The sequence below is a fragment of the Pimephales promelas genome, chromosome 16 (assembly GCF_988280905.1).
Source record: "Pimephales promelas chromosome 16, fPimPro1.hap1.1, whole genome shotgun sequence".
Lineage (NCBI taxonomy): Eukaryota > Metazoa > Chordata > Actinopteri > Cypriniformes > Leuciscidae > Pimephales > Pimephales promelas.
This window is the reverse complement of record NC_142784.1, coordinates 11,753,073-11,897,251: the sequence shown is the minus strand read 5'-3', so window position 1 is coordinate 11,897,251 and position 144,179 is coordinate 11,753,073. Positions and strand designations below refer to the sequence as shown.

Below are 144,179 nucleotides of genomic sequence, written 5' to 3'. Positions count from 1 at the left end.
TACAAAACAGTTCATTATTACCTTCATTTTAGGCTAATGAAGCATAATAGGCTACAACTAGACTCCCATAGTTTACAACATTAGTCAAGAGATTTGATTTCCTTGAGAAAATTTGCCATTTATTTGAACTGATATCCAAAATAATCAATATTGAATCGAATCGAAATTGAATCGAATTGCAAGCTTTCGAATTGTGAAATTTATATATATATATATTAGGGCTGTCAGTTAAACGTGTAATTAACGGCGTTAACGCAAACCCATTTTAACGCCATCAATTTTTTTCAATCGCTCAATTAACAGTATTTTTGGCCTAGCAAACTTTGTCGTTTTTTGAACATGCTTTTGCAACATGACGTGGCATTCATAGCGCTGCGCTCTAAAACCCATTCATTTCACTGGCCACACGAGGACACACACACACACACACACATATATATATTATATTATATTATATAAACTGGTGTTCCAGGTGGTTGCTACTGTAGGTGTTCAATAGTGTGTTGGGATAAAAATCAAGGTTGTGCTCCGGGTTGCTAAAGGGGTTTTAAAAGGGCATTGTGAAATGTTCTCTTCGGCATGTTTACAAGACACGAGTGCACAACAGAAGTACTAAAACTTGTTGCTACGGTGTTCTGGGTGATTGTTAGGGGGTTGCTGGGGTTTGATAGGATGTGTTGGGATATATAAAGTGTTATAATGCCATTGTTAGGGTGTTCTTGTTGGTTGTTGGAGTTGGGATATACAAAGCATTGCAATGCAGCTGCTAATGTGTGGTTGCTAGGGTGTTGCTAAGGTGGTCTGGTAGTTAGGGCCAAGATACAAATTTGAGTTCATGTCAGTATTTATGTCTGTAGCACAAACGAGTTACATGTTAAAGTTTCATGCTGATGGTTCACCATTTTGTTGTGCAATCATCCAAATAAAGCACAAATCTACAAAAGTGCCTTCGTGGTGCACAAAGTGCTTTTTCTTCACAATTAATTTAGCTGTGGTTTTAAACTGCAGTGTGTGTCTTTAACTCTCTGACATCCTGACTGGTTTAGTGGTTTGTGGACCAATGAACACAAAGAATTGTGGCCGAAGGACTAAATCAAAAATCAATATTCATCTTTTCTGCTGACGTGCAAGTTGAAACCCCATTTCTTTTCCCAGAAAACAAAGGCATATGGGGTTAGAATTGTTGCATTATTCCAAGTAAATAAATTGAGATTCACAAACAAATGTAAAAAGATTCACAAAAAAATATAAAACTCTTGTGAATCAGTTCCCTCACGCATTTGTGGATTTTGAAACCCTTCTAGCGTCGACGTCCAGACAAATCCACAAATAAGTGGACTCCACCCACCATTTCCTCAAGCTAATCAGATAACGGCCACATTGAGCTGACCAATCGTAGGACGTTCTCGCTACAGCCAATCACGTTAGGCTTTACAATCAGGGTGGTCTTGCCCTGAAATAACTTTGTTCATTCATGTGCATCCTCGGCTCAAATAGGAAGTGCAAGGCCCATAATATTGCTTCAGTAAAATGTTTCAAATTTGGATTTCGTTAGAGTTAGACCATTAGATTGTGTATCAAGCCAAAACACATTTTTATGAGCCTTTGAAAATACCAGAGAAACAGCGTGTACATCTGTTATGGGAAAAACGCGTTATGCAAGCGTCACATTATTCATGATAAAACAGAAAAGCATCAATGAGTTGCTGACTAATGAATAACTGGATTCAACCTTGTGATAAATACGCAAGTGTAATTTGGTGAAATTACCGTCCCAACAGCTTTTCCCACTTCTTCATACAAGTTTTAAATGCGCAGCAGATCTGTGGATCTAATGATCTATTGAGCATTAAATATGCATCATGCATTTAAAAGTGAAATGCCCAGCAGAAAAGGAATTTGCATTTATAAGAAATATTTCATGTTAATCAGACTTAATATGTTATTGTATCTAAAATAAATGGAAAGTAGTATTTTTCAGCATTGCATTATCCACTCAAAACCCCAGTACATGCATCTTCATGGATGGTAATTTGGGCTGGTATTTGGTATTCTACATAATATCTACTGTATGTCCTATAGCTAGCTATTTGTCACCAAGATTGTGCTTTAAAAGAAAAAAAAATATCCGTTTTGTCATTACTTACATCGTGTCTGTCTACTCCGTGCGAGCGAGGCTGTCTACGCTGGACAAAGCAAATGTGCAAAGGATGTGTGCTCCGTGTAGCCGCCTACTTCAGGAGAAGAACGGCCATCCGTTTACTATCAATGAATCATCGTGTCACGCTGCGCCACGTCCAGTGTATAGCCTACATTGTTTCATGAATTATGCATGTAATTATGCCAGAACTTGTAAATAAGACTATGATCACATCATATCTGCAGGTAAGAAAACAGACGTCATGGGCAAATTGCAAACATGTTAGTTTTACATTATTTGAAACTGCTACGAAAGCAGGGAAGATAAAGGGCCATTTGCTTTTAACGCGGTAAAAAAATAAATAAATAATAAACATAGGCTACGTTTCACATTTGTGTTTAATAATATTATGTTACTTATTATTATTATTTCATCTATGCTGAGTTGGCTATGAAAAAGGAACCGCATGAGATGAGTTAGATGGGATCAAAATTCAAAAGCTCCCCAATATCGGAAAATATTTGGAGTGGGTCAGACATGATTTTGACCACTTATTAAGTTTTGTTTTTTAGAAAGCTTGTAAATTTCATTTCATATAAATTGTATCTTCATTTTAATAAATGTTTCATCAACAAATTGACTGGATTAAAACATTAGAAGCAAATATCAGACAATATAATCAGGACACAGAGGCGCGCAGGTGAACCGGAGCGCGTCTCATATATCAAACACCGCGATGCTTGCCTCACACAGACCTGAGAACTAGGCTACAGAAAGCTTTAAATGTCTACTTTTAAACAAAACAATTAAAAACTAAAATAAATTGGCAACTCTCTGCGTATGTAGGCTAATTCGAAGTATGCGTTTCTCTATGCGCGTTCACTGCGAAGATGGCGAGTAAGCATCATCAACTTTATCTTTGCTGCTGACACTGACAGAAAACACTAGTTTATTAATAAACAATTCAAATGTCTCATGCATAATCATTACTTTTGCCGGTTCTTTGTGGCAAGATTTATGCATGTGAATAGGCAATTAAAAACGCTCATATGATTTCTCTCCCTTTTAATTAATTAAAAAAAATATATATATGATTACTGATTCAGACTGATCTCATGAAGTAGCGTGTGTATGACACGGCAATTCGTATTTCCATTTTTGGCGTGCTATCAAGACGTATAATCGCCTTTCAGCGTGTTTATGAACGCCGTTGACTTAACGTTATATAAATATATGACTTACCTCAACCCCGTCCCTAAACCTAACCGTCACTGGGGTTAATGGCATTTATGACTGTTCCCTTACCATCCTAGGTTAAAAAAAGATATGACTTACTTCAACCCCATCCCTAAACTTAACCGTCACTGGGGTTAATGGCATTTATGACTGGAGATTTGACTGCGTGTTCAGACACGCGGAATGACGCGGACGTTAATGGCGTAGACATATACACATACACGCGGACACACGCAGATAGCACAAAATGCGTGGAGATAACACGCCACCTGACTCGAAAGTGGCGTATATGTTTACGCAAAAGTCATGATGTCATGTTGACTGATTAGACAAATGGCTTAAATGATCTACTACTAGTCGCCTAGAAAACTAGGACTCATTTTGAGGAATGAATGAACATAAACAAACCTCTGTTCAGAGTGCCGCCGTGCTGGATTGCGTAGAACGCTCATCGAATTCGAGGATTTATCGCGTTTAGGCTAAAAACAGGGTTGGCGCTTATCGCGGTTTAGAAAGAAACTGCATCTTGCAGTACATTTTAAACAAGGAAACAGCGATTTGGCATGAAACGTTGATGGAGCAGTGAATGGGTTCTGTACACAGCAGAATGACACGAGTCGACAAACTCATTTTTTTTTTAAAAATGGCGTTTATCGCGTTTTGGAAAAGAGCTCTTCATATGACCTACCGCAACCCCGTCAGTAAACCTACCCGTCACTGGGTTTAATACCATTTATGAGTCTTCCCCTACCATCCTGGGAAAAAAAATATCGCTCCCCTAATGTAGATCTACATTTTGCTTCGTTTCGCTCAGAAATTTAACGGCGTGTACATACACGCGGAGTCACTCGGATTTTTAACGGCGTAGACATAGACGCATACACGCGGATACCTCAAAATGCGTATATATATATAACACGCCACTTGACTTGAAAGTGGCGTGTATGTTTACGCAAAAGTCATGAAGTCATGTTGACAATTGGCATACCTCAGTCCGAGGGGCGGGATAAATGGTTGTCTTTCAATATCCCTCTGCACGCAATAGGTTAGCGCTACAAGTTCCAACCAGAGCAACGAACGGCTGTGACTGAGTGAGTCCCATGCGTTTTCCCACCAGCGGAGCAAGTTGATATATTAAAATTTTTCCGTATCCGGTCATCAAAACTTCGAACATATCTTCCTTTTTTAAGAATGACTTACGTGACGTTCTCTTAACTCCAAGTCGTCCAGAGTCACGGCCAAAGGCGATTCGAAAGACCGCTGTTCGTCAGCAGCATCTTGTTTGTTTTCAAGTAGCAGGGAAATCACCGATGGAAAATCACGCCGCAGAACAGTCACAACTCTGCTGTCATTGTGTTAAGCCCGCTCACCAACTCTATACACAATGTGATTGGCCTGACCAGAGTTTGTTTTTTCTACTTCGATAGCCAACGGAGAGTTGCTAGACCACACTGGTTGCAAAATAATTTTTGCTGCCACTAGGGTGCGTCTAGATTTCTAGGCTAAACTTGTGTGTAATCCTGATGGAAATATAAAGAAGCCTTAAACAACTCTAACAACCTTTTTGGAAACAGAACAAAGCAGTGTTGTAGTCGAGACCACCTCACTCGAGTCCGATTCGACACCGAGACCAGAGAGAGTCGAGTCCGAGACCAGAGACGGTCGAGTCCAAGTCGAGACCGAGACCAGTGAGGGTTGATTACCTAATTTACTTTTATTTACTTAGAGTTTAAAAAATATGATCAGTTTAGGGTAAAAAGGCCACATAGTAGGTGGTGTTAAAAGTAATTTTATTTCAATTTGTCATGCGCAGTTGCGCACTAGAAAATCACCAATCACTGGGCGTGTCAATCAATTTAAAGAAATATTTTATTAACATACATTAATAATCATGAAAAATATTTTGAATTGAACTCGAGTGGACTCGGGAATAATTCCGAGTCCTAAAAAAAAAAAATGTTCGAGTACAAGTCAATTTCGAGTCCATGACAAGACCAAGACCATTAAAATATGGTCTCGAGACCGAGTCCAAGACGAGTCCTAGTCTCGAGTACTACAACTCTGGAACAAAGAGCTCAATTTGAATGAAGTTCCCACAGTTTACAGCTCCATTTCAAGCGTGCAAATATCTTCAAAATGAATCAGATTCAGTTCCCGCCCCGAGTGTAAAGCCTAACGTGATAGTTGTAGAGACAACGCGCTACGAGTGAACGGCTCAATGTACCCGTTGTCTGATTGGCTTGAGGAAACAGTGATTGAAGTCCACTTATTTGTGGATTTGTCTCAAGGGGGTAATCCACCAGCCAGAAACTGAAGTCTTACTGGGAGCCGGCATTGGCTAGAAAGCCTTCATCTGCTGTTAGCATTCCATTGACTCCCATTCATTTTGGCATCACTTTGACAGCGAATAACTTTACACCTGAGGTGTCCAAAGACTCCATTTGTCCATTGTTTATTTCTAAAAAAACATGACAATGTATAAAAGGCTCCTTGTATCTTATGTTATGGCCCTGTAGAAGCAGTTTTTGTAAAAATAGGCTAACGGTTGCATCATAACACGCATAACTCTCTGTAGATTGGAGGCAATCGGGGGGACGTGGAGGCATAAAGTCAAGGGAGAAGCCCATAGAGAGTCATAAAGTTGATCCAGCTGCTAGCTCATGGACAGCTAATACGATCTCCGTCTCTGCAAGATTCGGAAGGGAATAATTCAGATTCCACTTGGCACAGGTACTAGAAGACTTACAACTGTCAGACAGGTTGCTCACGTCACATCTACGTCATCAAGCTCAGTTTGAGTCTGCACAGTGCGCTTGGCAATCAATAAGTGAGTTGACTTCAAATTTGAGCTTCAAATTGACTTCACTTTTCTGAAATCTATGAGGTCGCTGTGTCCATTTCTTTTACCGTCTATGATTTGTCTGCACGTCGACGCTAGAAGTGTTCACACAGATGAAAGTCCACAGATGCCTGAGGGGATTCACAAATAAATGCCAGGAAGAGTTGTGTTTGGCATTAAACACATTTGTAATTTTTGTGAAACCCTTGAAACCCTTAATCTTAATCTATTTATTTGTGAATTTGATACTTTTTTGTGAATCTCTTAACATTTGTTTGCGAATCTTATTTATTTGGAATCTTGCAACAATTCTATCCCCATAAAGGCACAACAATTTATATTCACACACACATAGTTTTTAGTGGAATGTCTCCAAACGCTCTTCGCAGCATTTTATAAAAAGCACACACACGCACGAACACAGGCACACATCATACTCTCAGGCTGTACACATATGTTTAATTCATAAGACTCTAGTGTGAAGTGTCACACACCTGCTCTCTAAGCTACATCTTCTCTCTTTCTCTCTCACTCTCCTTCTCTCTGTTGCAGAAAGAAACCAGTAACACATAACACACGCTTGATTCTCTCTCTCCCTCACTCATGCATTCTGAACACAATCTCACAAACACGCATGAACGCTTCAGTTTCTCGTCTCTGTGTGCTACTGCCACCCTCAGGATAGAGGTTTTGACAGTTCGGTACATGATATGAGAGATAAACCAACACCAGCTCATGGACCCATGCTCAAAATTAATGAAAATAAATCTAAAAATGGACAAGTAAAAAATAATAATAATAATAGAGGAATGTGAATGAGTTCTGATGAAGCAAAATTTACTTTTTTTTACTTGTTTTAGAGTCAATCCAAGTTCATGTTATTAACTAAAACCATACAATTTCAGCACTTAAAATACATGTTAACTAAATAAAATATTTGCTTACTAAAAGTAAATGGAAAATGCAAAATGTATATCGGTACATGTAAAATGTAAAACTAAATACCAAAGCAACAATGATCTAGAGTAGTGGCCAAAAGTGATGTCTGGAGGTGATATTTGCTTTTAACGACCATACATATTTGGTTACACGATCAAAATATTAGGAAAATATTTTTTTTTTTTTTAATATGAGGGAAGAACAAAAGACTAAGCTTAGTTAAGGTATTTAAAAAAAGTAAAAACTACAACTGCTTGTTTCACCACCGTCGGCCAATAGTAAGTCTATATATGACGTATAACACACAAGCCCTGCACAGAGAAGGAAATAAATAGTTGTCGGGTTGTTTTGTGCACAAAAAGTATGCTCATCACATGAAAAACTTTAAGATTGAGCCACTGTAGTAATTTGGACTATTTTAACAATGTCTATATTTTCGGGCCGGCAAGTTTCAATCCCTTGGAAGCATATGGAGGAGTGATCCAGCTCTCAGATTTAATCAAAAATATCTTAATTTGTGTTCCGAAGAAGGGGGTTGGAACAACATGAGGGAGAGTAAATACTGACAGAATTTTCATTTTAGGGTGAACTAGCCCTTTAAGGTTTGTTCGACTTGAAGCGGCTAATAAATCAATCGGTGAATGACATCAAAGTACCGTGAGTGCGATTCAAAGGCATAGAGAGCTATATTTACAGTAATTCCAACATGGCATGAATGCAGCATATGCTTGTTAAAAGCAAGACGGTGCCGAAACCTGTGGAAGCAGAGCGAGGCGAGTGGCGTGAGTGCTAATGGGCGTCACCTATACGCCACACCAGTCCTCCTCCAAAGATTGGAAGAGTGACGGCAGTGAAGGATGAGAGAGGACCAGGCCTGCTTTGATGTTGTTATTTTGTTTTAGTTTATGCAGAAGTTGTCCGTGAGGGGCTGCTGCTTTTAAGTTCACTGTTTGCCAGTTCCTCCTTCCCAAAGCCTTTAATATGGTTACATTGGTGCGGAAACCCGGGAAGAAGGTGATGGGAACCGGCGAAGAGTAAACGTAAATCAACAACAAAACGAAAAGCAAAGCAGCAGCCCCTCAGGGAAAACTGCAACAAACTAAAACAAAACAACAACGTCCCAGGCCTGGTCCTCTCTCAGAGCCAATATATAATTTACAGCCTTTTTAATTTACTTAATATTTAATACGTTTTAAATTATAATCCTAACCTAATCCTATCCACAAGTTTCCGAGGGGCGCTCCTGTAAAAAATAAAGTGGGTGAAACTTCCTGTGACCCGGCGGAAGTAGCATTCCAATGGTATTTTGTGTGTTAGTTAGCGAAGAGGCTAGCTGTTTTTCTGAGAATTATTTTACTATTTAAAGACGCAAATCTTTATGAGAGATGTCGTTACGGAGCTCAGGGACAACATGTGCTGTTCGCGGTTGTACGTATAACCGGACTAAACTAATTCAGTGGCTTAAACGTGATTGTTTTGAACATAAGCTGAAAACGAAATCAGAGTGATTCTGCAGAGCCCGTCTCTGATCCTGCCAACGACTGTAGTTTCCATCACCTCCCAAAAGATGACGAATCTTCCTGTGTACATTTGTTTAAATTCTTAATATTCTATAAACTCTCTCAGCATGTGATTGGCTGTTCTCTACTGATGTTACAGCTAAACTCAGGATCAAAGCCTGTGTTGACAGAATACCAAATGTGCCAGTTAATGTATTCAAGCAGCACATTCATTTATAATTTTTAAATAAACTCCGACCAAAGCACAATGACTAAGTGTGTATTTTTTATTTTAATTGTTTGTCAGCTCGCACAACTGTCTGTCACCATGCCTTGATGAGTATTGATTATTAATAATGTTATTATAATACTCCCAATCAACTACTGCGGAGGGTAAAGGTACTGTTATTTCACCCTTTTTAATTTCGTTGAGGTCGTGTTCCCACATCGTTAGCTAGTTTGGATCGCTATAACTTGAATGACTGTCAACTGTTGAATGAACGAGTGTCAAGCATGTCAAATCGCGCTTTGTTTACTTCCAACCGGAAGTCGCGCCCACTTTTCACGCAAGGCCTCATGGGGCGTAGGAAACTTGTGGATTACATGGAGCCTTTTTTATTTATTAATTTGTGAAAAATAAAGCAAACCCTGTAACCAACAGGGCGCTAAGAAATATGGCAAATTTGTGTGCACTGGGAGTCATATTTCTTAAGGTAACACTCGTTTAACTTACAGCACACAGTGGAAATGACAAAAAATAAGCATTTTTCTCAGATTTTTGCTCAAAATGTTGCTTTTAATGAAACTTAGCCACATTCAAGTGTTGAAAAAAGGACCAAAAATGCTGCCGTTTCTTTAAAACACTCACACCACTGGCCTTGCTCCATTCCCTTGGCTCTGGGCCCCACCCTGCTTGTCACAATGCTTATATAATCTTTAACAAATACTATTTGGGTGAAGGTGTAAATTTTCCTAGGCTGGACATCACTTTTAGCCACAACTGTCAGTGCAGCAACCTGGGGTTACGTGACCAGAAATGTTTGTGTTACCAGTGAACTTTGTACAAAGTGGTTGAGTCAGAGGCATCTTAGAATCTCAGAGATGGGCCTCAGCGTGCAGGTGCGTGATAAGCCCCATCACGGAGCTCCGCGACAGGCCTCAGGGGGGGAGCTTCATGATGGGCCTGTCTCTGTAGGGCAGGCAGGTAATAATTCACAGAGTTTCAGGAAGACTGAGATAAATGACCGGACACTGAATGAGTCCCTCAACTCTGCCCCAGCTCTCACGCACACCACAAAAGACATGCATGGCCACAAACACACTCCATACATACAATGCACCCGTAATCTATCACGGTGCTCAGGGGGGTGACGGCCTTGAGCCAGAAAAAGAGGAAGCACATCAGGCAGAAAGAACACAGAGAGATAAATAAAAGACAGCATAGGTGAGTGACAGAATGAGAAACTCATCTTTATCTTCCAGCAGGGGCCACGGACCCGCAACCTTCGGAGCTCATTACCCCTCTGTCCAACAGCACTTCTACGAGTCTCTTTTAAAACTTCGTCAGAAGAGATCTGCTTTAACTACACTCGAATCCACTATAACAAATAGCTCATCCACCCGCCTGTCAGCGGAACCTATGATTTTTTTTTTCTGATTTAGATATCCTCATCTGGGGTGTGTTTCCCGAAAGCATCGTTAGCCAACTATGGTCGCAAGTTCCGTCGTTATCTGCATAGTTTAACGAGTCGGTGTTTCCCGAAACAGTCGTTCCAACGAAAAAAAAAAAAAAAATCGCAAAGTTTTGTGGTTTGAACGACAGCTCTCGACCTGTGGTTAGAGGCATCGATTCTATATTGCATGACATTTGGACGTAATAAAATCCTTATCTTGAGCAACATAAGCAAACTGACATTCAGTACAACCGGTGCCTTTTATTTAGAATACAGACAAATGGAGTTTACGTCTTTTAGTTTGTCAAAAGATTTGAAGCACCGTGTTTGAAGAGTGCGCATGTGCGAACGTGCTCTACTATGTAAGAACGAGCCAAATATTGAGTCTGGTAATAAAGCAGAACTACTGAGAACAATTAGAAATAGTCCTCAGATGACATGTCTGCAATTTATATAAAACAAATCTAGCGTTAATTGGATCTCAAACAGTTTCATTAAAAGTAGTTATTACTCCACCACGTGCGAAACCAATGATACTTTGCGACAGTGGGTTTCGGGAAACGTTCGTCACTACACTCTAAAAAATGCTGGGTTGTTTTAACCCAACTTTGGGTCAAATATGGACTAACCCAGCCGTTGGGTTAAATTTTTACATTACATTTTTAACCCAACATTTCGGGTTTGTCCATATTTGACCCAAAATTGGGTTAAAACAACCCAGCATTTTTTAGAGTGTAGCTAGTTGATTTTCCAACGATGCATCGCACTATGGTAGTGAAGCAGCAAACTACGTCGTTGTACGGGAAACGCACTCCAGATCGTCACAATACAGTTATTGTAATTTTGGGTTAAGAGTGATGATATGGTGATTTATTTAATAAAGGAGGCTGTTTTAAAGTCAAAGTTCTTTGGCAAAATTGCAATTCCAACATAGGCTTTACACCCTCCAAACTTCAATGGGAATGTGACTGTTTCCATCACTGAAACTTCATGAATGCATAAATGAAATCCGATCAGCAAAGGCTGGATATAGGCTTTGAGTTTGTCCTAAACAGCAGTTACATATCATATGATATACCCAGCACTTGATTGATCCTGGTTTACTACTTCCTGCTCTTAATTCTGCTTTTGAAATGTCTCTCCGATTGAAATTACTGCCTGATGAAATATTTCCATCATTAATGATTTCTCTCATCCACCCACCAGCAATTAATCACTTTGTTACTTTATTACTTGTGGCCCAACCGACCCGCACATTATCTGCAGTGTCCGTGGATATAACCACAATCCGCATCATAAAATCATGTGCAGCATAAACGTGTCCAACAGAACTGAAAAACACATCGGATGCATGTGATAAGACTAACAGTGATATATAAATTATGGATATACCATTTAAGAGAAAAAAATATATATAAACATTTATTTATCCATAAACTTTATATCATTATTAGTCATGTCATTATATATATATATATATATATATATATATATATATATATATATATATAATTTCTATATATATATATATATATATATATATATATTATATAATATGTACGACTATTTATATATATATATATAGATATATAAATATATAGAAATTATATATATATATATACTTTCTATATATATATATATATATATATATATATATATATATATATTTATTATATAATATGTACGACTATATATATATATATATATAAATAATAAAAAATACGCAACTACTTTTTGTATCCATAAATTATGTATTATTAAAGAAATCTGAAAATAAATGAATTAATAAAATAAACGAATTACCCCATTTCTGGCTTTCCATACCTTAAGTATTGCACTGAAAAACAGCAATTTGTAGGCAAATAAATAATTAAGAGCTGTGCATAACTAAAAACATTTATATTTATTTATTCAGATGACTTTTCCAGGCCTTTTAAATTTTTATTTTACTCTTGTTTCCATTTCTAATTTAAATAATTTCCTATAAAGTAGAAACCCTGCTATTTTCTTTCCTAATAAATGTCCATAATCTCATTGTACACAGCTCACCGGTTCATTTCATGGTAAAGAAAAAAAATATATTTTACATAAACTTTCATCAAAATGTAATGACTTTCTCTGCCTCTGAAATGACTTTTCTGCTGTGTGGGTAGAGACAATAATATAAACCAATAATATCTTGGCCAATAAACCAATCAAACCCCAATGGATAAAATCAAGTCCCACCGACAATTGCTTAACTCAGAAATGCATAATTCGGAAATGTAGTTTAGCAATGAATTGATGTGAACGTTGAACTCAAATTAAGAAACGCCACCAAAAATGGATTTACAAGGCATTCATGTTTCTTTCATGTTGGCATGTTGCAACTACACCTTTGAACAGAGAGTGGAAAATAGAGAGAGAGAGAGAGAGAGAGAGTAGCGAATGACTGAAAGGTCAGGACAAAAGAAAAAGAGTTATGGATGCAATAAAAGAAATCTTATAAGTGGAGAATGTGATATGTCCCAGGAGACTAGAGAGATGGATAGAACAAAAGACTGACAAATGAATAGTGAGCAGAGACACCGGGGAGGGAAGGAAGGAAGATTGAAGTTGGAGTATTTTCATACAATGATAGATAGATACTTGCTGGAATGGTAGATTGCAAGAAGGATAGATCGCTAGTAGGAATTAGCTAGAATAATAAAGAGCAAAAACAACAGGTGGTTAGAACAACTAGGAGAATGATGTTACTATTATCGACAGGTAAAATCATAGACCAATTGCTAATATGACAGCAATAGATAGAACAATGGATAGTTATCTAGAATGATAAACATAGCTGGAATGCAGACGACTAGAAAGAATGATAGAGGTGAAAATAGCTAGATAATAATATACACATAACATGAAATCGGCTTGCGTTTCACATGGACTCACTCCATTTTTCTCTGTTTCGAACACAAAACCACACCATCCCTTTTCCTCTCTCCAGTGAGCGAACACAATTCTTACAACATGCTCTCTTCCTCTTTCTTCACAGCAACGCTCTCTCACTTGTTTCTGAAAGACTGCCCGTGTTAACCAAATATTTATTTTCATATTTTAAGTCTCTGGGTGGTTCACGGTTCAGTGGCAGACTCAATTTTTCCAAAGATAAAAAACATATATCAAAGTAATCCAAAAACCTTCAGGTTTACAATGGTTCACAGGATCCATCCATCATTTTTGGGAGGGGTACAATCCTCCACTATCTCTCTCTCATCACCAATGAATACTAGAGGGAGTATTAGGTTGAAGGGAAGATAGGAATAGGGAGAAAAAAAATAAGGGAAGCAACAAAAAAAAAAAAACAACAACTAATGAATGGATGGGTGGAGCGAGTGCAAAAATAGGAGGGAAACAAAGTGGATGATGAAGATGGAGAAGCATAACACAAAATGAGTTTCCTACATAGGCAGATCAAACCCATATTCACCATCTTGGATGTGTTTGTTGCGACTGAGCTCAGCACAATGCATTCTGGGACTGCTTTCATTATGAAAGATGTGACTATAGCCATATTTTATGCTTAAAAAATTATGGAAAATGAAAAAATGTGCTCAATTGGGGTGGATCCTTTGTTTTAACCAATAAGACGGCATGCGCATAAACAACAACGGAAACACGTTTACTGAATAAGTCCCTTGATGCGCAACAAAAAAAAGTCATGTGACTTTGCCTCAAAAGTGGATGATCAGATAACTGGAGTAACCAATGGACCGATTTCATCGCCTGAGCCAAAGTCTGTCATCAGAATGATTTGGTTTAATTCCCTCCCAGAAGCTCCTAATCAGTCCCTCCAGAAAAACGCGATTATGCGATCGCTGAATTCAATGCAAAATCAGCCAAAGTCCGCATATTTATGCGGGGGCCGCATTTTTTCAAATACGCCGCACTTTCGCCGCATAAATTGTCGATTTACGTGCAAAATATGCGGGGTTTGCATAATTTCATAATCCTCGCATTTTCGTTGCAAAAAAAGTCACATGTATCTTAGCAGAAAGTTGAAAAATGTTGCGTTTGCTTCACACAAGAGCAGCCATTTCCCCCTGTTTCCATGGGAACGTTATAAAGTGACGCAATTATGCGACGCCAGACAGACTCACAGAGGCGATTGACATCTCACAAATCGAACTCGTATAACTGTCTGTCACACGTTCTACCGTCACATCGTTACTTAATAAACAACATAAGATAAAAGAAGTAGCATCAAACAGAAATTACCCGCACACATGGGGTGTTTGAGGCGCACATATAACACTGCAGAGAGTTCAACAGGGAGCGCGCAGCTCTTAAAGGGGCCACACCTTATTTACATTAGTTACAGTCTGAAATAAAACAAGATGAGTTCCCAGCACTTTCTATGATGTAGTATGCTTGCTTATCAAAGGAAGTAATAAGAAATGACTCTTACATTAGCCTATTGAGAACAGGATGTTGGGGGAATCACTTTTTTTCTCTTTTTCATCAAATTTTTGCAAGTTCCCTCAATTTTTGCAAATTCCTGCAATTTCATCGCATAAAATTGCATAAATATCCCGCATATTCCATCGCATTTTTAAAGAAAACGGGCCACGTAATCAATCAATTTTTGCCAGCAACAATCACAAAAAAAAACTCAGCGTTTTTCTGGAAGGACTGAATACTATTATGGTAAATGTTATATATAAATCACAAATTTTTTCACAAATTTTTGGAAATTACCACCACAAAATCAGTCATTTTGATCGCAAAAATCACACAAAAAAAATCGTGAAATCCTGGTGGGACTGCCTAATGCTGAATAACATGACAGTGTTTGTTGGGGTTTGTCTCTGCGCTCTGAGCATAGACTTCAGTGTTTAAAATAGCATGCGTATGCATTAGTTATATTCTCAATTTAATTTATAAAGCAATCCCTGCAAAGTTTAGAGACTAAGATTCGTGTGTATATGGGTGGGGGATGTGACATCACGAGTGTGTGTGTGTACACACTCACAGGTGAGGCAGACAAGCACCGCTCTGAGGCTGAGATCAGCCGCCCATCTCCAGCTCTTTCTGATCCGCTCACACACAGGCGGAACCAGAATCTCTGCCGGCACGAAAAACTGCACTGCAAAACTCACAAACACGCCGAGCGAGTATAAGACCTTCACCATCTGATTGGACCTGCAACACACACACACACACACATCAGAAATCACAGAATGTGCAATTACGGGTTGAGTAATGTCAGTGATGCAACGCACCATTTCAACATGACTTCAAAAGGAAACTCAACGCAGAAACTGAGACTTTGAAAAACCCTTAACCCACACCATCCTTTATTTAATCCAAAATATATTAAAGGTGCCCTAGAATGTAAAACTGAAATTATTTTGGCACAGTTAAATAACAAGAACACCATTGTTTTATCCTTAGAACTTAAATCTCGTTTTTGAAAAACACGGCGAATCTCCACATATTACCGACTGTGACGCAACAGTCGGGATCATTAATATGTACGACTCCAAACATTTGCATATGCCAGCCCATGTTCAATAACAGGTGAAACTGCTCGACTGAGGCATAGCAGTTCGGCTCAGTGTTCGGATGTACACATGAACACAAAAGCATTTTTTAGTTGCTTCATCCGAGCCTCTGAAGAAACAATGGGTTCATTTTATTTTCTGTGGAAATAACAAACATTTCACCGACGACTGTTTCCTCAACGTGGCCCAAGAGCTGGCCTCGGATCCAGCTACCAGTAACGCTACACTTTGTGATGTGTAATTGTTGTTCAAGTTCAGACAGGTAATCTTTCTCTCAAAATCGTTCAATACTGTTCATGCATCAGTACGTCAAGCCAGTGACTAAAATATCAACTTCACATTGTTTCTTTTAGTAGGACGAAATTGTGAATAAATTATATACATATTTATTTATTTGTGAATAAATTATATACATATAAACTCGTTGTGAATTCAGTGTGAATTCAATCAGTTGTGAATTCGTTACACGTGTCTGCATTGGTGAAAGCATTAGGCCCCGTCCACACGAAGACGCGTTTCGCTGTATACGTATAATTTTTTTATCGTATTAGCGTTTTGTCCACATGGATCCGACATTTTGGGAGAGTGAAACCGCTATTTTTTGAAACCGGGTCCCAAGGTGGATAAATCTGAAAACGACACCCTTGCGTTTTCGTGTAAACGGCCAATCCGTATATTTTGTGAAACGATGCTGTCGAACAACTGCCGAACTGCTTGTATAATAACATAATATAATGCGGCAGAACTTCTGAGCCTCTTGTATTCCTTTATTTATTATTTACGTGAATGTGTTTTTATTTTTTTAGGCCTATACTTTCTTTCATCTGCTGCTTGTCTGTTGTCTGATAAAGACATTTCGTATTTTATAGAGATGGGGATTTAAAGCAAAAATAACATTCGACGATCGATGGGAATATTTTGACTATTCCAAAAACGCACCCCTGTAATGTTCCACTCCGAAATTACATTTCTCTGTAGGTTAAGCGTAGCTACTTGTTATATCCATTAAAGAAATGTATTTAGTTTAATATTTATGTAAATATGTTATTTTTTATTGAATCTATGTCGATTATGAAAAGTGAACCGTGTGCATATGCGCAATAGGCTATATCGGGAGACCTAATTTTGACCACATTAGGTTGTGTTTTGTATAAAGCCCTTCTTTGAAGTGAATTTCGAGTTTTTATAAATTGGATCTTTATTTTAATAAATGTTTCATCAACCAGTTACCTGGATTTAATAAAAGAAGCAAACATAGGCTATAGCAGAATATAATCAGGACATGGACGCCCCGGCGCTATATAACTTGCATTGCTCGTGAACTGGAACTGGAATGAACCGAAACTCAGAAATATATGGATATCTTGAAATGTCTACGTTTAAACAACATCGACAAACAACAATTCAAAATGAACAGAAACAGATCCGTATGAAGTGCATTAGCCTACGTTACTCCATAGGCGCGTTCACAATACTTCGAAGTGGCGAGTCAGCATCATCAACTTCCTCTTTTCAGTCAAGAATGACACAGAAAACATTAGTTTATTAATAAACAATTAAAATGTCTATATTTGATGACAGTTTCGTTACTTTTGCCGGTTGTGACAAGCTTTCTGAGTCCACAAACTAATCGAATAGCGCGAGTCCCTATTTTGTACCAGGCAATTTATGGTTGTTCAATAAAGTTCTTGGTAAAAAAGAAAATAAGCAACTGAGCGTAATATTATTTCATAGCCTTTTATTTTAAGCACATTTTTAGTGGATATCTATGACAGAATTCCAGCGCCACATTCTGGTCTGGGATGTCTACTACATCATTTTCAGTCGGTTTCAGTGGTTTCGTGTGGACGCAGATATTTTTCGAGACGCCGCCTTGTTTACTGACTTTTTTTTAGAACGAGGAAAAAAAATATTGGATAGGGAAAGCTCTGGCTTCGTGTGGACGAGGCCTTAGAGAGAGCAGAAACTGCATTGCAATGATAAGACTGTCCTCCGCTTGCTCAATGCTCATCACAGCAATATTTTATGCGATGGGAATAGATCGAAATACTTCAAAAACATCTCACGATTCGGTAATCTCGATAGCTGTAATAGTAAAAACGTATAATAGCTGTAGTAAAATTATTCGAGAGTGTTTCACATGTAATACATAGCTATTTCATATGCAAGCATGTCAGCCAATCACAGCAGTGGGCGGTTACACTGAATCCCACAGCAGACACGCCCCTTCAAACAGAGTGTTCAAAGCAGAGGCTAAAATCAGGCTAGGAAAAATGCCTTTTATTTCTAAATAATGACTATTTTTGATCTAAAAAACATTAACATTATAAGGGCAACCCAGGAAACATTATAAAATAATAATAATAAAAAAAACATTCTAGGGCACCTTTAAAACAGTAATATTATTATAATTTAAAACATCTGAAAATATAGTCAAATGTCATGTATTCCTGTGATGAAAGCTTAATTTTCAGCTTCCAGTCTTCAGTGTCACATGATCCTTCAGAAATCATGCTGATATGCTGATCTGATGCTCAAGAAACATTTTATTTTTTTTATCATTGTTGAAAGCAGTTGCGCTGCTTCATATTCTTGTGGAAACTGATGCAATTTTTCCCATGATTTTTTGAACAATTGATTTTTGGATTTGATTTATTCATACTTCCATATAAAAGTCTATACTGATCAAATGAATGCATCTTTACAGTTTCAGAAGCATGTCAAACTGCTTTATGTGGCAGCAGCCGATTTGCTGAATCAGATATTGGCTGTGGTGACAGACTGTTCTCGGCTGATGGGATGCTAATGAGATCTAGAAATACGTTAACTGTTAATAAAAGTCTCGATGGAAGTTAGTTGGAAATGGCAGCCTGTAGTTAAAGCTAGATTTGAAAGCAGCTGGTTTTGATTTCTTGGGTAATTTGATCTTAAGTCGCTCCGAGCTGCGATCAATCACTCGAGACGATTCCGACAGTGAGCGCAGGGGAGAGCTGCAGAGGACGAGGAGTTTCATATTACTTTTCTGAATGTAACTGCGCTAACTACATTGATCTGACGGATGGGACGTTTTACACTTCGATTTTTCAGCATTTGCCACTTTTTTACTTATAGAGGTAGTTGAGAGAGGACGGAAAAGCATGAGAAGGGAGTCGAATGGGAACATGTCGCAGGCCGGACTTGAACCCGTTTTTCCCACATGAGCACTAACGCCATAGCATGTGTGTATATACAGTCAAGCCCGAAATTATTCATACCCCTGGCAAATTCTCACTTCAAGTTACTTATATTCAACCAGCAAGTTTTTTTTTCCTGATATGAAATGACACAGGCGTCTCCCAGCAGATAAGACGATGTACAAGAGGCGTAAAAAATATGCGAAAATTTTAAACGAAAGGTGGCATCTCCAAAATTATTCATACCCGTCTCAATAATCAAAAGAAAAGCATTTATTGGCTATTAAATGCTTGCTATAATTACTGACCAGCTTTTTGAATTTCTTTACTGGTATTTTTGCCCATTTATCTTTAACGATGAGCTCCAACTCTTTCAAGTTGGAGGGTCTCCTTGCCATCACCCGATATTTAGCTCCCTCCACAGGGATTTAAAGAGGTGATGAACTGAGAAATCAAATTTTCCTAAGAGGTCATCATATTATAAGAATATCCTGTAAGTTTCAGAACTGAAAACATCCTTGTTAGTCCAATAAAAGCTTTTATTGACACCAGCCTCAGCAAACGACTCGTTTTTCAAAGTGGGGAACTATGACAACACCACCCCCGCAGAAGAAGATCGACGCCTACTTCAACACGGCCGGTTTAGCCCCGCCCACCGATTCGCGCATTACACGCATAGCTAAATAACATAGATGCCTACCTCGTGATGACAAACCAAGTCGAGAGTGAAACTCATAATATGCAAAACTGTTATCCACTCTCAGCAGTGGGTGTTTACTTCCAAGTCTTCAGTGCGAGACGCCCATAAAAACAGAGCGTTTTTCAGCTGGGCTCAAAACTAGCGTAGAAAATAGCCTATTACTTATTCATTTTGATGTTTTTAAGGTAAAAACCAAGCGAACGTCATAAGTTGACCTCAGACAACAATATCAAAACTTTTAAAAAGCCAGTTTATGACTCCTTTAAGTCAGGACTCTGACTGGGCCACTGCAAAACGTTAAAGTCCCTGTAAAGGCAATAGGGCTGTCGCGGTTATGGAATTTCCCTTGCGGTAATGTTGAGTGGCTCAATAGCGCGATATGCGGTATTACCGCCATTTATTTATTTAATTTATATGTTTTTGTTGCTATATAAATAAAGTTTACGATGTGGACAAAAACGAGGCATTTTCAGTAACCAATGTAACCGAAACTAAACAGCCTCTACACAGTATGCGCATTGAAAGACTTTTACGCAGCGCGCATATTGTTATGACAACGAACTTTGAGCGAGTCATTGAACCGTTCATTCAACGAACACGTTTAAAAAAGCTGATTCATTGTGGCCATCCTATGGCCAGTGCGAACGCAAGCAGCAAAACCGAGTTTGGGGGAGAGTAGTTCTTAGAACTGTTTAGAAGTGGACAGTTCCTATAACTAAGTTCCTATAACTACTTGGTCGGAAAGCGGCTATTGATTCAATGCGTGACTCACTGATTTTATTTCGGCTTCCTTGTGTTGTGGGATACTGACCAGCGCTGCTTCTGACACGCATTTATGGGAAAATACCCGTGAAGAGAACGTTAAAATGATGATGCAACAAATATTTCGCTTCCCTTTGACACGACAAGCTTTTCACGACTTCAAAGACAGACGCAGGTAATTCTTGCACGCGCTCTGCCGATCTCTCCCATTCATTGTCTGTGTGAAGCCTGTGTAGGCTAACACATCACCATGATAAACAGTCTTGTTATCATTATGAACTCGTTTAACATTCAATACACATGCATTAAGTTCAAAACAAGAAGGGTATAGCCTTATTAAAAAAAAAAACGTGAATATCGCGGTTGCTGCAGTTACGTGCAATCCTCTGCGGTTGACTTGTCAGAAGCGCGGTACTACAATATTGCGGTTACCGCGACAGCCCTAAAAGGCAATTCTACAAAAAAGTTCTAAACACATTATAAATGTTACATATGTATTGCTAAAACATATTACAAAGTCTGTGAACTGTGAAGTACTGAAATGTGGAGTTTTTCACCATTGCAATTTTACGGATTAATTAGGCGGGGCTAAAACAGGGCTCCGTGACGCACTGGGACCCATGAGCTGCTGGACACGCCCCTATTTGATGACGCACAGAGTCTGATCTCCCACTCTCCACACACACACACTCCCCGAACACATTTGCATTCACCGCTCAATCGCGAGTGACTGTACAGTTTTCTAGCTAGCTATGCCTTCGACACGGACATGCATGGGCTACTACCTGGATGCGATCATGTACAAAACAGATCGGTATCTTCATTTAAATTCCCCTAAAAACGATCACATCAAGAAGAGGTTTTTAGTGAGCTTATACCTTGATGAAGAGGCTCTGTACCTCTGTAGTGATCGTTTTACACTGGACCGTTTTATAAACTTTCCTCAGAGACAACTTGGATTCACTGATAATTCACTGATAATCCGCTGTTACTGGTGAACGGGACCGAAACGACGATCTCCCGTCTCAGTGTTCATCCTTCCGTCTCCAAAAGATAATCAGCTAATATCACCGTCGACAGCTTTCCCGTGAGTGGGCGCGGTTTCAGCGCAGCCAGCGGACACGCCCCCAGCGTTTGAGAGCAGAGAATATGCTCATTTTTTCATGATTTTGATAGCTTATTTTATGTACTTCCCGACTTTTTTTATCATTCAAATTCGGCTGGGTGGCTAATAACACATTTTTCTGTGGTATGACAGACTCAGAACACATACTTAATTTTGACTTTACAGGGACTTTAATGTTTTTGTCTGCTAACCATTTCGTCACCACTTTTGGGTCATTGTCGTGCTGAAAGGTCCTCTGGTCCCCGAGACCAAGTTTCTCTGCCAACTGCCGGATGATGATGTTGTTGAGATTTTTTATGTATTGCTTCTTTTTCAAGGTGCCGTTTACTGTGATCAAGTTCCCGGGTCCACCGGCTGAAAAACAACCCCGAAATATTAGGTTCCCACCAACATGTTTGACAGTGGGGATTAGGGCTGGGTATTGACACAAATTTCACAATTCGATTCGATTTCGATTCAATATTGATTATTTTGGATATCATTTACAATAAATGGCAAATTTTCTCAAGGAAATCAAATCTCTTGACTAATGTTGTAAACTATGGGAGTCTAGTTGTAGCCTATTATGCTTCATTAGCCTAATATGAAGGTAATAATGAACTGTTTTGTAGCTATACAAACACTTTTAAAAATTACATTTTTTACATTTACACTTAAATTACACTTTTATTTATTTTTATAATAAGAAGATTATATGAAATATAAACATTTAAATGGTGGCTGTCATAAAAACTTGCCAGATTTATTCAAATATGCATTAAATATTGAAGAACATTAAGATTATAATGCATATGTAATATGGTGTATATATTTAGCTAAATGCTCCTCTCTGGAGTTATTTTTTCTATGAGAAAACTATGAGTTTATGTGGGTTTTCTGAGGTAATGACGATACATGACATTGATTAGAAGCTGTTTAACTGACGTCTTTTCACGGTTGAAACGCTGATTAAGCGAATTAATGTGACATGATACGGATTTCGATAAGTTGTCCTCTATCTTTTAACACACTTTCAGATGCTCATTCATGTTTATTTCGCGCTGTGACTGGTATTATTAAGCCGGAAGAGAGATCAGCGCTGCTGCTTCTCTTGAGCTGCGCCAGAGCGATCTCACGCCACAGCGCCAAAACGTAATTTATGATTTTGAATTTCTAAAGAAAATGGACGTAATTTGAAAATTGAGACTTTGTTTCATATCAATAGTAACAAAGGACAAAGATTATTGTGAGTTTTTGGATGCGCGCAGCCGCGAGACAATGTTTCCATTCATTCAAATGAAACAGGATGACTAATCGATTCTTGAGATTTAAGAATCGAAATCGGTTTGCAAAAATGAGAATCGATTAATATCGAGAAATCGATATTTATTAACTAGCCCTAGTGGGGATGGTGTTCTTAGGGTTGAAGGCTTCTCCTTTTTTACGCCAAATGAAGGCCTTGGTGGCGATCCTTGGATTGTTTAGCTCACTCACTATCCTCCTAGCCAGCACAGCTGTCACTTTTGGCTTCTGAACACGTCCTCTGAGATTTTTCACAGTGTGGAACGTCTTGAATTTTTTAATAATACTTTTCACTGTAGCCACTGGAACTTCAAATCATTTAGATATGGTCTTATAGCCCTTTCCTGACTTGTGAGCAGCCGCATGTCCTCCGTGAGCTCCTTTGTCTTAGCCATGTCTGTCCACAAACCAACAGCAGATAGCTTCTGTTTTTCATCTGTTGAGTTGATTAAACAGCTGTTCCCAATAAATCATGGTAATTAGGATGCTTTGAACAGCTTGGAATATTTGGAATGGTGTAGATCTTTGTATTTGCAAAGTGTATGAATCATTTTGGACACTTTTTTGTTCAAATGTAAATTAAAGACGAGTAGTATTTTTTCCACAACTCTTATACATCGTCTTTTTATCTTCTGGGAGTCGCCGGTGTCATTTCGAATCAAGGAAAAACTTGCTGATGGAATAAAAGTAACTAAGTCAGAATTTGCCAGGGGTATGAATAATTTCAGGCTTAACCGTATATGATTATATTTTAACTCACACCACCACTTCGATGACTTTTTAAGCAAGTATGAGCGCCTGTTACCAGGAATCATGCGGGAGGTTGAGTGTGATGCTTCCTTTGATGTCGTCTCTGAAGCAGAGGTAGCCCAGCGTCGCCAGGGTCACATAAAGCACGATGATGACGCCCATGCCAATGTTGAGGGCTTGAGGGAATCGTTTCGGTTCGCTCATTTGATTCTCCAACGGAAGAACCTACACAAACAAAAAAAACGGGACGCACAGAAGATTGGTAAATGGTGAAGCATTGTTCCAGACATCACATGCACACTCCAGAGACCATAACATGTAACATTTGTGCATTACCATTGCATTAACATGTGAAGACAGAAATGCATGAACTTCCTCTCCAGGCTCTAGATCCACTCTAAGAGTCACTTTGTGATCATTTAACCGCTTCATTTCAGAAACTATCATCATGACATAAACACACAGGAACTCAAAAGGTCTTCACGGCAACATGTCAAAATAAAAGTTCGGTTTAACTTGACAGAAATATATTACTGTTGTACAGTAGAATTTAGATATGTCCTAATGTAATAATACATTAACACTAATCCATATAAATTATGAATTTTTTTTAACAAAACTTAATTTAAGGAATAATCCATGTTTTCATTTTAACAGTCAAGCTCATTGTGCAGCACGTTATTTGACATTTGTTATTTTTTTTATGGCTTCATTTTATTACCAGCAAAAACACAGAATTAGTGTGAATTTTTTTTCATATATATATATATATATATATATATGAAGAGTTCAGATGCAAAAGCCTCTAAATGCCATTTGAAATTTTCTTCTTTAATGATGATTTTTAACAAACTTGTATATTTAAGTTCAGTAATTTCACTTAAATAACAATTAATAGGTAATTATCATTGCCATTTAAGTGAAATCACTGAACTTAAATATACAAGCTTAATAAAAATGATCATTCTAGAAAGAAAATTTCAAATGGCACTTAGAGGCTTTTGCATCTGTATTCTTCAAATATATCTATATCTATATATATCTATATATATATACATTAAATGTTCATAATACATGATTTCAATTAATTAGGCATGCTTTTTGATTGTTAAAACATTACATGTCCGCTCCGCAACACTAGCAGGTTCACCCTATAGTTTTTTGTATAGTTTTGAATTAATAGCTTTCCTAAGCATGACACACTAACATTACAGTACAGAATGACTCTTTCTTTATTATCCCGAACATTGTATAAGCATTCGTTTCACGTGTCACTGAACAGTAGAGAGACTCGCGGGAGCATGTAAACGTCACAACCTTTTGTTTTTGCCGGGAGTCCTTCACATAAAAATCAATCTACAGGCTTTCAAAGATGACCTAGGAAGTTTTTAAGTTACAAACTGTTCACAAGCTGGCAATAAAAAAAAGCGATTAAAACATGAATATTCTTACATATAGCCCCTTTAAATAGTTCAAATAGTTCTAAAGAATAAAATATTTCAAAAAACGGTTTTGTTTTATTAATACTGCACTGAAAATATGCAAGTCACTATGGATAAAAGCATCTGCCAAAATATATTTATGGAAATGTAACCTTTGCAGAGGAAATCCCATACTGCATTGCAACAAGCTCAGTGAAAAAAACAAACAAACAAACAGGAAATGACAGTGGACGAAGCAATATAATTGTCCATTATTATTATTCCTTAAAAAAAAAAAAAAAAAATAGTAGATGTATCTAAATCAAATAAAACCTGAATCATAAACTCACCACTCCAATTCCCTCGAAAGCAAATATGGCTGTTCCAAAGAAGAAGGGAAACTTCCGCCACGTGGAGGCATACGGCAGGCTTCTGGGATCGCTCACATCCTACAGACAGTGTTGCAGAGGATTAAAGACATGATATAGTTTCACATGACAATCATTTCAGGCTGTCTTTCTAGTATAGAGGCTTAAAGCTGCACACACACTTACAGGAACAATATATTTAAAGATCAAGTGTCAGGCTCAGACGTACCAGCCACCCACAGCTTTCACAATTCTGATGCGTAGAAAAAAGACACCAATCTGATTTGGTGGCTTCATGGAGCTTCATGGTGTTCCCAGGCTGCACAATGAGCATTTCTGACTACAAAAGGTGGATATATGAGACTGATACATGAAATAAAACTGATATGGCTTAATGCGATTTATTAAAATTAAATGACTTTGCTTGAACTGTGTTCATTTACACGTGATCTGGGCCTGTACTTATCAAGCCTCTCAGAATTATTCGCAAGAACACTGCTAAGAATTGAGTTGAGAGTTAAAAAAAATTAATTCTTGGCTCAAAGCTGCTCTTAAAAGTTAGTTATCAAGCATCTCAGTCGTAATTGAAGCGAAGTGCAGGGCTAAATCCTAAGTGTCAGTCTTAGAGATAATTCACGACACTTTGCTGTGCCGCAAACGGGATTTTGGATGATGACATCGGACCAATGGATGGACCAATCACTAAATAGACATTGAATGGTGAAATTCCTAAGAGGTGTTTACATTCAGCACACATTTGACATTAAATAATTTTCAAGAGAATATATTGATATTCACATTGGAAATTCAAGGTCAAGGTAGCATTTATTTGTATAAATTTGCATAAATTTGTTTTAGATTAGGGAACTGCTGCCGCATTAACACAACACGTAACATACATTAAACATTAAAGATGCTCTATGTAACTTTTCCTCTAAAATGAATCCTTTTTTATTGCCTGTGTGTGAAGGGGTTGTAATATTCCAAGTAATATGAAGGCCAGTATTCCTATTTCTATGTGAAGTCTCTGGGTCGGATTTTCTACGAAATCCATCGGATGTGACGTGTGACGTATATGTGCCATCGGGTCACATGAGTCTGAGAACACCAAAACACTCCTGCCTCCAGCACAACACACACTCCAACACAAACTCCACATAAATATAAAAAAAAAAAAACACAAATGTATCTGCTGAAGCTCGTCAGGCCAAACGTCAATCGGATCGACTTGGGATGAAAACGCGGATCAACATCGGCAGAGCGTTTGAATTGTGGAGAGATTTTTTTATTGTGATAAATTACAAGTTTTCAGATATGCTGAAATAATGGTAAACTGTAAGATAAACCACAACATATATGAGACATGACATTAATACAAAAGACTGTTCCAGGATAACAAAAAGTAGGAGCTTTAGGATGGAACTAATTTTATGTACTAGATCTACTGTCTAACGTCACTCATCCCACTACTATCATATTGTTTATAATACACACTTCCAGACACGTTCACTTCCTACGATCTTATTGTTACGCTGAATTTGTTCAGTCTAGTTAACTAACTGTTTTCCGATGTTGACATTGCTGATTGTGAAAGAAACACGAATAGTTAGTGAAATTCCCTATGCTAGATAACATCACGAATGTAACGTTATCATGGTACGAGCATGGAGCATTAGTTCAACGTCAAGCTGATAAAAGTGTCCTATTATTGCAACGTTGCAGTGGGAGATTACATGAGTTTCCAGCATGTTGTGTGATGCTTTCTCCAATGTGTTGAAAGTCTCAGTGTGGCCGTGTACCATGAGTTTTTGTAAAAAATGTGTTGCAATCTGAAACATCACCAATAGAGGCCGCTAAAAAATACATATAGCACCTTTAACAAACATTTCAAATCCTAAAAACAGTACATCTCATAATCTCATGTACTATTATTATTATTGAGCATGTCACTAGCAACGCAAACGTCGTGTGTTCGATTCCCAGGAAAACCGATAAAATGTGTACCTTGAATACAATGCAATTTGTTATATTTATTATATTAAAGGTTAAATCAAGCTTTTAATTATGTTTATATGTCTGATGTGGTTTTTAAATATGAATTTGCACATGGTTTGTCTTAAAGCACAAGTCAACACCATTGCGGAGTATTTTCTCCTAAAACTGCAGTGAATCAAAGACAGTCTCAAAAACACGGTTTGAAAACGCTGGCGTTTCTGACGTCACAAACTACCTTGTAACTAGAGCCAGACGATATATCGGCAGGCAGATATTATCGGCCGATATTGGGCATTTTCTAAAATATCGGTATCGGCAGTTATAATAGCCGAAAAATGAATATTTCAAAAATAAAAAAAAAACGAATCACGCTTCAACCTTGTCGTGAGTGTTGTCAAAAGCAAGCAAGCTGACATAATTATAAGGTATCTTATAACTATAAAGCAATGTAGGGACTAATTATTATTTAATTTATCAGAACTTTAATATATTTGGATGTTCCTCTGTTCTGTTGTGACAATAGAAACAAGTTTCTTTTTAAAATGCATTATCATATTATTTTAGTTAAAACTCTACAAATAACTAATGTTAGGGAAATCTGTTAATATTTTGTTGCGCGTTTCTGAAATAATAATAATAGTATCGGCCGATATATCGGAATATCGGATTTTAAAACCAACAAATATTTGTATCGGTATCAGCCTTCAAAATCTTTTTCGGTCTGCCTCTACTTGTAACCAATCAGGTCAACGTGTGAACGTCTCTGAGGTGGTGTGAGTGAGTGGAGACGGGGCTCATTTGCATATTCATAGAACCTGCGTACTAAATGAGGCAAGGGTCTACTAGAGTTACATTACACAAGCTATTTTAAGGCATGACGATTTTTTTTTTAATCAAAGATTAGTTTTAAGGGATAAAATGATTGACAACAGGGGGATTTTAAATACTTTATTTTAAAGTTAGATATTACAATAGTAATATTTCTTATTTTAATAGCATCTTATTTTAATTTTTATTTAATAGTCATATTGCTATTTAACAACAAACAAACTTAGAACTTTTTTTTTTCCACTTTTCCCTCACAATCAAGCAGCCTCAACACACACGCACACTTACGTGGAGTACATATGTGAAGATCAGGATGAGGCTGATGGCCATACAGAGGTTGGCGATGGCGGAGAGCACGGCCATGTTCCGCAGGTCCCTGATGAAGGTCAGCACGATGATGAAGGGAAGGAGGAAGACCATGTAGAGCCGCAGATCCAGCCCCGCGGCAGGATGAGTGTCTGGGGAGACGGCGCCCTCCTCTGAGCTATTGGAGAATAACGGCACGGTCTCCGCGGAAGTGTTCAGACGAGCTCCTTCCATCACCTATACAAGAACACACAGAGATTTGACTTCATTATGTTTAGAGCCAGATTCTGTCTGGCTGCTGATGATCATGCTGCATTCTGGAAATGTGCTTTCCATTTTTTTCATCAGCTCTGGCTCAATCATACCGATGGGCCAAAAAGTATTTAGTCAGCCACTGATTGTGCAATTTCTGCTACTTAGAATGATGAGGGAGGTCTGTAATTTTCATCATAGGTACACTTCAGCTATGAGAGACAAAATGAGAAGAAACAAAATCCAGGAAATCACATTGTAGAAAAATGTATTTGTAAATTATGGTGAAAAATAAGTATTTGGTCACCCACAAACCAGCAAGATTTCTGGCTCTCACAGAACTGTAAGCTCTTCTTTCCTCCACTCGTTACCTGTATTATTGGCACCTGTTTGAACCCGTTATCTGTATAAAAGACACCTGTCCACAGCCTCAAACAGGCACACTCCAAACTCAACGATGGCCAAGAACAAAGAGCTGTCGAAGGACACCAGGAAGAAAATTGTAGACCTCCACCAGGCTGGGAAGAGTGAATCTACAATAGGCAAGCAGATTGGTGTGAAAAAATCAACTGTGGGAAAAATTGTTAGAAAATGGAAGACATACATGATCATGAGAACGGTGAGCAAAAATCTCTGAACTACACGGAGGGACCTGATGAATGACCTGCAGAGAGCTGGGACCAAAGTAACAACGGCTACCATAAGTAACACACTACACCGAGAGGGACTCTAATCCTGCAGTGCCAGACGTGTCCCCCTGCTTAAGCCAGTACATGTCCAGGCCCATCTGAAGTTTGCCAGAGAGCATATGGATGATCCAGAAGAGGATTGGGACTAGGGCTGGGCGATATATCGAGTATGTACGATGTATCGTTATATTTTTTGAAACGATATGGAATGAGGCAATACCGTTTATATCGATACAGTAGTTTGATATGAGCACATCTGAAAAATAGCGGAGGTTGCAGTGTGAGCTGCTGCAGTGAAAGTAGCTAGGCTACGTAGTACAATTTGTCCTAAACATGACACAAGCTTATATTAATTGCGTCAAAATCACTTTGATAAAGTTAACAAGTTTAAGGCAGCTTGCCGCCCTGTCAAATGCTCTGACAGACACTGTTGCTGACTGACAGATATACTTGCGCTGTTTAATGCGTTTGAGATGTGGTGCTTTCCTCAGTGCTCAACTTACATTTCACAGGTATATTCTCCATCTGTAAATGTTAGAAAGTAAAGCAAATATGTCCATTTCACAACAAATATGTCCATGTCAGAAGAGGACGAGCTTCTGCAAGTGAATCTCCGCTAAAATTCATGCTTCCTTGAACGAGCGACGGCGCGCGCATGCGCGTGAATAGTACTACGTAGTACGCAATAATTCTGACTAAAATAAACATATTGCTAAAATATTTGTTGTTGGAGAAAATAAATGTGCCATATGTGGAATTTTAAACCTACAAGTATATATTTTTAGTGAAAGTGATTTATAATGGGGTAATCAAATGTAGGCTAATATAATTAGTTTGTGCTTTTGTTTTTGTTTTTTATTTAGCTTTTAGTCAATATAAAAACAAAAGCTTTTTGCACATAATATATTGCATAGCCTATATTATATTTGTTTTCATATCCTTCAATATCAACATTGTTTGTAGGATATCATTGGGCCGAATGTGAATATATATATATATATATATATATATATATATATATATATATATATATATATATTTTTTTTTTTTTTTTTTAAATATAAAGATTTTCTTTATCTAAATAGAAAACGTAGAAAGTACCGAGATATATATTGTATATCGCCATTTGACCAAAAAATATCGAGATATGATTTTTTGGCCATATCGCCCAGCCCTAATTGGGACAATATCATGTGCTCAGATGAAACCAAAATAGAACCTTTTCTATTTCTAAAAACTCAACTTGTCGTGTTTAGAGGAAGAAGAATGCAGAGTTGTGTCCCAAGAACGCCATCCCTACTGTGAAGCATGGGGGAGGAAACATCATGCTTTGGGGCTGTTTTTCTACAATGGGGAAATGAAAACTGATCCGTATTGAGGGAAGAAGGAACGGGGCCATGTATCGTGAGATTTTAAGCCAAAACCTCCTTTCATCAGTGAGAGCCTTGAAGATGAAACGGGGCTGGATCTTCCAGATCCCAAACACACCGCCCGGGCAACGAAGGAGTGGCTCCGTAAAAAGCATTTAAAGGTCCTGAAGTGGCCTATACGGTCTCCAGACCTCAACCCCATAGAAAATTTGTGGAGGGAGTTCCCGAAACATCACTGCTCTTGAGGAGATCTGGATGGAGGAATGGGCCAAAATACCAGCTACAGTGTGTGAAAACCTGGTGAAGACTTACAGGAAACGTTTGACCTCTGTCATTACCAACATGTTACAATGTTGCAAAGTAAGTTATGTTACAAAGTATTGAGTTGAACTTTTGTTATTGACCAAATACTTATTTTTCACCATAATTTACAAATAAATTCTTTAAAAATCCTACAATGTGATTTCCTGGATTTTGTGTCTCATAGTTAAAGTGTACCTATGATGAAAATTACAGACCTCTCTCATCATTCTAAGTAGGAGAACTTGCACAATCAGTGGCTGACTAAATACTTTTTGGCCCCACTGTATATAGTGAAAATCCACGTATCTATGGAGAAAATGAAATTTTGGAGCATTACTGTCACACATACCTGTTTAATGTTCTCGGCCAGGAATACAAAATAAACACTACAGAAGCCCAGCTGGGTCAAAACCAGAAAGAAATTCACCAGGTGCCTGTAAAAGATATTAATAATATATGATGAGACATAAATCAGGTGCAACAATGGTCAATTAAACAGTTTAGCGGGTTATACACAAAATATTTGAAGCAACTGACCAATAAGAATCAAGTATTCCAGAGAGACATGTACTTCATTTTTGTTAAATGTAAAGGGATAGTTCATCTAAAAATGGAAACTATTAAAACTATATAAATAGATTTAAATGAGAAAGGTTGTCTTGGCAGCTGATTGAAACAGCTAAAGTTGAAGTGCTAAAATTACTTACTAAAATAAAATTAATTAAAATATTTTAAAAAATACTATCAATTGAACTAAAATGTAAATATAAAAAAAATAAAATAATAAAAAAAAGTTAATGGTGTATAAAATTCTAAAAGAATAAGATCACATGCAATGGAAATTGTCTACTACATGCACTGTAAGCTATATAAAATGTTATTAAAATAAGTTGGAGTGCTAAAATTACTAACTAAAATAAATAATTTAGAAATATTTTTAACACTTTTTTTAAACTACTATAAATTTAACTAAATTAAAATAAAATCTAAAAATAAAAAGTAAAATGATACAAAATTAAGTTAATGGTATATAAAGTAAAAAAAAAAAACACAAAAATGTCACAATTTACTCAACCTCACGTTGTTCAAAACCCATATGACTTCCTTTTTTTCAAAATAAAATGACATTTAGAGACTACAATCTTTTCCATGAATAAAACCTGAAGCTTTCAAGCTTCGAAAGAGATGAAAAAGCACCATTAAGTGTCATAAAAAAATACTGAGGCAAAACAAGCTGTTCCAAAAAACAATCATATGGGGCTGTAAACGCATAAGGGTGAGTAAATAAGGACAGAAGTTCTGTTATACATACTATATGCAATGTAAGCTACATAAAATGTTATTAAAATATTTATATACTATTGTTAATAATTTTAATATCATTATTTCTTTTTTTCTAGCAGTAGTATCGTTAGTTTGATTTTTCAGCATGCATGATATTATCTTGCAACAATGACAATCCGAGGCAACATTTCCTGGTAAGACGGATCTTTTTAAGATTCAGGGCACAAGGTTTCTGTGTGTGTGTGGGACATCAGATCTGAAAACACCACTGCAGGCACTGTCCTGTCTCTCGCTGCACTCGAATGAATATATTCATTCCAGCACTGACGTTTGTCCTCTTGCCATCCCTCCCTTTCTATCAATATGCACACGAGTGGGGTGTAAGGCTGTCATGCCAATGAACTGCATGATGGGATAGCTTACCTCCCAAAATGAGCACATTTCCTGAGGCACTGGGAGGAACTGGTCTCCATGGCAACGGCGACCGTTTCACTGTAACCAAGGGGGGAACGCTTCATCCTGTTAGGGAACATGCAGGAATGAGACCAACTGAGAGTGGGAAACACGAAAACAAAAAACAGCTTTTGGTGCTATTCTAGGGTGGAAAATAATGAGGTCAAAACACTGTTCATCACACGTGATTTTTATATTTTATGTGCTTGTTGTTGGAGTTACTGGATTCAACTTTCAGGACAAAATTGCCTCCCAAAGCTAAATCTGACAATACTTCCCTGGTGAGGTCCTCGAAAAGAAACGAAAAGATTCATAAATTAGGTGAATTACTTTTTTTTTATCTTAAAAATGCTTAAATTTATTTTTAGTGCTTGAAAAAATTGTATTTGTGTTTTTTTTGTCTTTTACTCTGAGAGACCACAGCAGAGAGGGAGAGAGCGAGAGACTTTGCGTGTCTGCCTCATGAAAGCTCCACCCCCGTCAACAAACCGGTCCACCCCCTTGTGGTCAATAATGGTGTGTTCTATTATAGCCAACGAACCGACTCAAACCTCGGATTTTACGACACGTCCACACTTCAAGCGTTCTATTATGATTTGCGTGTCCGAGTCGGAGAAAAAAAATGGACGCCACCCAGAAAGCTGTTATAATGGTAGCACTGGCCGAGTACCAGGCACTTACATTAAAAAAAATATTATGACTACACCTTATCAAAACGCAGCCATTGCATTAGAAAATATTCACTTTATTTAATGTTTTTCATGTTAATCTTCTTTTAACAACGCTCGCAACGTTAGTAATTGCACTCACAACAACCGATTCCCATACCTACAGGGGACGCAGTAATACGAGTGATTATAATTGTCATTTAATATACCAAAGCGGTTCAAAAACAATGAAAACAATTCATTCTTACAGGTCACAGGGCGCAGCCATCTTGAATTCCGAAACGGAATTCTTGCTCGGTGTCCTCACGGTTGTCCGACGTCCGAGAGGTGAAATCAGAGGAAAGGGGGCGTGTTGCTAGGCAACGTCTGTTGTCCGATTCGGATCTCCGAGACGGATGAATAATAGAACGCACCATAATTTTCTTCAAATACGATCATTTTGAGCTTCTGGTACGATACTTGGATATTTCCAATTTGGCAACACTGCTCGCAGCAGTTTCTAGATGTAGACAGTCACAGAGGACAGAGTAACATGAGGACTATTCCACACCTGATAGCAGTCGGTCATTAGGCTCTAAACTATCTAAAAGAAAACAAACAAAAAAACTGTCTATCGTAGCCGAGGGCGAGGGGCTTGTCCTGAGAATTGGATCGTCTTCCATTGTGTGGAAGCATTTCGGGTTCAAGGCAAGTGACAAAACAAGAACAGGTCATATACAAAGAGTGTTGTAAAGTTGTGTTGGTGCCAAAAAGCAACACAACAAACTTCTTTAATAACTTCCATCCATCCATCCATCCATCCATCTTCTTCCGCTCATCCGGGGCCGGGTCGCGGGGGCAGCAGTCTAAGCAGAGATGCCCAGACTTCCCTCTCCCTAGACACTTCCTCCAGCTCTTCTGGGGGGACACCGAGGCGTTCCTAGGCAAGCCGGGAGACATAATCTCTCCAGCGTGTCCTAGGTCTTCCCCGGGGCCTCCGCCCAGTGGGACGTGCCCGGAACACCTCCCGGGGAGGCGTCCAGGAGGCATCCGGAACAGTTGCCCGAGCCACCTCAGCTGACCCCTCTCGATGTGGAGGAGCAGCGGCTCTACTCTGAGCTCCTCCCGAGTGGCCGAGCTTCTCACCCTATCTCTAAGGGATCGCCCAGCCACCTTGCGGAGAAAGCTCATTTCGGCTGCCTGTATCCGGGATCTTGTAGGAGGAGCCGTAAGGGGCCGGTGCAGAAAGGATCGGGCGGCAGTCGAAGGCAGGGGCCTCGGCGACCGGATCCCTGGACACGGAAACTAGCCTTAGGGACGTGGAACGTCTTTAATAAAAGACATGTGCCCAATAAACACGGTGACAAACGAAGGCTTCAAGTTGTTGCTCAACACTCCGGATAAACGATACGTGATCCCTTCGCGCAATTATTTTTCCAAGGTGGCACTACCTGCGATGTACAGAAAATGCAGAGGGATCTTGCCAATGTAATGTACTTTGCAACTACAACGGATCTGTGGTCAAGCAGGACAATGGATCCATACACAAGTTTGACAGTTTTACATTACATCGAAACCAAAACCAAACAGTTTTTACTCATGTTCTCAGACATAAGATTTAACTTAATTAAATCTTGAATATGATTGGGGTTGTTGATCAAATCTGGGGTTTAATTTCAAATATGATTTGTTCATGTTCTTCCTTAAGCAGCGATGAGAGATCCTCGGATTGACCGAGCAGTTTCTCTTATAGCTGGCGACGTAAAAAGCAGATAAAGGCACACAGAGACGTGAAGCTTCCAGAGCACACACACTGAAGACCGAGTGTCCCACAAGCTGGGGATCAAGGCAGGCAATGAGTGCACGAGTCCTGGAGCAGAGGGCGATTATCTCAGGTCCTGTCCGATGACAGAAAATCCCGACACCTCATCCCCACCTGGCAGGACACAGAAGTCCTCAAAACATCAAGAAATCCCTCAGCCCTCTATCAGTTTACCCTTGCACTTTCCAATGAAATGTATGTCAGCGTTTCCTTTGTGAAGCCAGTCCTCAACCTTTTCAGATCCTCCATCTTGAAAGTGAACGATGATGAGACAGACCTAACCCTGCACTATCAAGACAAAAATCCTGAGCTATCTGGATGAAAAATACAATGACCCTCTGACACAAGACCTGCTTGATATGGCTTCTGCGCTTGGTCCACGGTTCAAGCTGAGCTACGTCAGAGAGGACAATTTTGCAGCGATTCATGCCAGACTGACTTGGAGACGGAGAGGACTGTTGATGTCAGATACACAGAATGGATGATAAATGAATGATTTTAAGTGGATAAAAATATGAAATCCTTTGGTGTAATGTACTCTTTGGAAATGAGTGTTGAATAGGTTTAGATTATTAGAGCTCTTCATTATTCATATCTTTTTTACTACAGTCTTCAAAAAGATGGGGGCAACTGATCCCTGTGGTGAGACTGCGGGGAATGCAGCCAAAACATTAAAGAAAAAGACCTCGGGAGTTCCTTAAAGGTGCATTATGCAACATTTCATGTTAAAAATACATATTTTTCTAATTCTAAAAATTAGAATTTTTCTAATTCTAATTGCCTGATGAGCTGAATGAGCCCTTCTCTGATCACTGTGATTGAAATAAATAAGATGGATTCGGGACAGAGTTTGAGACTGGGCATGACGTCATGCGCGTTCACGCTCGCCTGGTTTGTGTATTCACCGCCTTTCTCCGTATCAGAGACGACAACTCGAACGACAAAACTTTAGTCAACTTTCGACAAGTAGAAGATGGATTCAAAGAGACCGGCTTGTAGTTCATTCCAAACCTCAACGCAAACTCCTCGTAAGACAAAGAAAATAAAACTGTTATTTATTTAAAACTGCCAGTCGTCGGAATAAGACGAGAGTCAACATCAGGAACGCTTTCAACAAACGGAGAGATCTCCGGTCTGCTCTAGGGCTCAAACAGATCCTATAGGCCCACAAAGTAATAACTTATATTGTTCATGAACGTGTTTCCATAATAATACAATCATAAGTGGATACAGTAAACACATAGGACAATTCAGCATGGCCTCAAGCCAGAAACCTATAAACTAGTCTTTTCTGCATAGTTTCATACCTTGAAATGTTCTCATTTGGTTACATTCTGTTACGGAATATTTTTTTAAAAAAATTTTATTGATAGTATATTATGAGTTGTATTCACATCCATTATGCAAGCACAATGCAAGTTGATATTTTGCTTCTTAAAATATCTTTACACAATGTAAAATAGTGCCCTGTTGAAGTTTTGCTACATTTTCTTTATTTTTATTTGCTCTTTAAGGAGATGCACTGAATTGGGAAATAAGACCGATTTTATTTTGATGCACAGATTTGTACATTAGCAGGAATGTAGCATAATATAGATGTGAAAGCAGTTATAGTTAGCCTATGTGACAATAACATTTGTTTTGGTTAAAATCAACAAACAATCGTGATGATTAATCGTGATCTCAATATTGATGAAAATAAGCATGATTATCATTTTGGCAATAATCGTGCAGCCCTACATTATACTTCATTTTAGACAAAACATCCATGTTTCGGTCGTGATGGCACATTTTCTGTAGTGACAGTAATGACCAAAACAATAATGACGTTTCAGTAGTGACAATTTTAAGATACTTTTGAGCCTAAATCAAAGATGCTAATCAGCACATGGCTACCTAAGCACAGTTCTGAACATTTGTACACACATTAAAACTACATTTTATGGAATTACACCCAAAAAAAGTTTGCACAATTGCAGAAAAAAAGCTTTGTTTGGTAGTGACATCCCTTAATGTTACACAGATTTTAAGACTTTTCAACACATTTCCCTCAAAATGATGGTACATTTTAGGGGTTAGGGTTCAGGACAGCCACCTCCATACTGAAAGTAACCAATAAATGGTGGTTTTTTTTATATATTAAGCTTAATTAGATTTTAAATATCATTGTGGGATTCAGTAGATAATAGAAGGATCTTAGTAAATATCTAAACTTTGAACACTTAAATGCTTTTTAAATATGTTTTTTGGTTGTCGGTTTGCACCAAATCTGTAGAATGGCCCATATACACTTTGCATGTGTGTGTATATATACACTGCAGTACATCGATGAAGCTGAAGTTGAACTGTAATACTGGCACACTTTGTAAAAGCACCCTGCCCACATGTGACTGATGCAGTATTCTGCCGCTTCCTGTACTCAGGCCCCAGGGAGAGCCCTTTGAACGTGTTTAAAGCTGGAATGCATGCAAGAAGTTGCGTTTTTTAAAGTGTGAACACACCGACTGATATGCAGACTGTCCATACGCTAACAGCTGCAACATTCAGAATACAAAATACAGTAAGCTTTAAATGTACGCACACTTCTAGATTTACAAACTACCCAAGCCACTCACTTGAGATTGGTTTTTAGGTCGTCACTTCCATTGGGGAATATTTCAAATGACACACATGATCACGGGAATCGCTTTAATGTCAAAATCTCACTGCACGCACGCACGCTTGCTTGCTTGTTTTGTTGATTTTCCAGCTTGTTTTGTTGATTTTTCAGCTTTGGTTTTCCACCACCAGTATCAGTATCAAACATCCGTTTCAAAGAAAAGAGGGACATCTCTCACATGTGCTCCAGCCACAATTATCTAAAAGTCACCTTTGGTCACATGAAATGAGTGACTTTATCTAAAGTCTTAGATGAACACCTGCTATGTGTGAAATTAATATTTCGGGGGTTATTGTTGTCTATTAACCTGGTTAAATAAACAAAAACAGGGAAAAAAAGGCCCATTTACATCAAGAACGATATCTATAAAGTATAATTAAACTATAACAATACTACCAGCATCCACACAACGTAAGATATTGTTTTGTTTATTATAAGCACATGCTGCCATATTAAAGGTAGGCTATGCTATGTAACAAAATAACAAAAATAAACAAAATAAATTGAATAATGAAATAACACTTCACAATATATAATGCTTTACAGTCAACTCTGTTACATATGGACATTAATCTGTTCAATAAAACTAATAATTCATTCATTCAGTAACGAAGCAAGTGGCCGTATTCATGATTTCCTTCGTTACGATTCGTTCAAAGCCACAGATTCATTCATTAAATAATTTCGTAGCAAAATAAAGCAAAAAATAATGACATTACGGCTTCATTTAAAATGACCTTTTTCGAACCCCAGTTTAGGAACCCATGACCTGCACCTTAAATCTGAAATGTGCTGAGCTGAAATGTGATTGGCTGTGGAGACTGAAGCGGTGGACTGTGATTGGTGGATTCTTACCGCTCACTGAGCTGATGGCTGCAGTTGACCAGGATCTGCATGCAGTGAAGACACACCACACCCATCAGTACCAGACTAACCGGACCGAGCTTGAGGAAAAACAGAGGACCATGTTCAGTCTAATGCGTTTCAGACACTTAAAACACATCAAACGATTTAAAAACATAATATCTGTTATTAGTGACCAAATGTAATGTCTTCCAGAGCAATAAAATCCTTATCGCTAACGTTCTCTCAACATGAACTTTGTCTACATACTGTACAAAAGCTTTATGACAGCAATAAAATGTGTGGACTGACATTCTTACAAACCAATTTGGCAGTCAGCACACAGTCACACAGTTTAGTTTGTAAACCAGTCTGACTAGTTTTTTTTTTAACCCGTCCCCCATTAAACAGTATCCGGGTATGAGTGTGAAAACAAACAAATCTAATTACAGGGGCAATAAAGCCTCGATTGTTTTGTCTTTTGGCAACAACAAATGCATGTAAATGCTCCCGTAAAGAATGTTTTTACAGTCTGCAAGTCAGTTTTCCTGGCGTACTTCCAATGATCTGTTTTTTACTAACAGTCTGAAGCTTCAGATTGAGGCTCGGTTTCAGAAGTAGCAAAGAAATGGTCTGTATGTGACAGAAACTAATCAAGACCGGGTTTATCGTTCATAGAAGAAGCGGAGATGGTACGTACCACTATCCCAGCATTCTTCACTGCCAGAGGAAGCCCAAGCAACCCTGTGCCGATGTTCCCCTTTAAAAAATGCAGCAAGGTTTGAGTAAACCTGAGGAATAGAGAAAACATATATTATGTAATACAAGAGTATGCTGTTTATACATACACACATAGAATTTTTGTTACAGATAAAATTACTGTTTGCAAAACAAACGCCTAATGTGTGTCAAAACTACAAAAGACACCCTGGCTGTGACTCACGTGATTCCTCGCGGCAGATGTTCTGAATCTTCATCGACGTCTGCGTCCTCTTCCTCGCCTCCTGCTTCCTCCATCAGAGGAGTCATCACCTCCATGTCTGCTCAGGATCATATTTAATACAACTAGAGTTACAAAACGCACCGGTAAGATCTTATGCAGTAATAATAAGCATAGGTTTTATTTATGAAGTGCCTTTCCCAAGCTCACTGTACAGGGAAATAATAAAGTAGACATGGAAATGGCATCAAACAAACATTTATACATACAGTGCTGTGTAGATTATTTACAAATTGCAGTTTATTACTGAATACAAATTACATGATAAAATCATGTGTTTATGTAATCTACACATTTTAGGTAATGTAATCTGACTACTTTTTAAGAGAAAGAAAAAAAATATTGTAAGTGTGTATGTAATCTACACAATTTAGGTAATGTAATCTGACTACTTTTTTAACAGAAAGAAAAAAAGATTTTTAGTGTGTATGTAATCTACACATTTAGGTAATGTAATCTGACTACTTTTCTAAGAGAAAGAAAGTGTGTATGTAATCTACACATTTAGGTAATGTAATCTGACTACTTTTCTAAGAGAAAGAAAGTGTGTATGTAATCTACACATTTAGGAAATGTAATCCGACTACTTTTTTAAGAGAAAGAAAGTGTGTTTGTAATCTACACAATTTAGGTAATTTAATCTGACTACTTTTTTAAGAGAAAGAACAAAAGATTCCTAGTGTGTATGTAATCTACACATTTTAGGTAATGTAATCTGACTACTTTTTTAACAGAAAGAAAAAAAGATTTTTAGTGTGTATGTAATCTACACATTTAGGTAATGTAATCTGACTACTTTTCTAAGAGAAAGAAAGTGTGTATGTAATCTACACATTTAGGAAATGTAATCCGACTACTTTTTTAAGAGAAAGAAAGTGTGTTTGTAATCTACACAATTTAGGTAATTTAATCTGACTACTTTTTTAAGAGAAAGAACAAAAGATTCCTAGTGTGTATGTAATCTACACATTTTAGGTAATGTAATCTGACTACTTTTTTAACAGAAAGAAAAAAAGATTTTTAGTGTGTATGTAATCTACACATTTAGGTAATGTAATCTGACTACTTTTCTAAGAGAAAGAAAGTGTGTATGTAATCTACACATTTAGGTAATGTAATCTGACTACTTTTCTAAGAGAAAGAAAGTGTGTATGTAATCTACACATTTAGGAAATGTAATCCGACTACTTTTTTAAGAGAAAGAAAGTGTGTTTGTAATCTACACAATTTAGGTAATTTAATCTGACTACTTTTTTAAGAGAAAGAACAAAAGATTCCTAGTGTGTATGTAATCTACACATTTTAGGTAATGTAATCTGACTACTTTTTTAAGAGAAAGAAAAAAGACTTTTAGTGTGTATGTTATCTACACATTTTAGGTAATGTACTCTGACTACTTTTCTAAGAGAAAGAAAGTGTGTATGTAATCTACACATTTAGGAAATGTAATCTGACTACTTTTTTAAGAGAAAGAAAGTGTGTATGTAATCTACACAATTTAGGTAATGTAATCTGACTACTTTTTTTAAGAGAAAGAACAAAATATTCTTAGTGTGTATATAATCTACACATTTTAGGTAATGTAATCTGACTACTTTTTTAAGAGAAAGAAAAAAAAGATTCTTAGGGTGCTTTCACACCTGCCTCATTTATGTAATCTATTTTAGGTAATGTAATCTGACTACTTTTTTTGGTTTTGGGAAGGAACTGCAGGGGTTCATACATTGATGAAAAGCTATTAACTAACTAGTATTAACTAAGTGATTTTGTTGAAATAAAACAAAAAAATATTGATAAAATATTTTATTTGTTAATGCTGTGTGGCCTCTCAATTTCCCATGTATTTAAAGTCACCTAACTAGTGGCCTTTCTGTGTGTGTAAATCCACAAAACTGGAAGACTTTCTGTACGTATACAAGCAATAGGTTTGTTCAGAACTTAATTTAATAGATAAAAAACAATAACTAAGCAGAATCAATGAATTATGAATAATTTACTGCCATTTTGTGAATATTAAGTAATTATGTAATCAATAAAAAAGTAACTGTAGTCTGTTTATGAGTATTTTAAAACGTAATATTATTTAATTACTTCATTTTTTTGGAATCTAATCCAGATTACATGTAATCAGTTACTACCCAGCAATATATTAACACACAAACATGTTATATATTTAGACACACACACAAATGTTTAATTAATGGCCTAATTAAAATGAATGTAGTTCACGCATTTAAAAAGGCCTGCATTAAAAACAGCAGCCTGATGCTTTGTTCAGTTAATAAAGAAACACACGAATCTATCTATCTATCTATCTATCTGCTTGTGGTTTGATTATTTGTTCTTATTTCATTTGACAGAAGTCCGTTTTTCCTTGAACAAAGCACATACTGAACCGTACAAAAACCGTGACCCTAAAACTAAAAAAAACGAACCGTGAGTAATTTGCACCATTACACTGTTTCTATCTATCTTTAAAAAGTTCCATTAATATATATTTTTATATAAAATGAAGACCAAATTTCTAGTGTGTCTGTTTGTGTTTCTCTTCTGGATGATATTGATTTAATGCACTAACATAAAAAGCATCCCAATAACACACACACATAGATTAGATCAGATTAATTTGTTCGATTAAAGCAATGCTTCAGGCAGAGAGAGAAAGGGCCAGCGACACACAGATGGTTCAGTGTCATCTGTGGTGTAACACACACATTATTACCTAGTTGTTCAGCTGATACCATCTTCTGCTGCTCATCTGGAGGATGTTTATCCACACACACTGAAGCTGATTATCTTACGGCCACGTGTTGTGTGCTCTGATGAGCTGGCACATGGAATCAGCTGTAGACCCAATAAAAAAATGACATTCATTAGACTCAAAAGAAGATGTAAACACATCTCAAACTCAGAATGCTTCATTTGTCTGTTGTTACACACTATTGTGACCTTTGTCAATGTCATGCTGTAATTACAACTATAAATGTCAAAACAATGTGTTCTTGTTAAGCAGCCATGAGCATATTCCCTGCAGAAATACTGTGCAGACAGACTTATGTTTGGACACACCTAATATTTACCTTATGTATGTACTGTAAGTTATCGATAACTATTATACTAAAAACAATGAGCAACATGTAAAATGCAATAACGTATTTGTAACATTTGCTTACAGAATAGTTTTAATAGAATAAGTGCCGACTAAAAACGAAAATTTTATTTATTTTTTAGATTTCAATTTAAAATTATATACACGCACACAAATACATAACATGCATACATAAACACGCACATATAAACCTATACTTTTAACTTTATAACGATATACAATAATATATCTGCTCAACAATAACTTTAAATTAAAAAAATAAAGCAATATAAAGAGCTAAGTATTGATTATGTAGTGCATTAAGCAGTTTAAAGTGATGAGTTGTGTAGTCGAAGTGGTGGCGACTCACCGACGGAGCGCAGAAATCTCAGCCGCTCCTCTGTTGCTCTCTCCGGCTTCATGCGCGACCATCACCGGGCCAGTAATGGATCCCGTATCCCGGTATCCGCTCCGAACAACCCGCGACACGACGACTCAAGCAAACAGTGATGACATGCCATTGGAAAAGAGCTACCAGTCAATGAAGATGTGCCCTGCTGGAGATTTCTTCCACACGGACGGTGAACATCATCACAAGATCTCACACACAAACTCAACTGTGCGGTGAACGTCACCGTCGTCACAGTGCAACTCCTTAAAGGGGCCGCGACAGAAATCACAGACACCGGATACGGCCAGGACTCGAGTTTGATTAGTAGTTAGCTTTAGCAGATAGTAAATAATAATACAGCCTACATTTCTTCCCCAAAATACAAACTTTAAATATTCAACTATGGCATCATTGTTGATGTTTCACAAGAGGTTGATTTTTAATTCTATTTCTAACCAAGGCTGCTTGTTGAGAGCTATGTGGTATTCCCATGATAACAATAAAAAAATATATATAAAACAGTCATCATTTTGTATGCATAACATTTGCATAATGCATAATAATACAATACTGGCTGCTTTCTTCATATTGATTCATCAATATGGGCCAGCTACATAATTTATATTTCATATTGAGTGAATTCCAAAAGATGCAAATTTAAATAGTTGTAAACTTAAATTTGGTTGCCTACAACTAAAGTTCTCTTCTGGCACACCGAAAAATGTTTTTTGTTTGTTTAATGCAGCCAGAAGACATGATCAGGGCTGCGTCTAAAATCTCATAGTTAGCCTACTTCGCGACCGCTACAACATTATATTCTAGTATAGTATCATGTAGTATGAATGTAATGTGGACGTACTACATTCGCCATGTTGTCATTATCATGTGACCTACACTGTAAAAAAAAATATTTTCAAGATTTGTTATCACAACATTTTTTCTTTTGTCAAATAAACTTAAATAATTTATTTAGTTCAGATAATTTATTATTTTGAGTTTCTGATGATTAAATCATTCTCCTTCAATGTATCTCACTTTTTCCTGTTCAATCAACTTAAAATTTTAAGGCAAGCAGGTTACTCAATTTTTTTTACAGTGCAGCGTCAGTTACTGTTGCTTCACTCACGCCATTCACAAATTCTGTCCAGTGGCCTCATGGGATAGTAAGTGTCCATATGCACTAAGAATCACACACTTCAGAATCTCACTGGAAGTTGGTCAGGGGTTATTCTCACCTAGTCTTTTACTGTGTATGAATTCGACGTACTATTATTGTCAAACTCTTTTTTAGCTAAGACTTTCGGATGTGGCCATAGTTTAGTGCTGTTTACTGTCTACGGGAGACTTTATTTGCAAAAAATGCAAAGTATTGTGGGGAAAAAAAACCAATACTTTTTCGTGAAAAACCCGAAAGGTTTTGAGAGCGGATGCAAAGTTTCTAGGGGGAACGAAATACTTTTGCGAGAGAGAGCTACAGTATACGAAGAGGATTCTGTGTAAGGTCAGCGCTTTGAGGAAGGTTTGGGAAGAGAAGGGAAAAAAAAACACTCATACTTATAATGGAACTATATAGACTTCTAGAATTTTTTTATGCTTATTGACAGGGATGTTTGGTGGTATGTTGGTTGGAGACAGAGGTTATCCTTGTCAGCGATTTTTAATGCACAAGGCAGCAGCAATTCAACATGTCCCACAGCAAAACCGGGGTCAGAATGGAGAATACCTTTGGCATTCTGAAGGCTCAATTTAATTGTCTGTGTGGCCTGAGAGCATTTCACCACTGAGAGCATCCCAGATAGTGTCTGCATGTGCAATACTGCACAATATAGCCACCAAAGCACCAACTCCCCCCTGATGAAACTGACCCCATTGCCATGGACTTTCAAGCTGGCAGAGCACTCAGAGACGCAACAACAGCACAGCATTTCAGTTGATTTCTAATATACACGTGAGTCCCAGTGTTTTGATCAGAGCCAGACAGTAACGGAGCACTAAAGTACAATTTTGAGGGATCTGTACTTTACTCGAGTATCATTTTTGGGGAGTACTCATGACTTTACTCAAGTACATTTGAGAAGCAAATATTGTACTCTTTACTCCACTACATTTCTATCCATGACCGTGAGTACTCGTTACTACTTAAAAAAAAAAAGAAGAAAAATCTCGGACACCCTCAATTTGTTGTTTCCCTCTCAAACGTGATTGGATTGTGCAGGCGCCACTGATTGGGTCAGCCTATTAGCAATCACCTTCAGCTTTCTGTCAATTTCAAGTCAACTCCATGGTCAGATTTAGATAAGAGACGAAACAATGGATGAAGACACGGCAGGTCCATCCCGGGAATGTGCCGACCCGTGGCCCGACTATTTCAAATTTTCGGAATTTTCCGAAATGTATTAAATGTTAAATAAAGCAATGAAAATGACTTGATTTTACTTTCAATTCCTTTTACATTCTCCAAGGTATTGACATTAACATTTTTCATAACTCCATGTAGGACGTTTCTGTCCATACTTCTAAGCACTGTGGCAGTAATAATGCAATATTTAGAAAATGTACTCTTGTACTCTTGATACTCAAGTACTTTTAAAAACGAGTACTTGAGTACTTTTACTCAAGTAGACATCTGACTGTAGTACTTTTACTTGTACTTGAGTAAAATTTAGCAAGGGCTATCTGTACTTTTACTCAAGCCTAGCCTAGTTCACACTACATGATTTTAAAACGTCGGGCTGAACTGTGCGGTTCACACTACATGACTTGCTCTCAGTGAAATCAGTTGTTTAGCTGTTCACACCACACAACACAACGTGATTGATCCACAACAGGAGGTAACTCACTACACGAGTTGACAACACATAGAGATACAACCACGATCGGATGATAAGAGCAAATCATTTTTGGCTCTAATGAGAGCTGTTTCAGTACTATGGTACGGTCTAAATCCTGAAAATAATCAAATAAATAACGAGTTGACAACTCTGTCACCCAACGATTCTATCTTGTCTACAAACCACGTTTTGTCACGAAAAACCAGCAATAAAACGAACCAGAAATGACGAGAAACAGAACGTGCACAACACGTGAATATGGACGTCAGACAGAAACACTGTTGCTGCACACTGTTTGCGCAACGATCTGCTCTGAGAAAAAAATGCAAAAAAAAAAATATATATATATATATATATATATAAAAACTAAGATTTTTTCAACGCATGGGTTTCCTCAACCCATGCGTTGCTATGATTGGCTGTACTCATGACATCACTGAGATTGAGTCGCGCGACGATTGAGTTTTCGCTGCGTTGTTGGCTCTTTCAACAGATTGGCAAGCGTTCATCGTCCGCTAATCGTCCGCTAATCCCCCGCGATTTGCACGTGATAACACCCTGACCTGTCGGCGAGCTCAACGATTTGCAAATCGTGCATATCGGGCTTAAAATCCTGTAGTGTGAACTTGGCTTCAAGTAATAAAGCTGTGTAGTTTCATCTTATAGTCCAGCTCCAGATTTCTTTTCTAGAGGGCTCTGGTGGTGTCCGTTTCCACCTAAAGTAGTAACAGACTGGTTATAATTTTATTGTATACAGTTGAAACTTTGCACTGCTCTTTTTCTCTGGCCTTGAAAGGCGTGATGAGAAATCCTAACACAACAGACATCAGAAACCTTTTCTTCTTCATTAGAATATGTTCCAACAAAACACATTTACCTCTGCTGTCTCTAGTCTGAGCAAACTGATAGTGTCTCCTCATCACAAGCTTCCCCCTATTAACCAAATAAGGCCATGCAATAAGGCAATAGCATGTCCTCATGTTCTATGCTTAACCTCTGTATGGGATTCTGTAGGTGTGTGTGCTGGCTACGACAAGGAAGATGAACTTCCCCCAGCTGAAAACACATGAAGTCATTATTGCTTGCATTTTAGAGTTAAGTTTTACAAAGGATCAACTGTTTATGTACACATACGTACCCTGTATAAATGTAGCCTGTTTGGTGGAGCCAGCACCTGGATATGAAGATGCAATTCCATGATGGGTCGACCCTGGTTACTGGTCCTCTGCAACAGTGTATTTTTATTATTTCATATTCAATATGTAATATGCTGACGTTATGAGTTTTCAATCGGTTTTATCCTCGTTGTGACCCAATAAAAATGACTGTGTAAAAACGTACGCATTTACAACATCAGTTATTTTCTGCCAGCAATTCTCCCGAGCTTTGGCTGCTGCAAGGGTGTTGCTTTTTGTGGTTAAAGGGATACTCCACTTTTTTTTTTTTTTGGAAATAGGCTCATTTTACAACTCCCCCAGAGTTAAACAGTTGGGTTTTACCATTTTCGAATCCATTCAGCCAATTTTCTGATATTTAAAAGAATATCAGTAACCAGACAGTTTCTGGTCTCATTGACTTCCATAGTATATGTAAAAGTAAGAGTTGTAAAATGAGCCTATTTCCAAAAAAAAAAGAGTGAAGTATCCCTTTAAAATACACTTAAACTCGTCATATTTGCTCATAATAATTTCTTGTTTTTTTACTGAGAAATAGACGCACCTGCTTTTTTCCACGTTGAATGCTATTGGCTGTGTGTAGCAAAGGTGTTGCCTTTATGTGCACGCGAATAACACTTAATTATTGATTCAGGGTTTAAACCTGGGTTGAGAGAGAAAGTTGTTAACCAGCATTAAAAAAACATATTAACCCAGTTTGGATTTGTTTGGTGTTGTCAACCTGAAACGTACTTTTCTTCAACTCGTTTTGTGCAACAAACCACTGGCTTGCGATTTGTCAATTGATACTGAAGACCTTGATAAACTGGTTCAGGTGTGTTAGATTAGGGTTGGAGCTCAACTCTGCAGGACATTGGCTGTGCAAAAAATCTCCAGTCAAACCACTACTCCAGTAGAGCACTATATAGTGAGCTCAATAGAAACACCACTTTCGGACACTACTCTATCGTCTCTCCACGCCGTTGATTACGTCATTGCTGTCGCCCGTTCGCCATTTTTACGATCAGCGCAATGCATGATGGTATGTAGGGCTTGGGTTAGTGACCATCGGTTGTACACTACTTTTCAAAATGCATTCTGGGATACATTAAGTGGACTATAAAGGGTATAATAATCATCACTATACATTCGGACAGAACTACAAAATGGCGAGCTCACAATATAGTCCACAATATAGTGAGTAGTAGGAGATTTTGGACACAGCCATTGGGAGAGTAGAAGGCTTGAAGACCTCTGCCCTACACCAGGGTGTCCAGGCCACCGTCCTGCAAAGTTTAGTTCCAACCCCAATTAAACTCACCTGAACAAGGGCTGAATCCAAAATTGCCCACTAAACCCTCAATCACTATTACCTACGTTAGTCCACTAATACAGTTCACTAGATTTCAGACCTGATTCGGATTCAGGTCTTACTAAGCATACTCCTAAGAAACTTCCAAACAGGTGTGTTGCGGCAATTGGTGGCTAAACACTGCAGGACAGTGAGTTTAGCCACCCCTGCCATACACCGTTCATCCCTTTGAAGGGGGCGTAGGGTTTGAGCCCTTCAGAAGGAAACACAGGATATTTCAGCGCCTCAGGCTGTAAAGCTCTTGAGCAAAAAACTAATGAGAAGAATTTGAACTTGGAACTTCTCAAACTTAGGCTAAAACATCACAACACGGAGACTTATTAAAAGCATTGAAGCAGTCAGCGTGGCTTTAAACTTCTTTATTAATATTTTAACTGCGGTTACATCATTAAAAGTTTTAAGGCACATTCTTAGATCCAAGTCCTGCTGGAATACATTTTAAAATAAGAGTATGTTTGCCGCTGGGATTGTATATCACAGATGTGTCATAAAAACATGCACTCAATGGTGCATTTGCTCACACACACACGCATGGTTTAACCAAAACACATCGGCAACTGACTGTTAAGAGGCATTCGGTAATGAGCATTTAGAAGTGTAAACATTCATTTCTGTCATTGGTTTCATGTGACATCCATCAAAGTTAATTTGTGACATGTCCACAGGATCTGTGTGTGTGCATAAGCATGCATGCTACAGACATTCTTCAGTCACTTCTCATTTGTACTGACTTGTAACTCTGAGCACAGAGGCATCAGGTCTGACCCTGTTCCCGGGTCAGTCTGAGTCTGCTGCATCTCAGGTGCTTTGGCATGAAGCTGGAACCCTGTAAATGCATTTAGAGCCAACATGGCCATGGCATCAGGCACGGACGCTGGTGGCTGGGAGAGGCGCTCTTGCTGGAAGCCAAAGCGGAAGACTCCATTAATACACTCCAAACGTGGCACTGGAAACCTCTCCTTTATCAATCCATTCATCCTTATGATTGTGTCCAATTGGGAAAAAACAAGGGAAAACGAAAGAGACATGACAAGGACAGGGGGATTTGGCTATTTGGAGTCTTTTTACTCGATGGCTCCGGGTCTGGTCGCCACGTAGACGAAGAGGACGATGAGCAGCACGAGCACGACGAGCGTCGGTAGAACGATGGTCGTCACCTGCTCCCTGGCCTCATGCATGGCCTGCTTGCGCTCCTTTTTGTCTTTCCACGACTCCTTCTTCGGCTTGCCCTTTAACTGCCGCATGGCTCAGTGCCTTTCCACACAGCGGGTTACCGGCGATCCCAGATGAAAACCAAACAGATGCCCTCCTGTGAAAACACGTACAATAGGCCTTGTCAAACGTCACATGAACAAACTGAAAAACAGGTCTCATTGCATCCGCTTTTCGGAGAAACCGTTAATGGTAGTACGAACTGACGGCGATATCCATCGATCGATCAACTAACCTAGCTAGTTCTTTATATTGTTGGTGTTGGACTTTTTTATTGAGCGTTTGTTTCGGAACCTGGTGCGGTTTCTCCTTTATTTTGGTTAGTTTAGGCATATGTAAACACGGCAATCGCGCCAAAAAAATCGTTCCCATGATAGCCCAAAGTGCCCGAACGAGGCGGTTCGGTTGAGGTCAAAAAAGCAACATGATCCAATGGACCAACGAACCAAGCAGTATCATAATTGCCAGCAGCCATATCACCCTGTAGCCCAAGACTGGTTGCCCACTGATGCTAAGCAGGGCTGAGTCTGGTTAGTACCTGGATGGGAGACCTTCTGAGAAAGCCAGGTTGCTGCTGCAGAGGTGTTAGTGAGGCCAGCAGGGGGCGCTCACCCTGTGGTCTGTGTGGGTCCTAATGGGGATACTATACTGTCAAAGAGCACCGTCCTTCGGATGAGACGTTAAACCGAGGTCCTGACTCTCTGTGGTCATTAAAAATCCCAGGATGTCTTTCGAAAGAGTAGGGGTGTAACCCCGGCATCCTGGCCAAATTTGCCCAGTGGCCTCTGTCCATCATGGCCATATATACCAATTGGCTTCATCACTGTCTCCTCTCCACCAGTAAGCTGGTGTGTGGTGAGCGTTCTGGCGCACTATGGCAGCCGTGACGCCAGTGACGGTAGGTTTAGGCACGGGGTTGGGGAAGGATATTTGTATATACAGTAACGTAACGTTAAGTCAACGGCATTCATAAACACGCTGAAAAGCGATTATGCGTGTTGATAGCACGCCAAAAATGGAAATACGAATTGGAGTATCATACATACGCCATTACATGAGATCAGTCTGATTTATCACATTAGTTATCGCAGTTGAAAGCCAAACCAAATGGTAGGAAAGAGGCTAGCAATAGCAAGCTAGCTTTGAAAGCATGAGATCCCACCCTCCCTTCAGAGCGTCTCCTAAGCCAAGCCTCCTTTAAAACACATGAACGCACAAGTGAAGCACAGTCAGAGCAGATAAGCGTCATAAGAATAATAATGAGCTGTAGTTGTACCAAAGATTATAGAATAACACAAGATGCGTCACTCATATTGTTTTGAATGGGGAAAAGTGCAATGCTCAATATGGCGGAATAAGTCCCGCCTTCTAAATAAGAGCCAATCACTGATTGGTAAAGTCATCGCATCACTTAGAAGCTCCGGTTCCCATAGAAACAGTCAGACGCGCTTCCACTGTGCATTAGCTTAATCCAGCCTGAAGAATTACATTTTCTATCATGATTCGAACGTTTAGAAAAAAACTGATAAGACAGTTGTAGTCAGATTTCATTGGTGATTTCGAATCTGAAATTTAATCGTAAGCTTGGTGAACAGTTTTAAAGAAATTGATGTTTCCCCATTCAAAGAGCTGCACTTGCATGCCCGAGAGGCGTTTCAAAGATGGCCGCCGAGTGAAATAACTGCTGCAGATTAATTTAGGCTAAATCTGAGTCCGAGGACGTGAATAGCTTTGGGTAGAACGCCACGGGTTGCCATCTCTAAATTACGGTTCCGACATGGTGTGACCGCAGCATAAGCTCAAGGTTTTGGTTCAGGACGAACTGTAAAAGGCAGCTTTTGTCTGTTTGTGGCGCTCTGTGACTAGCCTTACAGAACGCGGTAATGACGTGGTGACAGGCAGGAAGGACATCCAATTAATGTAATGATTGGACAAACATTTTTCGGTCCTGAGACTTCCACAGAAGATATATGTACATATTTGAATATTTAGACCACTTCTATAATTGATTGCTATCAGGATGTGACGAGAGTTTCAACCAGTATAACACAATGTGTTAGTGAAATAAATTGCCTACTCTACCTTTAAAATGTTGTTTAATTGCTCTTCTCCATGCATTGCAAGATTGCAGTCATAACGAAGCCTTGATTCCCGCTCTTACTGCATTAGAAGTGTTTGTGTGTAGCAGCAGCTACAAATAAAGCCACAATAATACAGTGAACTTGTTTATCCATCTTGACGCAGAGGAACGTAAACAGGTGAAATCTGACCAATAAGAGGACAGCTTTACTCACTTGTATAAACACATTTCTGGAACACTTTCAAGTGTTGCTGTGTGAAAACGATCCGAACCAAGAAGAAAATGCCACATTGTAACAAATTAAATCCCAGTTTTGGGAACAAAGCAATCGATTTACAGGTCTAAAAACGCCCTTAATATTCAACTGTTAGTAAGAAGAATAAAAAAAAAAAACTTTTAGATATCAATCTGCCTACTGTATGTGATGGACATATGTTATGCTCATCGTTGCTCATTCATATGAAGGTATCGGGAGTAAAGTCTATTTTTAACTAAGCACATACAAAAGACCTGAACCGAAAGCAATGCAACTGTTAAATAAATGATTTTTTTCTATTAAAATACATGAATAACCCTTCGTAAATTTGTAGCAATGTAGTTTTAAAGCATTTGATGGCTTTTATTTATAAATAGCTAAAAGATGAAAAAAAGGATTTTAGGGTAAACTCAACAATAAGGTGTAATTTGTTAATATTAATGGGCTATATGCACGCATAAGTTCCGCATTTGACGTAAGGATGCTCGTCCATTTCCGGTTGTGTAGATTAAAGCGGAGGAAAACCGGAGAAAACGGGATTATGGCAGAGTCTTCAATATTTACTGTCCTCCCGTCTTTGAAACGAAACGTACATACGTTTAGATGTAATTTTATATATAGTTATGTTTATTTAATATAATTTTAAAAAGAAGCATAAACACAACGAGGGGTGTCTGTTTTATCTGTTTTTGTGACTAACGTTTCATTAGTATAACCATGGAGTATAAAATTCAATATAAATTCTCGGTATTGCATTGGACTCTATGATCGGCGGAAGTTATCGAGCATCCCTAATGCTTCACCGGAAATAACGCCGTGCATAGAGCCCATTAACACTGAACAATGCATTTTAATATTTGTAAATGTTCATGTTGATTTCATTCATTGGGAGTTGACAGTAAAAAACTGAGGCACATTAAGTTTATTAATAAGTAACTAGTAATATTTTGTAAGTAATATTTTGATAAAAGATTGCAAAAATGTCTTATAATGAAATGTGAAATGTGCACATAAAAATACTACTATACTATCAATAAATAATAATATTAGTATATTATTATTAATATTAATAGTATTATTATTATTAATAAATAATACAATTTTGAGAATTTTTAAGATCTTTAAAGTTGTTTTTGATAAATGATTCTGCAGTGAGAATTTCATTTTGTAATACGTCAAATTAGTTATGCATGCATTACAATTTTTTTTTTTTTTAAACTTGAAAAATGTTTAATGTCACACTTAATACACTGCTGAAAACACAAAATAAAAATACATTAATAAGCACACCATTGCTCAGGTCCTAGATATTGCTCCATATCTGTGGCTTTACACCTTTAGTAAGTTTTTTTTTTCACCAGTAGTAGTCATGGAAACTGAGCAAAGGGCAGGACTAAGAAATCTGAATGTGAGAATGCAGTGGCGCGCGCACACGCACACACACACACACACACACACACACACACAGACAGAGAACCACAGCCACAATTCCCACCCAGGCAAACAGGAACTGGGTGTTGTATCCTGAATCTTAAGATTGTGTGAATTTGTGCACACATTACAAGTGTGTCATAATGAACTACATGCTTGAATAAAACCACATATTCAATTATATAAACACTTTCAAAAATCAACACACAATCTGATTTTCATAGTATTTTGCGGGTGAATCAGGGTCATCTGGGGCATGAAGCTCTGATGTGGAACTTTACAAGCAGTCGACAAGTTTTTCAGTGACTTATGTTGAAACTTCTATGTATAAATGCTATATAAATAAGAGCAAATGACATGCAAACTGATATGACGAATTGTTCAAATCTACTGACAAAACCATTGGCGGATTCTGGAACTGAAACAGCTGTTTCATTTGTGATTCATTGGATAAGGATTTTAAAATAACTTTGAATATGACTGATTCGCCAATTTGAAATGAACCAATTTGAAAAAAGTGTATACTCAATTATTCAGAAAATGTCCATGACTGTAAAGCCTTTATTAATAGTGTCAAAATTATGTAATATAACAGTCCATGAAGAAACACCCCCCCCCCCCCAAAAAAAAAAATAAAAATAAATAAATACATAAAATAATCTGTCATCAATTATTCACCCTATTGTCGTTCCAGAACCTTCTGAACACAAATGAAGATATTTTTAATGAAATCTAAGAGATTTGAAAGTCTATGCAACCATCACTTTCAAGCCCCAGAAAGGTATAAAAATAAGTAATCCATGTGACTTTATGAAAATTGAAGCTTATTTGCGCATCAAAACATAATTTACAAAATATTAATCTCCAACACACATTCACGCATCTGCTCTTGCATCAAAACAACATGCGTGCGTTGTGGTGCCCTTGTGAATGCACGTTTGGTAATTGTTTTGCTAATAAATTGATAATTTAAGTTTTGCTGCTAAAACAAAAAGCATTTACATCAATTCATAAAGTTATGATGGATTACTTTAACGACGTCTTTACCGTTGTCAAGCCTTGGAAAGCTGGCAGTTGCATAGACTGTCAATGGGAGGGCAGAATGCTCTCAGATTTCATCAAAAAGATCGTTATTTTTGTTCCGAAGATGAACGAAAGTCTTACTGGTTTCGAATGATGTGAAGGTGAGTAATTAATGACGGATTTTTTGTCTGAACAAACCCCTATATAACTCAATTTATAACACACATACACAACATCCCAAACCCACCAAGCACAACACAGCATAACTTGAACACGACATGCGCCATACTGTTGCAAGTCACATTATGAATCAGCACTACGGGTGGTGTTTGTGACATCTTGTGTTGAACTTTTCTGAATACAAAAACAAAAAGTTCTCAGAATCACTGCTCAATACACATGAAAGTTGGCCGACTTGCTCACAGACCAGGCTGCTATTGAACATACTAGAAAACGACTGCATTGACAGCGTGAGCCTCATAGTTTCTCTTCTGCGTCGAAGTTGCTTGTCAGTGTTTACAATGAAACGAGTTGCTACAGACAACAAATCAACGACCTGTTGCATGCAAATGACTCGAAAAGTATCCGATCCCACTTCACACACATGTTGCTTGTGCTCGCGCTTTAAAAATGCACCTAATGTGGACTGCGTCTCGTGCACTCGCGCCGCGCGCGTGGGGACACTTCCACGCACTTTTCGCTTACCGCCACAGTGTGTGATTCCGCTACACCCGCGCGCACCGCCCGGAGGTGTTTCGTACAGTGTGTTTGAGTGTTCCGCAGTCGCTGTCACGGTTCCCGGAGGTTTCGAGTGAGTGAGTGAGCGGGGGCTCGACCGAGATTACGTGGCAGAGCTAGAGCTAGAGCTGGAGCCTCGCGAAGGAGGAGGAGGAGCACACGCGCGCGCTCTCCGTCTGCGGGGGCACGAGACGGGAAAGAGGAGGAAAAAAAAAAAAAAAAAACATCTGTAGTGACAGTGACTCCTCGCTGCCGACAGGGGGAAACGCGGAGACGATCAGCAGATCATAAATAAAGGAGTCCCGACCCTATGGTCCAGACATTAGAAAAATATAACACATACATTGTATATTTAATATGAGGGAAATACAGATGAGGGACGTGACACAAAAAAAAAATCTTTAACTTTTAGGTGGCCCACCGGATGAAGAAGGGTTGGCTCTCCACAGAACATAAAATATTCATTTTATTTTATTTTTCATGTTCGCATTTATGAGGAAAAAACAATGTTGCGGACGTGATAGTTCCTTGAAAGCGCCACTAAAAGACTTCCACTGAGATCTCAAACAGAAAGCACTAAGCCTTTATTTAAAGTTAATTTCGTTTTGAATTAATTGTTTCTTAATTTTAATGTTTCATCCACAAATTACCTAGATTAATAAATAATAAGTAAATATAGCAGACGATAGTCAAAACACAGAGGCGCCGGCGCCTGAACTGCAGCTCGTCTCATGAATGAACCGAAACTCAGCATACTTGCCTCACAGTGACAGCCGTGATATATATATATATATATATATACACACACAAACGTGTATAAATAACACTTTTATTACAGTTTTGTCTTTTCAGATTCAAGCGGCTTTATTGGCATTACAAAAAGTGATATAGCAATAAAAACTATTATATAAATATAATACCTAAATATACACACATACAAAACCGGTTGCCCCTTTCTAACAGCAAGACTTCATTTACACTTGTAGTTATTCTTGCACTTTCTGGGGTTTCACTCTGCAGGTGTAGGAGTTTGACCTTGTATTATTGTGATGGAATAACAATGTTACGGGCTGCATGGAAATGACATGTTTAACATGAGTCATTTGTGAGCAATTAGGTCATTTGTGGCTCTGTTTTTTTATTTTATGAGCAGCAGGACTATCTATTTTTCTGTTAGTCACAACTCTCTGTCTTTATATATCCACACATAAGGTATATTTGCTAGTGCACTTTTATGTTCAAGTTATGACAAAATAATTACTATACATTTTAATGAATTTGATATTGATATTTCCCAGTATTTTCAAACACAGCTACTGGATATATTTTATTGAAAGCAGATCACGTACTGAAGCCTTTCTCCATGATCTATGAGTTGTTGATGCACTTCTCCATGAGCCCTGGAGGCTGTTATCACCTGGTTAGTGAGCGTACGTGTCTTGTGTGTTTGTAACTGCCGGCGATGCTTCCCAGCTCCTTCTTCATCTGCCAGCGCTGTAATGCTGAGGCCCAGGGCTCCAGTTTAGGGTCATAAAAGCAAACGTGGGTCTAATAACAAAGTACAACCTTCAGGTCAGGAATAAAACACAGACATTTGAGATAAAATAATCACCCACAGGAGGGCCAGAGACGAGGTCAGGACCAAATTGTGAGATATAAATGTTTGTACACACACACACACACAGACATATATATCTATAAATAATTATAAAGAGATATATTTAAATATATGTTATATATTAATTAAATGTAGATTTAATTTACACTCCTGTTTAAAAGTTTGCAGTCAGTCATTTTTGTTTTTTATCTGATCAAAAATACAGTAAAAAACTGTAATATTGTAAAAAATATTTATAATTTAAGGTAACCATGTTAATATACTTTAAAATGTAATTTATTCCTGTGATCAAAGCTGTATTTTCAGCATCATTACCCAAGTCTTCCGTGTCACATGATCCTTCAGGAATCATTCTAATATGATGATTTGAAACATTTCTGATTATTATTATTATCAATGTTGAAAACAGTTTTTGCTGCTTAATATTTTTGTGGAAAGTGTGATGCATTTTTTCAGGATTTTTGGTAAATAGAATATTAAAAAAAACGGCAAATTAAATTAAAATATTATTATTATTAACAACATAAATGTCTTTACTGTCGCGAATGCTAAAAGAATAATCCATGCATACAAATGTAGCAAAATCTATCAGCAAAATAATAATTTAATAATTTTTTTTGGACTTGGACACATGGATCACTAGGTCCCATATACATTGATTTTCAACAAATATAATATAAAATAGTTTAATTTATTTTACACGCGTCTCATAATTTTGCTACCTGAGCGGGAGTGGACAGTGTGCCGCCTTTCCCCGTCCTCCATAAGCTTTCCCTGTGTTTCTGTGGCTCATCCTCACAGTTAAAACTCTCCGAACTCACGCGGAGTGCTCTGTGGTCCTCAACCATATTCTCTGTGATCTGAGGAACAGAGAAGTGGGATAGAAACAGAGCAATCAAACCAAAGGCAAAAGAAATGTCCATCCTCTGGAGAGCTCGCATGATTTCAACACTGGCTGTGATCAGAGGAGGAAGCGGCAATCTAAATTACGACATGGTTTTAAGCATCAATTTCAGGACTTTGAAAAAAAGGAATAGATGAGCCTTACTGGAGACACCACAGTATTCAGATTCAGTTGGTTTACTTGTCAAATTATATGTGCCTATTATTACTGCTGATGTAATGGATGAAAATATGGGTCGATTACCTGCTGTGACTCCAGACGAACTTCCCGGAGTCTCAGTTCTGCCTCATCCCTCTCGTCCCTGAACCGTTTCGAACTCTCTTCCAGGTGCTGTACACAAACACATTAACAGCACCATTCAGCACAAAACAAACCCCTGATCACTTATTTACATACTGGCATTTCTCCAGCACTTTGTTGGTCTTGCAGTATTGATGCCCTGAAGGGAGTAACAGACAGGAAGAAGAAGGGAACAGTAGCTTTGCTGAGACTGCACAGAGGAAGCAAAAACTGAGACATGGAGAGAGAATCAAAAGGCAAACAGAAAATGATAAAAAAAAATGAAAGAAGAAAAGAGTATTTATGGCTCCGGATCCTCCAAGTGAACACGTGAAGTAATATCACGTGGACCACGATGACTAAGAGACAATACAACATGCTTAAAGGCCCTGGTATAATTAAAGTCTACCTGAAGTCATATCTAAACGTTATTTCCTGTGATTTTTAAAGTTTGAATGTAACTCTAGACCCTTGCCTCATTTAGTAACGCGATTCTATGAATTTGCAAATTAGCCCCGCCTCAGCTCAGAGCTTCACTCCTTGACTCGTTGACCATCATACATTGACCTGATTGGTTAGAAGGTAGTTTGTTGACATCAGAAACACAAGCGATTTTTGAGTCTGTCTTTGGTTCATTGAAGTTTTAAGGAGAAAATACTCAGCAATGGTGTTGACTTATGAATTTACACATGGTTTGTCTTAAAGCACATTAAAAATACCACATAGACATATAAACAACATTAAAAGCTTGATTTCACCACAAGCGATATCAAAGAACGAATTGGTGTGACGCAATTCTGAACAAAATCAGGCCCAAACGAAGTTCATTTTGTGTTCGTTTCGGGAGTGAGAAACAGCTTCCCAAAGCAAACTTTCTGGATACGTTTGCTCTGGCTGGTAAACACCTTTGAACTACCATTGGTCAGTGGCGATGATGTAATGATTTCCATTACACGAGAGTAGATGTTAAAACTTCATGCTGATTTGTAATCGGCTTTCGCCAAAATAAGCACAAACTAAGACTTTGCTTTAGAGTAAACTATGCTTCTCCATCCATTTACGCTTGATGTGAATCTCCTTCTGTCTAGCGCTAACGGCTGCAGTGTACTTGGCGCGTCAGCACACACAACGGATGCAACTACAGTGTGGTCTCCCCAGTGGACCAGCACGATAACCGTCTGGATTGAGCCGAGTAGGGGACATCTCAGTGTCTTCAAGTGGGCACCTTCCGCCTCAGTGTTTCGTCGACTAGCCCACGACACCTCAAGAGGGCTCGACAGTGACTCTGGCATCCCAGAGTCACCCCCCTCCGTCCCCTACTCAACTCAGCCCAGCTTACTGACCTCTACATCCCACCTGCTAAAACAAACCCTCATTCACGCAATATACACAGGAACGTAACTATACAAATAAACTAAACAGACTCTTCGTGTTTTTCAAGAATTCTACGAAACCGTAGCATGGCGGCCTGTACACAGCCAGCTAGAATCTTTCCGTCTCAACCACAGCCAGTTGCTGCGCCTCTCTTCTGCCTCAGAAAGTTGTTCTTTACTGTGTGACGCAACTCTTGGCCACTGAATCTAACTTCTCCGAGGAACCGGGTTGTAGAGTGTGCCACAAATCCTTGACCACCCACTTCCACTGGATAAACCTGGACTCTCAATCCTTGCTGTTCTGCTTCAGTGGCCAGATGAGCATACCGCAGATTCTTCCTCTCATATGCCTCATCTACCGCATCCACCCATGGCACCGTTGATCAAGATCAGCCAGCATTTTCTAGTCCCTAGCAGCTTCCAGTTGTCCTTGTCGAGAATTGGTTTTAACACCGTTTCTTGGTGGTTGCTCGCCTGGGTGGAGGAATATTGTCTTCTGTGTGTAGAACAGTTTTGCTAGAACAGGTGGTAACTTATTGGTCATGTAACGCTTGCCTTCCAATGCTAAAGCCAAACATCGCAGTACTTGTTCATGGCGCCAAGTAAACTGACCTTGGCTAAGAGCCACCTTACATCCTGTCAGAATGTGCCTTAATGTGGCAGGTGATGAACACAAAGGACAAAAGGGATCCTCTCCTACCCATAGGTTTAGGTTCTGCGGTGATGGGAGAACATCATATGTTGACCTGATAAGGAAACTGATCCTACTCTCTTCCATTGACCAAAGGTCTTGCCAGCCCATTTTGCATTGTACCACACTCTCCCATCTCATCCACTCTCCCTGCCTGGGAAATGGCCTTTATACACCTCATCCTCTCCTCCTGCTTTTTCCACTTGTCGACTACCAGCCCAAAACCCCCTCTTCCATGCTGTACCTGTCCCACGATATCACCAATTTGAAGGGAAGCCTTTGCCTCTACCACAGATTTCTTTGCTGACCACTTTCTACCAGTTTTTAACACAGGGGCTGCCTCCCTTACACATTTGTCACGTGACTCTACTAAGGTAATTTCCAGTCTGACCTTGGTGCACTTAAACTCTTCGGAGACTGGCAGCTGCAATATTCCTTTACTATAAAAACCCGCTCTGCTGAGGCAGCGTGAAACTCCCAACCATTTCCTGATGTATGAACTTATTAACACTTCCAGGTTATCCACTGTTGTCAAAGAAACCTTGTACACAGTCAGTGGCCACAGAAACCTCGGCAGTAGACCAAACTGAAAGAACTAGAGTTTTAGTTTGCCTGGTAGAGCACAGCTGTTTATGCTCTTCAACCCTTCTACTGTTTGTTGTCAAACTTCTCCCACTCGAACTGTGTCCTTAAGATCCACATCGTACCATCTCCCAAGACTCTTCACTGGCTTTTCAGAAACTGTTGCCAGATAACATTGTAATGTTCTAAGCATCCTGAGAACCCTGGAATGCCCGCTTTTTGAATTGAAGTATCAATGAAGCCATTCTTTAATAGGTAGGTGGACAATCTCTGGTCAATAATGCTGAAGAAAATCTTACCATCAACATTTAATTGTGCAATAACTGACTGATGCTTGAAGCATATTTTTCTTTAGGTATAAAGACTCCACCTGCTCTGCGCCATGCTCTAGGCACAACCTGTTTTTTCCCTTCCACTTTTATCAATTTCCACAGAATTCGCAGAACTCCTGCAGCACTCTTGTACACTCTGTAGGAACTCCATTAGGCCCTGGAGATGATGAAGCCCTTGCCTTTCTCACAGCCTGCTCTACCTCTTTCCACTTAGGTGCACAGACCTCCATTTGGTATTCTGGTGGATTGATAGGTGGGATGTCTGATGGAATTGACATAGGCTCATGCCTTTTTGCATCTATGCATTTCCTCCAAATATCTCTCTAGCTCAACCCTAAATGCTTCTAAAGTGCCATTCTTCTCACTGGTGAATAACTTCTTTAAGAATTTGAATGGGTCTTTATACAAATTAGCCCTCGCACGTTCTTTCTTTTTGTAGCATTTCCGTAGGCGCTCAGCTCTGCTTAATGTTGCCAGCTTATCTTTTATGGCCCTTGTAAGAGACTGAGTCCCTCCTTCTGACTTTGTCTAGACGGCAGCAGAAAATTGAAGGGTTAGTCAGAGAAAGGAGACAGCTGAGGAAGCAATGGAAAAGAGCAGAACATTTCAGGAGTAGCTTGTACTTTTTTCTTCATTTTTTTTTCCACACCAAACCTCTCACTTCCATATGCATAAATGATGTCCCCAAATTTATCCAGGGGACAAATTTTAGGTAGGTGTGCACAGAGGCTCCACCTTCTTTGACATGGAAATCAATTTTTTCTGTTCAGCCCCTCGAGGTCCCCGTTTTCACACCACTGTCGTTTATGCTGTGTTTATTTTGTTATTGAGAGGAAAGTGTTCAGCACATATTTACATATTCATCTAAACGTCGCTCTCAGCAGCGTGAACAGCATCTGGATGTCCGCAAACTTATATCAAACAAAAGTAAAACTACTTTTTACCCCAAACCGAGGAGCGAAAAAGAACGTTGTGAGTAAATCAGGGCGTTGAGATGCAAAAGAGAGTGCCGACCTGACATTGCTCCTGTAGGCTGTGATTGAGAGCTCTTTGGGCCTGTAGCTCCCCCTGCTGTGTGGAGGACAGATACTGCAGCTCAGACTGGAGAGACTCCATCTCAGAGCGCATCTGCAGCAGACACTGAGACTGAAACACACACATGACAAACTGTGACATGACCTCTTTAGTAAAGATGGGTCAGGACATTCACTGGTTAAGTAAGTAAGTGAGGTTATATTTTTTAGCAGCTGTGTTTTAAAGGGGATGCATTTAGAAATTCAACTTTTAAGCAAACTTTTTAAAATATTTAAGCAGTGCTGGTGTAATAAAGTCACTGCCTTAAAAGATAAATCTCTATCAAGATAATTACGGTTAGAGTCATTTGAGTCATATTATTATGCATTATAAATAAATGTTTTTTTTTTCATGACAACTAGGAATACTCATACTAATTATGTATAACAAGATTTTAAAAAAGTATTAGATTCAAAATCACTCTAAATATATTGCAGCAAAATTTATTTTAAATTTTTAATTACATTTTATTATTATATTGTGTTAATATTTATGCTCAGCATAATACACAGTGAAATGCATCATACAAATATAAAGTTAGTCGTACCAATAATTCATAGTGCAACAAAAAAAGTGCATTGTGACATGGAGACGAACATTTAAGGGATGAAAGGCCGTCTACACGACTAATTTTCATCCAAAAACAGAAGGGGAGAAAAAGTATGCATTTTGGCCATTCATTTATACGACAAGGTGGTTTTGGGGGCCTGAAAATGCAAACTTTTGAAACAGTTCGGATGCACACCTGCTCATAACTCCTCTTCTTATATTCATCCTTAGCTTCTTCAAGACTTTCAATTTCTGCTTCCAAATCCTGTTGGGAGAAGCAAGACGATGCCATAAACTGTGTTTAAGCATGTTCTGGGGTGTTGGTATTACAGTGAGAGAGCTTGTATCCAACACAAAGTGTAAACCATGGGTAAAGTGACACACCTTGATTCTCAGAGAGTGGCTGTTTTGCAGAGACTGATTCAACTGAGACACCAGCTTCTCCAGCTCAGACACCTTCTCTTGTAGCTTCTGATTGGCTTGTGAGAGGTCACCTGACTTTGATGATGCATCATTTAGTGCCTTCTTCAGCTATATAGAAAACAGGAGTCAGTCAGAGTCATTCTTATTGGTGAAGTAAGTAGTTAAAAGTGCTATACGTTGAAAACTACATCACAAGACAACTAATCTACATACAAATAAAAAACATATATTTAACATTACCCTCTGTGCCGACTTCCTCCTAGAGTCTTTTTCTCTGTTGAGCCGGTTCTTGAGGGAATCTACACATTCCGTCAATCGACCAATCTCTGTCCTTGCATCTTTAAGCTCCGCCTCCCTGCTGATGCAATCATGTATAAGATGAACTCAAGAAAACACGGAGGAAAAATACAACTGGGTCTGTAACCAAACACAAATAGTGGAAATCACACATCACAACACAAATCCATGCAAAACTTTAGGGATGCAGGACAAATCTATACTATATCAGTTATTGGCCAATATTAGAGATTTTTATTATTTTAATTAGTTGACATTGCCTCTATATCAGTCAGTATTGGACATTTAATTGTGCATACCCTTTTAAACTATTTGTACATATATTATATTGAATTAACATTGATATTATATTGAATTTTACATATTTATATTGAATGAACAGCCATTTGAAGTTCATCTTTAAAACTAATAATTTAACGTCATTAAGTGTATCTTAAAATAATTATTTTACTGTACTAATGTTGTGCTGCATAATTTAAGAAAGAAATTGAAGTCTTGAATGTTTTTTTGTTTTTTTTTGATAAAACAATGTATAACTTTATGATTGGCCATTACATGGAACTAATTATCTACTTATCAGTATCAGCCAGAATTATTTATATCATTGCATCTCTAAGTACAGTATAACAATCTCATCAATGTGAACAATCTCATCAAAACAAATTCATCAAAAATGAACAAGGAAGTCTATGCAACAAGACATTCCCCAGAAAGTAATACATTTTAAAGCACTTTATTAATTTTTCCATATACAAAAACGTGTTATTTGAGATGTAAAGTTCAAAAACTGAAACCTTATGTGATGCTGCAAAGTGCAAGATGGCTGCCATTATTGGCCAGCGCAACATAAAATATTATCCCTTTCCTGCAATCAGATGTGTGTCATCTTATGGTGTCTCACACACAAACCTCTCTCTCCTGAGTGTGTGTAGTTCCTGTGCTTTTTCTCTAAGCTCTGCCTGCAGTGTCTGTGTGTTCTGCTGCAGACGAGCGTGAGACGACAGGACGTTCTCCAGAGTCTGCGCTATTTCATTCTGTTACACACACACACGGTCATAAAAATGTGATCTTTTGTCAATGCAATATATTGCTTTCAATTCTCGTTGCTTTGAGAGACTCACCGTGTCTCTGTGCTGTTGCAGTAGTGCACCGAGCTGCTCTTTCAGTGTCTGATTTTCTATCTGCATCTGAGAACGAGAGTGTGTTATTCAGCAGTCCACTTGTAATTTTAGCCATAATTGTTTTATATCACCATTTTGCAGTTTTCAAAGGCTCCATCCTTCAATGACAGCCTCTACAAAGCCATTCATTTCATTGTGACAGATGCATAAAACAATCAGCACTGAAACGTCCTGCTTTTATTACTTTATTGTGACTCAAGAATATGAACACAGAATAGAGATATACAAATCACATAATTACACGTAAATCCTACATTGTTGTATACGTTTTATATTGATGGTATCGTCTAACTGCGTTTTGTCTTATGTTTGCGCTTTAAAAAAAAACTAGCGGACAGTACCATATGGTTACCTGTTAATCAGTATTTGATGATTTTTAAATGAGGCAGGTTTGCTGCTTAGATAATATTATAAATATTAGTCTTTTTGGATGAGGATAAAGTATAGTATATGAGCCTTTAATTAATTGAGCAGTCTTAGAGAGTTTTTGAGATGTTCTTCATCTCAGAAATAGCGCGAGTGCTTGGACTACGTCACAAATAGAACTGGGCTTTGTCGTATTGCGCCGCACTGTATCCAGTGTAGACAGCATCACTGATTATAATGGGGTTTATCTGCTTTTTCGACAGTGGTTTGTTAGGCAGACGAGTGTTTGTGTTTACCTGTGTGTAACTGTACTGCAGCTTAGTGTTAGCCTGACAGTGTTCATTACAGTCTGCTTTCAATGCCTTCAGTTCAGCGGCCATCTGTTGCACTCGTGCCTGTACAAACACACACATACACACACTCTCTCTATTAGAAGTTTGGTGTGTGTTTCTGCTATAGACCATTTCACAAGATGTAAACAACACTGGTCCAGAAGCACTTCCTGTTTCAGTTTTTTAACACTACACAAAAGCTGGGATAAAATACAACCAACAGAACATTTAAAACTGAATCAAAAAGTTAAACAAAGATCTTTAAGATGTTTTCTTTACATGTGAAATAAAGAAAACAGTTACAAACTGAAACAGGAAGTGCTTCTGGACCAGTGTTGTTTACATCTTGTGAAATGGTCTATATAATGTGTGTGTTCATCATTTGATTGTTTGAGCATCATTGTGTCACACTGTGCCAAATATGTGCAATAAATCCGTGTGTCTCACAGACCTGCAACTTGCCCTTCTCGTAGGCCAGTTTGTTCTTGCTGTCTGTCAAGTCCCACAACATCTGTTCTACCCGACGGTGATTTACCTGGGAGAGAAACAGTGTTACAAGCATATTTTTTTTTTGACGTTCGTCTGTCTCTGTGATCTTTTGATCTCAAACCTGCTGATGCTGCATGACTGCCAGGCTCTCCATCAGCTCCTGGTTCTCCTCCTTCTGTTTCTGCAGTGCTGAGTTCCTCGTGGTCAGCTCCGCCTGTCCATCACAGGGGAGAAGAGGATGTTTATGGTAATAGCTGGTGCAATATTACCCTGATTGGTCGGTGAAATGAGCTCTATTTTATATCCAGCAAACAAAGAGTAAAACAAAGAAAGACTGGAAGTGACCTCACATTTGGTCAGCAGTACCTTGATCTCCGACAGCTGTGTTTCTAGAATGTTCTTCTCTTTTTTCAGGGAAAAGATTGCAGAGTTCATCTGAGATTTGGAATTTAAGAGTTCATTAATTGGTTGTGCTACAGTTTTTTCAAAGGTTAAGGGCTGTTGTTAACATAATGTGGAACAAAATCATAACAGAAATAATGCACATCCACATTGGTTTATTGCAGATTTGAATAATTAAAAGTATTAATAACAATAATTATTATTATTTGTATATACTGTGTGCAAATTACATTATGTATTATAATTATTATGGTTAACTATTAAACATTGATGATCAAATTAATAATAAGGATACATTACTAATGTGTGTGTATATATATATATATATATATATATATATATATATATATATATATATATATATATATATATATATATATTTGTATATATATTATATATTTGATCAAGTATAATTAATAAAAGTATTATTATTAATTTATTAATATTATTGTTTTTTGTTGTTATAGTTATTAATAATATATAATTAATAATACCAATACTCTTTTATTTAATACAATTAATAACAATATTACTAAAATTAATACAATATTAATAACAATATATTAGTACTACTACCACCACCATCAATAATAGTATTAATAGTAATAATAATAGGGCCATCAAACGATTAATTGCGATTAATCACATCCAAAATAAAAGTTTGTGTTTCCATAATATATGTGGGTGCACTGTGTATAATTATATATATATATATATAAATACAAACACATGCATGTATATTTAAGAAAAAAAATATTATTTATATATAAAATATTTATATTTATATATAATATAAATTATACATAAATCTATATACAGTATATACATGAAAATAGTTCTTAAATATATACAAGCATGTGTGTGTATCTATATATATAAAATATTATGTAAACACAAACTTTTATTTTAGATGCGATTAATCGCGATTAATCGTTTGACAGCCCTAAATAATATTAAATAATAGTAACAATAATTATAATTAATACAATATAAATAGCAATATAATATACTACTACTACTAATACAACCGCCACCAATAATAATATAAATAATACTGATAATTGTGATATTTATGACAATAATAATAAAAAATAATAATAACAATCATAATTATTGTTGTTTTTATAGCTTCAAATGTGCATCATCCAACTATAATTTAGTGCCAGCACCATCAGTTTAATTAATACCCATTTAAACATCGGTGCTTGTGTCCTTTCCCTTTAGCTTGAGAAATGACACCAACAAAAAATAACAACCATTCGACTCACTTGACTCTTCATGCGATCCCTCTCTTCTCTCAGGGTCTCTCCCTCTCTCCCAGCACAGCTGAGCTCCCCCCGAAGCCTCTGAATGGTGCGTTCCAACATCTGCTGATGACTGACAGCTGTCACCTGGGAAACAGTGGAACTCTGCTGCAGCTCGGAGTGATCCGTCTTCAGTGCCTCGCTTGCAGACAAAATACAAGAGCTTATTTACAGCTTACAGTCGTATTTTGTTCATGGTTTTCATGTTGCCATCTGCCTAATCTGACTAAATCGAAGATGAATTTCAGCCAAAACATGGTATACAGCTTTTTGACGTCAACAACAAAATATAGAGGAATTGTTCGTCTTTTCCCTGCAGTGGGTCGATATCCACCAGTTTGAATGTGTGTGTAACTCACAGTTCTTTCTGCAGGATGAGTTTCTCTGATATCGCGCCCTGTAGTTCAGCCTGGATGTTCCTCCTGGCTGTTTCTAAAAGCAAATCCTGCTCCTTAAGGTGTTTAGACACACGATCTCGCTCCACCTGAACAAACAGTGTGTGTGTGTGTGTGTGTGTGAGAGAGAGAAATATAATCACCATTACTGCCATATTGACCCTTCTTAATGAGTATAAACTGAACTAATGTTATTCTACTGGTTAAATATAACTTATTTTGCACTTATTAATGCACTAATTCAGTTATTCGCACTTCACAGCTAAGATGAAAACCAACCGGCAATAGAATGTCCAATTATTTTTGATGGCAGTGACAGTAAAACTGGAACTGAACTGAAATACCTTGACGTTGTTCTGATGCTCTGTCTGTAGTCGAGTGTTTTCCAGTGTTAATGAGTGAAGTGCAGTGCTCAGCTCTGAACACTGAACCTCTAACTTATCATTCAACACCTGAGAGAAAGAAAGAGGATGACTTTTAACCTTTATCCATAACATGCACAAACATTTTTTACACCAGAACAGGAAAGTTCATCAATAAAAACAATGTTGTTGGCTAAACAAAGCTGAATAAAAGTATATAAACCTACTTTTCAGTCGGTTTTCCACACACATTATTCATATAACTTCAGAAGATTATAGAATATAGCTAATAAATCATACACACACTAATATATGGTACTTTTTATGTTTGTTTTTTTTTTTGTTTTTTTTGAGCCGGACTGTTACAGTCACCATCCTCTCATCCTTCACAGATGATCAAGTCATATGGTTTTGCAGCAAATAATAGGACTTTTATTTTAGGTGAGTTATTCCTTTCATATTGCTACTATAACATAGTATCACTATTCAGTGTTGGGTGTAACGCATTACAAGTAACGGGATATATGTAATCAGATTACTTTTTTCAAGTAACTAGTAAAGTAACTAATTAATTTGAAAGTTTTCCCATGTATTGACTGACAGCTCTCCTGTCCTCATGTTGAGAGAAATCGTGAGTAAGTTCAGAGGCGTTGTAAAATAATTAAATGTGATTAATTGTAAAATAATTAACTTTATTTATGTATTTAATCTCACTTTTTGAACCATTGTCTTTGCTGCAGACATTCAATCCAACTGAGCCATACAAATTAGCAAAAATGACTTTAATTTTTGTTTCTATTGCTGAAGTATGAGAGTTGAACTCTCTTTCCTGTTCTTCTGTGATCCAGAACAGCAGCAGCTGAGAGTTTTTTTGAGTTGCGCCCTCTACTGTACAGGAGTCAGTTTACATTTCCTTCAGGATTTTTTATTTCACTTTTGATGTGAAAGTTCCATTACATTTGCCAAAAAATATAAAATATAACTTTTGGGGTTTTTTTGTTATAAGAAAAACAAGCAACAACAGCTAAAGTGAGAAAAAGTAATGCAAAAGTAAAATAACGTATTACTTTCCTAAAAAAGTAATGCAATAAGTTACTGTTAGTGAGTAACGCAATATTGTAATGCATCACATTTAAAAGTAACTTTCCCCAACAATGTCACTTTAATAATTGAAACGTTCTATGTACATTTTTTGCAACACAAAGAGTAAACAAACAAACAAACAAATAAAATGTAAGAATGTAAACAGAATGTAAGCTGTTTCACATAAAAGTTAATTCAGTTTTTTGTCCCCAATAAAGTGTGTAACTTCATTATTCAAACAAAACAGTGAAAAAGATCAGCAATTTTTCAATTAAAAATGCTAATATTGTAGCTCAGTATTTTCCCATATATTAATGTCATAATATATAGTATATAAATAATTTAAACGTTGTATGTACATTTTTTAACACAGAATGGTCTAACTACAGAATGGTCTAGAATGGACAAAAGAAATAATCTATTTAGTTTCAATTGTTCATCTTTTGTTTCCGTCAACAAAAATTAAAAAGCTCAGCAAACCACAGAAAATAGGGTTTTTTACCCTTTATTAATATTCTAATACATAATACAATATGTTAAATATATTCAGATTATGGGAGGAGGGGGCGGACAAAACTTTTTCTAATTTCAACTAGGAACATCACCATAGCTCTAATCCATATTTGTACAATGACAGTATGTTGGCTTTGTGGCGCTAACATAATTATGTAATGCTAAACAGATTGTGTGTTTGTTTGTGTGTGTATGTGTACCTGCACTTGATCCGCAGCTGCTCTGAGGTCTTGTCCATCTCTGAAGAGTCTGCTGTTGTCCTGCTGCTGCTTCTGCAGAGCCGTCTTCACGCTCTAAACACACACAGACATCATGAGACGCGTCATTACTGCTATGCTATCAGTGTCTCACACACACACACACACATGCTCGTACCTTGATCTCTTTGCTCAGCTGTGAAATCAGAGTCTCTTTCACTCCTGAAAGGAAACAAAACATTAAAGTTTCACGTTACAGTAGCATGAACCAAGATTAAATGTCCCATAATTCAGTGTTTCTGACTGGAATGGTCTCGCAGCTGCTGACACTCTCTCTCCAGGTACATGATTTGCTCCTCCCTCTTCTTTAGCTCCGCCCTGTTTGCCTGTCCGTCAGTACGTAAGATGTGGCAATCTCCTTGAAGAACCTCCACCTGACAAGACACCAGCAAATGGTGAATAGAAAGATTAAATTGGGCGTTTTATGACTATAGAACGCATCCAGGGTGTTGTGGGTGGTTGCTAAGGTGTTGCTATAGTAGCTCTGGGCATTGCTTGGTGGTGTAATGAGGTATTCAACAGTAGTCAACATTTGAAGTGGATCAAAAAAAAGTTATTTAAAGCTATCCTAAGACAAGAACAGGTATTGTTCAAAATTCATGTATAACTTTGATGAAAGGTTTTGATCCACTTCAAATGTTGACTACTGTAGTTTCTCCAAGTATATTTATCAATCAGACAAGTCTTTTTTTTAAAAATAAGCGGCCGCTAATACAACCTTAAAGCAGGGTAGGTAAGTTTGAGAATCTAGCATAAAACTGCTGGATTTTGAAAGTATCCAACAGAGAAACTCCCACCCCCTCCCTTCTGGGCTCCTTCCAAAGCCACGCCCCCCAGAACACATGAACGTGTGTAGCCATGGTAGCGAGCGAGAGTGACAGTCGCCCAGCCAATCATTGCATTCGTTTTGATTTTTATCGATTTTTATACTGTCCTTTTCAGAGTACTTACATTTTAGACATGTAATGGCACATTTTAGATATGTAATGGTATATAAAGACAGTTTAAACAAATTTGGGGAAAAGTGTTTTAGAAACAAACTGCCTACCCTGCCTTAATTAATGAATAAGCCCATAGCTATTTTACTTTAGTGGAGTTGGTATTCTCCAGCGCCTCTCTGAGTCTGAGCACCTCCCGCTGCGCCTCCTGCCTCTCCTCACAGGCCCGCGTCAGCTCGTCCTGTACATGCAGAAGGTCCCGGTGTGAAGAGCGCTGCTCCTCCTCGTGCTGCTCCTGCAGCTCGGACAATAGAGCTACACACAGAGGGGAGATTACAAACTCGTCTCCTGCAGGGCCAACGGAATAATGCAGACAAAACAAGTGCAAAAATCACACACACACACACACACACACACTCACTCACTCTTACCGGATTGCTGCCTCACACAAATTCAGGTTTTAAATGATCTCATAGACTATTGCTGGATGGTTACACAGTTAAAGGACTCACTGAGTGATGATGCAAATAATAATGAATGTGTTAAGCAAGAGTGCAATGTTGAGAAATCACTCTGTAAAAGTGAAATGATTTCTATAAATCCAGTGATCAAATGCTATAGGTCTTGGTTTTCAATGATAGTCACATGACTAGTGGCTGGTTAGATTTTTGGAATCTAATTACATAAACCAGGTTACATGTAATCAGTTACCAGCATTGTGTGTGTGTGTGTGTGTGTGTGTGTAGCCGGGCACCCCAAAAAGTTGCTGTTTGAGAGAGAGTGTCAAAGTTCTGAATGGCCAGTAGTTAAACAATTCAGTAGCCAAATAGGCTGGTGTGTGAAAAAGTTGATATCGAAACCTATTCATATGGTAAATCCAACCATTATTATCTTGTCATCCTAGAATTTGGCCATGATGCGTTTTCCTACATGGTTGTTTAAGAAATGAAAGCTACAAACAACAGTTAGAGTAAGAAGAACTGTTGCCAAACATATAACATCATAATCAATGCAATAATGATCCAATCATAGACTCTTAAGCATTTGCCCATTTAAATCCAGACAGTAGCTTTTTTTGGTCATCAGTGTGTGTGTGTGTGTGTATAAACGTGCTGACCTGTATGAGATGGATTGAGCTCTCTGTTCATCTCCAGACGAAAGATGGTGAGTTTCAGGGTGTGCAAAACACTTTCTAATCTGCACATGCGTGCGACGAGCGTTTCACTCTGCCTCCATACCAAACCCTCTGCGGTGGCACTCAGGGCCCCGTGGATGTTCACAGGACTGACCGGACGTGGCTTAGAGTTGGAAGAGTTCATGAGCAGCTGATCTGCAGACGCTCCCAAAGAGCCTAGACTCCTCCTCAACTCCTCCGTCTGCTCCTCTGCTTTCTGAAGACGCCTCTGTAACATGGAGAGAGACTCAGGGATCGTGGCCCCCACAGACAGGGGACTGCTCACCGGCCTGGACATTACTGGATAGATGGATAGATGGATAGATGGATAGATAGATAGATAGATAGATGGATAGATAGATAGATAGATAGATAGATAGATAGATAGATAGATAGATAGATAGATAGATAGATAGATAGATAGATAGATAGATAGATAGATAGATAGATAGATAGATAGATAGATAGATAGATAGATAGATAGATAGATAGATGTAGGCAAGAGAGATAGACAGACAGACAGACATATAGAATTGTTTAATGTCACCATGTAAATTTCCATGATATAATTTAATGTAAATGTCCTTAATTAGCTAACAAGAACTTCTCAAAAAATATAATGACATTTATGGGATTTAAATCAGTGCAAACGCACAAACATGCACCGCCGTTAAGTGACATCGGCAAATCTTATCAAGAAAATATCTACTAGCTACTTAAATTAAATAATTTGTCAACTGTTCGTTTATATTAACTTAATGCGGAGTATTTCATTTATTTTCATTTGTTTGTATCTGTTATTGTTGCTTACCTTTAGAGAGCCCGGCACTTCCGGCTTTGATGGTTGCCGTGGAGACCGCTCCCTCTCGAGCTCAGTTCTAAACTCGCGCCATAGTGAGAAAACACAGAAAACTAGAGTGGTAAACCAAAGACATTAAATCTCTATATGATAAACAAGCAGCTGATTAGGTGGTGGCCCGGAAGTTCTCAATAATTTGCATAACAACTGATTTGACCAATTATAGTTCAATTTCTACTCTTCAATGGGTGTTTTCAAGTTTATTAGCTTTATACAGTCATTATACAGGTGTAAATTATGGCTCGTACTACACACTGTCACGTGGTTTCTTTACAATTACAGTTAGGACACGGGCGTTTTGTTCAATGATTTTGAGAGACTGCTACTTCAGAATTTTAAAATGTACCCCAGAAGCCAAACCTTTATTTATTAGACTGAAAATTTAATCATTTTAAGCAGACAAAAAGACTGATATTGTTCTCGAGCCGTCACGCGCCCCCTCGAGGAAGTACCTTTATGAACAGAAACTGCTAGCTAGTAGTGTCGCCCAATAATTTCGTGTCTGTGAACTTCTCTTGTTGGTAGGTTTCAAGCATAGGTTTCAAAAGACGCTTCGACCCTCGTTTTGAACAACTGTCAGAAGATAAAATTGTCCATTTTATTTTATTTGTGTATTTTAGCTTCTTAAATTGTTAGAAAACAAACAAACAAACAAGAACATTTTATTTGTAGTCATTTATTTTGAGCTTGAGTGCTCTGAGGTTGTTTTATTGTTGGAAAAATTAAATAAAACAAACAAATCTGAAAACCAAGTCTTCAGAATCTGTTCATATATTGACATTTCATGTTGAAGTTGACTCATGCCATTATATTAGAGGGCAGGAAGGCATTTAATGTAATATAAAATTGTACCAATATATAGGCTATTGCTGAACCAATATATATTTCTGTTTTACAAAATGGTATGAATCTCATGCTGTAAAGTCATGACTTGGTAATATTTTTTTTTCCATCCCAAAAAAATCTATTTATTATTATAATAAGAAAATGAAACTTATTTCTAAGACCATTATTTATTTATGTTAAGTACAGATGTATTGCTTACATCATATTATTTGAATGTACTGAATTAAATTTTCCGACTAAATTTTAAAAATGTGTCCATGATTATTAAGTGCACTCCATCATTAAAAATTAGACTTGTAATGAAAAAAAAAATCTTTAAATAAAATGAATGAGAATTGTAGGGATATTTACTTTATATATATGTATATATAACCCTGCCATTTAAGTACATATCCCCACAATTCTCATTACTACCCCTACTATATAAACCTGTGGTTTTAGGGTGAAGTATGACTTCCACGAGATTCACTGAAAATGACTATTTCTCTTGGCAGCGACACTCAGATACTTTGAGAAATGCTGTATGAGGCAAATGACCACTTCCAAGCCTCATCAAACCATGATCGAGAGGTTAGAAAAACATTTCATAACTTTCCAATCCCCACTGAGCATAATTAACTTCAATTAAAAAAACAGAAATGATCACAAGTAAGTTTTGCATCATGTTTTGCATGAATGAAAACTTCCCCCTGAACAGCAGCTGATAATGTAGAGAAAGAGAAAAAAAAAACCATAAAAGAAGATGCTCATACAAACAACTTTGATTCAAAGTTTTCAATCCATTTGCATTGTGTTTTAACCGGATTTCCCAGCACAGTCGGAGAGAAGCACCACCAGCCCTTTGTTTTGAAGCTCAGTCCTCCCGTGGGTTATGAGATCTTCTCGTAGAACAGGAGGTAGGCTTGGGAACTCTGCACTTTGGCCTCGGGAACGGGATGGACGCTGCTGTCGCTGATGTGAAACCATGAACCTTTACTGGCCTCAGCATTACCTGCGACAAGAGGATGATTGGAAAATAATAATAATGTCACTTGGTTTCCAGCTAAACGCATGCGATGCTTAGATAGATAGATAGATAGATAGATAGACAGACAGATAGACAGACAGGCAGACAGACATATAAGGGCTGTGAACCGATTAATCGTGATTAATCACATCCAAAATAAAAGTTTGTGTATACATAATATATGTGTGTGAACTGTGTATAATTATTTTGTATATATAAATAGACACACATACATGTATATATTTAAGAAAAAAGTTTTATTTATATATAAAATATGTATGTATAGAACAAATTATATGTGTGTGTGTATGTATGTATATATATATATACACACACAGACACACACACACACACAGTATTTATTAGCAAATATTTCTTAAATATATACATGCTTGTGTGTGTGTGTGTGTGTGTGTGTATTTATATATACAAAATAATTATACACAGTTCACACACATACTGTATATTATGTAAACAAACTTTTATTTTGGATGCGATTTTTCGCAATTAATCGTTTCACAGCCCTAATATATATATATATATATATATATATATATATATATCATTGAAATCACAAACTCAAGAGCGCTGATACTCACAACCAGCAGCCGACCCGTTTTCTATGTAATTGTTTGTGGAGGGTCTTGATTTGACGTAGGCCGTGTAGTGTCCCGACCGCATGGTGCCGCTGTGCTCCACTATGCCATAAAGACTATAAAGCACTCGCGTTTCTCCCTCCTTCACACCCTAAAAACACAGACAGAGTTTGATGCAATGCTTATATAGGAGCATGAAAGATCACAATCTCGATTCAATCACCCACACAATCTCATTCCTAAAGCACAACGATTCAGCCATGTCTATTAAACCGTCGACAAGTAGCCTGTGATCACAGTGAACATTCATGCTGCAGTTGTTCATTTTCCATATGTAGCTGCGAGCTGTTTTTATTTAAATTATTGCCACAACCCATATACAACCACTACAGCAATTATTTTATCGGCGGGAAAAGCTTGCACAGAAATGTGCGTTGTGACGCGTGCGGCGGTGTGACGCTAGTGATTTCGCTACATATTGATGCCTGTTTACGTGTGTATTAACCTTGGTTTTCGCCTGGAACGCTCCATAGAAATCTAGCACCCTATTGAACGCAGTTAAACAGACACCAGAATGAACGTGTTCACAGTAACATTTATCAGGCAGTAATACAGTACGTTCAGTTCACCTTCGGCCAAAATACAAACGAGTTCATGAACTCGTTCAGGCACAACACTGGTGACCAATCGGTCTGGAAACATAAGTCTGGAAGACCTTCTGAGGCAGTAGACTTTTTAAATAACAGGGAAAAAAATAAATAAATTACTGAATATGAATATTTACTGATATTGTGAGAATAATATGTAATCATGCAATCAATAGAAAAGTAACTGTAGTTTGATTACAAGTATTTGTAGCACCAGTGATGACTGTTAAAAATGTATTTGCCACTGAATCATTCATTCAAGAGATTAAAAAACTGGATTCATTATCTAGTAAACATCTTTATGAGTGAATCATTGAATCATTCGTTCAAACTGAATTTAGTTGTCCATTCAGAATCGTAGGAGAACCATCTCTATTTTAAACACACACACACAAAATCTTGATTCTCAATTAATCAAGCATCATTTGCTCACCTTGCAGTTTAAAGAGCAGAAAGGAGCAAGATCCAGGATCTGAGGAAACTGCACATGTCTGTTCACCTTACAAACACTGTATCCAACCTACAGGCGAACAAATGACAGGACAAGGGTCTAAATGGAGAGTGCATCAGTGTGGTGAGGTCTGGGACAGGGGGAACCAGGTGTTTTACCTGCTGGAATCTCTTCAGGTGAAGTGTGAGCACTGCTGGAGGATGAGAGATCAGCATCTGCTTCAGTGCATCTCTGTAAACAGCTTTCTTAACACCTGAATCATGACACAAATCAGTTCAGAAACATTGCTGTCACAATTGACCTTGTTTTGTGTTCAATAACTAAAAAAAAATGCTTATTTATGATCTATCTATCCATCTATGAATACTCCTAATCTATATATCTATGAGATTAGGAAAAATCTTTCAATTTTCTTTGTGAATGAATAATGTCACATAAATAAATAAATAAATAAATGTTTTTCCTTAAAATACAGGGTGCATAAGTCAGGACACCCCTATGTTAAATTCCCATAGAGTCAGGCAGATTTTTATTTTTAAATGCCCGTTATTTCATGGATCCAGGATAATATGCATCCTGATAAAGTTCATTTGACCTTTGGAATTAAAATATCCCCACATCATCACACACCATTCACCACACCTTGAGATTGGCTAGATCAATATTGAAAATATTGTAAAAGGCGAGCACAGTACCGTCCGAGGCTTTATGTCCAGGCTGGCGTTTTGTGCAGGTAAAACACATCAGTCTGTTGTTCTCTGTGAGATGTTCCACCTCAGTGAACTGATACAGGCAGGACTCCACCGAACACTCCTTCTTCTCTGGCGCCTCCCTGCTGGTCAGTGCGTGAAAGGCGAGCTCAGGGTCCTCATTCACCACAGTGTATTCTTTAACGTCAACTGAGGCATCATCTCCATTCTCCACTTCACCTTCTGAAGCTGTGTTTAGTGACATAATATTCAGCTCTTCGACTAACTGATCCTCTTCAGCACTGTCCTCATTCACCTCGTCCACTTTGTCTCCTTCTACAGAGACATCTTCAGAGGTCTGGTCTTCGGATAAGGCAGTGAAGCGGTTCGTGCCAGCGGTAGCACGTTCTTGCTCGGGTTCCACATCCTCATTTAGTGATTGTGCGGAAGGTTTCTCAAGGATCAAATCCTCCTGGCTGTTTTTAACTGGTTCCACATCAGCACTGCCATTTTCCGCCACACTGTGATCGGCGCTGCTAGCTGTGCTCTGATTGGACAGAGGTTCCAGAGGGACTTTACTGCCCAGTTTCTGCTGCCGTCTCTGATTCTATGGATACAAAAGCCAAAAATGTCGGTTTTCTACTTGATACTAAGATAAGTCAATGGAACATGATATGTGGAAAACATGTAGGGGGAGAAAAAAACACATTATATATACAGTATATATGAAAATCTAGAGGGCGCAGGCTGATCCCTTACATGCAATCTGCAATCAATCACATGATTAACACATGGCACAAGCTGACTGAGCTCTGCTGACCCTGCAGCCAATGAGATTGCTTGCTCAACATAGTCTGGTTCATTGTTTGCTGTAAACTAGTCCTGTGTGGCGCTAACAGAGTTCCTCTGAAAGCCTCCACCTCGCCCTGTCTAGATCTGCTATGGGATTATATCAGCATATCTTACATGCTCACAGAAGCATGTCTGTGTATTTATTGGCAGTAGCAAGTTTATATTTCTAATCTGTCGAAACCAAATACATTAACATTGCCCTATTCAATAACACGCTTAGGCCATATATAATTGAAATTTACCTTGGCTTGTTTCTTGGCCTGTTTCTTGGCTTTCTTCTGCTGGTACTTGCTTCCTGTTCCTGTCGGCATGTCTTCATTCCCATTGGCCAGAGATGTTGTGCTGTCTTGATCTCCATCGTCACTGACGCTGCTGCGATACTGAGCAACTTTCTTCTGATTCTTCTTCCTGTAGGCCTGGAGGAAGAGACTCAAATCAGTCCATGCTTTACAACAGCAACTATGAGCGTTTTGCCAGAAGGAAGAGCCAAAGCAGCTATATGAATCTTACCTCATCAGCCACAGGAAGAGACAGATCCAGAAACATCTCCGTCACCAGAGACACAGTCCTGCACTCCTTACACATCACCGTGCTCCTCATCTCTCCGCCAAACACTCGGTCCACAAAGTTCTTGGGTGCCCCGTTTTTCTCATACTCTGGTGAAAACGAGGCGAGAGAAAGTCAGTTATTCATTTAATAATACTGATGTTATGATAAACAAGCTTTGGCTTTAATCTTGCCTTCACAGTATTGTTACAATGTCGGTAATGTCTAAATGAACAATCTTTACTCGTCTTCCATGTTACCTGAGAAATTCACATTGTAATGTATAATTTGTAGAGCAAGACCGATATTATCGGCTGGCCGATATCAGGCATTTTTCAAACTATCGGTATCGGCAGTTATAATGGCTGATAAATGAATATTTAAAAAATAAAATAAAAACGGACGAGACACGCTTGAACCATGTCATGAGTGTTGGAGTTGTATAGTTTGTCCACCAGAGGGCACTCTACACCGTTCCTGTTGGCAACACTCACTGAGTTGGTTACGATACATACATTAAAAGAACATCCCCATCAGTTCTCTTAAAGGTGCCATATACAATAATTGAGGTAACAATATACGAAAAATGAGCTACACGCATCAAAAGAATGAGAAGAAATAAGTGCAAAGATGTCATTAAAAAACTGACAAGTTATAGTGCTGCCGAGATATTAACCTGAATTAGCATGCTAAATTACTAGCCCCGGCCCGGCAGGTATCGTAATACCAGTTCCGGCCATGGGAGGCGGTATGCGGACGGGCAACGTTAGCACCAGCCAAACTGCAATACGCGAGTGAGTCGCGCTCGCGCCGGCTTGTGTGTACTTGAACCTGATGTCAGTCGTGTGGAAATACAGCCCACTACTACATTTCAGTTCTGGGAAGAGTTCAAAAAATGATTGGTCGACATTATGCATGAGGAATACATTTTGGTAAGTTGTAGCATACTGTATCTTTCAACAGAGTTCATGTTCTTTTTCCAGCTAGTAGAGACGATCGGTTCACGTGCGCTAGGGATCTGTAACATGTACAAGCGCCAAAACGGTATTTATTCTTTGAATTGCGTAATATAATTGACAGAATCTGAGAGCTTAACTAACCTGCTTGCTAAGTGTCAATTGCGTGTGTCTCACGGTGAATTCACGGCGCTAGACTTGATCAACATCAGCGAATGCTGTCTGTCAAATTAATTCAATAACAATAAAAGTGTAATATGAACAAAACGAATACCATAAACTTCAAATAATTGCCCAAGCTTTTATTTTCCCATACCGTCGAAATGCACCAGCTTGTTTTTGAGATCTATGAGGCGGTTTTCATCATTTAGTGTTGAGATTCATAGTGTTTAGTTTAGTTCACTCTAGTGTTTAGTTCATTGAGTCTCTGATCTCTAAAAATCTCCAAATGTTCCACGTGAAACTGCGGTCTTCCAACCTTTTACTATCATGTCAAATGATTTGAATAACATGCGCGATGGTAGGAGCACAAGTCATTTTTTGGAGGTATACTGCCCCCATCTGTTATGGAATATGGAGTAGGATTTGATTTATTATGTTAGATGGCACCTTTAACTCAAATAAGCATGACAAAATTTCATGTCCAGTTTTGCTGCATTTAAATAAGCCGAGAGTGAAGCGGAATTAGCTAGTAATAATTACGTTACGCTGTTACAGCGTACAGTAGTTGACTGACTGTGCTTTTAACTTTTGACATTATGACTGAAGTACAGTTCACGTGACGCATCATCTCTCCTTGGCCTGTTATATTGAAAATGTATATTTTACAATTTGCAGTATGACGTTATCCATTGCTAAATTATGGCTCATCGTAGACTAGCTAACCATAAAGCTAGCTAATGCCACTATCATCAGTCTGTTCTGTTGTGACAATAAAAGAACAAGTTTCTTTTTAAAAGGCGTTATCATATTATTTTAGTTAAAACTCATAAATAACTACAAATAACTAATGTTAGGGAAATCTGTTAATGTTTTGTTGCGCGTTTCAGAAAAAAATAAATAAAAAAATATCGACCGATATATCGGAATATCGGATTTTAAAACCAACAAATATTTGTATCGGTATCGGCCTTCAAAATCCTTTATCGGTCTGCCTCTAATAATTTGTCGTTGTGGTAGTGACTTGTACCTTTAGTAACCTTCTTCGTCTGCTCCGCCTCTAAGCTTTTGCCAGAGTTTTTCAAAGCCTCCAGAATTCCTGAGTTCACTCTCTGAAAAATACAGACAATAATCAAACAGGACATGGATAAACTAAAATGTCTCATGCATTATTATCAAATGAGATGGCATATGTGCCGTTAGAGGTTTATACTTTCACTTCTTCAGCCCGCATGCCGTCCAGAAGGTAGCGCAGCAGCTCCTGACTGTCCTGCTGCTGAAAGCCTTTAAAGCGTGGAGCTCTGGGAACAACAACGGATAACACAATCGTTAAAAGCTTCAGTCTTTTCAACATCACAGTCTCATTACTTCTGTTACAATAACATCACAGAAGTACTGGGATTAAAGTTTATAGTTTGGATATAAACAATGAAGTCTACATAATAGAGTAAATCATAGTTTGAAAGTGACTTGGTGCTTCTAACAGGGTTCCTGCACTATTTTTAAAGTCAAATTTAAGGTTTTTTAAGACCTGAAGAAATCAAAATTAATACCATACATTAGGGGTGTGCAATATTGACAAAAATATATCTCGATATTTTGGAAATAATTAGATGATATTTTACTGATTGTGTTTTTGTGCTGGTGCCATGGCTGGTTTAGGCCTGTTGTTGACCGCAGACTTGCGAAGATATTAATATTTTTCATATTCTATGCAGTGGTCAGTTCACAGCAGTGACAGAAATGATTAGTTAATGTGCAATATTTGCCACTTTAAATCGATTTCCAGGGGCATTTTCACCTATATATGGACATTTTTTTCTAAACTTATTTAGAGTTATGCATCACGTTTTATGTCAGATACTAACATTCAAATTAAATTATACAGTAATTATACTTATTTATACAATAATACTTAATAACACAATAATTATACAGTACCACTCTTAGCAGTCATATTAAAACTTTAAATCAAAATCCACATTTGCAGTGCAGAGGTGACACAAAGCAGCATCAGAAGTGGCATTAATATTTAAACTAAATTTACAATTGCATAAATCAAGCTATGAGACAGTCAAAAAAAATCAATATTTAATATTTAAATATAAAATGTTTTACTTAAATATGAAACTAAAACCGCCAGTAGGTGGCGGTAAATCACTGTCTAAATAAGCGAGTTGAGGGAGTCATTCACTCAACAGATGTTCAAACGGCTGATTCCTTCGGGAAAGAAGCAAGTGATTGTTCATTGAATCGTTAATATGACTAAGTCGAAGTGTCATCTAAAATTTAAGACCTTTCATAAGTAAAAATAAGACTTTATAAGACTTTTTATGCCCTTATATTTTAAAAAATCTAATTTAAGACTTTTTAAGGATCCGCGGGAACCCTGTTCTAATCACGATTGTACCATTTGTATTTTTACAACAGTAGGTGGCGACACATGACTATTAATAAATGTATCTGTCATAAATCATTAATTCCAGAGATTTGTTCAAAAATGCTGATTCATCCAGTAATGAAACAAGTGAAGTCTTTATGAGGGAGTCATTCAAACCTGTAGATAGTAATATTTTGTCAGAACCTTATATGTTATTTTGTTTAGTTGTCTATTCAGAGTCATGGGAGAATCGTAATCTCTATGTTATACATGGTGGTTCACAATTTATCCAGAAGTCTCTAATGCTCACCAAGGCTGCATTTATTTGATAATAAACACAGTAAAAACAGTAACACTGTGAAATATTGTTACTATTTAATTAAGTATTTTCTATTTTAATATATTGCAAAATGTAATTTATTCCTGTGATCAAAGATAACAGTTCAGAGTTTCTCACATGATCTTAATTAAATTATATAAAACAAGACACACACACATACACACATCAGTAGAACAACACTTTCCTCTTATTAAATGAGGAAGCTGCCCTGGGAACATTTTTGTACAGATACTTACTTTTTACACACTTGTGTGAAGAGTTCTTTAGGGGTCACAACACCTTTCTTGGTATCCTGGACTTCATTCAGCACCTGACACATAGCCAGCGTGAGCGATCCGGGTCGTTCCAGCTGGATCTGAAGAGGTTCCTGAAAACATAATGTGAAAATGTGCTGTTAGATGAAGATTCATGCAGAAACTGAACATAATGAGGGTCGGCATTAGTACCAGCTCAGATGGTGGAGTGATGGTGAGGCAGCTCTTCTCATCTGAAATCTGGCTCAGCAGTTCTCGCAAAAACCACGTCTGTGATAAATTCTGAGAGGGAGACGAGAACATCAGAGCTTGTTTACATGCAGAAATGTGCAGCGTCTCAAACTCTGTCTCTCTACCTGCACGACTGCATTGAAGAAACACGTGTTGCCCAGATTACTGAGACCCTTGACACACACGACACCAGAGCTTCCTGCCGCTGCCTTCTGTGTTTTGGGACTGTCGTCATGTTTGGAGTTGCTCTTCTGGTTCTCCTGGTTCTCTTTCTCCTCATGTGGTGTTTCCTCTGCAGGTTTCTCCTCCTTCTTACATTCTGCAAGCAAATTTATGCTTTATTAAATGAAACCATAAACAAATTACAAAATAGCCAAAATGTCTAAAATACGTTGTTTTCAAATATTACATAGTATATACTGTTAAAGCGATAATTCCATTTTTGGTATGTTTTAGCTTACCTCAAGGGCATCCAAGATGTAGGTGTCTTTGTTTCCGCAGTATTTTCAATTTTGATATTTTTCAGTCAAACCGTTCTTGTCTGTCAGTCATATAATGGAGGTCTATGGTCACCACCTCAAAGAGCATGCACAGAGAAGTCCAAATTAAACATGACTTAATGACTCGTAAGTGTAAGTACACATTGATGGCCTAAGAAATAAAACGAGCGGTTTGTGTGAGAAAAAGATCACTTCCGCCGCTTTCCGGCGCTTGCGTAGACAGAAGCGCCCGCGGCCTCAGATCACTTGGACGTGGCTGTAATTACAAGAGGTAAAAACGATATAAATACTGTTCGTTTTCTCACACAAACCGCTCGTTTCGTGTCTTAGGCCATCAATGTGTACTTACACTTACGAGTCATTAAGTCATGTTTAATTTGGACTTCTCTGTGCATGCTCTTTGAGGTGGTGACCATAGACCTCCATTATATGACCGAAAGACAAGAACGGTTTGACCTAAAAATATAAAAATTGAAACTACTGTGGAAACAAAGACACCTACATCTCGGATGCCCTTGAGGTAAGCTAAAACATATCAAAAATTCATTTCAAAGTGAACTATCCCTTTAAAGTCCCCCTGTAGTCAATCATTTAACCCTTAAAACTCACCTTAGACCACCGAAATTACATATTTAAACATTTTGTTTCCCCTTGAAATATACATATACGCGGTTCTATGAATATGTAAATTAACCCCGCCTCCACTCACTCACACCAGCTCAGAAATTCACTCGTTGACGATCACACGTTGTCCTGACTGGCTTGTGACGTCAGAAACACCAGCGATTTCAAACCGTGTTTTTGAGTCTGTCTTTGGTTCACAGCCGTTAGTACTCAGCAATGGTGTCGACTTATAAATTTACACATGGTTTGTCTTAAAGAATATTAAAAACACCACATAGACAATAACATTAAATGCTTGATTTTCACCACAGGCGGACTTTAATATTACAAAATACCAGTTTGTTTAAATAATGACTAAAAAAACATGCGGACGTGCCTCTGAAAACTGTCTGGCACCTACTTTTGTTGGAGGCCCTCTTGCCAGGATCCGTCAGCACTTGTTTTCTTATATTTGTGATCAGCTGTGCCAGTTGTCCCGTGCTAGAATACTGAACTTCTTCATCACAGATGTAACACCTTGACGGCACATCAAGCAGAAGGTAAGAGGTCTGAACACACAAACCCTTCCACATTTCAGTGAGGATGCGTGTGACTTACCAGACGCTCCAGACGTCCAGGCTGAGCACTAAACAGTGCGGCTCGGATCGAGGAGTCTCGTAGTGCTTGACCGCATGCTGATTCTCAAATCTCCCGCAGCCCTGACGAGGATCACAATACTGTGTTTATGTGCGGCTGGCCAATAGCAACGTGTCATAACCAAGTCACCTGATCACTTACTCTGTGGCCGCATTTCAGGCACAGCCACACAGCTGGACTTTCTCTGTCGATATCATCCTCCGAGATCTGGTCTTCAACAGGCTTGTTCGGCTCACAGTCTTGGCACGAGCTCAGATTTAGACTGGTTTTCTTCAGGAAGCTGTTATCTATTCCTTTGCGGATGTGAGTGCAGGAAACCCCTTATAAAGCAACAGGAGAATCATGTTAGAGGTTTCATGATTATAATCACTTAATTTACAGCCAGCTATCACACATGTAATGTTACCTGGTGTCTCAGTGCTAGGACTTCTGTCTTTCCCCTTCTTTTTACCCATTTTGGTTTATAGAGGAGCACCTGGGAGGGGGTTTTAATACATGCATGATATTAAAAGAACATTCATTTCAATAACATTACATCTGAATCATTTTATAATAACACAAACATCAGTGATCCACTGATGTCATGATGACACGAGGTCGTTTATGAGTGTCAGCAAATACAGCTCTCTCTCATACAAAATAAGTTTTGTGAAAAATAATAGTCATATCAATTTAAACTAAAGACGTTTCCGTTTAAACCACTGCAAATACAAATAAACCGCGACAGCTGTTATTTTCAAATGACAAACATGAGACAAACAGTTGAAGTAAACTTACCAGGCCAGAAAAATCATTTAAAAATATGTAAACGGAATTACATCCATTCAAGTTTCCGTATTCAAATAATTTGTAGCGAAATAAACCGCATTAAAACACCCGTGTAAAGCATGTTGTTCAGCGGCTGCTAAGAGTATTTCCGGGTGACGCTCGACGCAGCTGAGGTTCATTTCAAAATAAGAGTCTGACTGAAACTGTCTATGGACTGAAACAATAAATTAAGAAATGACAAGCACACACATTTCTCGTCTTTCGTTGTCAAGACGGACCCATCACCTAGTGACTACACATATTATAGAGGACAGTAAACAAATATACATATACAAACCAAGGCTTTTCTGTGATTGGACACCACGTATGTTTGTTCAAAAATCAAAAAGGAAAGTGAATGGAAACAAAACAAGAGCCAAATGAATGTCTTCTATTAAATAAAATAAAATGCATAACAGTGTTTTACATTACAAGTTACAACACAATAGAAATAAGAAGATATTCTTGGAAATGGCTTAAAAACGTGTAAAAATTGCACCCACATGCCGGTTTAATGAGAAATATTAACATACTTTGGAATATACATAAGTACTGGTCAAATTGTTTCTAGTGACAATGAAAGTTGTACCACCACCAAAAAAATAAATAAATAATAAAATAAAAATAAAAATCAATTTTCACAAAATAGAAAATGGGCTAGGTCTACTCTCTCCATTCAGTCTCAAAAAAGTGATTTGATTCTAAAAAAGACAGAGCTGTTGTTACAAACAGCTGTGTTATGTTGAGTAAAGTTGGTCATACACTAACTTACAGTGTGTAACAACCTAAATAAAAACTAGATCAGTTTTGTGGAGAGAAAAATCACACCACACACACAAAAAAAAAAAAAAAAAAAAAAAATTGAAAATTTCCCCGTGAACACAAAGCCAAAGACTGACAGTTTACACAGAAAGACTCCAATGTAGTAAACAGTATTCGGGCGTAATATAGAAATATGTATGCTATTTGCAGCCATCTGTTCAATCTGGCCTCGCAATCATCCAATCTAACAAGATGGCAGTTATGTAAGATATTCATTCACATTTATCCAAGCATGAACCAAAACAGGAACAAGAATAGAAGAATTCTTAGAAGAGGAAAAAACAAACCTGTGTATAGATTTTGGAATCTAATGACATATTTATTTTACTTAATTCTATTTTTTCTTGATTTTTTTTAAAACATTGACCTTTATTAATAAAGTGAGCGGCTTAGGAAATAATTACCCTCTATCAGAATAATTCATTTGTTCTGTTCATTTTCATTGAAAGAATCACCTCCTTTTAATATAAAGTGTGGAAATAAGCATGAGCAACGGTCTCTTCACTTCCTTTTTTTTGTTGTTGGCTTCAGAGCTCTCCATCAAGAGGAATACATAACAATATAGAAATTAGTAACTAGGCTAACTGTGTTCAAAGGCAGGAGGGAAAATAAAATAAAACAGTAAAAGAATGTGAAGATTTGGGTGGAAACCTTACATAATACAAAATAGGTCAATCATAATAATATTTCACACAAAAAAAAAAAAAAAAATCAGTGAAATTATTTGCACAATCTTTGTCTCCCTCTGCTTGTAGACACATTTACAGCATCTATCTCTTGTGTAAGTAAAGTAAAGTAAAACTTTAAAATTTATTTAGGCCACTAAAGTAAAAACAAAATGTTAAAAATGCGATAAAGGAATCACATTCTCCCTACCCAGATAAAAACTTTATTTGTACTATTAAATATCCGTTAAGTACTTTTAAAATATTTTCTTCATTTTTATTTGAAATCAACATCTCTCCGGAGCTGATCTGTATAGCCTAATGGGAAATGAGAGAAAAATTTGTTCGGAAAAAGGCTGATTTGAACTTCAGTCAAAAGTCAAAACGCCACTCGTCTTACTCAACGCCACTAATCCTGCTGTCAGCGGGATTTTGTTTGTAGTTTTGTCTGGCTCAATCAGACAATCGTGGGCAAAGATCGTGTAAATAACATCAGTCAACAAGGCGGGACATTTGCACTTGGTGTAATTACATTCTGTTATAGGAAACAACACTGCCAGTATTGCACTATAAATCTATTTTTTACACTGGGGTTGTTGCTTAAAATGTGTTTAACTTTTGTCACTTTGCTTTAATTTAACACCGTCAACATTGCTAAAAATATATACTTTGAATTGTATCAAATTTGAAACACTCATTTTCATTGGCCTTACATATAAAAGAATAACACAGTCTCATCCAGAGTCGTCATATAACTGACGTCTTGGGATGTCTTTTGACCATACATCAACATCCGCCTTTTTAGGGTACCCTTAAACGTCGGTAAGATGACGATCCCGGGCCGTCATACAACCGACGCTTTACCTTTAACGTCAGTAAGGTGATGGGGTAGGTTTAGGGGTAGGTTTTGGTCTGGGGTAGAGTTAGGATCCGATAACGTCATTTAACCAACGTTTAAGGGGGCCCTAAAAAGGCGGATGTTGACGTATGGTCAAAAGACATCCCAAGACGTCAGTTATATGACGTCTTGGGATGAGACTGCGCTGAAAAGAAACTGGTGTGAAATCACACAAACTGTATCTTCAGTCTCTGTAGCAGCTCCTTATTCACCCTCAGCCGATCCTGGGGAAACTGGGTTGGCGTTCAAAAATTCTGAGTCTTTCACATAAAACACACACAGTCACAAATGGAGTATGAGATATTGTTGCTAGTAGACTAATAACAGTAAATGACAGACAACTTAATCACTCACACTGAGACACTGTAAGAGAACCTATTCATATATGCATTGATCAGTCACATATAGAAATAAACTCTTATTAAACACAATTTAAAGACTAAAGTGGAGCTAAATTATCTTAGGCTACATACTTGAGTTACACGCAAACAGTATGAGGCGTGTTACTGAATTTGGACTAATTTAATAATTAGTTTAATAATAATTTAATAATTTGGACCGTCCCTCATGCAGACCAGAAAGCAGCTTAACTCCTGAATTCCCTACACTGCAAAAACGAACTATAGCTGATTCAATTTAAAATAATTTGTAACCTGGCTGCATTAAAATGTTGCATACAGTTTATTCTCATACAGATCCAATACTTTAAGCTGTGAGGGGTTTGATCTCTGAGCTGAAGCCAGAGCAACGCCTTCATCTGTGATATCACAATGTCTCAACCTGTAGAGAACTAAGACACAATGTGAATTGTAATTCAAGTGTCTGTAGTTTGTCATTCACTTTGTTCTCAGAGCAGAAACTCACCTCATGCTCATTACTGATCTCTCACTCTCTGTGATGTAGAGCTCATCTCATTCAGGAGAGTCTGGTTTCCCTGCTTTGTTATTCCTTATTACAGACACTGAAACTTCAACTGGATCAGTTTGATCTAAATGTGTTGAAGACCCGTCACTCCTGATAGACACACATCTGGACTCTGGTTCTGATCGGACGATCTGAACTATAACAAAAAAAAAAAATATTGAAGGTGATTCTTTTAATTCCTGTTTTTAACAAATTACATATTAATTTTTGACTAAAACACTCACTTTAAAGAGTGCTTTATAATTTTTCATTTACACAGCGTTATTACAAAAAATGTGGTAACGCTTCCAGTACTTACAGTGTACTTACAGTGTACTTACCTAGAAAGTACTGGCTAATATAAGGTAAGTACATGGAACAGGGTTAGGTTTATAGGTAGGTTCAGGGTTATTACCCAGTAATTGTAGTTACTAAAATAAGTACATAGTATTTACATGGGTAACTGGACTGTAAAAGGAAGCGTTACTAAAATTGTAGATTGAGTATTTTCACAGATGTGTCTCTATGTGAGCAGCACTATATGCGTAAAACATGAGATTATAAATAGTATATTTCTCATATTTTGCATAAAATTCTACAGATACTACTCTAATAAGCAAAAATGCCATAGTATAAAACATATTTTAATGTAAATACCTGAGATCAGGATCTGCAATATGTGGTCTCCAAATGGCTTATTGGCAGTTTAGTATTAAGTGGTTAATTTACACCAATACAAAAGATAGCATGTATATGGCTTCATCTCTGAAAACATTATTTGCGTCTTATGTTTCATATTGATATAAGGTACCGCCCCAGTGACAGCTTTCGTACCTTTTTTTCTGACAGTGTGAATAAATAGTTCCACAATAGCAAACAACATGGATTGAAAGCATACATTGTGCCGATATATTTGTTTTTAAATCATCAACGAACACCACCAACCACTCGGTGAGTTGCACAGTTTTGAAAATGAACGTTAAGGGTTGTTTTAAGGACATGTTTGTGCATGCCCATAGACAGCCAGTCTAACGCTGTCACAGGCGATTCTAAAATAGTCAAAAAGTCGAGACAGGACCCATTGTCAAAATTTCTAAGTCCACCACTCTATTTCATTCAAAACAAACTACAAAATAGACTCATGGTGTTAAATACCATAATTATCCTTTATGTCCTTATACTGTAATTTTTTATGGTTGGAAAGACTGTGTTCGAATCAAGATTGATTAATCGTGCATCTCTAATTATTCTGAAACGTGTAAACATCAGTGAAGGCCAGAGTGTTTCCCTGTCATCAGCCTGAGATTCTGGGATAGACTCCAGCACTCCGGCGATCTTACACAGGAGAAGAGAGCAGTGCTGTTGCTAGGAAATCTGGGGCCTCTTGAAAGAATGGGGCTCAGGACCCCCAATCGCCCATCCCTCCCTTCCTACCCTAAGGGGCGAAACAAAAGAATCCCTAAGTGTTCTCACATGAACTTTTTTATTTAGTAATAAACAAAAACACACTTGATCAATGAAACAGACACAAAACAAAAAGATTGACACTTTTCCTCTCTCTCTCTCTCTCTAAGCAGACATGAGTGCAGCTGGTCAGCAGGTTCTACACAAGATATAGATGAAGTCTATTTATTCTGTAGATCAACAAATAACTGATAACATGACAGCAGTTCTCTATTTGTTCATTTGTCCTCACCTTCTGACACTGGACTGGAGGACTGGCTCTTGGGATCAGGCGAAGGTCACTTCACTTCTATAATGCTTGCAATATTGCTGATTATATAGACCATTTCACAAGATGTAAACAACACTGGTCCAGAAGCACTTCCTGTTTCAGTTTTTTAACACTACATAAAAGCTGGGATAGAAAATACAACCAACAGAACATTTAAAACTGAATAAAAAAGTTAAACAAACATCTTTAAGATGTTTTCTTTACATGTGAAATAAAGAAAACAGTTACAAACTGAAACAGGAAGTGCTTCTGAACCAGTGTTGTTTACATCTTGTGAAATGGTCTCTAGTTGTTGATAAAGAATAAGCTTACTTTGTTTGCGTTTGGTTTGTATATTCATGGACAGACAAAACAACAGTCCAACATACTGAAATCCAGTCCATCGACTGAAATGCTTGTATTGATATATTTTATTCTACTAAAATGTGTCAGTCTGTGCCTGTCGTCGTGATTATAAACGCTCCTGATATTAGAGTAACAATTACAGACGAATAAAATAAAGCATATTTTGTTTCATTTTGGAGCTTGTAAAGGTTCAGTTTAAGCAGATGTTTTATACCATCATCACTCATTTCCCAGCATCTGGCTCATATTCGCCATCTCAAACATATTCTCACCATCATATTCAATATTTTGATCACCGACAGCTTCTTCACCATGATCCATCATCAAGTAACAGTGACTCTAATATTTGATTGTGTTCAGTACTTGCTTCTGCAGATTACAGGTTTTGCTGATGATTGAAACTGAAAATATAGGGAACTTATTGTTAATTAATAAATAATTATTAGATAATTCTTCAGGAATGACTTATAACCTGAAAACGTATTCTAAAGTGAAAATAAAGGGAACCCCTTAATACTTAATAAAAAAAATACTACATACTTCTGACTCAAATCAAACTTACAGTAAAAACAAACAAATTACCTTTGTACTTTTACTAAGGTCATTTTGAAAATGAATAGGCCTAATTATAATTTTACTGGAGTAATATTTTATTGTGGTCTCTACTTTTACTCAAGCACTTGATATGTGTACTCTCTTCACCACTGCACTGCAATGGATTATTGTGTATGACTGCTCACTAGTAGTTACTTTATAGTTATTTTTCTTGAACCATAATTAGTTCTTCAGGGGGTATGACAGAATTCATTAGTTATTGATTAACTAACTGAGACTAACACATTCAAAATCCTAGATTAGTTAACACATCTTCCTTAGTAGTTAGTGACTAAGTGTTACCTATTAGTTCTTCAGTGATTCCTTATTAGTTATGCAAGTAAGTAAGAAACAGTATTCTAAAGTGTTACCATGATTTTCACATCAAAATTTTAATCTTCATGTCCATGTTTAAATTACAAAAAAAGAATCTCAGAGTTCCAGGGGTCTTTTGCGCCTCATGGTGTATTACATCACTAGATGGCAGTATACCACCCGCAAGCACACATCAGACCGTTACACTGTAAAAAAAAAAATAATTTTCAAGATTTGTTATCACAACATATTTTCTTTTGTCAAATCAACTTTATAATAATTTATTTAGTTCAGATAACTTATTATTTTGAGTTTCTGATGATTACATTAATCTCCTTCATTGTAATAACTCACTTTTTTTAAGGCAACCAGGTTATTTACTTTTTTAAGTTAAACCAACAATATTTTTTTACAGTGTAAGTGTTGTCACAGATTACATACTGTACTCATATGAAGGTCTGTCTGTGTCTCAGAATGGAATTAGAAGGAGCCCAAACCGTCAAGTTACCGCAAGTGAGAGCTTTCTGAGAAAAACACATGACCCAAAATATCCAAGACCTCACAGTAAAAATGACTTTCAAAACAACATGAACCTCAAAAGAACGTAGTGCCAGACTTTTATTGAATTGTGTTGTATCTTAAAGAGAATTAGTTCACCCAAAAATTAATATCATCCTATATGATTTACTCACCCTAAAGCCACCCTTATTTTTTTCAGCTAAACACAATTGGAGTTATATTGAAAAATATCCTGGCTCTTCGAAGCTTTGTAATGGAAGTGAATGGTAACTGAGATTTTGAAGGCCAAAAAATTGCATCCATCCATCATGAAAGTATATGGCTCCAATGGGTTAATAAAGGCCTTCTGAAGTGAAGCGATGAACTTTTGTGAGAAAAAAAATCCATATCTATAACATTACAAACTATAATCAGCTTCCGGTAACAACCATACACAAGTCCACTGATCTCTGAGCCAGGATATTTTTTAATATACCTCTGATTGTGTTAGATTGAAGGAAGAAAGTCATACACACATTACCTAGAATGGCTTGAGGGTGAGTAAATCATGGGATAAGTTTTTCGTTTTTGGGTGAACTATCCCTTTAAAGTGTGTGTAGACCTACAGTATATTTACCATGACCAAATCTGTGGGTGTCTGGAAATCTTCACAGCCTCTTATCTGTCTAGTTTTTAGATTTTCCTGTCTGTCATGGTTTTTCCCTTTTATTAGTAACACGCAATGTTTTCCCCATTTGTTAATCTCTTCACATTTATCAGGTATCATATGCCAAAAAATATGACCCTCCTGCGTTTGAAATAATCAAAGGTTATTAGTATTTGGTTCACGGGAAGTGGTATTTGACAGTGGCGACCTTTTGGAAGTCTACTTCACCAACTAGACTAACAGAAAACAAATACATAATCCAAACCTGCCTTTTAGTTTCTGTCTGTGCTGGTTTGGTTCTGTTATGTTCCTGTTTGCTAGTGTTCCTGATCCTTGTTTGTTCCCAAGACGTCATATAACTGACGTCTTGGGACGTCTTTTGACCATACGTCAACATCCGCCTTTTTAGGGTACCCTTAAACGTCGGTTAGATTACGTTATCGGATCCTAACCCTACCCTACCCCAGACCTAAACCTACCCCGTCAACTAACCGACGTTAAAGGTAAAGCGTCAGTTGTATGACGGCCCGGGATTGTCATGTAACCAACGTTTAAGGGTACCCTTAAGAGGCGGATGTTGACGTATGGTCAAAAGAGGTCCCAAGACGTCAGTTATATGACTTCTTGGGATGAGACTGTGTTAGTTTGTTTGTGTGGTTTACTGATCATGTTAAAATGAACATTCAATGTATCTCAAATTGGTAGGTTGCAACCCAAAAATGGGTACTAAGTAATAACAACAAAGAACGTAATTCTCAGGGTACGTTTACACAATAAATATGCACTAAAAACATAAAAGTTTTTCCTTATGTAACAATGTTGTCAAAATGTTCAACTTAAAACATTATATTATTCATGTCAGGCCAGTAGATGGCGATGTCACTTGTAAAGAAAAACTATGCACCTGTTCACCTTATTTTCCACGACAACAAGGGCTTCAACTTCAACTTCCGACTGAGAGGGATCTGATTCAAAACGGTAAGCTTGTTTAAAAAAAAAATATGGAACTCCATGTCTTTGCGTCATTACGTCATATATTGCGACTATATTGCGTGTGAAGTTGTTGGAGGTGGAGATTTATAGCCTTTTCTCACAGAATTTGATATAATTGAACTTATCAATTTGATGGCGGATCCAGAAATGTTCAAACGAGAATCCTGTGACAACAGATTCAAATGTTGTAAAATGCAAAAGACTTCAGAGTGGCTACAGAAAAAAAGAGACTGCAATCGGACCCATGCGAAAACAAGGATAATATCGGAAGGACATTACATGTAGTCATGTTGACGTTGTAAACATTTACAATTTGAGAACAAAGTATAATTTGCTCAGTTTGACGTGATATGATAAGCAATCTTTAGATTTAATCAATTTTTCGCTTAGTTGGTCAGAACAAAAGTGGATGTTTCTTACTTGTTCAGATGACATTTTCCAGTGAAAATATTATGTTGGTCATAATTCCAAAAAGTATAATCTGTGATTCTGAATGCCAGTATCCACACCGCACCGGCACGGCAACTGACAGGCTCACAATCTCCTCAAACACTCTGTTCATCCGTGCAGTCATAAATCTTTTTTCGAGTCATTTCGTTCATTGAATGAACAAAATGACTCGAAAAAAAGATTTGTTCCGTGAAAAAGATTTGTTCACGTTCGTGACTCTCCTGTCCATCAAAATGAACAAATCTTTTTTCGAGTCATTTCGTTCATTGATGAACGTTTTGATGAACGAGTTCAAACAGGAGAGTCAGGAACGCACATCACAGGCGAGCATTTGTGCTTATAAAACTTAAACTTTTGTATTTATTTTTTAAATGACTGATTGTTTCGCTTGATCCTTTTTCATCGTCTGGCAAGGTGTAGGTAATTATAAGCCTTCTCATTAAATTATTCATTGTTTTTTTATTTATATTTTTCAATAGTGACACATTTGGGGAGAGGATATTCCAAAACTTTCTGAAAATACAGTATGAGAATTAACTGCATAGACATTTACCTTGGAAATTGTACAATTTACGTGCATACAAAATGAGTCCTCACATTCTTTCTTGTGGTACCCAGTGACACACCTGTGTGAAAGGCTCATTATGCGGGTCATTGTCTCCTCAGGTGTGACCCACAGCATTATTAATGATCATTCACAATCACTCACACCCCACGCTTATTGCATTTCCAAACAAAACGTGTCTTACAAAATTTAAATCAACTGTGTTGTGTAAATGATTAGGCTGGGTGATTTTTATATCAATGTGAAGGCGACAACCAAAGTCTTGTGGACGCATATTTACTATATATTTCATTTTTAGTTTTTTCAATGACCACGCATAAACAATATTCTCTCAAAAATACAAACATGCACATACATGTTGTTCACATATTATGGTAGCCCTGTTTGCGCTGAATAGAGTGTAATTTCACCTGTGCCATTAATATGTTTATAAGCAACTGAAAAAAGCACAAATGTCAGGGCATGTCAGAACAGCTCAAGGACCCCAAAAACACCTTAGACGCCAGAGGGTTAAAGTAACATGTTCACTTTTTACTGTGTACATCAAAGTATATATTTCACTTCCTCCTACATCTCTTCCGTTCAGAAGATTTGTGCATTTTGCATCACTACGCTACATCCACTTTTCTGTCCTGCCAATGTTTTGCAAGAATGAGCAATGGTGCAACACTGATTCATGACGCATTATTTTTCAGCTCGTACACGTTGCCACACATTCTTTCAATATGACAATCAACCAATCTTCTGAAATTGTGAATTACAACATCAAATACCGGTAAACACTTAGAGACATCTGTAGGCTGTGTACCATAAACATCAGCAAAGACAAGTACTTTTGTTGGGGGGAAAAAGCAACCAGTTGGGAAAGCCTTGTATGACTTTCTTTCTGCAGTGGAGTTTAAAAGCAGATGTTTAGCTAAATGTTCATACTGCTATTTTCTATATAATATAAAATATGATTAAGGGCACTTTTTTTCCACAAGGGAAGATTGGGTCATGTTGGGAATACAAGGAAAGTCCAGTCTACTATTGACTACTTTAGAGGACAAAAATGATTCAAATTTTTGGATGAACTGTTCCTGCAAAAACTATAAGTGCAATTAAACTCCTATTAAGTTAGATTCGGAAATGATATGAAGCATCCAGTACAAATTTATGCGTTTTTAGATGCAAAAAGTAAACTTTCAGCTATAGCTTGCACACAGTCTGGACTACATAATGGCCAAGTAGCCATCAGTAATACGCCCACATATACTATATAAATATACCCACTCAATAGTCAACAATCAAAGAGCCATGATATTGATTTTTTCCTCCATTATGGGCAGATATAATCTATGTAATGCTAAATATTTTATGCGTTTTGACCAAGGAAGCTATTAGCTGTACTGATAAAGTATTACGACCAAAGAGAGGCAGGAAGAGCAAACATACTTGATTTCCCCACTAATCATTTTGCCCTGTAATGAACCAATACATATACAGATAAGTGCAGCATGAAGGCCTATACAATTTATTAAACGTTCTAATGCAGCTTTCGTTGATGGTACAAAAGCATATTACGTGCCACATAAATCTGATTTGGTTTTCAAAATCCAAATGAACTGTTTCGTAAGTGATGTAATCTGATCTTGTTCCTCAGATGTTGTGTAGTCAATATCCAGTTTCTACAGTAGCTGGTAATTATGTAAGCATCAACACAATGCCAAAAGACTTATAACAACTAACACGATTGTATTGAATGTGCACTTGTACTTCAAATCATAAAAGTATATGTTTAAAATCCTGTACTTGCAGATGTCATAATATTACTGAAATAAAAGGCCATTTAAGTGTACTTAAAGAGAGTACAATTTTATGACAGTATCTTTAAACACTCACCGGTGTAAATAACATGCAATTGAGTGTCTAAAAACATTACATTATATACACTCAAGTATATTCTATTACAGTATAGTATTTCCACATTAAGTTTTCTTTTTAGGCTGTCAAACGATTAATCGCGATTAATCGCATCCAAAATAAAAGTCTGTGTTAACATAATATATGCGGGTGCACTGTGTACAATTATAAATATACAGTATATATATATATATATATATATATATATACACAAACATGCATGTATATTTAGGTAAAAAATGTATTTATATATAAAATATTTATATATAATATAAATTATATATAAATCTATATACATGAAAATATTTTTTAAATATATACAAGCATGTGTGTGTATTTATATATATATATATATATATATATATATATATATATATATAATTATACACAGTGCACCCGCATATATTATGTTAACACAGACTTTTATTTTGGATGCAATTAATCACGATTAATCGTTTGACAGCCCTATTTAATAGTATAGTAAAGTGTACTTTTCACAATAGCTGTAATGTGTAAAGAGTGGACAAACAACTGTATGTTCTGTTGGAAATATAATGAGATTTCACTGCTATGCTGAACAATTTATTTTTAGCAAGTGTAATTTGTACACAAAATGATTGGAATGCGTGAACACATATATATTATTCAAGGACAAGGCTGTCTGTCTGTTGGAACGGACACAAAGGACAGCTAACTAACACTTCTGTTGGTCCCCAGTCGAGCGTGCCTTGGCCGTTGCACAGTTTCCTGCTATTGAAATGAGATGCTTTGCGTTCCTGAGACATGCGTTTCATCTAGTAGCTGTGTACAAACGCGAGTCTTGTTTTTATGTGTTCAGTGCGATGGTTTTGTTGGAGGTCTTGCGTGCCTTAGACAATGACATGTCTGTTTTTCACCAAAAAATGTCTCCCTGACCTTGGGGGTGTTTGTTTTAAAGGAGCCCCATGGGGAAAACAGAACAATGGCCATAAAACATCCTACATGTTTCACATGATCAGCACAGGCTTTCTGAGCTATATATTCATGTCAGTTTGCTGGGTATTTTCGCTTCTTAATTAAATCTTGAACACTTTGGTAATGTAATGTCACGCATACATAATACATTAGACATGAATGCACATGTCAGCATGTCACAATGTCAAATCTCAGCCTTGAATGCCACACCAGCAAAGCATTTGCTGACCAGGCTAGAACTTAACAAAAGCGTCAGGTTACGTAATTTAGGGAGTGTGTTTACTTATTGTTTTTTTTTTTTAATTTGTACAAAGAAAAACAAAATGTTGGAAATCACAATTTTTGCAAGGAGGGCAACCAATTTTGAGTGATTTTTTTTTTTTTTTTTTTTGTCTAAATACATATTTCACGTATTGCATATGTAAAGTAATACCTCGCAAAATATGTCACAATATCTCTATTATGTATGTCCTTAGCCATGTCCATCAATCCAAGTCTTGGATGATTTTTCCCTAAAAGATTTTTATTCTGTGACATAAAATTGTCATATCAATAGAGCGCAACAGATTTGGCAGAAAACTATACTTCTACTTTCTATGGAGAAATTGATTTATATCGATAAAATAGAATAACTTAAAAAAGTTGCTGCCTCAAATTAAGTACAATCAACTTGGATGCTTATGTAATTTCAACTTGAATAACTTAACTTATTTTGATGAGTTAAAGCAATGTAAAAACATATGTTGTTATAACTTATAGATTATATAATTGTTTAGAGTGTGTATATATATATATATATATATATATATATATACAGTTTTTTAGATTATTATTATTTTCTGTACTTCATGGTCATTGAGGACTTTAAAATCCCAGTGGAAAATGAATGAGAAAATACTTCCAGAATTACGGTCCCCCTATTATTTAATCAAAGACTGATTCCTCACAGTATTGCATAATACATCGCATGTCGTTGTTGCAAGTAACGTGCAATGTGTCATGGGGTGTGGTTTATAATCAAGAACACCTTGCCGAACCCTAACATAACGTCTCAAAAACTATCCTATGCTCTAAACAGAATGTTTGCTGAGGTTTCTGGTTGCACTTCCACTTATTTTATCTAAGTTATAGTTTGGAAAAGCACAGAAATGCAGTTCATGCAATAAAATCACAAGTTGGACTTGTGGTTTGGACTTCTCTGTGCATTCTCTTTGAGGTGGTGACCATAGACCTCCATTATATGACTGACAGACACGAACGGTTTGACCTAAAAATATAAAAATTGAAAATACTGTGGAAACAAAGACACCTACATCTTGGATGCCCTTGAGGTAAGCTAAAACATATCAAAAATTAATTTCAAAGTGAACTATCCCTTTAATAATTATAAGTGGTTTGTTCTAATTGTGATATGGGATAGTGTCTGTAAACCGCAAAAAGACTGTTTAAATATTAATGCGCACCGTTGTTTACAATGTTAGACGAAATATGAAAAGACAACATTTCGCTGACTCACTGTAAAAAAAATATGTTCATGTCGAATCAACTTAAATAATTTAAGTGGCTCAGATAACATAATATTTTAAGTTTCTGATGATTAAATCAATCTGCTTCATTCTATTGACTCAATTTTTCTATTGCAATTAACTTAAAAATTTAAGGCAACCAGGTTACTTCATTTTTTAAGTTAAACCAACAATATTTTTTTGGATAGATTATAAAGTTTTGACTGTATAAATATATATCAAATAAGCGCTTGTTAGCCAGTTTCTGCTCAATATTTACACCTTTTAATAAAATAGCAAAAAATATATTTACAAGGTATGTAATATTTTTCATTATTGCTATTTATTTGAGACACATTTGGGGGATATATTACAAAACTTTTAAAGAAAATACAGTATGAGAATTAACTCCAAAAATAGAAATGTTTACCTTGGATATTATACAATTTGCTAGTATATATATATATATATATATATATGAAGAGTAAGTGCCATTTGAAATTTTCTTCTAGAATGATCATTTTTATCAAGCTTGTTTATTTAAGATCAGTGATTTCACTTAAATGGCAATGATAATTACCTATTAATTGTTATTTAAGTGAAATTACTGAACTTAAATATACAAGTTTGACAAAAATCATCATTAAAGAAGAACATTTCAAATGGCATTTAGAGGCTTTTTCATCTGAACTCTTCATATATACATATATATATATATATATATATATAGATAGATAGATAGATAGATAGATAGATAGATAGATAGATAGATAGATAGATAGATAGATAGATAGATAGATAGATAGATAGATAGATAGATAGATAGATAGATAGATAGATAGATAGATAGATAGATTTTTAATTATTTTTATTATTATTATTATAATCAATAATTTAAGTATCGACTACCTTCTTTTTCTTAGAGAATTACTTCTCTATCGGTTAGCCTTCCCATTCACCTCAATTTCACTTGATGCAAGCACATGATGTCATGTGACTAAGTAATGCTAGAACCGCATGACAACATTGATTGGATAATGGCACACCCTGATCTTAAGGTAGCAGAAATGGCTTTGCCAAAACATCTAATATATGATATAACCAAGCAAATCAATAATGTTTTATCCATAATCTCAGAAATATAGAATAAAGAATAAATAAATAAATGGATATGACTGTCTGATTTGTCAATGCTGGTGTAATTAAGGCATCTACCAGCAGGGGCTAACTGGACCATTCTAAAGTTAAACTGTGACTGCCTAGCAATCTCACACACGTCTCCTAAGAAGAGCTTATAAACTCAGAACTGTTTGTCAAGAAACAAAAGTCCGAAATTTCAATGTGAACAAATTCAAATTCGTTCAAAACCCCAGATTTCAACAAAACAAACATACTGCGAACTTAAATAATCCTTTAAAGCATAACCTCCTATCTTAATTGTCCTATGGGTAAGGTTAATACTATAAAATACAATAACAAATGAAAAGTTGTCACAGTTTTTGCACCTTGCACATGGTATAATACTAATTTCATCTCAGTCAGAGGAGGAGGGATCTATCCAGGAGGTAGGAGGAGCCGCGGCTGGTCAGATACGATACGTTAGTCGTGATAACACTGGCTTGTGCAGTCCTCCACAACACAGCTGCCTCTCTACCGCCTCTTCAATGCACACAGCACACAACTGCCCCTGGGGCCACTGCTGACGGAGACACCCAGACAGATCTGCGAGGAAGGGGGTGGGCCAACAGACCCTCGCTGAAGCAAGTCAGACTCGCTCATTTGCTCTGTCACACACTCGGGGAGTGTTGCATGCGGTCTACAGGTGCTCACTGGACCACATGTGGGACTGAGAGAACAAAGAGGACTAATTGAAAGGATACAAGTCGGGGGAACAACAACTATTTTGGATGTTGGAAAGAGACATCTGTTGTTGGTTTTTTTCCTCAATGGGAATATACTGAGAGTGGATTCTAACAGGACTACTCCCTTGGGCTGATTGTGGATGGCATTGCTCAAGTGAAACCAGAGGAAAGGACTCTGCGAATTGAAACTTTGAAGTGAGTAGCTTCTAAGCTTGGGGCAACTGTCTTGTGGGGTGGCTGGGGAAAGGGAAGGGGGAGGGGAAGAGGTGGTTGGGCTCTGGCTCCGGTCTCTGGGGTGAAATGCCTTCAACATGAGGCTTTGTTGGAGAATGCCACAGAGAAGTGTTTGATCGCTTCAGTTTTAGAAATAAGAGATCTATGTGCCCTCGAAGGCAAGACCATCTTGTGGTTGGAAGCAATCTGTCTGCTTTGTTTTGCCCTGTTGAATTGGGGATTGAGGGAAATCCTCTTATTGTGTGGTCTCGCCTAACTGCCACCCCATAGTGTGCCTTTGTTTCTCATTGAGATGTACAACGCGACTGTTAGGATGGAGAGTTTCAATTATTCTCTGCCGCTGAACAACAACAGTTGCCCAAAGAATGACAGCTTCAAATATCCGCTCTACAGTATAGTGTTTAGCATAGTCTTCATGGTGGGACTCATCACCAATGTTGCAGCCATGTACATTTTCACTTGTTCTCTGAAACTGCGCAACGAGACCACGACGTACATGATGAACCTTGTTGTTTCGGACTTGCTGTTTGTGCTCACGCTCCCTTTGAGGGTGTTTTACTTCATCCAGCAGCACTGGCCGTTCGGCAGTCTGCTCTGCAAGCTCTCCGTTTCCCTCTTTTACACCAACATGTACGGGAGCATCCTCTTCCTAACGTGCATCAGCGTGGACCGCTTTCTCGCCATCGTCCACCCCTTCCGCTCGAGGGGACTGCGGACCAAGCGCAACGCTAAAATCGTGTGCGTCGCCGTTTGGATTCTGGTGCTCTCCGGGAGTCTTCCGACGGGCTTCATGCTGGATAGTACAAACAAGCAGAATAACTCGATATCCTGCTTCGAGAACTTCTCCTCGAAGCAGTGGAAGAGCCATCTCTCGAAAGTGGTGATCTTCATCGAGACGGTGGGGTTCCTTATCCCCTTGATCCTGAACGTGGTTTGCTCCGCCATGGTCCTCCAAACCTTGAGGAGGCCGCACGCTGTCAGTCGAGGAGGGAAGCTGAACAAGACAAAGATCTTGAGGATGATCATCGTCCACCTCTGCATCTTCTGCTTTTGTTTCATCCCCTACAATGTCAACCTGGTTTTCTACTCCCTGGTGCGGACGAACACCTTAAAGGGCTGCGCGGTGGAGTCGGTGGTTCGGACGATCTATCCCATCGCTCTGTGCATTGCTGTGTCCAACTGCTGTTTCGACCCCATCGTCTACTATTTCACCTCAGAGACGATACAGAACTCCATTAAGAGGAAGTCTCAAGGGAACCGTTCCTTGGATGTCAAGTTCTCCGAGGCCTTGCAGTCGGAGACGAGCTCCTCCCTTCATTTCAGCCTGAGGTCCATTAAGAACAAGATGTTTCACAATGAATCCAACGTATGAGGACATATATTGGCCAAATTGATACTTGCTCGGTGTCCTATCTTGCAACAAATCTCAAAGTCATTACATGAAGTGGATGTACGGAAACAGAATGCAGAAAAAGCAATCAGCGGCGGATGAAATATGTGGATTATGCCCTAATTGGGATTGTTAATATCTCTCTGGGCAATGAGTAAACTATGCCCTTTTAGAGGGATTTACCTCCCTCTTAAAGTCATCCTTCAGCCCGGATCTGGGGGCCACACCTCAATCTGTCTAAACATTTGGATTATTTAACTGTGGAGTAAGAATAATACAAATATAGATCAACTGGAACTTGATGAAAGTAGTCCCGAACTTCTAACTATATGTGAATGTACTTACATTTCCAGAATGGTAAGTGAATGTGGAAATAACATACTAGGATATATAACCACTATTTAATTAAACCCACAAAACAAAAATGGAATGATACTATTGTATGCAATGCCACATGAACTGCCTGAAACTCACTGACTGCCTGAAAGTGTCATAGTATTAACAAGCTGAAAACTTTTGTTGGCACTTTAATACTGTATATTAACTTTGCACTGTTATTGATAATGTCATAATGCACTGTTTTTTTTCCTGTTACAAACAATAAAGTTCTAAAATCATAGGTAGACGTATTTATTTACAATAGATCAACATCAATGCTTCTCCCTCTGCACTCTCAGATAAAAAAGGTACAAAAGCGGTCACTGGGGCTGAAAAGATGCAAAAGATGAACACTTGAAATGTACATATTAGCACCTAAATTGTACATATTAACACTTCAAATGTACATATTAGCACCTAAATTTTACATATTAACACCTGAAATGTCCATAAAATGGACATATTAGCACCTAAAATGTACATCTTAGCACCTAAAATGTGCATATGAACACCTGAAATGTACATATTAGCACCCAAAATGTACATATTAACACCTGAAATGTACATATTAGCACATAAAATGGACATATTAGCACCTAAAATGTACATCTTAGCACCTAAAATGTACATATGAACACCTGAAATGTACATATTAGCACCTAAAGTGTATATGAACATTTGAAATGTACATATTAGCACCGAAAATGTACATATTAGCATCTAAAATGTACATCTTAGCACCTAAAATGTACACATTAACACCTGAAATGTCCATATTAGCACATAAAATGGACATATTAGCACCTAAAATGTACATACGAACACCTGAAATGTACATATTAGCACCTAAAGTGTATATGAACATTTGAAATGTACATATTCGCACTGAAAATGTACATATTAGCAGCTAAAATGTACATCTTAGCACCTAAAATGTACATATTAACACCTGAAATGTAAATATTAGCATCTAAAATGTACATCTTAGCACCTAAAATGTACATCTTAGCACCTAAAATGTACATATGAACACCTGAAGTGTACATATTAGCACCTAAAGTGTATATGAACATTTAAAATGTACATATTAGCACCTAAAATGTACATATTAGCATCTAAAATGTACATCTTAGCAGCTAAAATGTACACATTAACACCTGAAATGGACATATAAGCACCTAAAATGGACATATTAGCACCTAAAATAGACAAAAGTTTACCTTTTGAAAAGGTACAGCCCTAGAGACAGCTTTTGTTCCTTGTTTTCTGAGAGTGTGTAATTCCCATTCACAAATACAAGCCTGCAATATTGAAGTTGCAATGTTCCATTTATTTCTGTTTAATCTTTAAATATTCAACAGTTAAAATATTCACCATACCATTGTAAGTGTGTGTAATGCCACACTGATATAAAATATGATATTCTCTCAGTGTTTTTAGCCATCTCAAGTGGCTGATATCGACAAAGAACAGTCTCTTAGGCTAAATGGAGCGTAAGAACAACATTTCAATCACTCAAAGTGTCACTAACTGGAGACTGAAACAGATTCGTCTTGATACGAGATGCATGTCCCACCAGTTTTTTCCAAAATTGGGTTTTCCCCTGTTCTTATGAAAATGTAATCTGCTGCAAGCATAACTGAGCTGGAGTTTTGGATAAATAAGGTTGAGAAATTTCTTTATAACTGCGTAATTTGTGACATGACAACGCAACGCTAAATTTGGCAGGAACTGTCAACACACCCAATCCTAACCAACATCCTCCCTTCGAAACGTGCCCGTAGAAGTCTGCAGTAAGGTGTTGCCGTATCTGTTAAGATGTGTCAAGTCAAAAAGGGAGATCCACAGCTTTTAAGCTCTTGGCTCAAGTGTTAGATTAGATCACCATCACTCATTGTGTCTCTGTCAAGCAGAAAAAGGGGAAATGAAAAACACAGAAAGTCTGATGAGAAGTACTGACTTCACGTTTACGTACATCCAATCTGCTTCCACTTATTCATGCAAATCACCAGTTTTAGTGTTTTTAAAGGAGTAGTTCACTTTAAAAAAAAAACTTTTGCGGATAATTTACTCACCCCCATGTCATTCAAGATGTCCATGTCATTTTTTTCTTCAGTTTTTGATGAAAACATTCCAGGATTTTTCTCCTTATAATGGACTTCAATGGGAACCAAACGGTTTGCATTGCTCTGTTTTGTGATGCGCGTTTGTTCGAACTCGTTTATCACAATGATCAAATGTTTTTTTCAAGTTAATTCGTTCATTTCGTTCGTTGAATGAACCAAATGACTCGGAAAAGGATCGTTCATTTTGATGAACGCGTTCGAACAGGAGAGTCACGAACGTGCATCACAGAACAGAGCAAGGCTTATAAAACTTAAACTTTCTTATTTATTTATTAAATTATTAAATGATAAGACCCTTATTCATCGCCTGGAATCATTTAAAGCACTTTGAACAGTTTGCAGTTTGTACTGAAAGTGTCTTTTGGATCTTGAACCGTTTGGTTCCCATTGAAGTCCATTAAAAACCCTGGAATGTTTTCATCAAAAACCTTAATTTCTTTTCGATTGAAGAAAGAAAAATGAGGACATCTTGGATGACATGGGGGTGAGTAAATTATCAGCAAAAGTTTTTTTTTTTTTTTTTTTTTTACGTGAACTACTCCTTTAACTTGGAACCCAATTTGTTCAACGTCTCTAATAATGCACTCTTCCCTCACAAAATTCAGAACAGTGGTGCATTACTATGGATTTTTCAATTACAGATTATTCCAATATTACATTTGTTCCCCCTAACATATTTACATTTAGTCCCTTTTCCAATTGGCTCAGAGTGGTTCGAAGACTGGCGAGTGGCGACAGATTCTTTAAAATCTGCTGTAGATGATGGTCCACTCATTCGCATTCTGTATTCAAGATTTTATAAGACAGTTTTGGACAGAAAGTTGAGTTCTTTTAAATGCATATTTAAGACATTATGTAATAAGTCAAAGCTAAATATGGAAGGTAAAAACATCCTCAATAAAGCCTGTGTTACTTCCCAAATATCAAACTGAAATCCTGTTTTGTTTTCACTTCCTCAGTCACCTCTTGTGTAAGCACGCATGTCACGAAAACAATGTACCGGTCACTTTTAACCTCATGATTTAAAAGAAAAAATTTTACTATGTTCTTCATAATGAAAATACATTCATTGTTATGTTTCATGCAAAACAAGCTCATTACCATTGTTTCATTACCATATATGTACTGTTTTCTTTTTGTAATACAGTACATATATGTACATATTGTTACAGTGCAAAACAATCATCAAACTCAATATGCAAAGCAAACCACGGAAAAAAGCAAATATTATAAATATTACAAAAGAGCAGTATTTTTTTCCTTCTAAGCAGCTTGTTATGCTCCTGGCGCTATGAAGATGGAGCCGGTGATAAACATGGGCTTATGTCTCCAAACTTCAAACAAGCATTAGACATCCATTATTCTCCCCGCTGTTCAGCCCTGCACAAACACAGCATCCGAAACCTCAAGCTCCACTTCAAAGCTTCACAAACTTCAACACAGGCTTGTTTACTTTTTCACCACCTTTGACTGGTTCATTTGCCGATGATGTGAGAAGGAGGGGAGACCACCTTAACTAGATTAAGACTAAAGCTATTATTTAGTCTGCTTAGATTTTGTTCTGTCTGGATTTTAATTTATTGATAGAAATGTTTATCTTCCATTTAAAGAAGCAGTTCAACCAAAAAATCTGCGTGATATTTGATAATTCTGCATTGATGATTAAAAAGTTTTTAAAAAAGAACAGCATTTATTTAAAATAAAAATCTTTCGTAACAATATTCACTACCCCTCAAAAGGGAAAACTGTTTTCTTTCTTTTTTGAAATAAAGAATTATTTTATTCAGCAAGGATGTGTTACATTGATTCAAAGTGACTGTAAAGGTTTATATCGTTAGAAAATATTTCTATTTTGAATAAATGCTGTTCTTTTTAAACTTTGTATCCATCGATAATAATGAATCCTGAATAAAGTATCACAGGATCCAAAAAGATCTTAAGCAGCACAACCGTTTCCAACATTAATAATAAATGCGCATTGAATTAGCATAATAAAGTGTTTTCTGAAGGATCATGTGACACTGAAGACTGGAGTAATGATGCTGAAAATGTATATATATATATATATATATATATATATAGGGCTGTCAAATGATTAATCGCATCCAAAATAAAAGTTTATGTTTACATAATATATGTTGGCTGTCTATAATTACTTTATATATATATATATATATATATATATATACTGTATATATATACACACACACATGCTTGTATATATTTAAGAAATATTTTATTTAAACTATATAGATTTACATATAATTTATATTATATATAAATATAAATATTTTATATATAAATAATATTTCTTTCTTAAATATACAAGTGTGTGTGTATTTATATATATAAAATAATTATACACAGTGCACCCACATATATTATGTAAAACTTTTATTTTGGATGTGATTAATCGCAATTAATTGTTTGACAGCCCTATATATATATATATATATATATATATATATATATACACACACACACACATAAACACACACAGCATCAGTAATATTAATTTATTTTATTTTTTTATAAAATTATTATAATATTTTGAAATGTAATTTATGGTTAAAGCTGATCCTACAGAAATGCTGATTTATTAATAAAGCTTTCTGATTATTATCAATGTCAAAAACAGTTGTGCTGATTAATATTTTTGTGGAAACCTTCATACATTTTTTTCAGTTTTTTTTTTGGTGAATAAAAAAATCTACAGTATTTTTTAGGGGTGAAAAAAAACTGCAAATGCAATGTTAAAGTATTTAGTGTATTTAAGTATTTATAAATATATATTATATGTATGTAAGTATTTTTACATGTCGATATATTTCAAGTCCTGGTAAAGGATAGGCCTTAAATCAGGACATTTAAGTTAACTTTTCTAAACATGCCTTAGAAAAAGAAAAAACTGCAGTTTACCTTATGGCGCCACTGACATATTTTAAGATATACTTTCAACTCAAACATGCATTACAGTATAGTCCAGGAGCAGACTTAAACAGGGTCTTCTGAAGTCATACAACAGCTTTGCGTCACAGATCAGACTGAAACTTAAATCAACCTTCGTTATAAGTAGAACGATTCTGGGAGTTTAAGGATAAGTGTTATGGCGCTTGCGAACATAAGACATCAGAGAAGGAAAGGGCCGCAACAAAACAAAGAGGCTAGTGTGTAAACTTGCAAGTGACCTTCTGACCTTTTGACATGTGAGCGCCGCATTACAAGAGACGCTGTGAAGCAAAGCAATTGCCTTAAAAAAAAAAGAAGCTTAGCCAATGTAACTGTTCTCAAATCCTGCTGTTTCATTTGTACTCCTCTGTCTTAAACGGCAGATTAGCATGTTTATTGACATGTACTCGTGGTGAAGCAGAACAGCTGAACAAGCAAACAGGAACCCACTGAAGTTATTGATAGAATCCCCAAGGCAGCCAGATTAGGTTTCCCAATGACCCCTGACCCCATTTCAGCCGCACATGTGACAGGAACTCTTCACATCACCCAAACCCAAGCGTGCCCTAAAAGCATGTTTCCTGAGAAGTGTCCTGACCGCATCTTTCTGTTTCTGACACAGTCGCTATTGCTGTCAGTGTTCAGTGTATAAATGGCTATGTTCATCTTTTGTCTTAAAATATGAAACTTTCCACATGTAAAGCCGGAAGCTTGCTATTTTGAACCAATAATCAGAAAAAAAAGAGCATTATTCAGTTACTTATCTGACTCCAGTATAATTAATCTGACTACTTTAAAGTTGTTGCTATTTTTAACCTCTTATTCTTTAAAGGTAAAAGTCTTTCTTATAAGACTGCCAGGAAAACGTAGGATTTAACCTGAACGCTTGGATAACTTCAGCTTTCAACGTCATCAAGGAAAGATTCTCAAAGACTTACATGAAAACTTACATGTTTAAGTATATGGGACAACATACTGTATGTTGAACTTAGTTATAACAAATAATACACTGTTGTGCAAACGATTGCGTAATTCTCGGTATGAGTTTACGCAGCACCGGTGTGCGGGAGTGGCGGGGTTAAAGCCTTTCTCCCAGATCAACAGTTACCAAAGCATTATTAAACATGAGAGGAATACCAACACCGAAACTGACCGACAGGAAACCAAAAGATAAGGAAAATGGGTGGCGATCAAGAGCATGTTTAAGCAATATTACCTACATTGTGCATTAGCATACTTTAATAGCTCTGTTCAGTCCCCACCGTTCAGTTCAGTGTATAAGCTGTCAGGTGAGACCGAACATGCGCACTAAAAGGAGTAGTTCACTTTTAAAAAATCTTTTGCTGATAATTTACTCACCCCCATGTCATCCAAGATGTCCATGTCTTTCTTTCTTCAGTCGAAAATAAATTAAGGTTTTTGATGAAAACATTCCAGGATTTTCTCCATATAATGGACTTCAATGGGAACCAAACGGTTCAAGGTCCAAAAGACAGTTTCAGTACAAACTGCAAAATGTTCAAAGGGCTTTAAACGATTACAGACGATGAATAAGGGTCTTATCAAGCGAAATGATCACTCATTTAATAAATAAATAACAAAGTTTAAGTTTTATAAGCTCAAATGCTCGCCTTGCTCTGTTCTGTGTGACTCTCCTGTTCGACCTCGTTTCATTTGGTTTTTTCGTGTCATTTGGTTCAACTTTGTTTTTTTTGTTTTTTTTATAAATGAGCGATCGTTTCGCTTGATAAGACCCTTATTCATCATCTGGAATTATTTAAAATCCTTTGAACATTTTGCAGTTTGTACTGAAACTCTCATTTGGACCTTGAACCGTTTGGTTCCCATTGAAGTCCATTATATGGAGAAAATCCTGGAATGTTTTCATCAAAAACCTTAATTTCTTTTCGACTGAAGAAAGAAAGTCATGGACATCTTGGATGACATGGGGGTGAGTAAATTATCAGCAAAAGTTTTTTTTTTTTTTTAAAAGGGAACTACTCATTTAAATAAACAGTACAGACATCATTGAGGTGCAATCGAGTCTGTCTCTCCAAACAGGACCATCCTGTGCCTGGACTGTCCCATCAGTCCTCAATCCGCATATTGGTGAATGCCTTGCACTAAATAGGCATTAGCATACTGTGATGATGAAAGCCATTGTGCCACGTCCAAAGGGATAGTTCACCCAACAATGTAAATTACCCCATGATTTACTCACCCTCAATTCATAGGTGTAAATGACAGTCTTCTTTCAGACGAATACAATCTGAGTTATATTAAAGATGTCCTGGCTCTTCAAAGCTTTATAATGGCAGTGTCCATGAAAGTGCATAAACGGCTCCGGTGGGGTCAATACAGGCCTTCTGAAGCCAAGCGATGTGTTCATGTAAGAAAAATATTTAATTAAAAAAATTATGAAGTAAAATAATGAGCACGCTACGCCACGACGCACTACGATATTTCAGATGTCACAAGTTGCGTAACTTTGGAAGACTTGAGGGTGAGTAAATCTTAGACTCATTTTAATTTTTGAGTGAATTATCCCTTTAATTCACATGTATACCTTTGAAAGGATTTCTAAAGTACAGTAAAGAGTTCAACCCATATTCGCTCAGCCCTACACACACATACATTGAATACATGGATTACATTTAAAGGAGTAGTTCACTTTTAAAAAAAACTTTTGCTGATAATTTACTCACCCCCATGTCGTCCAAGATGTCCATGCCTTTTTTCTTCAGTCGAAAAGAAATTAAGGTTTTTGATGAAAACATTCCAGCATTTTTCTCCATATAATGGACTTCAATGGGAACCAAACGGTTCAAGGTCCAAATGAGAGTTTCAGTGCAAACTGTTCAAAGGGCTTTAAACGATTTCAGACGATGAATAAGGAGATCTAGGAATGAAAACGAAAAGAGAATTGTGAGAAATAAACATAATTGCGAGTTATAAAGTCAGATATGCAAGATTTATAGCTTACGATTACGAGTTTGATTGGTAAGATATAAACTCACAATTGCGAGAAAAAAAGTCTGAATTGTGAGACAAAAAGTCACAATTGCCTATATTTATTTTTTATTCAGTAACGGAAACACTCTTCCATACAATTTTGCTTAAAAAGTAAAAGCATCTTTTATTTACTTTTTAATATATTTTTACTTAAAAATGAAAGAAAAGAGCAGCATTATCAAAAATATATAACTCCCACTTGTTCGAACAAACTCATTTTAAGCAAGACGACACAGTGTCAGCAATTTCAGGAATTTGAAAAAAAAAGGCATGTTATTGCACTTGAGACTAAACACACATAAATAACGTGTCTTCATCATGTCAGAGAGACTATAGAGCCATATGTGTGTGTGAGTGTGTTGTTGGTCCAGGTCGTGCTTTTCAAACCCTATCTGAAGTGGATCAGGAGCCTCGCACGTAGTCCGCACTGACTGCTCTGAGTCCAGTCTTATCTTATCAGTCTAACAGCTCTCCTCCTGGGGCCGCGATTGAGAAGAGCCAGAGCACACACACAAACACACACACACTCATTGTGTCCAATACACAAATCTCAATTCTCCTACACCTCTGCACCTTTTGTTTTTGTCGATGGTGTGAGTGAGAAAATCCTGATGCACATCTGTGTGTGTGCTGAGGCGTCCAGCTAGATTTTCAAGGCTGGCTGGGTTTTACTTCATTGCTATGAGTTGCTAATGGGAATTCTTGGTTGTTTTTCGAATGTTCTGGGTGGTTTCTTACTGGCAAAGTCAGAACAGCTCCTCCTCAAACCTCTATGACAGTCTAGCCCTTAGATATGAGAAAGACTGTACACCAAGACGGTTCAGTCATTTTTCTCTGAATGGGAGAACGTGCAACACACAATATGGCATAATAAGTCGTCTTACGAGCTAATCGGCTATTGATACTCACTGCGTCACTTCAGCTGCCGTTAAAAGATCCAGTTTCCACAGAAACAGTCCATGTTCGGACACGCTTGCTTAGGGCTGCATATGCGCATTGCCTGAACCAACATGAAATTGATGGTTTGTAGCATAATAAACAATACAAAATGCTAATGCTAATGTATGTTATGCTAATGTGAATGCTTGGCCAATGCAATTCTGGTTGTACATACTATTTGTCTGTTGTTTTAGTTGTAAATATGTAGATATCAGGGTGTGTTGCTGATTTGAAATATGTTAATTAAAAGTGAGTTTGGACATGATTACATCCGTTAGCATATGTGCCCTTGTGAAAAAGAATACGCCTACAATTTAAAGGGGTCATGACTTAAATTTATAATGTTCTTTGAGGTCCATTTAAAGTTGGCAAGTTTTTTTTTTTATATCAAAAAACATCCTAATTTAGAAATAATAGACTATTTACTTTCCTGTTTTTGGCCCTCACTTTGAAGAATTTGTTGCATCTCATTGATAGATTTAAAGGGATAGTTCACTTTGAAATTAATTTTTGATATGTTTTAGCTTACCTCAAGGGCTTCCAAGATGTAGGTGTCTTTGTTTCCACAGTATTTTCAATTTTGATATTTTTAGGTCAAACCGTTCGTGTATGTCAGTCATATAATGCAGGTCTATGGTCACCACCTCAAAGAGCAGCACAGAGAAGTCCAAATTAAACACGATTTAAAGGGTAACTAAACCCCTTGTCAGAGCCTGACTCCACCCACTGGCAATATTTGAAAAATGCTGAAAAAGTGGGCAGACCCCAGCGGAGATAGAGAGGACGAAATAGATGCTAAAACACTCTATCCTAATCGTTTTCAATACTCGCAATTCCAACTCCTGACTCGCTACTCTGGCTTTGACGAAACAAGCTGGTTTTTACACTACCAAGAGCGTGGTGAGCTGAAACGTACGTACGTCACGAAGAACCGCTAACATCCAATAGGAAAATTCAACTGCAGTAGCCACCGTTCAACCTGAAGAGGGCAGCACTAAGACATCTTTACACCATATATTGTAGAAATAAAACACTTATACACAAATGTCAAAAAAATTACTCGAATCAATGACTGGTATGAATAAAGATCCATTCTTACAGATCATCAACTAAAAAAAAATGGTTTAGGGTTTATTTACTCTTTAATGACTCGTAAATGTAAGTACACATTGATGGCCTAAGACACGAAACGAGCGGTTTGTGTGAAAAAACGAACAGTATTTATATCGTTTTTACCTCTTGTAATCACAGTCACATCCAAGTGATCTGAGGGCGCGGGCGCTTCAATCTGCGCATGCACACCGGAAAGCGCCGGAAATGATCTCTCGTGCATGTACGTCACTCATTCAGGCGCGCGCCTCACAGGTGTCTTTCGTTATCACTCACGCCGCCGTCCTCTTACGTCCCTCGATCGTCCTGCTCGCCACAGCCAACTAGACATTTTGTGTGAAATGAATTTCAAACTCTGGTGACAGCTAACGTTAGCCTTGTAGACGGAAGAGTGAATTCTCTTTTTGCGCTGTTCTGGATTAGTGGGTGTGGCTTGTGGAGCTGTGCAATCCCACAGTGCATTGTGGGACCTGTAGTCTTTCATACAAATGTGCCCCTTGGTCTTTTCTCGATCAAGAGGGCACCAAATTTAAAAAAAATCTTTTACATTTCGACTACATACAGTATATGATCCACTTTCAATAAAGATTAATGTTGCAATCAAGCATTTAAGAATTGAACGTGTAAACGCCCACTGTAATGATTGGGTAACAGTTCTGCAAATGATATTCAACATCCCTGCCATTACACACAATATGGTTAAACTAAACTTAAATTGTAATGAGCTTCTAATTGGACATGGCAATGGCAAAAAAAAAAAAAACAATTTTCTTGTGGGAATGCAATAGTTTTGTGAGAGACCACAAAATTATTTACTTTACCACGACTTTGCGTGTGAGATGAGTTGCTTATGGTTAAGGCTTTAGTCAAATCTAAGTGTCTGCTTCAGTAATTTTGCCTCAGCAATACCGTTTCATATTAAGCTTCATATTGATAATATTCATATGAAACACGAAATGTCAACTGCACTTTGCTCATACTTTATGTGGTTAGAAAATGGATTGAAGGTCATACCGCCTGCTGCGCATTTCCTCTCATGTTTTCATCGGCTTTGTTTGCTAGCTGAGGTTAAGCGTGCTAAACACATGCGGTTATGAAACCCACACATTTGGAATAGCCTTGCGTGCCAAATGCTCATGTAAAGGTGTCATATCTAAAGGCATACAAGGTCACAAATGCAACTGTTTTTGGATTCAATGAAACCTTAGCACAGTGACGTGTCTGTATCTGTGTGGCCCGAGGATTAGCATTAGCAAATTCAATCACGCATAGGCGCAGACCTGGGGTAAATTATTGTTCTTGCATTCTTTGTTATATGTTTCTCTTGTGTGATCACAACATAGATATGTTAGCTTCAGATAGCTCTAAACAACAGATATGGCCCAAAGGAAGACAGTCAAGGAAAGGAAATGAATGTTTGATATGAGAAAATTCCAGCTGATTAGCTTGTTTACATGAAGAATAGCATCTGGTGAGTATGCTAATGCTAATGTGAGTGCTAATGTGCTAATGCTTAGCCAACACAATGCTAGTGTGCGTTCTGGTTGTTTCAGTTGTTATTTTGGTTAATGATAAAGGTGTAAAGCTCATAAACATCTACTTCTGCTCTTCCTTGCCTGCCGTGACATGCAGATAATATAAAATTAATGAAATAAAAGGCCACTTAAGAGCACCTAAATGCAGTGTTGTAGTACTCGAGACTCGGACTCGTCTCGGACTCGGTCTCGAGACCATATTTTAATGGTCTTGGTCTTGTCATGGACTCGTGTCCATTTGGACTCGGAATTGACTCGTACTCGAACATTTTTTTTGTAGGACTCGGACTTATTCCCGAGTCCACTCGAATTCAATTAAAAATATTTTTCATGATTATTAATGTATGTTAATAAAATATTTCTTTAAATTGATTGACACGCCCAGTGATTGGTGATTTTCTAGTGCGCAACTGCGCATGACAAATTGTAATAAAATTACTTTTAACACCACCCACTATGTGGCCTTTTTACCCTAAACTGATCATATTTTTTAAACTCTAAGTAAATTCAGTAAAAAACAAAACAAAAAAGTATTTCTCTAAGTAAATAAAAGTAAATTAGGTAATCAACCCACTGGTCTCGGTCTCGACTCGGACTCGACCGTCTCTGGTCTCGGACTCGGACTCGACTCTCTATGGACTCGGTCTTGACTCGGACTCGACTCTCTCTGGTCTCGGTGTCGACTCGGACTCGAGTGAGGTGGTCTCGACTACAACACTGCCTAAACTGTTTAATAACACACTTAAATGTATTCAGTTGCAATGTCACATTTTAATTGAACTAAGTTTAGTTTCATAAACAATAGATTAATTAAATTACACATAAATTCTAGTGGTTCGAAGTTGCAAGTGACAAATTTAAACTATGTTTTCATTTTATTGTAAAAAAAACATCCAATTAAGTGTGAAAATATTACATTCAGTCCACACTTAAGAATATTACACACTTAATATTCCATTCAGTCCACACTTAAGGATCTCACGTCTTCACAAAGACGTGAGAGCTGACCTGAAACAGAAAACTAGCAGTGTGTGAACTCAAGCTTGTATAGCCGGAAGCGTTCACATACATTTGTACAGCCTTTTCTGACAAAAGTAGATACATCAGAACACAGCAAGAAAGTAATAATGAATGTTGATTCAAACCATTAAACAACTACAGTATGAAAAAAAAAACATATACCATGAAATAAATCAAATATCACATTCTTCAATAAACAAGCAGACCAAGCTTGTCTGATGGAGCAAACCACTGCAAAAATTGACTTTATCTCCCCCTTCGGCATTATCATCTCCAGTAGAAGCTCTTCAGCAGTTTTCTCAAGGAAGGGAGGAGGACACAAAAGGGCTGTCATACAATCCAGACGTCTCAAAGCTCAACAACTCGTATCAAAGCACTGGGGAGAATCTGTATCTGTGTTGAATTGCATAACACCAGTCAGAGCACACACAGTCTAACGCAAACTATAGCCAATCGAAGGTTCACTCTCCTTCAGAGCCCTTAGCTACTGTTTTAAGGCAAGCATTACTGATTATGTTATTGATGTCAATTTATGCTGGAAAACACAGATAAGTTGTTAAATCTAACATATCAGCATATTTGCATTAAGTTGGAACTGGTTAAATTATAATTTCTTGTATAATTGTGTTATTTCAAATTTTACAATTTCTTTTAAATTTTGTTACTCACAGTGAGTGGCAAAAAGACTTGAATGCCGCGAAAAACAAACACAACACATATAACGTGGGAAAGAGCTTTAAAGGACAACTCCGGCGCAAAATGAACCTTTGGTCTAATTACACATTGCTACCTAGTCAACCGTTATCTGAGATTTGTTTTCATGATTGCCGAATGTAAATAGTTTTATCTTTAAAAACAGTTTAGCCTATAACGCTAGTATAATGCTAGTATATAGGGCATGGAGTAATGACAAATAAAAATCGCTTGTTATTACCACTAACAAGGCTCAAAATAGCCCCACACTAACACGACAGCATAATAAGGGTCCCTACATTCAAACCGAAGCATTGAGAACTTTGTCAGTGTCCATACAGTTTAATAAGAAGATATTTTATACACACAGTCAACTTCGCGAATACAGGAAGAAGCCATCTTGGAAAAATAGTCTCTACCAGTCGATCTACGAACGCCGATCCAAGTGCGCTGAACTGTGCAGAATCTCATATGGTCCGTTGTTTCCAGAATAAACACAAACCGTTTACTTCTCTTCAATATGTACACATAGCCTACTGTTCGCGCTCACCTCATCACCTTATTCACATCTCACCAGCGCACTTGGATCGGCGTTCGTAGATCGACTGGTCGAGACTATTTTTCCAAGATGGCTTCTTCCTGTATTCGCGAAGTTGACTGTGTCTATAAAATATCTTCTTATTAAACTATATGGACACTGACAAAGTTCTCAATGCTTCGGTTTGAATGTAGGGACTCTTATTATGCTGTCGTGTTAGTGTGGGGCTATTTTGAGCCTTTTTAGTGGTAATAACAAGCAATTTTTATTTGTCATTACTCTATGCCCTATATACTAGCATTATACTAGCGTTATAGGCTAAACTGTTTTTAGAGATAAAACTATTTACATTCGGCAATCATGAAAACAAATCTCAGATAACGGTTGACTAGGTAGCAATGTATAATTAGACTTAAGGTTCATTTAGCGCCGGAGTTGTCCTTTAAGATTGACTGTACAACTAGATTTAACAAAAAATCGGAGGTCTATTTTAACAGATTTCTACAGAAAGAGGAGCAAATGGATCGCTGCAATTCACAGAACTGGACTCAAGTCAGCGAAAGGTGGATTTGCAGTTATCATTTTATGAGTCTCTTTCTTTCTAATTTTTGTCTGTTTTTTTTTTTTTGGTCTAAAATTTATTTATTTTTTTTCCTTGCAATTTGTAACCCCCTTTTTTGTAAATGGATACTGTTTCATTAATATATATATATATATATATATATATATATATATATATATTGTATTATTTAAATATATATTAACAACTCATCAATTAAATATTTATCATTGCATATTCTGCATTATTGGTCATAGCCGCGTTTTATACAATAGTTCTGCTTTTAGTTTAGTTTTCATGGACATTTCCTGTGTTTCCTTTTTGTTTCCTTGGTTGTCATGGTTTATTTTATCAGTTTTTATCCTTATTTTATTATTTTATCCTTGTTTAGTTTATCAGTTCATCAATGTAAAGTAGACCTATTCTGCAGAAAATAAAATAAAATGTGGGCTTGGCAACACTGATCCGAAGCAGGAGCTGTAAAGGCTCCGCCCCCTTCTGAATAGGGGCGGGAGCTGCTCATTTGCATTTAAAGAGACACAAGCGAAAAACAGCTTGTTTTTACTTCGACTCAAAAGGGTGCATTTACATCATGGTATAATAAACGATCTGGATAGTATTTTGAGCTGAAACTTGTGGAAATTCTCAATATGTATACAAGCTACTAAATCTGACTTCCAGTAATAAAATAATATACTACAGTATCTATCTTGAAGTAGTTCCCTGAATACTAACAATCCAAACCAATTATTTTGTGATTTTGTTGAATCTTTAGTACTTCTATTCCTCAGCTTTTGACACGACTCCCAAGTTGCTCTTTGCAGAAATTAAGTTTTATTCACGGCCGGGTCACAACAACCAAGTCTTACTGAACAAAAAGATACATGTATATCATACAGTTGAGTAAAAATCAGTCACTCAAGTCTTCTTCACTGTGATTTGTTCTGGTTATTGGTTTGTAATGCTAATCATACGACTGTTACAGTATAGATCTAGATTTGTTAAGCACTTTTTTAGTAAGTCTTTTGCCTTGAGCAACCTTTGTCTGCATTTTTCTATAGATTTCATGTTGAAAATACCCTTCTGACCACTTCTGAGGACATTACAGAAACTATTTCTATCACAAACTTCACAGACACATTCTGGGGACATCTAAGATTATATTACTTCTTGTAAAAAAATAGGTCCCCTTTAAAATAAAAAAAAAAAAAAAATCGAATTCAAAATATGAGCAAAAATACCACAATAGTATATCAGTGACACTAAAATACTTAGTTTATAAAATAAAATGTGTTTTAAAGTTCGTAAATGTGATTTAAATCCTACAGTTGAGTAAACATTCACTGTGTCAATACCGGTCACATGACATGCAAGTAAACAAAATGTTTATTTTTTTTTCAGTAAATTGTCTTACTGAAGTACATTTTAAACAATTTATTATTTAAATTGGTCTATTTAATTATCTAAAATGATTAATTTGACATTTTGAAGATTTAATTATTCACTTTTCATCAACAAAGTTTACACAAACATTTTTGTCATGTAAAAATTGTGGAACTGTTAACGCTATAGCCACATTTTTACAAGCCACACTGTTGGAAATGCTACATTGCTGTCACAAGGCCACTTTGACCAGAAAAAGAGCATCTGTTCATTGTGAGTCAGTGCTGAGATCATGACAATGCACAAAGCATGCCTGAACTAACACACACAAGTTGTACATTATTAATAAGTAAGTGAAGTACTGTGAAAGGACTGTGTGTCGCAGCATTATTGAAAAGCTTGATTCTGATTGGTTGGGTGTTGAGGCATTATCAATTTTGTTGAGCACGTTTCAGATGCAGCTCATGTCACCATATTGTTTTGACCTATAGTTACCCTTGTGAAAAAGAGCACTTAGGCCTACTTTTAAGAAGAGTAACTATGGAAATAACATTTGAAAGAGTATATATGTGCACTGACTGTAATGTTTTCGGACACTTAATTGCATGTCATTTTCAACTATATTAAAGGAGTAGTTCACTTTAAAAAAAAACTAAAACTTTTGCTGATAATTTACTCACCCCCATGTCATCCAAGATGTCCATGTCTTTCTTTCTCCAGTCGAAAAGAAATTAAGGTTTTTGATTTTCTCCATATAATGGACTTCATTGGGAACCAAACAGTTCAAGGTCCAAATGAGAGTTTCAGTGCAAACTGTTCAAAGGGCTTTAAATGATTCCAGACGATAAATAGGGGTCTTATCAAGCAAAATGATTGCTCATTAAAAAAAAACAAAAAACAAAGTTTAAGTTTTATAAGCTCAAATGTTCGCTTTGCTCTGTTCTGTGACTTGCGTTCGTGACTGTCCTGTTCGAACTCATTCATCAAAATGAACAAATCTTTTTTCGAGTCATGACTCGAAGGGTCCTTGAAAAGACCCTTATTCATCGTCTGGAATCGTTTAAAGCACTTTGAAGCTGAACTGAAAGGCATTTGGACCTTGAACCGCTTGGTTCCCATTGGAGTCCATTATATGGAGAAAATCCTGAAATGTTTTCATCAAAAACCTTAATTGCTTTTTGACTAAAGACAGAAAGATGAGGAGATTTTGGATGACATGGGGGTGAGTAAATTATCTGCAAAAGTTTTTTTTTTTTTAAGTGAACTACTCCTTTAAGATGTAATGTAGTTTAAAATTCTAGTAATTAGTTGAATTCAAAAGTGCATTTTGATCCACTTTATATGTAATTTCATAATTACTTCTTTGTTATATGGTTAAAGTAATGCTGAATAATGACAAGCATTTATGCTTTTACAAGGTGAGAGTGAGTAACAGACAAACAGGAGAAACACGGAGCAAACCAGCGTCATTTATATCTCTGTAAACCATGTACAAATATTAGATAAAAGTGAAACTAGTTGAAAGCACAGGTGTGGCAAAAGTGAAAGCTTTTTAGTGGATTATTTCTCGCTGATAAGATCATGCGATCACTGTAAAATGCCACCCATGCTTCAAAAACACATCATGAAATCACTTATATTGAAATTATTGATAGGCTTCATCTATAGGAGCTCTGATGACAGTTTTTTCCTAAGAACTCACAACATCTCTTGTTATTTGAGCTGTGACACATCTGTGGAAATGAGTGTCATGAGAAGCGTTGTGATTTGAGCTCAGTCCTGTTCCTACACGTCTGTGAGGAGCTTCAGGTGTGACCTGACGTTACTCAATCTCCAACTGAAATTATTCCCATAAACCCTCACCCTATACTTTCACGGAAATTCCCACTTTAAAATGACATCAGCAACTTCCTCTGCTTCCATATTTAACTGATATTCATACCTTCTTGCATATTGTTTACATAACACATATCGACTACATAAATAGGATATCGCTGGGTTGTAATTTAACCACAGCGCTGATAGTATGTCGGATGGTCTGATTACAGGTTTATGGCAGTGGTGTAACGTATTTGAGTTAGTGTAAATGTTTGCTAATGTCTTATACTCATGTTAACTCTCATTGACTATATGTTTGAATAAGTACATGTTGTCTTGATGAGTAATCCAATAACTCGTTACATTTTGCGGCACCTAACTTTGTCTGAAGCAGTTTATTTCTGCTGCAAAAGAAGCAATATCGCCATCTACAGGGCATTGAAGATACTATATCTTGAGTTTTTTGCTCTTACTTACCCAAACTTGTCAACGAGGATGACATGAATGCGAGTGAATTCGCTGGTAGTTGCTCAATCGCGTTGGGATGGTGATGTCAGGACGTCTAGTGCGAATAGGCTTCAGCTATTTCATTTTACTTTACGTTATTTTGATTATTCCTTATATAAAAGAGAACTTTTTAAAGGATATCAGTTTTGAATCAACGTGGAAACGACGTCTCTCGTGACATTGAAACAACGTTGATTTTGCTCATCGAATTAACGTTGAACCAACGTCAGACGCGGCGTTCTTCAAAGCTAAATGAAAATCGAAAATTGGTTTGCTTTCATAACGTTGAAACAACGTGTTGATTTCAAGTTGATTTTCCGTTAGTTTTGAAAGAATGACGCGTCTGACGTTGGTTCAACGTTAATTCGATGAGCAAAACAATGTCAGATCAACGTTGTTTCGATGTCCACGTTCCACGTTGATTCAATGTCAGTTTGCTATCTGGGTAAGTTTTTGAGAACTAAATCTTGAGTAAAGAGGCTGTGGTATCGACCTCGCTTTATCGCAATTTTTTTAGGCGTTTCATTTTTGGATTTGTTGAGGATTTGTGCATCTCTGAGCCTACATTTAGTACCAAGAATAAACCGCAAGTGCGGTAAAGTGTAAAAAGAGCAAGTTTTTGAAAACCGTCTCTGAAGACGATGACGTCAGGCACAAGCGTATTATGTGTGCAGTCTATAGTGTTTCCCTAATCATAGTTGCCTGGCAGCAGAACAGAGTTTTTAGTCGTTTTCGCAGATCCGTGTGAAGTGGGATCGTTTTGACGGTGTCGTCTTTACGCAGAAAACTCAAAGGAAAAACGTTTCCGTTTTAAGCATATCGATATGGTTGTGTAAACGTTCCCTTAGGCCCCGTCCACACTATTGTGTTTTCGTTTAAAAACGGAGAATTGATTTCCGTCCACATTAAAACGACTGAAAACGCAGATCACATGACCATTCACCAACACTGGGCATGCGCGTGCCGGTGTAATCATTGGCTGACGAATCAGGGAAGGATACGTCATGACTGATGACACCCAATCAGAGCCGAGCGTGAGCCTCTGCGTGAGCGTTTCTAAACTCTTCCGTTTTGTTCCGTCTTCACTAAAACTCCCTCTGGAGATTCAAAACGCAAAAAGGAGCTTTCTAAAGCGTTTCTAAACTTCTCAGTTTTAGGTCTTTGTTTTGTCCGTTTTAGTCTAGACGGGAGGTGCAAACGTAGCAAATTTGTCTCAGTTTTTAAGCGAAAGCGCAGTGGTGTGGATGGGGCCTAAGACTTTTCCTCACGTCGCATTGGAATCGGTGACTTGTCATTTTGGCTACAAGGTATCTGCAATTTTACTCAACTATGATTTTTACTTTCTCATCCCGAGGCGTCATATACTGACGCTTTTGACATTTCGTCTACATCCAACACACATGGTTACCGTCAATATGAGACGCAGATATATATGAGCCAGAAGGCGCCTCCTTCTGGTCTAACCCTAAATCTACACATAACCGAACAAAGCTCTGTGCGTGTTATATTGACGCTAAAGGGTGCGTTGGATTTAGACGAAATTTCAAAAGTGTCACTATGTTTCGCCCTAGGATGAGAACTCGTTGGATTTTTACCTAAAATTGGTTCATATCGAAAACCGGTGTATATTTTTATTATGATGTTATTTTTTAATATACCGCCATACCGATGTATTTAATTACACAGCGTTCGGAACGAACGTTACGCTGCGCGACACTGTTTCAGATGGACCCTTTACAATGTTGCACTTCTAAGCAGGGACGGTGAGGCGAGGGTAAACCAAACAGCAGTCCTCTGGTGTTACGTTATGGGGAAGGTGGATGCTGCAGAACTATGGCGTTATTTTCCCGTCAAATGTCGAGAGCGCACTATTGTAGCGCGAAAGTAAATTAATATAATGCGCAAGCGCGAATCTCTGCTCGCGTGCGCTCTCAGATACACGCGGCTCTTGTATGAATAGATCTATTTTCTCTGGGCTCGCTCAGAGAATCCTGCACTTAAAACGTGTTCAATGCAATCGCGAATCTCTTGTCTTCCGCCTGCTAACAATTTAAGAACGTTTTCATAGCGTTCCCTTTAAGTTATAAAAATGTTATTCTGAATGTTCTAGAAACATTCAAAGCGTCAATTTTTTTAGACGTTGTATTAACGTTCTTGCTTGTATAAGAATGTTATTAGAACGTTAAGAAATAACAATTTTAGGTTATACTGGGCGCTATTCTATTCTACAATAATAACTAATGACAATAAAATAGACCAATTTATTGCAGTAACTCCTCTCTCAACCCAACCAGTAGAAAATGCTTTGAACACCTGATTATGCATGGGGAAAAAAACGTCATATAAAACGTGATATACATTTTTGGTCAAACCGCCCAGCACTAGGTAGGCCCACTCTTTATACTGGTTTATTGGACATGGCATGAGCTCTAGGGTTTCCCCAGAGGGTTGCTTTATGTTTTGTGAACATTAATGATTGACGTAAGGGCAGGTCTGGGCGGGTCAGTAGTCAAGGTGAGGCACATGACGTGTCTCCGGTTTGGAAGAATAGCTTTAGGATCTGGATCTCACTTTAAGATCAATGACGGTGTTGTTGGCCAGTCAAAGTCCATTTTTACTGACGTTGACCGTCTTTGTGAGGAATTTCTAAAGTGCCTCAGGGCAATTGTACGATTATTGACACACTGTATGACATACACCAGATAATTAAAACAAAGCATTGGCCAAGGCGCTTGTGGGTAACCATATACAGCAAGAAAACAACCTGTACTATACAATTACATATGAATGCTAATATTGTATGTAAGGCAGGATTTGGATATACTCCATGCCAAGAATATAAAGTAAATAAATGAGACTATAATATAAACAGACAAATAAACGGACAAAAGGTGTTAGAAATATTGCTGATGGATAGTAAAATGTGTATTAGGCAAATGGGCAGATTAAGTTTAATATTAAATGGAGCTAATTTTATCTAAATATATAGGCTACATAAATGAAAAAAATGATGTAACTATGATAATAAATCTGCGGACACAGAAGAGGAAGTGGCTGTTTTAACGGTTTCACAGTCCGGTTTCTGATATGATCAAGTGTTCACAGCCAAAACTGTAATGAAGACCAAGTCAAACTGAAAAACAAATGATTCTGAAAGAAACATGCAAATCAGATGTGAAAATAAGCACCAAAAAGAGTAATAAAACAGACCTGTTTTAACAGGCAACAATTCTGATGACACATACAACATGTACTTGATAATAAAAAGTTAAAACAGGCTCAGCAAGACAGCTAAAAAAAAAAAAAAAAAAGACACAAACGTGGTCACATTTAATCTATTGAGCTGTTCAACCATGGCGTCAATTTGTAGACCACTCCGGAAGGCTAGTTCACCAAAAGTTCACTCTGAAACTCACTCTAATGCATACAATAGTGGTTTTCAGTTGTAATGAGTAAAACGAGGTCTGTGGTACAATAATTGCATATACATGGATGATTATTCATGTTGTATTACAAGAAAAGACATCTCAACAAAATGCATGGGAACACACGTCACTGTTTCCAAATCCAAAAGATCCAAAAACAAATACCAAACAGTGCAAATACACATATTCCTGAAAATTATGATCCTAACGTTTATCTCTATACCGAAATCTCAGATGGTTATTTATTCAGCTATTAAAATATTGAAGTCTGGGATTCTGTGAGCCTGGAGACTGTAATGTACACTATGGCTTTTGAAAAGCTTAAATTTGTGACTTGAATCAACAGTGCTAATAAATGGTTGTTGAGTATTCTCACTAGAAACAAGATAGAGCAAGTAGAAGTAGAGGCTTCGACCCGGAAACAGTATTCCTTATGTCACAACAAGCAGAAAACATTAAGGTGCTGTAAAATTAGCTGCTGTTCTGTGAATTTTTTTACTGATGAATCAGTAATTTTCATAAGAATCCACACAAAAAATTGTGTCTCAGGCCATCAATGTGTACATTTACGAGTCATTAAATCACGTTCAATTTGGACTTCTCTGTGCATGCTCTTTAAGGAGATCCCCATATACCAGACAAGAACGGTTTGACCTAAAAATATCAAAATTGACAAATCCGGTGGAAACAAAGACACCTACATCTTGGATGCCCTTGAGGTAAGCTCAAACATACTAAAAATTAATTTCAAAGTGAACTATCCCTTTAACGAGTTAGAAAAGTGAAAAGATGCAGCAGCTTCGTTTTCCGTTTTCTGTCCCTGTTTTCTGGTCCACGCACTTCAATGATTTTAAGGTCTACAGGATGATTTTTATTCTTGTTCAAACTTGTATTTCAGCTTACCGAGATCCCTGCAAAGTATAACATGTAGTTTTATTTTGTTATGTTACTAAAGTCATAGTTGTGAAATAAAAATAATTTCCTCAGCCTTGTGACATTCCTAACCTGTTTGACTTTGTCTGTGGAACCCAAAAGCAGATCTCAGGCATAATGCAACCCCAGTCTACATTCGCTTTCACTGAATGAAACAAGCAGGAAAAAAATTGTGTAATTCATTTCTGAAACCATTCTTATGTACACTTGTCTAGTTCAGTTCAATGCAACAGCCTTAATTCTATGTGGCATTGATTCAATAAGGAGCTGAAAGCATTCTTCAGAAATCAGTTGATGGATATTTGTGGGATGCACATCCAGGGCACGAAGCTCCCGTTCCACCACATCCCAAAGATGCTCTATTGGGTTGAGATCTGGTGACTGTGGGGCCATTTTCGTACAGTGAACTCATTGTCACGTTCAAGAAACCAATTTGAAAGGATTCGAGCTTTGTGACATGGTGCATTATCCTGCTGGAAGTAGCCATCAGAGGATGGGGACATGGTGGCCATAAAGGGATGGACATGGTCAGAAACAATGCTCAGGTAGGCTGTGGCATTTAAACGATGCCCAATTGGCACTAAGGGGCCTAAAGTGTGCCAAGAAAACATCCCCAACACCATTACACCACCACCAGCAGCCTGCACAGTGGTAACAAGGCAGGATGGATCCATGTTCTCATTCTGTTTACACCAAATTCTGACTCTACCATCTGAAATCGAGACTCATCAGACCAGGCAACATTTTTCCAGCCTTCAACTGTCCAATTTTGGACAAAACGAAACGAATGGCGCTGTGGTAAACAACATCCAATTTCTTGAGGGGGGATTTTGAATCAGTTCTGTAGACCACTTCACTCCACAGGCCTTATTTCGGAATAGACAACCACCAATGTGCCACCAATAACCCTACTAATGGAGAAAGAACTTTGCTAGTTATATTTAGGCACTTAAATTACATTTTTAAGTCCAACAGGATATTTGAGGCACCTTTAGTTTTTACAGTGTAGGCTACTACCTTTTTTTTTTTTTTTTTGGCTAACAATGTGTTTTGCATTATAACTTATTATATAATAAACTTTTTACATGTGAGACGTGTTACACATACTCAATGTTACCAAAACATTTGTGGTTTCTTAGCACTCTCAGTTGTGAATGTGTGAGTGTGCTTGATGTCGTGACTGTGTGATGATTCAGTTTATCCGGAGCAGAGGCGAAATGATAAGCTACTGGATAAAAAACAGACACACACCTACACGCACACACATACACATGTGCTGCCAACTTTTGAGCTCAGCTTGTAGCGAAAATTATAGATTGGAGGGAGGGGGTTGATTCATTAGCTTGTGATTCGATTCCACTCTGGATTCAATATAGATTCATTTGGATACATTAAATATCAGGTACAAGATGTGTAATGCTTAGTCCAAGGAAGGTGAATATACTTCCAACAGACAATGAGGTTTATTACAGCACATTTATAATCCAGAAGGGAGCAAGACTGATAACTGAGACTGGTAACTTAAAGGGATACTCCACTTTTTTTGGAAATAGGCTCATTTTACAACTCCCCCCGAGTTAAACAGTTGAGTTTTACCGTTTTCGAACCCATTCAGCCGATTTTCTGATATTTAGAAGAATATCAGTAACCAGACAGTTTGGTCTCATTGACTTCCATAGTAGGAAAAAAATATATGTGACTTTCAAATGAAAGGGTATCAAAGAGCACACCCAGGTTCCTAACTGACGATGAAGACTTGACAGAGAGACATACATACACACATAGAGAGAGAGAGACGAGTGGAAGCAGGTTCTGCTGAAGTGACTGAGTGCCTTATCATAACTGTCCAGCTCTATTGTTCTCAACGACACTCATAAGACATGATCAGCGTGTCCTATAATAGGCCTAGCTGGCGCCAAGTTTATGTGTGTGTGTGTACAAGGGAGATGTATTCAATGGCCATTTAAAACATGTGATTCAAATGTGCTGATTTGTGCAAGACCACAGAGGTGGGTCACTTTTAACAATGGAGACCATGAGCAAGCACAACTGAAAGGAAGACTGCATAGGAGGACAGCATATTTATTAAAAGAACAATGCCCTGTGTACACAACAATATGTAGAACTGTTATATGTTTTGGGTAACCCTTTATATTACGACCCACAAAACTGCGTTAGTAAAGCGGAATTACAGTGTACGTTCTGTAAATACAGTGTACTTACGTGCAGGTATAAGTGAACAATATGTTAAGTTTTGGGGTAATAAAGGGGTAACAGTAACAAGCAGATATACAAACTGCAAAGAACTTTGTAAGTAAACCGAAATTACGGTGTACGTTTCTGTAGTGTACTTACTTGTAGGTAATAAGGGAACAATATGTAAAATTTTGGGTAATAAAGAGGTACAACCAGATATATGTTTGGCTTAACGTTAAGTAGTTTAGTAAGAAAAGTAAAACAATAGTTTAGTTAAATTTTTATCAAATTTATTAATTTTATTAATTTTTGTTCCTTTCCTTTCAAAATCATATAGCTTTAATAACTCAATGTGAACATCGACAGGAATGTGGGGAAGACTCTAGATCGGTATTTGCATAAATTCTTCATTTCCAGGTAAAAGGAATGTGAAAGACGAGCCAGTGCGACCGAAGGAAAATGAGAGAGAAGGTGTTCGTTCTGCCCTCATAAACAACGCTTCATGTTCTTCAGAACAGATACTCCAGGAAACACATCAGTTTCACATTTCTTAGTAGTCCTGACACATGTCAAGAGAACTGGAGAACATTAAAACATACCATAATTCAGATTTGTTTCTCACATGGGAAATTGAGCGTGACAGGGCTGAGCAATTTAATGCGATTATAAATCCATTGTGTTATATAGCTTCTAAAACTGATTTTAAAAAATGTATTCATACAATGTATAGCAAAGCAGTCTGTCAATGAACATTTTTGACCGACCATTTAATGTAATAATATATTTAAATGCATTGCTGCTATTGGAATTTTACATTTTGAATGACACATTCATTGTATATAAAAGAGAATAATTCTTTTTTTATATATATATTGAAGGCATCAATTTTCAAATAAATTGACAATACTATATAAATACCAACTTTCTTTGTAAATGTTGTCTTTGTTGTAAAAAAAAATTGTCTTTCTAACCTTAACCTTTCTAAACAATGAACCGAATGCATTAAATGAACAATGATGTAAGGCCTGGCGTTTCGGTCTGGGTTTGACAGCACTTGAGAGGGTTTTTCTAAGGCCGCGCTAGTCTATTCTGGGCTGGAAAGGAAGGAAGACTGAAAGACAGATGGAACGTTTAATTTCTTTTCGCAGCAGTGGACTGGATAGACGTATCAGACACAAGAGGGGGAACAATGGTAAAAACACACCCTCCTGTACATCTTTCCATTTTTACCCGCACACGACCTTTGGGTAGCGAACACAGGATGCATTACACTGGCATGCGAACGCCAATCCCACCGCGCCATTTTAACTTGAACCATCACCCAGAAACGGTACTCAAAGACAATAGAGCGAGATAATAACAATGTCAGAGCAATATAAATAGTTACAAAGGATCAGTGACTTATGCTGCTACTGTGATTTGTGATAATGGGAAGGTCCCAGCGTTCTTAACCTGATGTACACAGACAAACATTATTCATTAAAGTAGTTCACTTTAAAAAAAAACTTTTGCTGATAATTTCCTCACCCCCATGTTTTCCAAGATGTCCATGTAGCCGAACCGTTTGGGTCCATTTGACACGCATTATATGGAGAAAATCCTGCAATGTTTTCATCAAAAACCTTAATTTTTTTTTCGACTGAAGCAAGAAAGACAAGGACATCTTGGATGACATGGGATCAGCAAAAGTTTTTTTCAAAAGTGAACTACTCCTTTAAGCATCATAAGACATAATTTGATATATTTTACCTCACACTCTGACCCGTGAAAAAATGATTAAGTTGTTTACTTGTAATTAAAACTGTAACCCCGTGTCTTAACCCGACGCCACGCCGCGACACGCGAAGTTTCTATTTTAGAAACGGTTCCTATTTCTGCGACGTCGCGGCTGACAGAATGAAGAAATTAGCCTGGTTATAAGTACACATTATTTGTTTTTAGTTAAAAATAGGTCACTGTGGCACAAGCGATAATTACCTCAGATTTTGAAAGCATGTAGCCTAATATAGCGTTCAAAATCAATTCTATACAAACATACAACTGTACTAACAAAATTAGTCAATGAGTATATTCTCTTAATGTTTTGAATTTTAATAATGTTATTTCTTGATTTGATTATGTCCTTACCCATTTCCAATGCGAGTGCGGGCCAACAGTGCACTTTCACAGAGAGACTCTGCTCACACGCTGTTCTGAATGTGTGGCACCTCACAGTCGCGTCGCGTCTAGTGTGGACAGACACACTTGCTGTCGCTGGAATTTTATCGCGTCGCGTGTAGTTAGGACACGGTGTAATACTAACAGTAACTTAATACTACAGTAAAAAAAAAAAAAATACACCAGCAGTCATATGCATATATTCATAAGCAAAAAACACTAGCAAAACCTAAAAACTGAAGAGAGACACAAGGCTAGATATGAAGAGTTCAGATGCAAAAGCCTCTATGTGCCATTTCAAATTTTCTTCTAAAATGATCATTTTTATCAAGCTTGTATATTAAAGTTCAGTAATTTCACTAAAAATGGCAATGAAGATTACCTATTAATTGTCATTTAAGTGAAATTACTGAACTTAAATATACAAGCTTGATAAAAATGATCATTCTAGAAGAAAATTTCAAATGGCATTTAGAGGCTTTTGCATCTGAACTCTTCAAATATTCAGTGATAAATAAGGAACTAAATAATACTCAGAAACCATGGATACCTTAAACACAAGAAGAAAACACAGAAAGAGAAACAGAAGCAATGGAACAGAAATCAGAAGTCGGTATAACATAATATATACTGTAAAAAAAAATGATTTTTTCAAAGTTTTGTTGACAGTCCACTTACTAACTGTATGTAACTTTGCAATGCAACTGTCAACTAACTCTCATTAGAGTGTCTTATTATCTACTAACACTTTATGCTCCCTACAGACTGTCAACTTGTTCTACTAACCCAAACCTAAGTCTAATACTCTAATAAGTCTAATACTAAGTCTAATGAGAGTTAGTTTACATGTAGTTGCAAATCTACTTATAGTTGGTGTTAGTCGAATGTGTAGTTTTTATGTCAGGTATCATATTTGAAATGATATGACGATGAGTATAGATGGTGACAGAATTTGGAAGAACTATTCCTATAAAACCAAAAGTTGTGAATTTCCCCCAGCAGAGACAGAAAACAGATGAGAAGAGTGACATTGATTCAGTTAGATAGTGTGGGACTCGATAATATACTGTAACGTCTTCAGGAAATAGTTAAAAGCGAAGAGAAGCTACAGGATATCCTTTAGAACCTGTTGATTTTACACATTCAAGCAACAGTTAGCGGTGAAAAAAAAAAGAATATGCCTATGAACACTTTCACACCTTCATCCAAGGGTGTTTTTTTTATGATCTCCTTACTCAAATAGAGCATTATTATTTTTTTTTTTTTTACAATTGTACTAAAAAAACAGTAATACAACAGAACCAGTATTTATTAAAACTTAATTCAGCATAAATTTAAAGGAATCATGAAATGCATGCAGGTTTTTATGGTTCATATATGCAATACAACTCATTGAAAGACAAATAAACCTTCTGACACATTTAACATTTACTTTTTAACATGAGAGAAATTAAGAATTGCACATTTTCTACATTAAAAAAGAACTATCAATCAGAAGGGAACAGACCTGAAGATGATCATGTTGATATTTCATAGTCCGTTGATAATAGATCATTTAGACTCACAAATAGTCTCATATACTCATAAATAGATACACATATTGTTTTACAGGATATTACAACAAATGTTAACTGTAAGCTATGATAGAATAAAATGTTTAACAATGCATTGGCAAACAAACTTACACCCAAAAGGGCGATGTACAAACATTAAAATTGTCCTAATAAAAATAGTCTGATGTATTAAATGGTCTTATTTCTTTAGGGTTAACAGCAGCATCCTTAAATGATGAACCCCCTGGTACTCCAAAGGTTCCAGAGGAGACGGAGAGTGAATCATCTACACCTTTGGGTCAGGAGAGCTGGAGGCAGCCAAGGTGGAGATCATCTCTCCAGATGCATATATATTTAAGGAGCATGCGCGGCAGGATCAAGGCTTCCTCAGCCCAGCATTGAGGTGCTCAATCGTGCTGTCCAACATTTTGAGAGGGCAACAGAGGCAGCTGAGCGCCATGCTTGTCAAATTTGGACCTGGGAAGCCTGTCATGACCCAGGGTATAGCGGCAGGGTCCCAGCAAGGATAACATGCACTTGGACTCCTAAAATTACCAACATCTAACAGCCTGCAGAACAATGGATGTCCAACCTTTTCTATTTACATAATCTCTATATCCATCAACCGTAGACTTCGAGGTATTTTTAGCCACATATTGCCTCATACACAATGTATTGCCTCATAATTGTGTTGTGCCTCCTGCACATTTGGCAAAGCAATGTACTGCTTCATAATTTGTGTGCATATATCCTGGCATACACCAACCATACACACACCTGTGGACAGTTGTTTTGCTAACCCCAGATGTCTCAGCCACTACCCGGTACCCTGCACAGCTAGCCAGTTTATAAACAGTTATTGCGATGTGTTTATTTGTAGAAATAGCTGCATGGCTCCCTTGGGCATGATGTAGCAGGTGCTACAAGAGGCCCGATCGCATTGCACAACTCTTGTTCATCCGGAAATTCTGAATCCACAGAAATCGTGCACCACAACTTCCCAGAAAAAAAACATACGCGACCACTCCCAAGTAGCCTAAAGGCGGCTTGCCTTGCCATTAACGCTTGTATAATGCGGAAACATCTCCTCCGAATATAAATAACAGGTAGTGCGGCGGCTACGATATACATGAATCTACCCATATCTGAGCAAATGTGTAATGGAAACGCGGCTTATGACTGAGGGTGTGTGCGGCTTTATATAGTGCTGGTGAGCAGGGCTAGATGAATTCCAGGTGTGTGTGACTTATGTTCCAGGGAGGATGATGGGAAATGCAGTCTGTGATAGTAATTGATCTATATCTGGGATCATAGACATATACACTAGACGTCACCTTGGCTACGGCAGTTCATTGGAACGAATGCGTCAATAGAGCCGCCATCTTGAAACAGGGGAGCCCCTCCACTTTAATGCATCAGCGTCAATGTAGTAGACACAGGTCTAACGGAAATAAAATCACCATAAATCATCATGAATGCGATTTTTCTTGTTTTTTTGGTTTGTTCCAACGGTCAGACATGTATTTATCATTGATTCCAGAAAGAATTTTTTTTAATTTTTTTTTTAAAAAAACATTCTTCCTAGTTCAGATTTCATCCGTGAACATTATACGCTGCACAAAAGTCCGCCACCATCAATTAATTCGACGTAAAGGCAGAGATAGCAGCGTTACCTAGCTACTTCCTATGACAAGACCCCTGTTCCAAGATGGCGGCAGTTTTGACGCATGCTTAGAACCCCAAGGTGAGGTCTAGTGTATATGTCTATGATCTGGGATAAGCTACAGGACTGTGCAAGCATTACGGGTGTTGAATTTGGGGTTTTGATGGACTCCATCTATATTTTGATCATTGATCTGAATCCGAGACAGATGTAGTTTCAGCTTTTTGCTCAAATGTTGCTTTTGTTTATGAAACATTTACATTACATTTACATTTATTCATTTAGCTGACGCTTTTATCCAAAGCGACTTACAATTGCTACTGTATGTCAGAGGTCACACGCCTCTGGAGCAACTAGGGGCACTCTCAGAAAAAAAGGTACAAAAGCTATCACTGGGGCTGTACCTTTTCAAAAGGTACACTTTTGTAGCTACCCAAAAGCTGCATATTGTTACCTTAGTGGTACATGTTAGCACATAAAATGTTCATATTAACACCTAAAATGTACATATTAGTACCTAAAATGGAAATTAGCTCCTAAATGTACATGTTAGCACCTAGTACATATTAAGACCTAAAATGTACATATTAGGACCTAAAATGGACATACTAGCTCCTGAAATGTACATATTAACACTTAAAATGTACATATTAGCACCTAAAATGCACATTCTAACACCTAAAATATACATATTAACACCTAAAATGTATATTAACACCTAAAATGTACATATTAGGACCTAAAATGGATACATTAGCTCCTGAAATGTACATACTAACACTTAAAATGTACATATTAGCACCGATAATGTACATATTAACACCTAAAATTTACTTATTAGCACCTAAAATGTACATATTAATACCTAAAATGTACATAATAGCACCTGAAATATACATATTAACACCTACTGTAAAATGTATTAACACCTGAAATGTACCTATTAGCACCTAAAATGGACAAAAGTTTACCTTTTGAAAAGGTACAGCCCCAGTGACAGCTTTTGTACCTTTTTTTCTGAGAGTGGGTTCAGGGACACATTGGTGTCTCACAGTGGATTCGAACCTGGGTCTCTCACACCAAAGGCATGTGTCTTATCCACCACCCCTTATCAACACTTGAATATGGGTAAGAGACACCAATATCCCATCACCACATTTGGATAAAATAAATAAATGGAAATGTGATAACAAGAGTTAAAGTCATAAATATCATAATGCAAAAACAACAAACACAACAGCAACAGAACCCTTCTGTTGATTTTCCTTTTCACATTATTTAAACATCTGTAAAGTTTGGAGGATTTGTGCAGCACTATGAACAGACCAAATTCACGAGTGAGTTCAATTTCAACATTTCCAGAGGAAGACCTGACCAGACAGTTTATTTTATAAATGCTTTGTGTCTGCAATTTCAGAAGTCGTGACACAAATAAATAGAGAGCTTAATGGAGTCTGTAGAAATCGGAGATCAGTAGGTCAGTGTCCATCTGTGCTGGACTCATCCTCTTCCTGTGGCGTCTGATCCAGACACGGACAGGCGTTAAATGGGAGAGTGGTGTGACCATCCGTAAGGAAGACAAAGAGACAGAGAAAGAGCAGAAAATAAAATCCGACAGAGACAAACGAGAAAGAAACGTTGCTGATATAGATAACAGTCAAATCCAAAGAAGTATTTATTTTTATTTTTCATTTCAGCAAGGATGAATTAAACTGATTAAAAAGCGAAGAGAAGTTACAGGATATCCTTTAGAAAGGGCTGATACTAAATATGCGTGCATGCAACACGTGAACACATCTGTAAAGCACTTGAGTGGTTTTCACACCTTTATTCACATTATAATAACCGTTTTGGCACTTCAAGGTCAGGCCCTACGCTTCTGTTTCTACGAAATATTCAAAGCGGGGACGGGACGTTTGTACAAAATGCAACAGAGGATCAGAGAGTGCGACACCAGTCAGCAGACACACTGTGTGTCTACAATGTGTGAGCATTGTGCAGCCTAACAATTAAAACAATGTAACTTTTCTTTACTGATTTGTTTGTTATTCTTTCGAACGACATGACTTCACGTCTCCATCCTGCAGAGGAAATGCTTAATGGCGCACTGGCTAGTGTGTGTGCTGGTGTGGGCAGCGTTCAGTGGAGGAACGGCATACTGACAAACTAGCGTTGAAACTATAATTCTACATTTTATGGAACAAAAAAAGAGGATTTTCTCTTTTTTTGGTTCATTTTCTCACCGTGCAAGGGTTCAATTTGTCAAAATTGACCGTGAAATCAAAATGAACAATTTTTTTTTCAAGCTGTTCTGAAAGGATTGAACAATCCATTGTGTTGATAATGTTGCTAATTTGTTATGGCTACGAACTATCAGAACTAACCTCCCACCTCACCGCAAACTTGGTTACAACCAAGTTTGCGGTGAGGTGGGAGGTGTGTTAGTTCTGATAGTTCGTAGCCATAACAAATTAGCAACATTATCAACACATCTTTGCTTAAAGACATGATGTAACCACTCTATATAAGGCCAATGTTAAAAGATCCCAAACCCAATTCTTGATACTTTAAAGGAGCTGTATGCAAGAAATTTATTTAAATTAATCGTACATTTTCCCTGATATGTCACTGTACTGACTAAGTCCTAAACAAAGTCTAGTACTGGTTGCTGATTTCGTGGATTTAAGTTTAGACATGTGCGTGTGATCTTACACGTAAAATAAAGACGGAGAGCGTTCATTAATGTTATTATTATCTAGCAATTTATTTTCCTGCATATCATACAGCGGCAATATTAACTCATAATATAACATACAACACACCGTATCATTTACCCCAAGCGCAAGACCATGGGCACAGTCGAAAACTGTTTGCTTCTCAATCAGCGACACCTGTGTCTGAGTTACCTCCAAATTAAAAGACTTACACGGGCTGACCCGAGATCAGCTGTGCCACAAAGCACATACAGCCCCCTAGTGGCACAGCACAAAATTGACAAATACAAAGTGAATATGGCTCATACACTCCAGCCCCTAATTGCATCTTTCAGAGCAATTACACCAAATTCAAAAAGAGCCATAAATACAGAAAATACATACATACCCCACTGTGAACCAATTACTCTTTAGCTTCATTTAGCAAGCATATTTTAGTAATGGGTCGTTCAATGATGTTTGTCTTGGTCTTCAAACGAACCACACGTACCAGACCTCTCTTATCGGGGAAGGTTTCCAGGACTCTTCCTAGCATCCATGACCCACGTGGTGCTGTTGAATCCGCAACCATGACCAGATCTCCAGGAACAAAATTCCTCTTCTCCTGGTTCCATTTTTGACGCTCTTGTAAAAGCGGTAAGTACTCGCGGATCCACCTCTTCCAAAAGAGATCCGAAATGTACTGGGTTTGTTTCCACCTTCTCCTTGCGTAAATATCCCTTTTGTTGAACAATCCTGGTGGGAGAACTGGTTTTCCTTTGAGGAGTAGCAGATGGTTTGGCGTCAACGCCTCTAGATCATTGGGATCCTCTGACAGTCTTGTGATGGGGCGATCGTTAAGTATAGATTCAGCCTCACAGAGCACGGTATGGAACCCTTCATCATCTAAGGTTTGCTGCCGGAGCACAGAGCACAAGATCTTCCTAATCATCCGTATCAAGCGCTCCCATGTGCCACCATGATGTGACCCAGTTGGAGGGTTAAAGCTCCACTTAATTCCCTTTTTAGACATGGCTCTTCCAATGCGGTCATGATTCAAAGAGGCTAAGGCTTCTCGCAACTCCCTTTCTGCACCCACAAAGTTGGTACCATTGTCAGATCTTAAGTGTGCAACTTGTCCTCTTCGACAGATGAACCGTCGCAATGCGTTGATGCACGAGTCTGTGTCAAGGGAATAGGCCACTTCCAGGTGCACAGCCCTGCTTGTCATGCAAGTGAATACTACTCCATACCTTTTCATGATGCTACGCCCTCTTTTTATGTCAACTGGCCCAAAATAATCTACGCCAACGTTAGTAAACGGCGGTAGATCAGGAACAACTCTCTCTTCTGGGAGGTCTGCCATTTTTTGCTCACCAGGTTTTCCACCATGGAGCTTGCAAATGAGGCATTGTGATATGATCTTCCTCACTGCAATAGTTCCACTAGTAATCCAGTATTTTCTCCTTGTAGCGGAAAGAACATGGTTTCTACCTCCATGTCCAAGCTGTAAATGGACATGACGGAGGATAAGATCGGAGATATGTTGGTCCTTGGACAAGATGAGAGGGTGTTTAATGTCCTCAGGGATTGCTGCCCTTTTCAACCGTCCCCCAACTCGTAGAAGTCCTCCTTCAAGAACCGGATCCAATTTGAGAAGACTGCTACTTCTCGGCACTTGTGGCTTTCCAGAAATTAGTGCAGCAAATTCTGTGGGGAATCTCTCTCGCTGGCAAAAAGTAATTATGGAGGTCTCAGCCTCCAAGAGATCTTCCAGGGTTACCTTCTGATTCCCAAGCGATGTTGAGAAAGCTTGCATCTCCTTTTGCACATCCAAACTTGCTGTTCCAATAGCACTGGTATTTGCACGCTCCAACTCTTTCCTCTTTTCTTTCAGTTTAAGCAGAGTTCCTTTCAACCTAATGAGCCACGCAACTGCAAATTTCAATCTTTGCCAATCAGAGAAATGGGTCATCAATTGCGATGTGGGATTGGTGTCAACAAGTATCGCATTGACTGTCAGACTGTTCTTTACTTCTGGGTCATCAGCAGTGACACTTGTATCCACAGGAAATGTTGGCCACATTTCTTCAGGTTCCCATAGGAATTTTGGGCCTTCTATCCATCTTTGCTTCACAAGATCTTCTGCCTTCAATCCACGTGAAGCATCATCAGCAGGGTTCAAAGATGTGGGAACATATCTCCACTGCTTAATTTCCGAGTTAAGCCTGATGGTGGTTACCCTGTTAGCTACAAAGGTTTGAAATCTTCGGTCCTCATTCTTTATGTACTTAAGAACTGATGTGCTGTCAGTCCAAAAGCAAGTCTTCTTTAGTGGAAACTGGAGCTCCGATCGAAGCATCTTGTCCACTCGTACTGCTACAACAGCAGCAGTGAGCTCTAAACGGGGAATGGTCACTGTCTTCAGTGGGGCCACTCGGGCTTTACCAAATAAGAAAGTAACATGAACTCTCTTTTCCATGTTCTGCATCCTCAGGTAAGTAGCTGTACCATAGCCGTTCTCGCTCGCATCAGCAAAGTGATGCAATTGGGCGCTGACAGTCGTCCCAAATCCAGCAGGTTTCACACATCTGTGGATCTTAAAATATGCCACCTTCTCAAGATCTGTCAGCCATTTGTTCCACTTCTGCTGAAAGGCTGGAGGTATTGGATTGTCCCAATTATACTTCATCCTGCATAACTCCTGCAACAGCAGCTTGGCCGGGAATACTATAGGCGCCAAGAACCCCAAAGGATCGTAGACGGAACTGATGATGGATAGCATGCCTCGCTTGGTTGCCGGCTTCTCCTTGACTTTCAGCTTGAATTTGAAAGTGTCCGTCTCGATACACCACTGCAAACCCAAAGCTCTCTCCAGCGGCAGCTTATCCCTGTCCAGATCAAGCTCTTGCAGGTTCGTGGACTTGAGATCTTCTGGGAGGCTTTGAAGCACTTCTCGACTATTACTGATCCACTGAGTGAGGGTAAACCCTCCTTTGCCGCAAATGGTTATAAGGTTTTTAACCATGGTAACTGCATCCTCTTCAGAGGGCAGACTCTTCAGTAGGTCATCCATATAGAAGTTTCTGTTGATCGTTTCAATCACTTCTGTTGGAAAATTAGCCTGATTGTCTTCAGCAGTTTTTCTAAGAGCAAGGCAGGCAACACTGGGTGAGGAAACCGCTCCAAATAAATGGACAGTCATACGATGCTCTACAAGATCTTGCTCCAGGTTACCTTGAGGCCACCATAAGAATCTTAGGTAATCCCGATGTTCCTCTGCCACCTTAACCTGGTGGAACATAGCCTTAATGTCCGCCATTACGGCCACTTGTTCCTGTCTGAATCGCATAAGAACTCCAACTAACGAGCTGGTTAGGTTCGGTCCTTGCAAGAGCTGACTGTTGAGCGAAATCCCTTTGTACTCTGCTCCACAGTCAAACACCACTCGTAATTTTCTTTTCCGTGGATGGTACACGCCATGGTGCGGAATATACCACACCTTCCCCATTGGCGTTTCCAACTGATGCTGCGACACTTCTTCAGCATAGCCATTGCTAATAACATCAGAAAGAAAGTTGTTATACTCTTCATGAAAGCCTGCATCTTTTTGAAGTCTCCTTTTCAGACCACGAACACGTTGCATGGCAACACAGAGGTTATTCGGCATTGAAACATCTTTCCCTTTGAAAGGCATTTGAAACGTGTAATGTCCATTTTTAAACTGAGCAGAGCCTTCCATTATCTCCACAAACTTCTTCTCTTCCCTTGACATTTCTTCCTGTTCTGCAGAATCTTGCTCATTGAAGTCGTAGTTGTACTGGCTGGTTAACAGTTCTTCAATTCTATCAATGGCAATTCTGTTGGCATAAACTAAAGGGTGGTCAATTCCACAGTCACTACTTCCCCGAAAAGGACCATTTATTACCCATCCCAGTAGGGTTCTGATCGCGTAGGGTCCTTCACCATCACGACTGTTAATCACCTCCCAAGGCTCCATCAACTTGGAGGCGTTTGTGCCAATTAATAGGTCAACCTCAGCATTTATATGGGGAATCTTTACATCGTCTAAATAAGGCCATTTTCTCAGCTCCCTTTCACTGATTAAGTTGGCTGTAGAGATAGGTATCTCTTCCTGGGTACACACTTTAGAAAGTGGATAGAAGCACTCACCAGAAACTCCTGAAATTTCCAGATTGTCAACAATGGAGCTTTCTACTGCGTTATCATGGCCCAAGGTGCGAATGTGAATTTTGCATTTGCGTCCTTCCACATTCAACTTGTCGATGAGCTGCCTGGTGCAAAAAGTTCCTGTACTCCCCGGATCCAGAAAAGCATAGGTTTCAATAACCTTGTTTCCTTTTGAGCACTTCACCTTAACAGGCAAAATGGGAAGAATTCCATTGCAGTGACCAGCCCCTGTAAGACAACAAGCGGAGGATGTTGTGCAGCTGTCGGAGGAATTCGACGCCTCAGTAAATTTCTGCTCACCATCCTTCTGATCCTTTTGAATAACTCTTTCCATCTCTCCTATATGCAAAACACTGGGGTGCGTTCGGTTACACTTGTTGCAAATAATGCGCCTGTCGCAATCTTTACTCAAGTGTCCTGTGCACAAGCAACTGAAACACAGACCTTTCTCTTTTAGATAGTCCAGTTTCTCCCTGTGTGTCTTTTTCCCCAATTTAAAACATTGTTCCAAAACATGATTACCAGCAGCACAATACAGACAGGAAACAGAATCAGTCTTGGTAAAGGATGTTCCTTTTTTCTGAGCCATTTCCTCGGTACTATCTGGTTTGCTGTATCCTTCCTCAATGACCACCTGTGTTACAAAGCTGTTTCTTCCCAACTGAGGTTTTACCTGTGACTTGTTTACTTTTGTAGCTCCCCTAATAACAGGTAAATTGTCTTGTATATCACCAAAGACTGGATCTGCAGTGATTCTGACCTGGCGCTCGATGAACTCCACAATGTCTGGGAATTGTGCTCTTCGCCCAGTTTTCTCCAGTATCTCACATGCCCTTGCTCTCCACTTGTCTCTGAGTCTGTATGGAAGCTTTTGACACAGAATCTTTATGTTTGCTGGCATGTTAAGTTCCTCTAAATACCGAAGGTCCTCCATAGCGTTGGAACACTCACGGAGGAAGAGACCATATGCTTTGAGCGCGTTGGGGTCCTCAGCTTTGATACTTGGCCATCCTATGACTTTCTCCATGTATGCTTCTGTTATCTTAAACTCATTTCCAAAGTGTTCCTTGAGCAATTTTTTGGCAATAGCAAATCCTCTATCTGCATTCATATGAAGGCAGCTGCGCACAATATCTCTTGGCTGCCCCCTAGTAAATTGCTCAAGATAATACAAACAGTCACCTTTACAGCTGGTCTTTGCCTCCACACAGTGTTCAAACGCCTTTATAAATGTGTTGAACCTTAGAGGATCTCCATCATAAATTGGAATTTCTCGGCGTGGCAGCATTTGTAAAGTTTGCATTTTAACAAGAAGAGCTGTTATATCATTCTGTTGCTGCAGCAAATTGTGGATACCTGCTGTCTGATTTTGGCTTGGCAGGGGTTTATGTTGATCTAGAGTGGATGGAAAGCTTTGAGTTACAGTTGGCTTTGGCAAGATAGATGGATTGGTTAAAGGTAAAGCATTGCTTTGTAGTGGTGGAGATGCATATCGCTGTGAGTGCAGAGGCACAAATACTGAGGCCTGTGGATTGAGAGGGGTGGGTGGGAGCTTAGATCTAGCTCCTTTCCTAATATAGGACGCTATTCCATCAGATTGCCTTGAATGGGTGCTACTACCAACCTGTAGCACTGCTAACTTAGCAGAAGTGGCAGCTATCTCAGTGTCCATCTCAAGTTGCTCCTTCTTTCTCCTTAAGATGAGCTCCTGCTCCTCCAATGCATGTTTGTCCTTTAAGGCAGCAGCTCGAGCCAAGAGTGCAGCCTGTTCTGCCCTTGCCCTGAGTCTGGCTGAAGAAGTGGAGGATCTACTACTGGAGGACCCACTACTTGACCCATGGTGCCTTGACTGCACATTTGAAATGCTGTCTTGAGGTTGAATCTGATCATCTTCCTCATCCTTTCCACCAGCATTTCCTCTTCCATTGCTGACATCAATCTCATTTCCATTTTCAACATCAACATTTTGAGTTTCAATTTGAACCGGCAAATCATCATGATCATCATTCACTTTAGTAACTGAACAAGCTTTAGTGTCATACAACCATTGATTTGTACCCACAAAAAACTCATTGAAACTCAACATTTTCGCTTGGTACCATATTTCATGTTTTTTTGCTTCATCAGCAGGCAATAAACCCAATAAAGATGTATGTACATGCTGAATTTCATCACACAACTTATTGTACATGTTAAATTCATGTTCAACCTCACTGACATGCCTTTTATCACCCATCAATTTAGTAATAGATTCTTTTGCAATTGACAATTTGCTAAATTTACACTTTCTTTCCTTTTCTAAAGTGCTTATTTTTTCCAACAAAGCTTTGGGTGTTAATTTAACCACACGTTTTTCAGTCTCAGGGCCAAGCTGGCCTTTTTCCTTTTCAGCCATAATGACAACACAAAGCGATTTAGCTTATTAATCAATAAGTTCGCAGAATAGTTTTGTGTTGCGCAACAACTCGTCTAGACGCGTAAAGTTATTTTTAGACGGTTGCGAATTACCACCAATGCATTGGTTTTACGTGAATGTGTGCACACAAATTACCATGGCCATTCATAATATCAGCGCTGTTTACCACATACCCCAATCGAGCGTTGGCCAGCTTGATGAATGATGTCCCGATGTAAAGATGCTGATAATCCGTTGACCCAGCAGCTCGCTCCGTTACAGCTCCTTTCAGCAATCGGCAACTCCAAACATTTGCCCTCCTCACATCCGTGATTTCCAAACGAACACAGTAAATCCACTTTATGGCTGGTCCGGCCGCGTCCTCACGAACGATTATCCAAATCGAAGCAGTTTTCGACCTAAATGTACTGACTAAGTCCTAAACAAAGTCTAGTACTGGTTGCTGATTTCGTGGATTTAAGTTTAGACATGTGCGTGTGATCTTACACGTAAAATAAAGACGGAGAGCGTTCATTAATGTTATTATTATCTAGCAATTTATTTTCCTGCATATCATACAGCGGCAATATTAACTCATAATATAACATACAACACACCGTATCATTTACCCCAAGCGCAAGACCATGGGCACAGTCGAAAACTGTTTGCTTCTCAATCAGCGACACCTGTGTCTGAGTTACCTCCAAATTAAAAGACTTACACGGGCTGACCCGAGATCAGCTGTGCCACAAAGCACATACAGCCCCCTAGTGGCACAGCACAAAATTGACAAATACAAAGTGAATATGGCTCATACAGTCACTATTAAGAAATCATGTTAATTTCAAATACTTATATCACTGACAACAGTAGTCCGGCCAGGATATTGTGATTTTTAAAAAGTGAAGTCGCAGCCCTCAACTGATATTGATGTTGTCATGTTGTGTTTTGGTCTGATGCGCCACCGATCTACCAATCACGGAGTCAGTAGTGTTGCAAACGTGTCAGAATCGGAGAAAAAAATGTCTAACGTTGCAAAACCAAAAAAACTCGATATGAATCCGAAATACTTTGTAAAAAAGTCTGAAAAAAACGAATTAACAGGAAAAAAACTCACTGTGTAGTGTGTAGGACTCGTCACTTGCCATTGAAAGCTTCTTGTAGCCGCCTATGTTCCTGTGGATCCTCCAGCATATCTGGCAACCTCGAGTCAAGGGAGAAAGGGGGGATGGGTCACTTAATTTGAAAGTGATTACAGTACCAGTTTTGGCCACAATCTTGCATAGGACTCCTTTAAGTCTCGTGTCTCTCCTTCAATGTAATTCTGTAATCTCTGCTTGAAAA

General features: G+C 37.7%; 4 protein-coding genes and 2 long non-coding RNA genes across 8 annotated transcripts in view; 1 reads left to right on the top strand and 5 right to left on the bottom strand.

Moving 5' to 3' along the window:
- The window catches only part of slc36a4 (solute carrier family 36 member 4), a 45,370-nt gene extending 1,744 nt beyond the window's left edge, over window positions 1–43,626 (bottom strand). Inside the window, exons 1-11 of the mRNA XM_039660131.2 lie at window positions 43,351–43,626; window positions 42,615–42,736; window positions 39,836–39,932; window positions 39,593–39,683; window positions 38,905–38,993; window positions 32,892–32,987; window positions 31,534–31,618; window positions 28,553–28,807; window positions 25,424–25,522; window positions 23,708–23,877; window positions 15,329–15,498 (exon numbers count right to left, since the gene is read on the bottom strand). Coding sequence (XP_039516065.2) covers window positions 15,329–15,498; window positions 23,708–23,877; window positions 25,424–25,522; window positions 28,553–28,807; window positions 31,534–31,618; window positions 32,892–32,987; window positions 38,905–38,993; window positions 39,593–39,683; window positions 39,836–39,932; window positions 42,615–42,636 — 1,174 coding nt within the window. The 5' untranslated portion in view covers window positions 42,637–42,736; window positions 43,351–43,626. The remainder of the gene's footprint in view (window positions 1–15,328; window positions 15,499–23,707; window positions 23,878–25,423; window positions 25,523–28,552; window positions 28,808–31,533; window positions 31,619–32,891; window positions 32,988–38,904; window positions 38,994–39,592; window positions 39,684–39,835; window positions 39,933–42,614; window positions 42,737–43,350) is intronic.
- A 6,366-nt stretch (window positions 43,627–49,992) lies between these two features.
- Window positions 49,993–55,740, bottom strand: LOC120470623 (uncharacterized). Its single transcript, XR_005620562.2, has 2 exons — window positions 55,436–55,740; window positions 49,993–50,037 (listed from the first exon to the last, which is right to left on the bottom strand). It is a non-coding gene; the product is annotated as an uncharacterized LOC120470623 (long non-coding RNA).
- A 543-nt stretch (window positions 55,741–56,283) lies between these two features.
- Window positions 56,284–73,755, bottom strand: ccdc150 (coiled-coil domain containing 150). 3 transcript variants are annotated; one of them, XM_039660118.2, is made up of 22 exons: window positions 73,198–73,755; window positions 72,330–72,686; window positions 71,361–71,527; window positions 70,519–70,648; window positions 70,393–70,436; window positions 70,218–70,310; window positions 68,404–68,511; window positions 68,024–68,148; window positions 67,629–67,806; window positions 66,325–66,393; window positions 66,080–66,172; window positions 65,921–66,004; window positions 65,434–65,532; window positions 64,712–64,777; window positions 64,500–64,624; window positions 63,534–63,651; window positions 63,255–63,401; window positions 63,067–63,135; window positions 62,262–62,393; window positions 58,234–58,320; window positions 57,809–57,946; window positions 56,284–57,016 (listed from the first exon to the last, which is right to left on the bottom strand). In XM_039660118.2, exons 2-22 carry the CDS (start codon window positions 72,682–72,684, stop codon window positions 56,882–56,884), a joined length of 2,562 nt encoding a protein of 853 aa, XP_039516052.2. In that variant the 5' UTR covers window positions 72,685–72,686; window positions 73,198–73,755; the 3' UTR covers window positions 56,284–56,881. The 3 variants fall into 3 exon arrangements, with proteins under 3 accessions (XP_039516052.2, XP_039516053.2, XP_088977124.1); XM_039660119.2 differs by having other exon boundaries at window positions 63,534–63,648; XM_089120998.1 differs by lacking the exon at window positions 66,325–66,393.
- Window positions 73,756–74,850: 1,095 nt separating this feature from the next.
- On the bottom strand, window positions 74,851–85,894 carry usp16 (ubiquitin specific peptidase 16). The gene is made up of 17 exons (XM_039660120.2): window positions 85,736–85,894; window positions 85,365–85,433; window positions 85,100–85,278; window positions 84,920–85,020; window positions 84,723–84,838; window positions 83,324–83,517; window positions 83,160–83,249; window positions 82,950–83,080; window positions 81,207–81,294; window positions 81,024–81,105; window positions 78,843–78,988; window positions 78,575–78,748; window positions 77,487–78,087; window positions 76,950–77,044; window positions 76,774–76,860; window positions 75,697–75,844; window positions 74,851–75,082 (listed from the first exon to the last, which is right to left on the bottom strand). The coding sequence occupies exons 2-17, from the start codon at window positions 85,411–85,413 to the stop codon at window positions 74,961–74,963; spliced, it is 2,403 nt and encodes an 800-aa protein (XP_039516054.2). The 5' UTR covers window positions 85,414–85,433; window positions 85,736–85,894; the 3' UTR covers window positions 74,851–74,960.
- A 3,364-nt stretch (window positions 85,895–89,258) lies between these two features.
- LOC148973315 (uncharacterized) lies at window positions 89,259–112,720 on the bottom strand. Its single transcript, XR_016146760.1, has 3 exons — window positions 112,437–112,720; window positions 111,221–111,414; window positions 89,259–90,488 (listed from the first exon to the last, which is right to left on the bottom strand). It is a non-coding gene; the product is annotated as an uncharacterized LOC148973315 (long non-coding RNA).
- On the top strand, window positions 101,157–103,681 carry lpar6a (lysophosphatidic acid receptor 6a). Its single transcript, XM_039660142.2, has one exon. It carries the CDS (start codon window positions 101,965–101,967, stop codon window positions 103,042–103,044), a length of 1,080 nt encoding a protein of 359 aa, XP_039516076.2. The 5' UTR covers window positions 101,157–101,964; the 3' UTR covers window positions 103,045–103,681.
- Window positions 112,721–144,179: the final 31,459 nt, after the last annotated feature.

Coding starts and splice junctions, on each gene's coding strand:
- ccdc150 (XM_039660118.2), bottom strand. CDS start 72,684: ATGTCCAGGCCGGTGAGCAGTCCCCTGTCTGTGGGGGCCACGATCCCT. Junction 66,005..66,079: donor CAGTCATGCAGCATCAGCAG/GTTTGAGATCAA, acceptor TTTCTCTCCCAG/GTAAATCACCGTCGGGTAGA. Junction 62,394..63,066: donor AGAAGAGGAGTTATGAGCAG/GTGTGCATCCGA, acceptor TGTGTGTTTCAG/TCTCAGTGTCTGCTGCAGAT.
- usp16 (XM_039660120.2), bottom strand. CDS start 85,413: ATGGGTAAAAAGAAGGGGAAAGACAGAAGTCCTAGCACTGAGACACCA. Junction 85,279..85,364: donor TCCTAGCACTGAGACACCAG/GTAACATTACAT, acceptor TTGCTTTATAAG/GGGTTTCCTGCACTCACATC. Junction 78,749..78,842: donor CTCTTCCTGTGGCTGATGAG/GTAAGATTCATA, acceptor CTCTTCCTCCAG/GCCTACAGGAAGAAGAATCA.
- lpar6a (XM_039660142.2), top strand. CDS start 101,965: ATGTACAACGCGACTGTTAGGATGGAGAGTTTCAATTATTCTCTGCCG.